General features: G+C 47.2%; 1 protein-coding gene across 8 annotated transcripts; it reads left to right on the top strand.

The window, feature by feature from the left end:
* The first annotated feature begins 10,697 nt into the window (after window positions 1-10,697).
* On the top strand, window positions 10,698-103,408 carry FOXN3 (forkhead box N3). 8 transcript variants are annotated; one of them, XM_083166463.1, is made up of 7 exons: window positions 10,698-10,716; window positions 43,768-44,321; window positions 55,861-55,997; window positions 70,984-71,048; window positions 88,667-88,732; window positions 96,487-96,595; window positions 98,223-103,408. In XM_083166463.1, exons 2-7 carry the CDS (start codon window positions 43,782-43,784, stop codon window positions 98,758-98,760), a joined length of 1,455 nt encoding a protein of 484 aa, XP_083022589.1. In that variant the 5' UTR covers window positions 10,698-10,716; window positions 43,768-43,781; the 3' UTR covers window positions 98,761-103,408. The 8 variants fall into 8 exon arrangements, with proteins under 8 accessions (XP_083022589.1, XP_083022583.1, XP_083022590.1 ...); XM_083166457.1 differs by lacking the exon at window positions 10,698-10,716 and adding an exon at window positions 11,705-11,938; XM_083166458.1 differs by lacking the exon at window positions 10,698-10,716 and adding an exon at window positions 30,587-30,683.
* The last annotated feature ends 40,771 nt before the right edge of the window (window positions 103,409-144,179 follow it).

Below are 144,179 nucleotides of genomic sequence, written 5' to 3' on the forward strand. Positions count from 1 at the left end.
TGATAATAGCCAATATAATGGATTTATAAAAAAAGCCACTAACTGTGACATGTTCTTCTATTATGAATACATATTTACTAAGTAGGACAGTTTACAGGGGCAGTATCTGCATGTCCTATCCATTTACACTGGAATATAGTACAGTACAGTGGATATTTTGCAGTTATTGGTACATTTTGGGCTGAAAGTACTATCACAGGCATTCAAGTGCCGCCCCCAAACATGTGCCGCCCCAAGGCACGTGCCTCACGTGCCTAATGGGAAATTCGGCTCTGCCCAGCAGCACAGAGCAGTGATGTGAGGCTGCTGTCACACTGATAAAGGAAGCCACAGACTGATTGCTATGTAGTGGGAGGAGCAGGGTCCCTAGCGCCACAGAGCAGGGTTGACAGGCTGCTGTCACACTGATACAGAAAGCCACAGACACAGTTACATTGTGGGAGGGGCAGGGTCCCCATCAGCACTGAGCTGTAACGTGAGGCTGGTTTCACACTAGCACAGGATGCCACAGATGGAGTTACATAGCAGGAGGAGCAGGGTCCCCAGCAGCACAGGGCAGTGATGCAAGGGTGCCATAACAATGACCTAGGAAGCCACAGACTGAGAGTTACATAGTGGGAGGAGCAAGGTCCCCAACAGCACAGAGCAGTGATGTGAGGCTTCTCCCGGAGAGGAGTGAAGAAAAGTCGTCACTGTACTGTATGTTTTATGCACACCTATGCTGCAATATTTCTTTAGGTTACGGAATTGCAGATCATCGCAAGTGACTGTGCCACCAAGAATAAATCTATAGATGCCCATAAATGTTATGGCAAAGTCCATGGCCAGGTAAACAATGGAACTGCAGCTCCAGGCTTACATATGAAATAGGCCTTGAAAAAGGACTTTTTCGCCACTGAAAAGTCACAGCCAGTGGCGAAACGTGTCAGAATTTGCCTTCTAAGCTCCAGGATTGGATTACCAGTCACCAGAAGCTGTCCCACAACTACTTTGTCCACTGCTTTTTTGGGGAACCCTCTACAAGACATTGAGATTTTCCATTGGGATATACAGCAAAGAATAACCTCCAGGTGAGCTCCACCATCTATAGCCACCTTTTAGAGGTGTATGCTTCCTTGTGGACCCATTGTGACCCTCCATCAGATTACCCAATTGGATACCTCTAGGTGAACTTTACTATTCACAGCCACCCGACAGAGGACGTTTCCATCATGGACGTTGAAATCGCCCACTCCACTGTCCTCCAGTGGCCATTAGGGGCATTGCTCCATCAGATAGGACTTTGGGTTCCATTGGAAAAATTCTGCCTTTGGTTTACAGATTCCTCCAGCGGCACCAGGTGGAGATACCGTACTAATAGAGAGGACCTGTGACCTTTCCATATCTTAAAAGCAGTGGAATTGGCAATAACATCTTTGGTAAAGTGCACTTACCTCAACTGGACAAGCCATTGAAGAGCCTCACTACCCTCCTTTATTAATTTTTAAGTATACTGTTATATGTATGTATGTCAATGTCTATGTAATGTTATGTATTTTATTATATAAAGAAATTAATTCATTGTAATTGAGTTATTCATTGTAGTTCCAGCGCTGCTTTTTTGCCTTTTTTTTTCTTTTGATACTCTTACCCCTATATCCCAGCAGCTGCTTTAGGGAAGCAACCAATAGTGTATGGTGGTGCTATATACGTAAATGATAATAATAATAATAATAACATGATACATCCTGTAGGTGAAGTCTGCCTTCCTGTCATTATAATGTTATAATGTTACAAAATCCGTAGTGTATAGTATGATACTGTAGGTCCTCAAATAATGTTTTAAGTAGTCATCCAGCAATAGCAAAGTTTAGCATGGCTTCTGTACCAATTACAAAAATGACCGTACGTAGCTGCTTCTGCGAATAAATACAAAAACTCTGTCCGTAAAGTAAGGACAAAATCCGTAGTGAAAAGTCGTGGCTGTTTAGCAAAGGTTAGCGAATTTAATCCCGAAACACGGTCCTCAAAGCAAGGAATTTTACCTGAAAAGCTAAATCTATTTTGCGAAAAAAAAACGTTCTCTGTAGCGCAGTATGTATGGGTATTAACTATCGTGTACATGGAGGCCTGCCATTGTGAATTTTTGTTTGTGGAAAAGTCCGAAAGAATTTGATAAGCACCAACTACTGTAACTACAGTACCTGTATTGGTTTAAAAAAAAAAAAAAGTACGTTTAAAAAATGAAAATATATTGTAACCAACTGAGGATCGAACTACTGATACTGACATACTGTAGTGAAGCTGTGCCTCTACCCTCTAGGCCACTGTTGCCTGTGATTATCTTCGCTCCCTTGGTGTGTGATATACTGTACAGCAACGTCCAATACAAGACATGCCCCATAAAGTACAGTACTGTACGTACTGTATGACATGCTCCGTATGATACTGTAGGTCTTCAAATAATGTTTGAAGTAGTCATCCATCAATAGTAAAGGTTAGCATGGCTTCTGCACCAATTACCGTACGTCACTGCGGCTGTGAATAAAATAAAATAACTCTGTCCGTAAAGTAAGGACAAAATCCGTAGTGTAAAGTATGATACTGTAGGTCCTCAAATAATGTTTTAAGTAGTCATCCAGCAATAGCAAAGGTTAGCATGGCTTCTGTACCAATTACATAAATGACCGTACGTAGCTGCTTCTGCGAATAAATACAAAAACTCTGTCCGTAAAGTAAGGACAAAATCCGTAGCGTAAAGTCTTAACGTGGAGCATTAGTCACCCAGTGGTTAAACTATGTATTACATGGCGTGGTACATAACGCAGGACATAACGCAATCTGCAACTCGCGAGTCAGAGCCCTCAAAAGCGCGTTGTAAACCACGATGTACCTGGCCATAACTGTAGCTTACATTAGCTGTGCACTATACTGCTTGCGTTTGATGCATGCTATAATGCGTCTGTGCACAGAGAGAGGGGCTATGGCTACCAGGGCTGATGGGTGTATATAATTACCTCATCTGGGCACAGGAATTAGACACAGTCTGAGCTGATAATGACTTTTCATGTAAATTTATTTATTTATTATTTACAGTTTCTTATATAGCGCAGCAGATTCCGTTGCGCTTTACAATAGTAGACAGTGATAAAACAAACTGGGTAACAACAGACAGACTTGGAGGTAGGAGAGCCCTGCTGCAAGCTTACAATCTACAGGAATATAGGAAGGAAACACAAGGACAGGCGCCAGTAATAGCATAGCAGTCCCACCAAGTTACAAGTTCAGAAGGGAAGCTATATAATACATAAGTGCCTCGGAGGGTTATGCATGTAGAACTTAAATATGATAGGCTTGTCAGAAGAGGTGAGTTTTCAGGGAACGCTTGAAAGTTTGGAGGCTAGTGAAGAGTCTTATTGTGTGTGGAAGGGCATTCCAGTAACAATAGCACTGCAGCCCCCGCGGTCGCGGGGAGGCGCAGTGTAATACATCAGCAATCACAATTTATGGTTTTCCAGATACAGGGATTTTTTGGCCAGATAAATGGATTTTCCAATCTATCTGACTTTGCCCACACATTACAGATTTATTTCAGTGATCGGCAGATTTTTCCATCTAAAGATTGCATCTTCATATCTGGAAATTACCCAATCGATTGTCATTTCAGCTGTTCATAATGTAAATAGATGAAGAAGACAAATTGGGAATGCCCACACATCTTAAAAAGATCTGCAGATAATACCAGATTATTAAGCATGTTTAAAAATCTGATTAAGCAATCGATTGGCGATTTTGATTGGGATTGCCAAAAGGGGGAGCCCACACATCTAAAATTAATTGTGGCAATCATCTCCATATCTAAAAAATTGTCACAATTAATTGCTGATGTATGGGGCCCTTAAGTGCGGGCGCCGGAGGGCTGCGGTGCAATTGTAATTGCGGTACGGTGCGGGTGGGAGCAGGGATGCCTGTCAGCGCTGCAGTGGTCCTGGCTCCCGTCCTGGCTTCATTCTGATGATATGAAGAATGGTCCATCATAAAATGTCCGCCCCCATATAGCAGACAGTTCTCTGAAACTATCTGCTGTATGGGGGCGGAAATTTTGTGATGGTCCGTTCTTCATATCAGAATGAAGCCAGGACGGGAGCCGGGACCACTGCAGTGCTGACAGGCATCCCAGCTCCCACCCGCGCCGATGACAGACGGACTCCCACCCGCATAGCTGACAGCCGGACTCCTGAGTATGTAAGTATACATGTAGTATGTATGTATATGGGGGGGGTTTGGGAGGGAGGGAGCACCAGAAACCTTTGGCGGGGGGGGGGGGGCGCAATTTTTGAAGTTACGCCACTGGGGCATTCCATAGGATGGGAGAAGCCCGAGGAAAGTCCTGTAATACTGATTGGGAGCTAGTGATCCGTGCAGAAGAGAGACGCAGATCTTGTCCAGAGCGGAGTGGTCGAGATGGGAGATATTCTGTGATAAGTAAAGAGATATATGCTGGTGCAGTATGGTTAATAGCTTTATATGTGAGTAGAAGTGTTTTATATTGAATACGGTAAGATACAGGCAAACAATGGAGGGACTGGCAGAGCGGATCAGCAGATGATGAGCGTCTTGCAAGGAAGATCAGCCTAGCAGCAGCATTCAAAATGGATTGCAGTGGTGAGATTCTGTTCTTGGGAAGACCAGTTAGGAGGCTATTGCAATAATCAATGCGGGGTATAATGAGTGCATGGATAAGAGATTTAGTAGTGTCTTGTGTGAAATACGGTCGTATTTTGGATATGTTTTTTTAGATGCATGTAACATGATTTGGAGACAGATTAAATGTGGGGAAGAAAGGACAGTTCAGAGTTGAAAATTACCCCTAAGCAACGAGCTTGTGGGGTAGGGTAGATTGTCGAGTTGTCAACAGCGATGGAGATATCAGGATGGTAACTGTTCTTGGTTGGCGGGAATATAAGTAATTCCGTTTTGGAAATATTAAGTTTGAGTTTGCGAGAAGACATCCAAGATGAGATGGCAGAGAGGCATTCAGAGACTCGGCCCAAAACCACTGGTTGTAACTCTGGGGTTGATAGAATTGAGTATCATCCGCATATAAGTGATACTGAAATCCAAAAGAGCTGATTAGTTTGCCAAGAGAGGAAGTATAGATTGAGAAAACAGAGGACCTAAGACTGAGCCTTGCGGAAATCCAACTGACTGTAATGAAGAGGAAGTAGAGTCAGAGAAGCGAACACTGAAAGAGCGATCAGATAGGTAAGATGTGAATCAGGAAAGGGCTGTATCATTAAGACCTAGGGAGTGTAGTGTTTGAAAGAGAAGAGTGTGATCCACAGTGTCAAACGCAGCAGAAAGATCTAGAAGAATATGGCCTTTAGACTTAGCAGTTACCAGATCATTCACCAATTTAGTCAGTGCTAATAGGGTGTGAGAGTTAAGAAAGTTTGTGAGGCGAGAGTAGACAAGTCTCTCCAGTAGCTTGGAGAGGCATGGGAGCTGAGAGATAGGACGATAGTAGGAGAGAGTTAGGGTCAGAATTGTGTTTTTTTTTCAGAATGGGAGTAATCCCTGCATGTTTGAGCAGAGAAGGAAAAGTACCAGTAGCAAGAGAGAGATTTCAGATTTTAGTTAAGGTTGGAATAAGCACAGGAGATAGATTTTTAATGACTTGTGCAGGTATAGGATCAAGAGGAGAGGTAGAAGAGTAGGAGGATAAGAAGAGTGTGGATACTTCCTTTTCATTTGTATGCTCAAATGAAGAGAAAGTGCCAGAGGGTTCAGGTGGAGAAGAAAGAGGGTTAGAGGTTGTGGAAGAGCATACCATTTCATCTCATCTCGGATGTTATCAATCTTGTCCTTAAAGTAGGAGGCAAGTTCTTGTTCATTGATGGTAGCCAGTGGGAGAGGAGGGGAGGGGGGTACAGAAGAGACTTAAATGTGTTAAAAAGTTGCTTAGGGTTGGTGGCATGAAAAGAGATGAGAGATTGGTAGTATGTTTGTTTGGCAGTATCCAAAGCATTGCAGTAGGAGTGGTAGCTAGTCTTATATGTGAGGAAATCAGTCATATTACGAGATTTACGTCATTGACGTTCTACTTTACGTGACTGATTTCGTAGTTGTCTTGTTGTTTTGGAGTGCCACGGTTGGCATCTAAGCCTACTTGGGGTGTAATGGGTAGCTGGAGCAACTTTATCAAGCGCTGTTTCAAGAGTCAGGTAGAGGTGGGAAACAGCAGAGTCAGGAGAGGTAATTGTAGAAATTAGTGAGAGCTGTTGTTGAAGGGAGGTGGAAAGTTAAAAAAATGAATAGCATTAGTATTTCTGTGGGTTAGAGTAGGCTTGCATGATTTCAGTGTCAGTGAGCTTGGGGTAATTGCGGAGAGCAAGAGGGTAATGAGATTGTGATCAGAGAGAGGGAAGGGAGTGTTAGTAAAATCAGAGACTGGGCACAGCCTGGTAAAAACAAGGTCAGGTGGCAGGGCAGGGGGTGGGCACGATGGCAAGCCAGGGGGAGGGGCAGTGCTGGCAGGCCAGGGGGGCAGCGCTGGCAGGCAGAGGGGGAGGGCAGGTGGCAGGCGGGGGGAGGGGGCAGGTGGCAGGGCAGGGGGTGGGCACCGCTGGCAGGCTAGGGGGAGGGGCAGCACTGGCAGGAAGAGGGGGAGGGCAGGGGGCAGGAGAGGGCAGGTGGCAGGCAGGGGGGGCAGGTGGCAGAGCAGGGGGGGCAGCGCTGGCAGGCAAGGGGGGGGACTTCAGCGCGGAGCTAGAGACTACGTCCCGCTCCCTACCGCAGCTCAGATGTGACTGTAAGTGGACAGCCCATCCCGCGGCTCCCCGCACACATACACCAGGCACATACACACAGGGAGGCATTCCCCTCCCCCAATGCCCTTACCATGCTCCATGCTGCTTCTCTCTCACTCGCCGTCGCATGCTGCCTCCTGGCCACTGCTGGTCCCGGGCTCCGGAAGCAGCATCAGAGAGGAGGGCGGCACCGGCGAGCCTGCAGGACAAAGACGCTTGATTATTACATCATCATTCGAGCGCCAGCAGGCAAGCAGACTGCAGTGCGGAGGCAGGTGCGGGCGGCGCAGGCGGGCCAGTACGGTACGGTTACGGTACTGGCCACTGGGGAGAGGCACTGGAGGCTTTTTTAGACACTCCCGGAATCCGGGAGACTGGAAAAGCCTCCTGGAGGGTTGCCACCAAAAACGTGAGAATCCCGGAAATCCAGGAGAGGTAGCAACCCTAGTAGAGACGCCGGACCACTGGGAGAGGCCGAGAGAGGAGTTTGGAAGCGGACAGGACAAGGGGGAGGCAGGCGAATCATCCTCCTCGGCGCTTTTTATTCACGCTTGCGCAGTGATGACCTATGGAGCTGACGCCGGGACATGCCTGTGCGAATTAGGTCATCCTATGCGTTGCAGGCACCAGGCGCGACCCGGCGCATGCACAGAAGGCCGCCACAGAAGGGAGCCACAAGACTGTCGGAGCCATTTGTGCACATTGGATGTTTTGAAGTGGTCCCCATCCATGCCTGTTAGTTGCTCTTCCCAGTCAGATATTTCAGGTTCTGTCTGACATTGAGGTTTTCCGAGGGTATATTCCAAAAGCTGGGACTCTCCCCCTTTGATGGACACTAGTAGCTTGTCTCTACTGTTCTCAGAACCAGAGATATAAGCCTTCCAGTGTGGAATAACTAATAACTAAGAAAATAATAACAGATCTCAACATATATTAAATATATGTCAATATTTGTTATTACTTGTCTTATATTTGATTAAAAACTGTTGGTGTGCCTTGGTAATTTTAAAGTCTGGTCCGGTGTACCGCGACCTGAAAAAGGTTGAAAATCACTGTCAGAGGATAAGAAATAAAATGTTATTTTTTGTTCCATTACTCGTGGGCGGGAACTGACGCTGTAACTTTATGGGACCTGTCGCAGAGAATGGCTGGTCCACGACCCCTGATCTTACATGAAAGTGCAATGTAGTGTGGTTATTATTAGGGTGATCAATGCCACTTTTGCCGTCAGCTATCACGTATATACCAGGTTTCTACCAAGAAATGAGATCAGTATCTTGACGAGAGCTGTCCTGTGTGATCCCTGGACTTCTGGTCTTAGGACCTGGGAGTCATTTTTGCATATAGAGAATCTTGCAGCTGGGAGGGATCTGCTTGGGTCCCTCTCAGGGGAAATGTGTGCAGGGAGGAAGGGAACAAAGTGAAGCCTTTACCCTGGTGTAGAACTGCATGACAGAGTGCAGAAAGGGCTTGGGTGTCCACATTGGCACCATTGGGTCTCTGTCAGGGCATGGCCTATAATGGGCACTATTCTGTGTGAGTCTGAATCACAGCACTTTATATATGGTAAAGCCTGAGGCAGCCGCCCGACGCTCTATGTGGAAGTGCAGAAGTGGGGTATGGGATCAGGTATTGGGTGGTCAGAAAGTGGTTAGTGTATATGACACCAGGATATGGGGTGATTCTGGTTGGTTTTCAAAAGAAAACTCCTTTAATGGACAAAACCATGCTGCGCTGCAGGTGGGGCAGATGTAAAAGGAGCAGAGAGAGTTACATTTGGGTGGGGTGTGTTCAAATCTATATTGCAGTGTAAGAATAAAGCAGTCAGTATTTACCCTGCAAAGAGACAAAATAACTCACCCAAATCTAACTCTCTCTGCACCTGTTACATCTGCCCCACCTGCAGTGCACATGGTTCTGTCCATTAAAGATGGAGTTTGCTTCTGCAAACTAACCGGAATCACCCCCCTGTGTGTACCCTGTCCCTGAGCTCCTGAAGCAGATGCCCAGCAATGTGGAGTAAGTTATGTCACTAACCCTTTAATCGGTAGTGTGTGATGCTGAGGTTCGGCCACCAGGGGGCACAGGCACACTCCCACACACATCAGTGACAATGTATGTAGCATTGTGCACGGGACACACAGGATCAGTGAGGATGTAAGTAGTACTGTGCACGGGACACAAAGATCAGTGGGAATGTAAGTAGTACTGCACCCTACATGGGACGGATCAATGAAGATGTAGGTAGTCCTGTGCATGGGACACAGACTCAGTAAAAATGTAAGTAGTACTGTGTATGTGACACACAGGATCAGTGAGCATGTAAGTAGTACTGTGCATGGGACACACAGGATCAGTAAGGATGTAAGTAGTACTGTATATGGGACACACAGGGTCAGTGAGGATGTAAGTAGTACTGTGCATGGGGAACACATGATCAGTGAGGACATATGTAGTACTGTGCACGTGGCACACATGATCAGTGATGATGTAAGTAGTACTGTGCATGGGACACACATGATCAGTGAGAATGTAAGTAGTACTTTGCATGGGGCACACATGATCAGTGAGGACGGAAGTAGTACTGTGCATGTGGCACATATGATCATTGAGGAATAAGTAGTACTGTGCATGGGACACACGTGATCAGTGAGAATGAAGGTACTGTGCATGGGGCACACAGGATCAGCGAGGACATAAGTAGTACTATGCATGGGGCACACATCATCAGTGAGAATGTAAGTAGTACTTTGCACTGGACACCGGATCAGTGATGATGTAAGTAGTACTGTGTATGGGACACACAGGATCAGCGAGGACGTAGGTAGAACTATGCATGGGGCACACTCAATTAGTGAGGGTGTAAGTAGTACTGTGTACGGGACACACCAGTTCATTGAGGAATAAGTAGTACTGTGCAAGGGACACACGTGATCAGTGAGAATGAAAGTACTGTGCATGGGGCACACAGGATCAGTGAGGACATAAGTAGTACTATGCATGGGGCACACATGATCAGTGAGGATGTGAGTAGTACTGTGCATGGGACACACATGATCAGTGAGAATGTAATTAGTACTTTGCACGGGACACAGGATCAGTGAGAATGTAAGTAGTACTGTGCATGGGGCACACAGGATCAGCGAGGGCATAAGTAGTACTATGCATGGGGCACACATCATCAGTGAGAATGTAAGTAGTACTTTGCACTGGACACCGGATCAGTGATGATGTAAGTAGTACTGTGTATGGGACACACAGGATCAGCGAGGACGTAGGTAGAACTATGCATCGGGCACACACAATTAGTCAGGGTAAAAGTAGTACTGTGTACGGGACACACCAGTTCAGTGAGGATGTAAGCAGTACTGTGCAGGAGACACACAGGATCAGTGAGGATGTAAGTAGTACTGTGCACAGGACACAGGATCAGTGGGAATGTAAGTAGTACTGCACCCTACATGGGCAGGGGAGCCGAGAGAGGGGGGAGCAGGTACTAATTACCCGGGCCCAGGCTTGCTGAAGGGGCCCCGCAGGGGCCCTGGTTCAACCCCTCCCTTCCCCCTCCGTCCCTCCCGGCTATCACCAGTAGCACACACTTCTACAGCATGTGCTGTTCTGACAGCAGGCTCAGCATGAGTGTCTCACTGACAGCGTGAGAGGTCATGCTGAGCCTGCTTTCAGCACAGCACATGCTGTAGGTGTGTGCTGCGTCTGAGATTACAGTTTTTAGAGTTTTCTTTTACCCACCTCTAAACATTTGGGGGTGTGGCCTAAGTGTGGGAGGTGCCCACACCACACACACACTTAGGCCACACCCCCAAAATTTTACCGGGGCCCAGGATTCCTCTCGGCTGCACTGTACATGGGAAACAGGTTCAATGAAGATGTAGGTGTACTGTGCATAGGACACATGATCAGTGGAAATGTAAGTAGTAATGTGTATGGGACACATAGGATCAGTGAGGATGTAAGCAGTACTTTGCACAGGACACAGGATCAGTGGGAATGTAAGTAGTAATGTGTATGTGACACACAGGATCAGCGAGGACGTAGGTAGTACTATGCATGGAGCACACGATCAGTGAGTGTGTAAGTAGTACTGTGTACAGGACACACAGGATCACTGATGATGTAAGTAGCACTGTGCACGGGACACACAAGATCCGTGAGGATTTAAGTAGTACTGCACCATACATAAGACACACATGATCAATGAAGATGTAAGTAGTACTGTGCAGTGTGCACGGGATGTAAGTAGTACTGCACCCTACATGGGACACAGGATTAATGAAGATGTGAGTAGTACTGTGCACAGGATCAGTGGGGATGTTAGTACTATGCAGAGGGCACACAGGATCAGTGAGGATATAAGTAGTGTGTACAAGAGACTTTATCAGTGGGAATGTAAATAGTACTGCACCCTACATAAGACACATAGGATCAATGAAGATGTAAGTAGTACTGTGCACGGGACACAGGATCAGTGGGAATGTAAGTAGTACTGCACCCTACATGGGACACAGGATTAATGAAGATGTGAGTAGTACTGTGCACTGGACACAGGATCAGTGAGGTCGTAATTAGTACTGTGCACATGATCGGTGAGAATGTAAGTAGTACTGTGCATGGAACTGCCACTGCCTGCCAGCGGCATCGACAGGTCTCTGCTTTTAAATTCCCCCTGCTGCAGGGAGATGGGGAAAGAGTAGTGCCGCTGCGGCTGATTTGGAGGGCGATGCACAGCGGAGAGTAGGCTGCCTAAGTTTTCCTTTACAGCGGCTGCACTGCTGTGCTGTTGGTGTGCTGTCTGTGGCCGGGCGGAGGCGGAACCGTTCCACCTCCAATTTGAACTGACGGAACGCAGTTCCTCCCCGTTCCGGCCCACTTTAACCCCTGGATGTGAATGACTAAAAGAGCGGCTGCAGCATGTGTGCTCTAGGCGAGCAATAGGACCCGGGAGGCGCCGCCGCTGTAGCCGGATAAGAGCGCTGACGCTGGAGTTGGCTCAGTGAGTAGGGGCTATGGCTGCGGTGTACGGCAGCGACAGCAACAGCGGGATGGCGGCCTCTCAGTCGGGTGCGGGAATATAACCTCTGCGGGAGCAGTAGCGCAGGGCGGAAAGGAGGATCTGGACTCCCGGGTATTAGGTGAGTGACGTGGCCGCAGCTCCGCTGTCCTCCCCGCCTCCACCTGCCCAGCCCTCCATATACTATACACAGTACCACTGCCTAGCCCTCCACATCCCGTACACAGTACCACTGCCCAGCCCTCCACGTCCCGTACACAGTACCACTGCCCAGCCCTCCACGTCCCGTACACAGTACCACTGCCCAGCCCTCCACGTCCCGTACACAGTACCACTGCACAGCCCTCCACGTCCCGTACACAGTACCACTGCCCAGCCCTCCATATACTATACACAGTACCACTGCCCAGCCCTCCACATCCCGTGCACAGTACCACTGCCCAGCCCTCCATATACTATACGCAGTACCACTGCCCAGCCCCCACATCCCGTACACAGCCCAGCCCTCCACGTCCCGTACACAGTACCACTGCCCAGCCCTCCACGTCCCGTACACAGTACCACTGCCCAGCCCTCCACGTCCCGTACACAGTACCACTGCCCAGCCCTCCACGTCCCGTACACAGTGCCACTGCCCAGCCCTCCCTCCACGTCCCGTACACAGTGCCACTGCCCAGCCCTCCACGTCCCGTACACAGTGCCACTGCCCAGCCCTCCACGTCCCGTACACAGTACCACTGCCCAGCCCTCCACGTCCCGTACACAGTACCACTGCCCAGCCCTCACATCCCGTACACAGCCCAGCCCTCCACGTCCCGTACACAGTACCACTGCCCAGCCCTCCACGTCCCGTACACAGTACCACTGCCCAGCCCTCCACGTCCCGTACACAGTACCACTGCCCAGCCCTCCCTCCATGTCCTGTACACAGTGCCACTGCCCAGCCCTTCCTCCACGTCCCGTACACAGTGCCACTGCCCAGCCCTCCCTCCACGTCCCGTACACAGTGCCACTGCCCAGCCCTCCACGTCCCGTACACAGTGCCACTGCCCAGCCCTCCACGTACTGTACACCGTGCCACTGCCCAGCCCTCCACGTCCCGTACACAGTGCCACTGCCCAGCCCTCCACGTCCCGTACACAGTGCCACTGCCCAGCCCTCCACGTCCCGTACACAGTGCCACTGCCCAGCCCTCCACGTCCCGTACACAGTGCCACTGCCCAGCCCTCCACGTCCCGTACACAGTGCCACTGCCCAGCCCTCCACGTCCCGTACACAGTGCCACTGCCCAGCCCTCCACGTCCCGTACACAGTGCCACTGCCCAGCCCTCCACGTCCCGTACACAGTGCCACTGCCCAGCCCTCCACGTCCCGTACACAGTGCCACTGCCCAGCCCTCCACGTCCCGTACACAGTGCCACTGCCCAGCCCTCCACATCCCGTACACAGTGCCACTGCCCAGCCCTCCACGTCCCGTACACAGTGCCACTGCCCAGCCCTCCACGTCCCGTACACAGTGCCATTGCCCAGCCCTCCACGTCCCGTACACAGTGCCACTGCCCAGCCCTCCACGTCCCGTACACAGTGCCACTGCCCAGCCCTCCACGTCCCGTACACAGTGCCACTGCCCAGCCCTCCACGTCCCGTACACAGTGCCACTGCCCAGCCCTCCACGTCCCGTACACAGTGCCACTGCCCAGCCCTCCACGTCCCGTACACAGTACCACTGCCCAGTCCTCCACATCCCGTACATCCAATCTCCTGATTGCCGGGGTCAGAGAATCGGGAATATTAAATGCTCCCCTATTACACATTAATGTTCTTGTGGGGGCCAACGTACTCCAACAGGAAAAGTGAGGATGATCGCCCTTGTTGCTCACCCCTGAATCTGCCACTGATGCAGTTCCAAATAGGGCACATCTTATGTCTATTTGCACTATGCATGCTCCCAGTGTACACTGGTATGGGTAATGCATTTACCTGCGTTAGGCAGGGGTCGGTCAGAATGGTAATACAGAGTTGTAGGTTATTGTATAAACTGGTGCAGTTGTGCCGTAATGATTATGATGAACTCTGTCTATACAGATACACACCGCCGGGGGATACACACTGGGTGATTTGTAGCTGAAAGCCACTCACTTTTGTTGTTTTCAGTAGCTTTCAGCTCAAAACCGCCCAGTGTGTATCCCCCGACGGTGAGTGCTGATGCACGCTCCTGCATCATCATCGGCCGCCGCTGTTCGTTTGTCTCCTTCTCTGGAAAGTGGTTTCACTGACGGGGAAGATGGCTGGCCTGGGCGAAAATCACTTAATGTGTTTGGGCCTTATAAATAGATGCTGTGCTATACCATGTGGCCACCATCTCCTGTAGCCATATGTGACTGACCCCCTCTCGGTGATATCACTGGTACTAGAGACTGGATAGGCTGCTTTCTCAGTGATGTCACAGGCTCCTTGTGGCTGGATTGGATCCCCTCAGTGATGTGACTGGATAGGCTGCACTCTCAGTGATGTCGCTGGCTCCTAGTGACTGGATAGGCTGCACTCTCAGTGATGTCACTGGCTCCTAGTGACTGGATAGGCTGCACTTTCAGTGATGTCACTGTCTCCTAGTGAATGGATAGGCTGCAATCTCGGTTATGTCACTGGATCCTAAGATTATCGTATATGAACATTTTCTTGCAGCATTTCAAAGAAAGCTTTGTTGTTGTTGTTTGGTTTTTTTTGAAGGATCTATACATTTATGTACACGTCTCTCATCCACATGTAGGCTGCATACTGTGTTGTCACACAGAATGTCTGTGTGTCATTGGCCATGTGAAGCGTGCTCTCTATACTCAAAGATCAGAGGCTGGCTGCTCTATTCCAGTGTGTAGGATTCCTATGAAACGTTGCTGGTTCCTTGTAGTGGTGACCTGTGTGTGTGTGTGTGTGATATCGGGGACAGACTGTGGCTCGATCAGGCGGCAGATAACCCACATCACACATTTATGTCATATTAAGCCCCAGCTGAAAGCCTGTGATTGGCGATCTGCTGTATTGGCGCCGGCTACGACTGACAAGCAACCTGGATTTTGGATGTGTTCTACTTATTCCTTATCCCTGATGAGGTGATTCTGAGGTTATGTCCTGTGATCAGTGTGAGGTCCCTAATAACTGCAATGATGGGGTGATTCTGAGGTTATGTCCTGTGATCAGTGTGAGGTCCCTAATAACTGCAATGATGGGGTGATCCTGAGGTTATGTCCTGTGATCAGTACGGTTGGCATTGCACTCTGGCTCCTCTCCCCCTATTGGTACGTGAGACACAAGTGTGGTATTGTGTACTATGTGTGTGTGTAACATGTAAGGACACGTCACATTGTCACAGGCTGATATCTGTAACTCCTTTGCTCATTGGCTTCAACATTTAGACACAGGAAGTGGCTGCTCTGTAAATCTGAGAAGTAGGGATGTGTTGCCATGGGAACAGAGAGCTGTGCTGCGAGCGCTTCCCGTCCCTTTAACCCTTACACCACTCGCCCCAGTTCTCGCTATAGTCTGCTTACATGATATCATACTGTAATGGCCTGAGCAGTGGGGGGTGCTGTATACTCCATATGCCGTATAATCCAACATCGGGATTCTGACTGTCGGGGTCTATTCTCCCTTGTGGTGGACCATGGCCCCCATAGAGGGACAATAGAACCTGTAGTGAGCCACCGAACCTGCAAGAGGCTTTACTGCACTCGCCCCCGTGTCAGAGTACCGGAGGTGGTGCCCTCAGCAAGTGGAGTACTGTATAAAAGAAAATAACCTTTTGACACTCACAGATATGATGAAAAAAATCTGTGTATTGGTCACCTCAAATTCTGACTTTTTGAGGCACATCTTGAAGAAGAGCCTTGTACCTGGAAACGTCGGACTTGATGCTGCAGTCTCTTGTTTATCCCTCTCCTGCTATTATCCCCCCACACGCTTGAAGAGGGCAGTGCCATCTGAAATGGGCACTAGCTAACGGTGCCAAGCATAGCTCTGTGAATAGGGGGACAGTGCAGCCCCCTGATATAATGTAGGTGAGTAATCTCCTGTGATAGGCGCTGGTGGCAGCGAGCGTTCTGGTGCGGGTTCAGGCTGCAGCAATTATAATTGTATTGGCCCCATAGTGTGTGCCCACCATGCGACCAGGAGCCGCTGTCACATTTATACACAGACCATATATCATTCCAGCATAAATCAGTACAATGTGTCGGTATGCCAGCACTCCGACAGCGGAATTGCGGTCAATTTACCTACAATCAAAATACAGACGGTCAAAAATACGGTACTTAAATGTTAGTCGGGCACCCACTAAGTGTATTTACTTAGTTTTACGTGGCTCCTTGCGGGGCACGCTACGCATGCCACGCTTCGGGCACTGGCCCTTATTCAGATCTGATCACAGTACAAATTTGTTCTCCAAATGGGCAAAACCATGTGCACTGCAGGTGGGGCAGATGTAACATGTGCAGAAAGAGTTAAATTTGGGTGGAGTGTGTTGAAACTGAAATGTAAATTGCAGTGTAAAAATAATGCAGCCAGTATTTACCCTGTGCAGAAACAAAATAACTCACCCAAATCTAACTTTCTCTTTACATGTTACATCTGCCCCACCTGCAGTGCACATGGTTTTGCCCATTTTGAGAACAAATTTGTACTGAGCTCAGATCTGGCCACTATATAAAATTGACTCCATGCCGACATGGATAGTGGGGGTATGAGCGTACTTACTATAGTGAGCGCCCAACTAACATATACGGAGCAAAGCACGGAGATGGACACTTAGGTGACCCAGTATATGCCGGGTCAGTTAAAGTATTATAGATAGACCAAATGTATATAAATAATAGAAAAAAAAAAAAATACACACACGCACACATCTATCCATACAGTGGCGTCAACAGCAGTGTAGACCCCTGGGTATAGCAATGTATTGGGGCCCCTACCGATCCTCCAGCGTTAGGGGTGGGGGAAGCTTTGATGTCCCGTGGGTGGTAGGGGGTATTATATCAACCGCTCAGCATGTAGGGACTGGATCAGTAATTTCCACTAATTACCCCTTTACTGCACAGATGGTGGGAGATGGGGTGGGAGAAGGGGGCATTGGGCTGAATGAAGGGGCCCTGATACATAACTTCCAGGGTGGTAGAGGATGTTTAAAACGCAGAGGAGGGGTGTATAGTGGAGTGGGCTTATTATTCATAATTTTCTGGTGAGAGGACAACTTGCTTGACTGCAGATATCTCGAGTTCCCAGAAATAGATTTCTTAGATTCTTAGATAATGGAATTAAAAACTAGAGAATCCCACCTACCAAATGGTATTGGGGACAAGGGGATCAGAGTTCAGGAGGCAGAGCAATCTACCAACGAGTATATAAAACTACATACCAGGTGTGTGGAGCTGGAGCAGTAACCAGCTGTTGGAAGGCTGATATCTCTGGTTCTGGGAACAGGCCTTCTTTTGCTCTGCAAGCCAGTCGCCATAATTATGATTGGGCCCCATACAATGTTCCCTCTAATTTTACAAAGGCTGTGTGCGGCAAAAGATTTTGGCTGTGCAACTTTGGAAGAAAATTTAAATTTTTGTGCGTCACTTACAAATAACTGGAAAATGACGCTCAGCATTTGTGTTAACTTTACTACAAAATGATATTAAACATTTAAACATTGAAAACACAGCACACAATGTAGTTAATGGGTGAAACACACATTAATTGAGTCCACAACTGCAAAAAGGGACCACTGCTGCTTTGTGCGCTCTGTTGTAATGTCTGTGCGCACGCTCGGCGAGTTGTGTGCGCGCGCACACGCGCACAGCTTAGAGGGAACACTGGCCCCATACGGTCTGAGTGTGCACTGTTAAGTCAGCAGTTATTAGGCCGCATCTAGGTCGACCCTAATAGGTCAATAAGCACAAAATTGACACAAACTAAAAGGTCGACCTGGGTTTTTCATGTTTATAGGCTTTCAATTTGCATATTTGATGACCAGGATCCCAAATGAGTTTAGCGCCTCCCCTTGCAGGGCTCCCTGTGCTTGCCACAGGTGCCTCGCCCGCTCCTGCTTTAACGTTCCCAATCAGAGGCCATGCGGATTGTAACGAATGAAAATGTGTAAAAAAAAAAAAAAAATTATACCTTTTGGTGCGTCGACCACTGCCATTTCGATATTTTGCTTGGCATCCTGTATGGCTGATTGCCTGGTGGGAATTGGCATCTCCCTATAATTCTGCCATTGCAGGTGCTGTATGATGGTTACAGGGACCCAGAGAAGGCTCCCGGCTGGGTACTCTCCCCCAGTACCTGCCCCTGTGCTGGGGAAGGAGGTTCCCAGCTCTCCCTTGGTGCAGACTGAGCACTGCTGGCGTAGGACCCGTGTGATGGTTACAGGGACTCGCAGGAGGATCCCGACCTGGTACCCTCCCCAGTACCTGCCCCTGTGCTGGGGAAGGAGATTCCCATCTCTCCCCTGGTGCAGACTGAGCGCTGCTTGTGCTGATATTTCCATACTGGGGTATTCTGCGGAGTCTGTAGTGTTAATACATGTGACAGTCCCCGGCTGCAGTGTGTTCTCTTTAGCATCTGCCCAATTACGTCACATCAAGGTCATTTCCCCTAGAAAGCCTGTAACCATGGGCTGCTCTAACCCTGTGCTACTGTATGGGGGGACATGTCTCACGTTATATGTCCTCTAGGGGAGTGATACCCCAATCTGTGGGTGATGGATGGTGCTTGAGAAGGGGAAGAGTAGCTGTTCTCATCCCCTGAAACCCTGTATGGCAGATAGTGGGTGCAGCAATTTCGGGCCTATGTAACCCTGCATGGCAGATAGTGGGCACATGTAACCCCATATGGCATATAGTGGGCGCAGTGATTCCGGGCAAGTGTAACCCCGTATGGCAGATAGTGGGCACAGCGATTCCGGGCCAATATAACCTCGTATGACAGCTAGTGGGTGCCTACCTACCTACCGGCTGTATATGCCACTCTCATTGTGTTCTCCCCTCATATATACCAGCGGCTGCGCTCACATAGGATAACCTACCTACCGGCTGTATACGCACCTCCATGTTCTCCCCTCATATATACCAGCGGCTGCGCTCACACAGTGTAAACTACCTACTAGCTGCCAACAACCTCCTTGGCTCTGCCCATGTGTGACCATATTGTACTGGCCAGACCCTGCAGTTGGGCAGCCAGACACCTTCCAGTGTCTCTGCAATAGGGAGGTGGCCTGCATCTTTCCAGCCACACGGCCATTACTAGCCCAGTATTATCACCCATTTGTGTAGATTTTGGGCCAGTTACCTGACCGTCATTGGTCTGCCATATTTGCAGAATGTGTAGTATTGTACAATATGTATCTAACACTGTTCTATTGGACATGACCTGTGCGTTTGTGAGCAATGCCAGCCCTGTCCTGCTCTGGTGTCATCGTTTTGACGCCACTGCCTCCATGTTTGCTCTTCTCCTGTGTGCAAGCTGGGAGCTCAGGATGTCCTGCCAGTGCATTTTCCTCGCAGACCGGAAACTCTGTCGCTTGTTACAGCTCAGAGGAAGCAGACGGACTGGCAGCTTCTTCCTCTGCTTGTCAGGGTGTAACAGCTGACTGTCCAGCTACAGACTGTGGCCTGTGCTCCCAAGTGTGTTCGTCTAGGCATGTGCTTCTTGGTACAAGTTCCTAGGCACAAGGAACAGAACATTGCTCACCACTGTGCACTGGCTTCTTATGAAAATGCGAAGAGCTAATAGTCTGTGGCAGCACTTATGACAAGGGAGTGGAGGGAGACAGTGGGGGGGGGGGGGCACCCAACCCCCTAGGGAGACAGTGGGACCTGACCCCTATGGAGAGAGTGTGGGGGCACCCTACCCCCAGGGAGAGGGTGGGACTGGGGGCTATGCCTTCTCCCATAATGGGGTATAGGGGAAGCCAGTACGGTGAGAGCTTGGCACTTGGAGAAACGCGCTGTCACGTGATCTATGACAGACAGTGTGCACTTCACCGATAAGCAAATCAGAACCAGTGTCTCAGATGCTAATAATCTGCCGGCGACTAGAGTAAGATGCTGCTGAAGCTGTGTCCCTGGATGCAAACGCGTTTCACCACTCTCCCCTGCTGCCAGTGTCGGCATATGTCAGTGTTCAGTCAGGTGCTGAAATATGTCCATATGAGAGTATCCCCCTAATAGGCTGTGGATACCCTCTTGTGTTTTGGTTTGAACTATCCTGCATTCGACAGCACAGCCGGGTTGTGGTCAGCATCACAGCTGTTCGTTACTGTAGTCATGGCTCGTACGTGTGGAGTTTGTATGTTGTCCCGGTGTACCATGGGCTCCCTCCCACATTCCAAATACACCCTGATAGTTTAATCCCTAACAAAGGGAACACAGATTGTCGGTTCCACTGGGGCAGGGACTGATAGGAATGGGCCTCTGGGAAGCGCTACAGCATATGTGTGTGCTATATAAATGCCTGGTAATAATCATTTATAGATAGGTATAGCTGATGAGGATGTGTGGTATCGCATGCAGAACGTAATGTATATTTCAGAGACCTTACACACAGTGTGGCCTTTTTGCCACTAATACAGCCATAGGGCTATCTGGAGGCATAAGGCATCGGCTGAGCTGACAGTGGGGGTGTCTGGGGTGGATAATGGACTATCGCTGCTGCGGAGCTGGGAACCGGTGAGAAAGGGTCATGTGATAGCACCAATGTGTAATGGAGTCTGAACCTTACGAGATGTTGCTATGGGCAACCGATCAGATACTACCTATTATCTTCTAGAAGATAATAGGTAGTATCTGATTAGTTGCCCATAGCAACATTCCATGTGAAATAGAACTCCCTTCTTATTGAATTTCCCCCATAGACTTCATAAGAAGGAAAGCTTGTCTGTTCCTTACTAATATATACACGTCCGATATACACAGTGCAGGCGCTGGTGTGTGCCCTAATGCGGTATTCACCAGAAACTAGTGACATTACTGAGGTATGAGGCACAAAGTGCCTCTGTGCCAGCTCTGGCAGACATTCACTAATATCCTGCACTGGTGAGGTATCCAGTATATATATAGTGCAGTATGGCTGCGGGGTCCGACTTCCACAATGCTCTCCGTCAGCACGATTTGCAGCGCTGGCACTAATAGGGCAGCTGTATAAGCCAGCTCAGCGCCAATTGTGTAGTGTGACAAAGGAAAGAGTTACACAGCTATTTATTGTGGTGTTGTGATGTTTAACTCCTCGGCTGCTGAATACTAGTTCAGTGGCTAATATTCTGCCCTATTTCTATAGCTCTGACTGCACAGTGCAACCCATCTTACTAGCCAGGTCTTTTGCCCAGGCACACCCATCTCACTAGCCATGTCTGTTGCCCAGGCACACCCATCTCACTAGCCATGTCCGTTGCCCAGGCACACCCATCTCACTAGCCATGTCTGTTGCCCGGGGACACCCATGTTACTAGCCATGTCTGTTGTCCAGGGGCACTTCAAGATCTGTAGGTTTGTCTCTGAGCTTGCCGGCTGTACACTACTACTTACCCGCCGTGTATTATTCCTACTTCCCTGGTCACCTGGAGGTGTGGAATTTTAGATCAATAGAAGCAAAATGTCGACACTGAAATGGTCAACACATGAAAATGATGACATTAGTTTTTCATGGATAGGCTACACTCTCAGTGATGTCACTGGCTCCTAGTGACTGGATAGGCTGCACTCTTATAGTGTGTACACATGGTAAGATTTGGCTTCCGATGTTCCTGATATAGGGAACATCGGAAGCCAAATCACATGCAAATCGCATGCTTTTTTAGGGATTGCGAGCCCGATGTGCTGCCGATGCGCGCTCCCGTGTGAGCGCAAATCGGCAGCCAGATAGAGAGGACATGCAACACTATATAGTGCAGATCTGCACTATATAGTGTAAATTGTGCCCCTCTAGCATGCCGTGAGATGCGAGTCCCGATGCGATCTGATCGCATTGGGACTCGCATCTCACGGCATATCCTGCTGTGTGTACACACGGTACAATCCAGCATTCCATTTTGACTATATAGTCAAAATCGCATGCTGATCGTATGCATATCTCACGGGTTTTGTACATTTCGATCCCGATGCGCGCTCCCGTGATAGCACAAATCAAAACCCAGATAGACAGGGCAGCAATGACTATATAGTGCAAATCTAATGCTGATAGTATGAATTGTATGTTAAAAGTACAGAGATAGCAAAGATTGTATAGCACTCGAATCTCCTGGTGTGTACACACGGTGAGATTCCCTTGCTATTCGACTTAAAAAAAAATGTGAGTGCTATGCAATCTTTGCTATCTCTGTACTTTTTACATACAATATGCTTACAGCATAGGTCCTCAAACTGCGGCCCTCCAGATGTTGTGAAACTACAATTCCCAGCATGCCTTGCCACAGATTTTGCACTCCCTTATAGGAAAACTGTGGCAAGGCATGCTGGGATTTGTAGTTTCACCACATCTGGAGGGCCGCAGTTTGAGGACCCATGGACAGCCTCGCCTACACTGGGTGCCAAGGGCTGCCACTGGACCACCAGGGCATGTTCTGATCTGTTGTTAACTTGTACACACTGTATATATTCATATATGTGTGATAGAGCATTGACACATATCTGCTATCTAGCTGGCACTGACTTGGCTGGTGTACTAAGTGTGTTAGTGGGGTAGTTACATTCTCCAATATGGTGAGAAAGCGAACCTGTATGATTTGCAGCAACAAGTTTGCTCCAAATTCTACATCACAGGTCACTTGTGAGCAATGTATGTCACCGCAGCTAAGTAGTGCTTCTCCACAGCTTAGTGGTCTTTCACAGGGTGACACCCAGGAAATGGGTGTGGTATAGCACACAGACAGTCGGAATTCCGACAGTCATTAGACTGATGTCAGAATCCTGATTGCACAGCGGTGGGAGCGCAACAAAGCCCCTTGCCTGTTTCCATCTTCTTCCAAAAGAAATTGGCTGTGTTTCGCGAAGTCCAGACCTTCTTACAAGGAGTACTGCATATGCAGCCCCCGTTTGTGCCACCAACGGCACCGTGGGACCTGGAAGTGGTTCTAGCCTTCCTTCAGTCGTCTTGGTTTGAACCTTTTGGATTCAACGGAGTTGAAATATCTCACCTGGAAGATGGTGATGCTGTTGGCTCTGGCCTCGACCAGGAGGGTGTCCAAGCTAAGAGCTGTTTCCTGTAAGATCCCATACCTGATATTTCTTCAGGATAGGGCGGAGCATAGGACAAGACCACACTTCCTGCCTAAGGATGTGTCGGCGTTCCATTTGAACCAGCCGATTGTGGTGCCTTCAAGCTTAGGGCATCAGGATATTCCTGAATCCTTAGACATGGTCAGGACTCTTAGGACTTATGTCAGAAGGACTACTCAGGTCCGTAAGACAGAGTGTCTGTTTGAGCTTTATGATGCGCAAAAGAAAGGCTGCCGGCTTCCTAGCAATTTATTGCTAGGTGGATCCGTTCCACCGTACAGCAGGCTTATGGGGCAGCACATTTGTCTATACTGACTTCTGTGAGAGCTCACTCCACGAGAGAGGTGGGCGCATCCTGGGCAGCTGCTCGGGGTGTTTCAGCTTTGCAGCTGTGTAGGTCAACATACCTTCGTCAATTTTTACAAATTTGATGCCTTGTCCAAGGATGATACCCAGTTTGGGCAGGCGGTGTTGCATCAGGCTCCGCACATTCCCCACCCCTTCTGGAAGCTTTGGGACATCCCCAATTATTGAGACTTCAGTATCCCATATGAATGATAGTGAAAATAGGATTTTAATACCTAGCGGTAAATCCTTTTCACTGAGTTCATATGGGATACTGAGCACCCGCCTCAGTGTGGTTTCCTGATTGCAATTTGTTGTGATCTTGTTCCACCTGTTCTTGCAATTTGCAGGACAGTGGGTTAGGTATACTGATTTGTACCTTCCAGGTTGGGAAACCTGAGTTAAGCAAGTGAGTTTTGGTGACTTTGTTGCTCCTTACTAATCACAATAGTGATTATTATAGATGTTTAATATTACAATAAAAGAGTTAACTAAATTTTAGTTAAAGTATGTTGTTGTGATTGTTGTGGAATGCTGGTGCGAATCTCACCACATTACTTGTTACACGTTAATTCTACCTCGCATATGTTCATCCTTCCTTCGGGCACAGTTTCCTTAATTGGCTAGGGGAGGAGCCAGCACACCCAGGTTGAATAAATATATAGGCCTGTCTCCTGTCGGATGACCTCTATTCCCAATGTATTGAGACCTCAGTATCCCATACGAAAGACTTTGTAGAGACTGCGGACCCCATTGAGATCTATGCTGACTTCGGGATCCCTGTTACCCAACTGAATACTGGAGTTCTCTATATAAGAAATGATACATCTTAGGCCTCTGGTTATGCTGGACTCTGTGGCGTAGAAGGATTATCCACTTTCCTGTACATCGACCTGGCTTTAGTTCAGTACACGGTGCAATAATTACCCTGCTCCTGTGATAAAGATCTGTCAGGAAGTGTTTTTGCGTTATATAATGACCTGGAAAGGCCTCAGGTGGGTGCTCGTCGGAATTCCAGGACCAATGGGATGACATGGCAGCAGATGCCTGGGTGCTCAGTCTGCTAAAGGAGGCCTACAGACTGCAATTCCAACACCAGAGAGGACAGTTATTTTACTCCAGTCTTCGTGGTGCCGAAACCCGATGGTTCTGTCAGGCCGATCCTGAACTTGAAGTCCCTCAATTTATCAATTGTCTATCGCCCCTTCAAGATGGAAGCTATATATTTGGTGATACAGGCTCTAGAGCCAGGAGAGTATTGTGTGTCCTTAGGCAACAAGGATGCCTATCTCCACATACCAATATGGATTCCACACTAACAATTCCTGCAGTGAGCAGGGATCATTTTCAGTTCAGGGCTCTCCCCTTTGGGTTGTCATCAGCACCCCATGTCTTCACAAAAGTAAAGTAAGTAAAAGTAATGATAGCGTCCTTCAGACTATAGGGGTCACTATCATACCATACCTCGATGACTTACTCATCAAGGCCCCATCGCCTCACCTGCTGCTGCAGCACGCCAATCTAACGTACCAACTTCTCATACAACACTGTTGGAAATTCTCCCTAATGCCAACCCAGATATTGCAATTTCTAGGACTTTTTCTGGATACAGTGTGTCAGATAAATTTTTCTTCCGGTGGAAAAAATACAGTCCATCCAAGTACTTGTCTCTCAGGTGCTGAGACACAGGAAGGTAACCATCCACTTATGCATTTGCTTGTTGGGAAAGATAGTGGTTACCTTTTCGGCTCTACAATTTGGACGCTTAGAAGGTTACAGTGGGACCTCCTCAGCCAGTGGTTGGGGTCCCATCTTTAACTCCACCGGCTAGTCTAGTTATCTGCTCAGACTCTAATGTCCCTGTTGTGGTGGAAACTCGACAACAATCTTGGAGCAGGCCGTAGATTTGCAGTCTGGGACTGGATTCTTCTAACCTCCGATGCGAGCCTCAGAGGCTGGGTTCAGTAGTGTTAGACCTCCGCCTACAGGGTGGGTGGTCGGACTGGCATTTGTATCACAAGAGGCAATAGAACAATTGGGAGATCAAGGATACTATATTCTCCAATCCTGCCAACAATCTTTAAACACCTCATCCAGTTGGACTGGTGATTATTGCCAACACTTGGACTCTGTTTGGACCTATCCCACAGCCTGTACAACCAGGGACGGTAACTATTATTCTCCTAAATATTTACTGTTGGGTACTAATAGGAACGGACTCTCCTACATTTCTGGTAAAATGTGGAAGTAGGCTCTTTTCAAAGTGACTGTTTTTACTATTTTTATTTTTATTACCCTGGTCTTATACCCAATTGTGTATTTTTTTTAATTATTGCTCATTAAAACTCTATATGTGAAGATCATCCAAATTATCTAGGAAAATTTCTTTCAAAATTTATAAGCACTGCACCTTTTCTTTTTCTTTGTTCCAGTTCATATACCTGTTGCCTCCAATACCTCTTATAGGCCCAGTCCTAAAGATACTTAAAGGGAGAGAATCAAGGCCATTCTCATCACACCAGACTGGCCCAGATGGAGGTGGTACTCAGACCTTACAGAATCTTCAGATAGACAAGCCATGGCCTCTTCCACTGCAACCAGATCTGTTACTACAGGGTCCGTTCCAACACCAAAACCTTCCACAGCTCCGTTTGATGGCGTGGCTGTTGAAACCGATGTATTGATGTAGAGGTATTCCCAGGTCGGTCATTCCTACAATGTTAAAGGCTCGAAAACCGGTTTCCGCAGCACATTATCACCGGATTTGGAAGGCCTATGCTGTGTGGTATACCAAGCATTCTTGGCCTTTTCGGATATTTCGCCTATTCGGCTTGGTCTGGAAAAGGACTATGATTGGGTACATTGAAGGTTCAGATATCCGCATTATCTATCCTTTTCCAACGGAGACTGGCCCTGGTTCCGGAGGTACAGACCTTCCTCCAGGGAGTTCTTATAGTCCAGCCCCCGTTCATCACTCCAACGGAACCTTGGGACCTAATCTTGTTCTTAAATTCCTACAATCCTCTACTTTTGAACCTCTACAGAGGGTAGATCTCAGATATCTCTCCTGGAAGACACTCCTACTCTTGGCATCGGCACATCGTGTGTCAGAACTAGGCTCCCTTTCATGTTGGTCGCCGTACCTTGTGTTTCATGATGACCAGCTGAACTACGCACTCATTCTTCGTTTTTGACTAAGGTTGTTGCCTCATTTTTATTTATTTAGTTTCTTATAGAGCGCACACATATTCCGCAGCGCTTTACAGAGAGAATATTTGAACATTCACATCAGTCCCTGCTCCAGTGGAGCTTACAATCTATATTCCCTACCACATGTACACGCACACACAGATATTCTAAGGTTAATTTTGTTGGGAGCCAATTAACCTGCCAGTATATTTCTGGATTGTGGAAGGAAACCGGAGTACCCGGAGGAAACCCACGCAAGTACAGGGAGCATATACAAACTCCGCACAGTTAGAGCCATGGTAGGAATAGAACCCATGACCTCAGGGCTGTGAGGCAGTAATGCTAACCATTACACCATCCGTGCTGGCCTCATTTCACGTCAACTAGCCGATAGTGTGCCAGAATATCTGGAGAGTTCGGACCTGACAGTTTCGCTTGATGTGGTCCGGGCACTGAAGATTTACGTGAATCGTACTTCCACTCTTCGTAAGACAGACCGTCTGTTTGTACTATACGATGCTGCACGCCGGGGTTGGCCGGCTTCCAAGCAGACTTTAGCCAGATGTATTAGGTTTACGATCCGCATGGCTTAAGCCATGTACACATGTGATATATTGACTAATGGACAGCTTTGACTAAGCAATTTGGAGAGAGATTTTGGCTAGATGCACTGGAGATTTTGACTAAGCGATTTTGGCTAAGTAATGATAGTCTTTGATCTAGTCAAAATTGCCTTGCCTGCACAGTCAATCTATGCTAAGCAATCTCGCCATCTTTGAAAACCCATGCAGTTCCTCTTCCATACCTGGGGTGTCGCTGTCTGCTGTAGTGCTTCTAGCACAGTGTGGGCTATATCCGCACTAGTCTGCAAACCAGACCTGTGCTAGAAACACCACAGCAGACAGCGACACCCCAGGCAGGGAAATGAACCTGCATGGGTTTTCAAAGATAACAGGTACTAGAAAGAACACTAAGAAAGGGGCGGGGCTAATTATGTCACAGTAACTGAGATCACTACAGTACATTGGCATAAATATGTAGGTGGGAATTCAGATGTAAATTTGAGGGTGGAGTTAATACATTATAGTGAAGCGTAGTAGACAGACAGGGTCATGCTGAACAGCATATTGCACCTTTTTTATAGGGGAGAGATGACTATTTTGCCAATGTTATCCTTTCAGACCTCTGTGGTCTTATTGCCAATTATGCCCTCAATATAAAGGTTTAACCCCATCCTGGCTGTACATGCCCTGTAATGTGCGTTCATCAAGCCCATTCTTAATATTCAGTAACGCCCCCCCATGGACCGACCTGTCAGACAACACAGATTTACCAACCTCTTTGTTATGCCCGAACTAGTTGTATTTCCCATGGTCCCTGGTGGCCTGGAGTAACTGGCGGCTTCACACCTGATCCCGACTCCCAGCTGGGGGAATTAAACACTTATCTACTATCAAGGCACTTAAGATACTGGTGGTAATGTGACTGGTGGCGGAACAATCTGTCACCTATTAATTATACAATCACTGTCTGTACCTGTCACACATCCCCAGAAATCCTGCGCTCCTTATATTATTGATCATTTCAATTGGAATGAATTCATATTAGTGGCTGATTATTCTTCTTATTATAATTGTTTACTTTTTGGTTTATATTAAGCACTACGAGGTATACAGATGTAGCGGCGGTCATCATTGCCACAATATGGCCACTCGTATGTGCCCATGGTGTGTAAAGTCCATACTGCGTCATCACCACACAATGCTTTTCTATGAGCTGCAGGAGCAAATTAGATGCATGCACGTGCATGGTAAAAAACCTGACTCAAGCATGGGGAGAACATACAAACTCCACACCGTTACACGAAGCCCTGCGGGTGTAGTGTCACACCCTTCTCCCCCAGCATGATATTCTGTAGTGACAGCCCATCCCCTGTGATGTCCTGGAGGCTGGGTCCAGGGCCACTTCATATAGAGAGACATGCTGGGACACGACACAGCCGTGTGGCCGGTGTAACGTGAACCTCTCCTGGTTGGCAGAGGTTGGTGTTGAGGGACATTATAACCCCCATGGGTACGCTCCAAGATCACTGACGTGACTGGTGATGTGACCATACACTAGGGCCTACAATACCAAATAAGATTTGGGGTTGTCCCCTGGGCGCTCTTGATGTATACAGATATAGCTCCTCAATCAAGATGGAGAATACCGAAAAAGGAAATAAAGTACAAATAGTGTGATACTGTAACAATCCTTTTATAATGATAAAGCTAAACTGGTTCTACTCTGTACCAGAACAATGGGTCTACTAGGAATGTAGACAACTGCGCAAATTGGGGGAGATCACTCCTTACAGCCAACTGCTTCCACTTCACTGGACACTTGGTACTCAAATGACAAGATGGAAAACCATCATGGTGCAGTAAAATTTAATAAAAACGTAGTAAAACATCCAGAGGGTAAACAACAAATGGACTCTCACCATAAACATATGTCTACAGATATTGCAGACATAAAGCGCAAGATGTAAATAGCCACAGGCGTCCCTGGAACTGCTGCGGTAGGTTGGAGTCCTTTGGCGATCCCTCTGTTTAAAATCCGACCGGTTTCGATACCATGCGGTATCTTAGATACCGCATGGTATCGAAACCGGTCGGATTTTAAACAGAGGGATCGCCAAAGGACTCCAACCTACCGCAGCAGTTCCAGGGACGCCTGTGGCTATTTACATCTTGCGCTTTATGTCTGCAATATCTGTAGACATATGTTTATGGTGAGAGTCCATTTGTTGTTTACCCTCTGGATGTTTTACTACGTTTTTATTAAATTTTACTGCACCATGATGGTTTTCCATCTTGTCATTTGAGTACCAAGTGTCCAGTGAAGTGGAAGCAGTTGGCTGTAAGGAGTGATCTCCCCCAATTTGCGCAGTTGTCTACATTCCTAGTAGACCCATTGTTCTGGTACGGAGTAGAACCAGTTTAGCTTTATCATTGTAAAAGGATTGTTACAGTATCACACTATTTGTACTTTCTTTCCTTTTTCGGTATTCTCCATCTTGATTGAGGAGCTATATCTGTATACATCAAGAGCGCCCAGGGGACAACCCCAAATCTTATTTGGTATTGTATGTCTAATCTGTGGAATGGTGCTCCACATTGGGTTTGTACCTTAGGCTGCTAATCCGTAGCGCATGATATATTGATTCAATATCTATTTTCCTATCATACACTAGGGCCTATCCATGCTGTTTGGTTACCTTTTTATGTGTTTGCTGCGATAACCCATATAAAAAAACTCCAATCATGTATATGACAGCAGGTCCGATGCGAGGCGTGGACCCAGCAGATCGTATGCGTGCAATAGATCGTATGCCTCCAGGGAGGTACCTGGGTGCTGTCTCGGCTCTGAGAAGTCACCTAGTGTATGGGCAGCTTTACTGTTGGCGCTGATGCCCGAGTGTCACCCCTGGAACAATCCCATAAGTAGAAAATGACAGCGGCCCCTCCTGCCCATTGTACACCCTTATACACAGGTCAGTGGGCATTATCCCGAATTGTTACCAATTAGCCTCTGGCACAGGGGATAAGTGACCCGTGACCCTGGCAGTCATGATTTCCCATCTCCCATGCAGGGAACAGCTGTCCGGGGCTGATCTTGCTGGGCTGGTTTCGCTGCAGCCCTGGACTTCTCCAGGGGAGACTGTATGACATGGACATAAAGCTCTGTAGCACTGAAGATGCTGCAGCCAGTGACACCCTTCTATGGTAACTCTGTGACTCCATCTCCCCAAACTTATGGAGAAGCAGACTGTCACAGACTCCCTGCCCCATGCCCGCACCAGGGTCCCCCTGCCCATCGACAAGGTGGTATCTGTAGAGGAACGGGATGAGAGACGGCTATTGGTGTTCCCCTGGGGTTCATGGGTGATGGAATTAACACAGGCTGGCACTCTACCCTTGCTGTGTTTGTTTCCATGGCAACAGCTACGTACAAGCTCCGAGTCTTCATGACACAATTGCAGAAACAGGAGCGTACAGGTCTGAGCTCGCAGCGCTGGACGGACAGCAGCCACCGTACCAAGTAAGTGCCCGATCATTTCTAATCTACTTTCGGATCATTATAAGGACAGGAGGCGGCGGCAGCACCGTGACCTGGGCTCTGAATCGCACCAAGCCCCTTGCTCTGCCAGCGGAACCTCAAAGTTGCAGGTGCTAAATATATCATTGCATGCCATGTTTAGCTTGCGATGCACAGGAGGGCTGTCTGGGGAAATTAACCCGTCAGAGGCTGGTAGCAGCCGGCAGTTAATGTAATCAGGGCGCACGGATGGGATTTGTGGGTTTATTTGCATATTCCAGCGCAGACCTAAAGCGTTTCTTTCTCTCATTGCATTGTGGTGAGCTGTCAGTGTGCGCTGTGTGCAGGGATAATCAGACTTGTCTCGCTCTATGTCTGTGTCACACAGTCCAGGGCTGCAGTGATTCCAGCCCAGCCAGTGGTGCCCCGGGGTGTGGATCCGCTCCGGACAGCTGTTCCCTGCATGGGAGACGGGGAATCCTATCACAGAAACCTCTGGAAATCCGCCTCCCCCTCACACACGGGCATCTGCAGAGCACGATGCTCTCCCAGGGGTGCCCTTCTGCCTTGTGTCATGCCACAGCCTGAGGGGCAACTGTGGGCAGTGTGCTGACCACATGTACAGGCCTGTCTGTCACAGAGGCGCCACACTGCAACTTGTGGAGGTCTCAGAATATGGGTTATAAAAAATAAAAATAAAAAGCTTTTATTACCCCCCCCCCATCCATCCCACATCATTATAAGTTGGGGGTTATATACATATATCAAAGACAAGTTTTCAAACTATAGTACCGGCCAGTAATGTGGACGTCGGCAGGAGTAGCAGCACCGCCAGTAACGTGGATGGTGGCAGGAGGAGTAGCACCGGCCAGTAACGTGAATGGCGGCAGGTGGAATAGCATCGGCCAGTAATGTGGATGGCGGCACGATGTGTAGCACCGTCCAGAATCGTGGTAAACGGGGTGCAAACAGATTAGAATAACCTCCTTAGTGTGGAAGTTGCACCCAGAAAGTGGTGCCCCACTCTACATCGCCCCCTGTGGATGCTGCTTTTGTAAGCAGGCCCTGTTACAATGTGATTTACGCCACTTCCGTAGCTGAGTGTTGCGTGGGTGATGTCTGGGGCAAGTGCGTCCGCGCAGCTCTGTCACTAATCCGCTGTATGCTGCTCTCAGTGTGGTATAGATCAGACAGTCATTAGCACAACAGCACAAGAAAAGTACATGGGAAGCTCAATACGAGTTTTTCATTTTTATTGGTGTGAATATGTGACCCAATTTGTGTACCGCGCCCTCTCGCATGGCTGCCATGCACACACCAGGCATAGGGCCAGGCCACTTTTGCCATTCCCAAGCAGAAACCATGTGGATGACGAAAGTCCCCCAAAAAACAAACCTGTGGACCGTTTGTCATTGTCGACCGATAGTCTGTCATCTGCTCGACTACCAGACTCGCCAATGCTGTAGCCTACACCTTCCAGTATTTTAGCTGTCGGTCCCCCATGATGAGTTGACTGATACGATGGAACGATAGCCCTGTACACGCGTGCGGTGTAATGATAGCCCTGTACACACTGTTCCATTTTGACTATTTTTCAGTTTGATTTTGCCTATACAGGTTGATTATCCCTTATGTGAAATGCTTGGGACCATGAGCATTTTGGATAAGGGATTTTTGCAGATTTTCATACCTACATGGTCCCCTGGCGGTCTTTGGGATCCCCTTCAGCAGCATCTCTGGTCCCAGGGGTGCATTGTGTGAGTGCGCCGATGACATCACTCGCACAATGCACCCCTGGGATCAGAGATACCTTTGAAGAGGATCCCAAAGGCCTTGGGGGAATGAAAAAGGGTGGGGGAACCAAAAAAAACCCCAAAAAATATTCAGAAAAAACACGGTTTTCAGAACATTTTTGTTTTTAGAATACACAGATAAGGGAGACTCGACCTGTATAGCCAAAATCAAATCGGCTTTACAGTCGCATACAATCTCTACGGCATCAAAACCGAATAGGATGCTGCTGCTGTCAGGTGTGTGGGGCTAGGACCTACGAGTGCTGAGGGAAAGCCAGTGGTGGCGGGACAGTAACTCTTCCCTGCGTCCCCTATAGATGATTCCTGAGGGGCTCATCCCAAGTCTGCACTAGTTGGGCCTGGTCGTGTTTGGACACAGCAAAATGTTTTGATGAATTATCTGGCATATACATATGGAAATAATGGAACAATGGCCTCTCCTGGGAATGACGTTAGCACAGGAATGAGAAATGATCCCTCACAGAGGTGGCGGTGCCGTGAGACGTAACCATGTAAAATGCCTGTTATGTGAGATTGTGAGAAGCCATCATGGGGACTATTAGCGTCTCATTACTCACGGCTGCAGAAACGCCATCTCGCCATTCCATTGGTAAAATATTTCTTAGATGGACAAAATCATGTGCACTGCAGGTGAGGCAGGTGTAAAACCCCACCCAAATCTAATTATCTCTGCACAAGTAACACCTGCCTCACCTGCAGTGCACATGATTTTGTCCATCTAAGAAATATTTTGTCAATAAGAGTGAACTAGAATAAGGGCCTCAGTTCCTGCTGGAGCCTGCTGAAAAATAGCCTTGTAGTGTGTGGAGATAGATAGATATAGATATATATATTATATTCTCAGCGGTCTGATGATATGTATTGTACACCATCCCGTTATATATAACAGCGGCCTGTAGATGATATTATGCACCGTGCCGTTCTATATATAAAAGCAGTCTGTAGATGATGTTGTTCTGTATTATGCACCGCGTAACGGGATGGTGCATAATACTGAATATAATTTATTACGCACTATCCCATTACCCTGTCCTTTGTATTACATGGGTCATGTTTTAGACGCAGCCACCGACCACTAGTTGCTTCTGTTCCGTGCACTAGAGGGCGACACTTATGTTTAGCCATTCGTATATCTTGTACGAGTGTGAATGGGTGTGCCCGCGGCTGGTGTATGAACATGCTGAGGCACCTTCCTGGGATGTATAACATTTTGTACATGGATTCCAGCAAGTGCTGCCGTCAGTTGTGCGATCCGACAGATCCTACGTGCAGCAGATCAAAAACACATGCGACTTGCCCAATTTCTCGGCCTGATGGAATCACAGTAGCGTATGGCCACCTGGACTGGAGGCTATGTGGTCATTAGGTCGACAATGTCTAGGTTGACTGGAGGCGGGGCATACATCTGTGTGCTGACTGGAGGCGGGGCATCCATCTGCGTGCTGACTGGAGGCGGGGCATCCATCCACGGGCTGACTGGAGGCCCGGCTGCTGCATTTGGCAGTCGCCCCTTCAGACATCACAAAGTGATCTAGTCTCCTCCATGTTATACTCAGAGGTCTTTGTCGATAATTCTCCCATTAGTCCCGAATGCTATTTTTAGGGTCCTCGTTCCCTAACTGTGGGGAAAAGCCAGACTCCGGGCCAAAGTCTGAATCACTCTTCTGTTAGCTGGAACGCTGACAAATTTCCAAATCATAACAAGATAAACAGGTCGCAGGATGAGGAGATGTTTTGGCTGCAGCAGGACATTGAGAGCTGAAGGCCAAACCTCCATAGTGATTAGAAGGCCTCACGCTGGGAGGATGACTAAGGCACGATGGTCACATTGTTTGAAAATGAATAAATCTGGGTTTAAAAATTTTGTGTACAAACGTTCCATAAAGGGGAAGAGTGTATGTGAGTCATTGTATAGTGCGCCAGCCAAAATGTGAGCGCAACTCCAAGGGGAGATCACCCCAAACATCATAAGGAATACATTACTGCAGGGTGTAGGAGTGTCACTTTGGGTCAGACCTTGCGCTAAAGGTCTGTCCAGGACAGCGCGTGGAGCTTTGTCTGCCATAACCAAGGTGAGATAACGTCTCCAGTGCACATACGCCGGGCGCCTGTCTGCAGATGTCAGACTCTGTTGCACGTTAGGGCTAGAGTATGTTATAGGACTATTGGGCATATGTTAGGGGAGTGTTGGGGGCCTGTCATGTGAGTAATAGGGAAGTGTCATGTTAGGGGATGTGTTAGAGGAGTGTTTGGATATGCCATAAATTCCTGGCCACCTGTTCTCTGTAGCGCTCGCTCTGACATAAATTCCCACCCGACTGTTCTCGGTAGCGCTCGCCCTCACATAAATTCCAGCCCTCTTGTTCTTGGTAAAGCTGCTACTATGCTATCCTGCTGTTGTATATCATTATACAGCAGAGATGCAGAACTTTTGGGCCCTCCAGCTGTTGCGGAACTATACATCCCAGCATGCCTTGTTACAGTTTTGCTATGTGGCCATGCTACAACTGTTGCAGGGCATTCTGGGATGTGTAGTTCAACAATAGCTGGAGGGCCGAAGGTTCCCCATCCCTGTTATACAGTGATGCTCCAGAGAGAGGCGCTATCCTGCTGTTTATATATCATTATAAAGTGACGCTTCGTGTAGGCGCTATCCTGCTGTTATATATCATTATACAGTGATGCTCCAGAGAGGGATTATCCTGCTGTTATACACTGCTCAAAAAATAAAGGGAACACTAACATAACACATTCTAGTTCTGAATGAATGAAATCTTCTTATGAAATACTTTGTTCTTTACATAGTTGAATGTGCTGACAACAAAATCACACAAAAATGATCAATATAAATCAAATTTATTAACCCATGGAGGTCTGGATTTGGAGTCACACAGTGTGTTTTTATAGTGGAAAAACACACTATAGGTTGATCCAACTTTGATGTAATGTCCTCAAAACAAGTCAAAATGAGGCTCAGTAGTGTGTGTGTGTGGCCTCCACGTGCCTGTATGACCTCCATACAATGCCTGGGCTTGTTCCTCATGAGGTGGCAGATGGTCTTCTGAGGGATCTCCTCCTAGACTCCTGGACAGTCTGTGGTGCAATGTGGCATTGGTGGATGGAGCGAGACATGATGTCCCAGATGTGCTCAATTGGATTCAGGTCTGGGGAACAGGCGGGCCAGTCCATAGCATCAATGTCTTCGTCTTGCAGGAACTGTTGACACACTCCAGTCACATGAGGTCTAGCATTGTCTTGCATTAGGAGGATCCCAGGGCCAACCGCACCAGCATATGGTGTCACAAGGGATCTGAATATCTCATCTCTGTACCTAATGGCAGTCAGGCTACCTCTGGCGAGCACATGGAGGGCTGTGCGGCCCCCCAAAGAAATGCCACCCACATCATTACTGACCCACTGCCAAACCGGTCATGCTGGAGGATGTTGCAGGCACCAGAACGTTCTTCTTGGCGTTTCCAGACTCATGTCTGTCATTTGCTCAGTGTGAACCTGCTTTCATCTGTGAAGACACAGGGCGCCAGTGGTGAATTTGCCAATCTTGGTGTTCTCTGGCAAATGTCAAACGTCCTGCACGGTGTTGGGCTGTAAGCACAACCCCCACCTGTGTATGTAGGGCCCTCATACCACCCTCATGGAGTCTGTTTCTGACCGTTTGAGTAGACACATGCACATTTGTAGCCTGCTGGGGGTCATTTTGTAGTTCTCTGGCAGTGCTCCTCCTGTTCCTCCTTGCACAAAAGCGGAGGTAGCGGTCCTGATGCTGGGTTGTTGCCCTCCTATGGCTTCCTCCACGTCTCCTGATGTACTGGTCTGTCTCCTGGTAACGCCTCCATGCTCTGGACACTACGCTGACAGACACAGCAAACCTTCTTGCCACAGCTCGCGTTGATGTGCCATCCTGGATGAGCTGCACTAACTGAGCCACTTGTGTGGGTCTAGTCTCCGTCTCATGCTACCACTAGAGTGAAAGCACCGCCAGCTTTCAAAAGTGACCAAAACATCACCCAGAAAGCATAGGAGCTTAGAAGTGGTCCGTGGTCACCACCTGCAGAACAACTCCTTTATTGGGGGTGTCTAGCTAATTGCCTATAATTTCCACCTGTTTTCTATTCCATTTGCACAACAGCATCCAAAATTGATTGTTAATCAGTGCTGCTGCCTAAGTGGACAGTTTGATTTCACAGAAGTGTGATTGACTTGGAGTAAAGCCGTGTACACACGGCAGCGATATGGGCTGAAATCGCTGGCAATATCGTAGCGCTCCCGTTTTCAGCACCGTTCTAATTACCTCTGCGGCTCCGCCGGCAGAGGTTTCTTTTCATCAGCGACCATCTCTGGTCGCCGATGAAAAGGAGATATTGAGCGATATATCGCCCCGTGTGTACGCACCTTTACATTGTGGAGTGTAAGTGTTCCCTTTTTATTTTTTTGGAGCAGTGTATATTATATACAGTGACACTCCAGAGGCGCTTACCTGCTGTTATATATCATTATACAGTGATGCTCCCTCCCTGCTTACACAGCACAAGGACTGGAATGTAATGGGACTTATGATGGGCAACAATACAATGCGCTAGTTCTGTATCTGCTTTGCCTCGCCCTCCTCCCTGAGTACTTACCTGTTGCAAGGTGGATGAGACACGGCACGAACACAGTCTTCGAACCCCACCCAATGCAATAAGTGCCACTTTTAGGGTTTGCACAGGACGAGGGGCAATATGCATCACTGCACCTATCACAGGAAACTTCCTCAAGCTCCACCCAGCTCTTCTCATACCAACATGCCTCCAGCATCTGCTGGAAAATTAGTGCTTCATGGGTCTGTGCACTAAGCTTCAGAGAAAGATACCAACCAACTCCCATCTTATTCATGCAAAACCAAATAGTCAGATCCCTCTCACTGTAGTAACTACCTGGAACCGTCTGCCTTGTGAATGGGTTATTCTGCCACCAACTGGCTCCAAAACCAGCACCTGAGGCTGCTTATTCCCCAGGCACCTACAAGCTCTTCTCCCAGGCTCCTACCACAGGCACCTGGAACCCTTTCTCCCAGGCTCCTACCCCCGGCACCTGAAACCCCTTCTCCCAGGCTCCTGGAACCGGCAACTGAAACCCCTACTCCCAGGCTCCTACCACTGGCACCTGGAACCCAATTCCCCAGGTTCCTACACTGGCATTTGAGACACCTTCTCCCAGTCTCCTACACCACCACCTGGAACCACTTATCATGGGTCTTACCACTAGCACCTGGAACCCCATCTTCTATGCTTCTACCACTGTTATTTGGAACTTTTTTACCTAGGCTCCTACAATCGGCATCTGGAACCTCTTCTTCTCCTAAGCTCCTGCCACCGGCATCCGGAACCTCTTCTCCTAGGCTCCTGCCACCGGCATCCGGAACCTCTTCTCCTAGGCTCCTGCCACCGGCATCCGGAACCTCTTCTCCTAGGCTCCTGCCACCGGCATCCGGAACCTTCTCCTAGGCTCCTGCCACCGGCATCAGGAATCTCTTCTAGGCTTCTGCCACCGGCATCTGGAACCTCTTCTCGTAGGCTTCTGCCACCATCATCCGGAATCTCTTCTAGGCTTCTGCGACCGGCATCTGGAACCTCTTCTCCTAGGCTTCTGCCACCGGCATCTGGAATCTCTTCTAGGCTTCTGCCACCGGCATCTTGAACTGCTTTGTAGTGTGCCAAATCCTTAGCGATGGAAACTAGTTATACAGGAAATAGTGGGTTCAGCCAGAGGTCCCTCTTTTTTTGAAGGTAAAAAAATATTATTTCATAAACTTGAATATGTGTTTTGCATGACTGCAATTAAAAATAGTCGACGTCTACAACTTGAGACGTCTAGCCCCACATATTCTTACTTCAGACATTTGTTGGCTGTTACATCTCATTATTCATGCATGGTCTGATTACACTGTAAGGGGTACAGTCTTTAATTTGTGTTAAAGGTCCATTCCCATGTAAATCACATGTGCAGGACAGTTACACTAGTGCAGTGCTAGCAAGCAGCATACAGCCGAAGTACATTGAAGAATCAGGTGTGCGGCCAGACAGAGGAGCGCGGTGCGGCTGGAGCTATGTGTGACCAGACAGAGGAGCAAAGTGGGGCTGGAGCTGTGTGCGGCCAGACAGAGGAGCATGGTGAGGCTGGAACAGGGCAGATTTATTTAGCTCGGGGAAGTGATAATGTGGCTAATCAGTGATAACCGGCTAATCAGCTCCTAACTGTGAAATTACAGGCTTGGTTTGAATAATGACCGGTAGGAGCTGATTGGCCGGTGATAAAGACCAGACACTTTATCACTTCACCGAGCTTAATAAACCTATTCCTGAGTGCGGCCAGCCAGAGAAGCGAAGTGAGGCCAGAGCTGTGTGCAGACAGACAGAGGAGCGCAGTGGGGCTGGAGCTTTGTGCGGCCAGACAGCAAAGCGCGGTGAGGCTGGAACTGTGTGTTGCCGGAGCTCTGTGCTGCCAGACTGAGGAGCGCAGTGGGGCCGGAGCTGTTTGTGAACAGACTGAGGAGTGTGGTGAGGAGGGAGCTGTGTGGGGCCAGACAGAGGAGCGTGGTGTGGCTGGAGCTGTGTGCTGCCAGACAGAGGAGCACCATGCAGCTGGAGCTGTGTGTGGCCAGCCAGAAGAGCGCACAGAGGTCAGAGCTGTGTGCGGCTGGCCCTGTGAAGTGTGTCTAGGAATTATAGTAACAAGGGCTAAAGATTAGTTTTGTCTTATTACACGTTAAAGGGATTTTAATTGTAACGCACAAAGCCCTGAGGCCAAGTCCCTGCATGTGGCGCTCACTAGTACGGGGGAGCCAAGAGCCTATTCCACAGGCTTGACTGCACTGAGACAGAAGGAGGTTGGCTGCAGAGACTCAGCACTACCGAAGGCACGGCGGACTGGTGGATGGGGTAGTCTTATTGAAGGGGTTAAATGGCATATGGACTATGAGGCTTATTTACCAACAAGGATATAAATGTGCGGCACTAGTGCCCTTCCTGATTCTGCACCTCAGAGATATTTATCTCTGCCTGACTTGGTTTCACGACCAACATTGTCCCTAGTGTGGGGGCATGGGGTGGTAATAGTGACCCGCATGATGTCATCACCTCGCTGACACACATTGGTCACTTTGGGATCGATGATGTAAGCATGTTGGTTTTGTTTTGGGTTTGCAGGACTCTCTCTCTCTCTCTCTCTCTCTCATGGTGGCTGCTTGTGCGGCGTGTATACCCCTTGCCCTGGCTTTCAATGGCCGCGTGTATACCCCTTGCCCCGGCTCCCGATGGCCAGCTGTAAATGACAATGGCCTGCTGAGCACCTGTATACAGGCCCCCAGGGGTCTGCTGTAAACCTGATGGTGGTTATAAAGTTTAGTGCTGGGGCTGTTACACTCCACACAGCAGCTGCTCCCAGATCAGAAATAAACGTTTACTTTGCTGTGAAAAGTTTATAGACCCCATGAATGGGATCATTAGTGCCCTATTCACAGTATAATGGGGACTACACATGTAGCGATTTCAGGAGATTGCTTAGAAAATGCCCCTACATTGCTGTGTGTGTAGGGCATAGTGATAGTGATGCACAATCCCTCATGCTGAATAAATCTATAATCGCCGTTTCCAAAGCCGATGTTCTCACCGGAGAACACTGACAGAGCGCTCAGTGGCACATTGCTGCACAGCGCTGTGTGCTGAGCGATCCAGCATCTCCCTGTGTGCAGGCCCCGCAAGTGGGGTTACATGAGCTGGATGTACTGTATAGCCACATGGCCTCAGGTCTCATCTGTCCTCTGCACAGCCTCATTAGTACCCGTGGATATTGCGTGACCTCCCCAAGTTATACAGTGTAGCTGCCACATACTGTGCCCCAACGCTCAGGATAGGCTCCAAGAAGTAAGCAGGTGGTGGTGTCCCGAGTACTTCATAAATTAATTTTATTTTGTGATACCCAGTGATATTCAGTTTATAGTTTTTTATTAATAAAAATAGTATATTCTAGCGTTCCACCACATCGTTTTTTTCCTCCATCGATGGGGGACAGCCAGAGAGCACACTATGGCTCAGTACAGTGTCTGGACACAGAGCATAGCGCCACTGTCGAGAAGCCCCCACTCTCGGTTCTGATTGGATGACCATCGCTAGGGCGAGTCTCTGGTCATGTAGACTGGTTGTGGCAGTCGCCCTGGTGCCATGAGTACATGAGCAGGGCGGGTAGGCGGTGAGGTAGTGAGTGGGGGAGGTGATGAGTGAGGCTGGCAGGAAATGAGGTGAGATTAGTGGGCCGGTAGGGAGGAATCAGAAACTGACTGAGCCGGGCAGGTAGGGACTGAGATAATGAGTTGAGTAAGGCATATGAAGTGAGGGAGGTAGGCAGTGAGTGAGGCAGTAATGAAGTAAGGTGGGTGAGGTAGACCGGGAATGAGGTGAGGTGGGCACTGAGTGAAGCATGCCGGGAATGAGGTGAGGTGGCACTGAGCGAAGCAGGCCGGGAATGAGGTGAGGCAGGCACTGATCTAGGCAGGCCGGGAATGAGGTGAGGTGGCACTGAGTGAAGCAAGCTGAGAATGAGGTGAGGCGGGTACTGGGCTACGCAGGCCGGGAATGAGGTGAGGTGGTACTGAGCGAAGCAGGCCCGGGAATGAGGTTAGGCGGGCACTGAGTGAAGCAGGACCAGGAATGAGGTGAGGCGTGTACTAGGGATGCCAATTCCGGGGCATTTTTCTATCCCGGCGAGCGGGTTCAGTGCTGCGGCCTACGCAGGGTGACCCATAGGTCACCCTGCACAGGCCGCAGCACTGTACCTCCGGTGTCACAACTCGCTCGCCTCCCAGCTGCACACAGTCACGCCTAACCCAGGCAAGTTCTTCTCAGTGAAGAGCCTCCAGTAGTTATAGAGAGCGGCGGTGCGGGGAGTGTTTGGTTGGCTGCACAGTGTGACCTCTGACCATATCACGCTGTGCGTCTGAGCTGCACAGGAGCAGCAGGGCAGCCTCTGAGCAAGTGCTGCCCAACATTAGACTAGTCCGATTCAAATTCAAATATTGGGGCCAAATTCCCAGGATCCCGCGATTGGCCACCCTAGCGGGTACTGATTTGACGCAGGCCCGGGAATGAGGTGAGGTGGGCACTGAGCTAGGCAGGCCAGGAATGAGGTCTGGTGGGCACTGAGTGTGATGCCCAGGAATGAGGTGAGGCGGGCTCTAATACCCCTTTCACACCAGCCTAAATTCCCGGGTTGAGTCCGGGAACAACCCGGTACTACCGCTGGTGTGATAGGTACCCGGGACAAATTACCAGGCTAATTTGCCGGCAATCCAACCCTGCTAGGTAGCAGGGTTGTTCCTGGGGACCTGGCTGGTGTGAATGGGGTAGGGTATACTTACCCAGGTTGCCGGTCCTCGGTGTGCTGTCCGGCCGGGAATCCACGCGGGCGCAAACGACGGGACAGGCAGTGGATGATGAAGCAGCTCTCCTGGCGGCAGTGAGGGTGCTGGAGAGCTGCGTCATCTTTATCCGCCGCCTGTCCTGTCATTTGCGCCGCCGCCTGTGTGGAGCCCTAGCCTGCGCGGAGGACCAGCAACCGGGGTGAGTATTCTTACCACCTCCGCTGACTGCCGACGTCATCCCGACGACTGCCCGCCTCCTCCCCACCTTCTGACTGTCTCCTTCCCACCCCCTTCACACACCAGAAAATGCAGGGACTTTTCTGGTGTGAAAGGGTCCCAACCCGGGAATGTAATTCCCGGGTTTGTCCCTGCATTTCTGGTGTGAAAGGTGTATGAGTGAAGCAGTCCCGGAATGAGGTGAGGCGGGTACTGAGCTAGGCGGGCCACGAATGAGGTGAGGCGGGCACTGAGTGTAATAATGTCTAGATCCCCTTCAGTTTTGACAATTTTCCCATCATACCCTGGGTCCACGTATACACGGAGGGAGAATGTAAATCTGTGGCGTGCGAGCGTACAATGCAGCTAAAATAAAAACAAAGTAACCTAAATCTACACCTACGTGAATTACAGATAAAATAAAAAAAAACGTTGTATGGGCATCTAACAACTTCCGCCCTCACTGAACATCACATCCTGTAATGAAAACTGAAGGGGATATACTCTCTACCCGGAGATTGAGGTGAGGGAGGCACTGACTGAGGCAGGCCGGAGAAGAAGTGAGGGAGGCACTGAGTGAGGTCGTCAGTCACCTCGGTCGCCCCCTCCTCTCTCCTCCCCCGGCCCAGGTCATGTGCGGCGGCGACGGCTGCTGTGTGGAAGTGTCCCTGCTCCGCCTCCTGCAGCCCGGCCCCGCTCCACGTGCTGCGCCCTCCCCCCCCCTCCTCAGGGCGGCCACCCCGGGGGGGAGGAGGAGGAGGAGAGTGGCCGTGCGGTGAGGCCCCGGCGCCGGGTAAGTCACATACCGGGGGCCAAGGGTCTGAGCCTCGGTCTCCTCCGCTCCGACCCCAGGACACCTAACCCGCCGCTGCTCGGGTCCCTCACCGACCGATCCCTGCACCTTTCACTGTCCGGCCCCCGGGCTCTTATATAATGTACAGGCTGTAAATGTGTATATATTTATCGCTGCACGGGGCTCCTAAATATGTACTATAATGTACAGGCTGTATATAACGTTGACCGGGGCTTCTATATAATGTACAGTCTGTATATAACGCGGAACGGGGCTCCTATATAATGTACAGGCTGTACATAACGTTGTCCGGGGCTTCTATATAATGTTCAGGCTGTATATAACACTGCATGGGGCTCCTATATAATGTACAGGGCTCTCCTATAATGTACAGGCTGTATATAAATATAAACACTGTACAGGGCTCTTGTTAATATACAGGCTGTATGTAACACTGTACAGGGCTCCTATGTAATGAACAGGCTGCATATAATGCTGCATGGGGCTATTATATAATGTACAGTGTGTGTGTGTATATATATATATATATTACGCTGCACAGGGCTCCTGTATAATGTACAGGCTGTATATAGCATTGTTTGGAGCTCCTATATAATGCATAGGCTGTATATAACGCTGCATGAGGCTATATCTATCACTGTACGGGACTCTTATATAATGTAGTTGGCAGGGCACCGTGGTTGGTGACTCGGTAGTTGGCACAGCGGTTGGCGTAGCTGTAGTTGGCCTGGCACCGCGGTTCGCATTGCTGTAGGAAGTGGCAGATGATATGTATCCTGGCTCTGTACCCCGCTACAGTAATTAATGCTATATTTTTGTCCCCCACAGGAGTCTCTGCCTAGATGGGTCCAGTCATGCCTCCCAGTAAGAAGCCGGAAGGCACCGGGATCAGCATTTCCAGCCAGTGTTTCCGGAGCGGTAGGTTATCCAGCCCCCTCCAAGATGATGATGACTTAGACTTCCCACCGGCTGCAGTCAGAGTGGGCCGAGAGAAAGGTGCCGTGGACGACGAGGAACTCACCAATCTGAACTGGCTGCACGAAAACAAGAACTTATTGAAAAGTTTTGGGGACACTGTATTACGGAGCGTCAGTCCTGTCCAGGACATTGATGACGACACTCCGCCTTCTCCCGCACAGTCCGACATGCCCTATGATGCCAAGCAGAACCCCAACTGCAAACCCCCTTACTCCTTCAGCTGCCTCATATTTATGGCTATCGAGGATTCACCAACCAAGAGACTGCCGGTAAAGGATATATATAATTGGATCCTGGAACACTTTCCTTACTTTGCCAATGCCCCCACGGGCTGGAAGAACTCTGTCCGACACAATCTGTCCTTGAATAAGTGCTTCAAGAAGGTGGACAAGGACAGGAGTCAGGTAAGAGCTCAGTAATGCTGTTCCCAATATAGTCGTATTGTCGACTCGACTTAGGTCGACATGGATGAAGGTTGACAGGTGTCTAGGTCGACATGGGACAATGTCGACATTGTTTTAGGTTGACAAATGCCTTAAGGTGGCCATACATGTCCCGATGTGTGCTTTGAGGTGCGCGCTCCTGCGTCACCTCATCACACAGTACAAGAAGTATGTGCTGCACATACTTTTTGTACTTGCTTTTCATCACATCGCATGCACAAGGCATGCAATGCGATGTCATGGATGCTAGTTAAGCACAGAAGGCACGCCCGCATCAGGACGTGTATGGGCGGCATTAGGTCGACATGGGTTTTTTCACTGTTTTTTTTTTTTGAGCAGACATGTGCCGACAGGCAGTATTTCACGCCCTACCATCCACTAGGGTGTGGTGGGGGAATAAAAATAGTGTGCCGAGCGCAGCGGGCTGCGGTTGACTTCCAACTGTGTCCATGTCGGCTGTGCCAACATTCGGGTCAAAAAAACTGTGAAAAAAACCCATGTCGACCCAGATGCCTGTCAACCTAAGTCGGGTCGATAATACGATCCACACCCTTGCCACCTAGGTATATGTGGAGAATCACTAACTGGGAATACCCCCATCTCTGGCTGGCTCCAGCAACTGTGATGCCTGCTGCCACCTAGGTACATGTGGGCAATCACTGTAACTGTGACACCCCCATCTCTATCTGGCTCCAGCGACCGTGATCAGCAGTGCCAGGCCTTTGGAAGGAATGGCAATGATTCTATCTGCTGTCGTCAGTAACCTAGTGTGTGAGGTTTCCTGAGATAATTAGTTGCTGAATGAGCGGTGTTTTTGCGTTTGCCGCTGTTTCGGGCTTACATGCATGTGACCAGAGCCCACCCAATTGTGTTCTAGGCAATAACAACCACACAGACTCGCTAGTACAGTATTTATGGTAAGAGTTTCCATACTGTACATTGAGGAGGAAAGCACGGAGAGTGTGTTGGTTATTTGCAGACTTTTAGGTCCGTGTAAGAGGGATGCGGTACCCTGCGCCAATATACAACGTTCATTTCAGTAATCAGCAATGTTGCATTTAAGAGGCATTTATATGGTCCATTGAAAGGCTGTGTGTGTGTATCTATCTATCTATCTCCGCCATTGCTGAATGAAGTTATAGGCAGAGTCCGTTTGCAAATGCAGAAAACATGGCACTGCATTCCAGGTTTCAGCATGCAGGACATATGCGCTTTGGAAACGCAGTGCGTGTTCCCCCTGCGCTGTAGCCTGGTGCGTGTTCCCCCTGCTCTGTAGCCTGGTGCGTGTGTCACGTGACGACAGATGCTATATGACCACATAGGGGAGCATTGGAATACATTCCTCTCAGAAGGGCTGATTAGCGTTGCAGTGCAGTATACTCATTCCTTGCATTCTCTTCCAGTGAGTGACAAATGTTAACCATTCGCAGAGAAAAGCACAGACTTGGCGCCATTGTCCAGGCTGTTACTGTGATGCGAGGGCCCAGACATTTGTTGTCATTGCTGCAGTTTATATTGCACAGTCTGTTACTGTCTGTCTGACATTCCTGCATGTTTTGGCTCCTCGATATTTCATATATCACACATAAATTAACGCATGCCCAGAATTATACAAGTACGATTGTCTGATACTGCAGAACGCCATATTTCTTATGCTGTTATATACGCGGACACTGCAACTGGTTGCGTTGGTAAAAGAACAGTACAGTTGGCTGAATGCTCCTTCCTGGCAGACTGCAGAGCTGGATATTACGGCGACTGTACCAGTGTTCCAGAGCTTCCTATCGCATCATGCTGCGCAAAGGGACATTAGGCTGACTGTAGTGGTGTTCCACAGCTTCCTATCGCATCATGCTGTGCAAAGGGACATTAGGCTGACTGTACTGGTGTTCCAGAGCTTACTATCGCATCATGCTGCGCAAAGGGACATGAGGGGACTGTAGTGGTGTTCCACAGCTTCCTATCGCTTCGCAAAGCACAGGCAGACATTACGGTGACTGTACCGGTGTTCGACAGCTCAATATTGCTTCTTGCTGTGCAGGCGGACATTACGGCGACTGTACCGGTGTACCATAGCCGCCTGTCAGTTCACGCTGCGCAGGTGGACATTACGGCGACTGTACCGGTGTACCAGAGCCATCTGTAATGTGTATAAGTGTAACATGGTGGAATTTGTCTGCTAGTGACAGACATTGTGCGTGGAAACATCCCCTCTGTACAGGTGTGAACATGTCTGTGTGTGACTTTACCTTCCTGGTGACAGACCGAGGAGACGCTAGATCATATGACTTACTATTTTTATGGCCGCCTTATCTGTCTCTGGCATTTTTATACAATAAAACTTTCCATACTTGTTGTTTTCATGTCTGGTGCAGAGACGTAAACGGACTTTACCAAGGTCAGGAGATGTACCACCTACCTGTGCCTGTTCCTCACAGATGGCACCCTCAGGCCTCTAAGAAACGCAGTGACATGGTAGTAATACCCCAGCATGTTCCTTATCTGATGCCTACGCACCAATGTAGCAAGGAATGTGTGATCTTTGCCACATTTAAGTGGTCACAAAAGATCCTTTTCCCACCAGACTGTGAGACTGATGTTCTAGCTGTATCCTACGCTTGGTGGATTAATGTGCCCGTATATCCTGGTGTGTCACTAATACCAGCGGCCTGTGGATTATATACTATGTGATATTACGGTTGGGTTCCTCCTGTTCGGCGCGATAGGTTCGCAGGCAGTGATATAGATTATGGCCTCCGATTAGTCATGACTGTGATGGTAGCAACAGAAACCTTGGCCAACTTGAAATGATTTGTCAATGGCTTCACCTTCATTACCGAAAGAAGATAATCCTTCGGGGGCTGAATATACCTATTGTAAATGATCATACCGCAGATGCTGTAACAGGTGTCACCTGACAGATCTCCGCAACCTGAGGGTAATAGGTTTTCCCACCAGCCTGGAAGCTGTTTTACTATTTTTACCTACATTCTGGTCTAAACGCCCCATCCAATGCTCAGAACTCTAGTCAAGAACGGTCTTCCATATACACATTATGACTGACGTTTAGTGTGTTGATGCCAAGTGTGCCAGCAGGGCCGAGAACAATTCTGCATCTTGTTCATGTAAATGTGTAGTACAACTTGTTTTACCATAATTACTGGGTGGGGCTAAGAATGAGCAGGTGACCTGGTCAGTGACTTCATCCAATAAAGTACGCATGCCGCTGCTGGTAACCTAACCCAATACTTCTGTTATTGAAACTTCTCTATGTATTAAGGCAGCATTGTGTAGTCTTGTTGCCCCGGGAACACACAACCATTGGAGACTTTGGTGTAGGGTGCATAAAGCTTGCCCATAAGGTGTTAATGTAAATGCATGCTTAGAAAGCACGGCAATATGTTTCATAGAGAAAACTTTGTATTCAGGAAAAGTATTGGAAGAATGGGTGCAAGTCAGCGACTTCATCCTTCCGGGTGACATTGGCATAGACTTGTGTAGACTGTTCTCCAGAAGGTGAAGCTGGAAGTGATGGTTGCACTGCAGGTTACAGCATAGACCTATGTCAGGTTATGGTACATATGGGTATCAGCAGACTTTCCAGGAAGGGCAGAACAAAATTCACACACACTTCACACACTTCACATCCTGCAGGATCATTGGTTTACAGTATCCCTGTGTTACGTCTATCTCCCCATATATGTATGTATATAGATAGATATTTATATCTCCATCTCGCCAAGAATCGCAGGCTCCCAGTTGGTAACCTAAGCTGTCAGTCAATGCAATCACCCTCCCCCTCACTATCCCTTTTGCCCGTGAGTTTCCAAACTCGCTGCCATCTGGTCCTCGGCTGCAGAGAGGAATTTTTCTTGTATATGTGTCGCCATGGCAGCGGCCTCACAGTTGATAGGGAGAGTAACCAGTTGCCATGGCGACAGAGTTCCTGATGTGGCAGTTTGTGCGTGCAGGGGGAGGCGGGCGCGAAGCTCATGTTGCGATGCAGGATAGGGGATTGCAGTCAGTCATTGGTGGGGAGGGAGCCACGGAAACATTTTACCCTCGGCCAGCTGCCCTCCTGCTGTAAATGACCCAAGTCTACAAAATGCCCCGTCACATGGGCGGCAGTGCAGTGTATGAGGAACTACAAGTGACAGCATTCCTTGTGGTGTACACCAGTCCTATGGGATGTTAAAGATAGGGATTTGTAGTGCGACAGCAGCTGGAGCGCTGTCTATGCTTACTGCTGTGTTATCACTTTGGGCCAGATGCACTAAGCTTCAAAAGTGATAAAAAGGAGAGTGATAAGCAACCAACCAATCAGCTCCTGCCTGACATTTTTCAAACGGTCTGATACATGGCAGGTAGGAGTTGATTGGCTGGCTGTTTATCACTCTCCATTTTATCACTTTTGAAGCTTAGTGCATCCTTTATCCTGTGTCACCATGCTACTGCTACAGAGTTACCACTAGTCATGACCACCTCCCAGTGGAGGGCAGCTCCTATATAGATTTATATACCCCCTGGGGGCGTGCGTGCGCACACACACACTCGCCACGGGGTTACTGTCCCTTCCCGTGGTTACTGTGTGTATCCCCTCCCTGGTGTTACTATGAATCCCCTCCCCGGTAGAAGATGTGCTGTGTGCGAGTAATAGATTATATTCTGCGATGACCCTTGCTCTGAAAGGTGGACTACAGGACCATTTGCGTATAGATTATGATGGTGATATATACAGTATATGGATTAATGTACCTACTGTGAATTACAAGGACATCCCAGAGGTCATGGACCAAGTGTGCAGGCCACAGTGTTACTGTCGCAGTAATTTATAGTCTATTATAGTGTGTAAGTGTCCTTCAGGTCATCACTTATAGCTGCTACATTCCGATGTCCTTAGAATGAATATGGCTCCTTGCAGGAGGTTCGTTATCAGTAATATATGGAACAATATCCTAAATAATCTAGTTATATACCCTGCAGGTTTGTCTGTGCTGCGTCTGGGGTCTGGGATTATGTGACTCCGAGACCACGCTCTATGTGCATTTCAGTCGGTCAGAGGCCTATTTACTAAGCAGTGATAACCAGGCTTTCCTGGCTTTCTGCCCTACAAAGGATTATTTTCAGTTGACCAAACAAGTAAGTTGGTGACTGCGTCCGTGCACTGAATGCTTGTGAAGAGTTATCCTATAACCGTACTCCGGCAGTGTCATAAGATTAGCTTCTCTCGATGTGAGACAGAATCGTGCGACCCGCGGGGAGACCATGTACTCAGCCGCAGGGATCTAAATGCCGAAGCTTAGCATTGTGCTATGGAGGTGTTAGCCGCAGGGTGGTATAGCCGATTACTGTGAAATTGGTGTTGTAGCACCTCTGTACCACTGTAGTACTATATTACTTGGTATATAGCACAGTTGCTGCATCAGATCTGTATTGATCCCATGTATTTATCTAATGTACACGGATAGCGGTGTCACAATCGCAGGTAAACAGGGAATTTTAAGGCCACGCTTGTTGGTTGGTTAATGTACCCATGTCTCCCCCATAGCACACTGTATAGCTGCGGGCTCTCTGGGTGAGACACTCACAGAGCAGGTTGTATCGCAGCATGGCTCCAAACGCTTGGCTAGGTTTCCAGCTTTAACCCTCTGCATTACGGGGAGGCTCAGAGCAGGGCTCGGGTAGAACTACTTGCAGCGCAGTCTACTTTAATGCACAGTCCTGTATGTTACTGAGCACCCAGTCCCTCACATTGGACCAGATGCACAAAGCTTCAAAAAGTGATAAAATGGAGTGATAAACAACCAACCAGCTCCTACCTGACATTTTTCACAGTCTGTGACATGGCAGCTAGGAGATGATTGGCTGGCTGTTTAGCACTCTCCATTTTATCACTTTTGAAGCTTAGTGCATCTGGCACATTGTCAGTCACTCCAGCTTCTGGTATCTGGCACATTATTATCTTGAGTGTGAGTGTATGGAACTTGTAGATCTGCATTTTTTCACTTTTTTTTTTTTTTTTTTTGTCATGACCTGCATCTAGCCTCTTTGCATGTTGTGGTGTGACTACATAGCACCCACTGTGTGTGCGGAACTTACCCTTTTACAATATGACTTATCCGCATTACAAATAGGAGGCACAAGCAGCTTCTCCGGAGTAAAATGACTTGGGTTGTAGGCTGAATGTTCCAGTGATGCTGAATCACTGAATGTGTTAGTGATGCTGACTATAGCAACAATTCAGATACTGTCTATTATTTTCTAGGATGCAATGATAGACACAATCTGATTGGACAACATCACCTCTTTTCATTTCTACAAGCTTAGTAATTTTACCTTGATGTGTTTCCCCGCTATAAGTCTGGCTGGATAAATCAGAGTCATGAATTGGAGGTATGTGGTTACTGGGACCCGCATTTCCCGCACCCCAGCGACACTAACAAAGATCGCTCACCTGTATACCGGCATCGGTTGTCTCCTTACCAATCCATATCTTCGAACATGCTGACACATGTTCTGTCTGCAAGGATGATTCCATTTAGAAACTCCAGAAGCTTGCAGAAAACAAGACCACGTCATCATTTATTTAGCAACATTCCATCTGGGGGTAAGCAGAATGATCGCAACGCCGGCGGTCCGCCTTGGGAATAGGGTGATGAGTGGGCCTGCCCTGCAGCGATGCCTGGAACTTCTATTGTGAGTAATCAGCTGTGTGGGTTGTTCCGTGATTGGATCGCCCAAGGCGCAGAGAAAGTCCTATCAAACGCAATACGGCTGTATAGAAAATAAAATAACTTGATTTCTACAGTAAATAAATATGACGCAGGAATGCTTAGTAATTCAGTTATTTCTGGTTACGTTCGCGGCATATGGTTACGTTCGCGGCATATGGTAAGAGTTGTGAATCTGTGACGTTGCCGGTTCCAGATAATTATATTATTATAATAATTTTATTTACAAGGTGCCACAAGTGTTTCGCAGCGCCATACAAAAGGAACTGTACAGGGAGACAAAACTTAACATTACATTAAATAAATAATAAAAATAGAGTACAGGTAAAAAGAGCGCCACAGTTCAATACACATTACAGCTTAAATGTAAGTAGTGGGGACTTGACCAATGTGCTACTAGGGACTGGTGGCCAAAGACTGAGATGAGTATAGTGATGAAGATGTCACCGAGTGTTTGAGTATGGGAGAGCTGGGAGTTAAATGTGAAGATAAGAGGTCTTTGACAACAGGAGGGAAGAGCGCCCTGCTCTGAGAAGCTTACAATCTAGTAGCTTACATGAATGGTGGCGGCTTCCACCTCTTATGTCAAACCCTGCACCTTTTTATATAAAGACTTTCCCTGCAGATGTGTCCTAAAACTGTTAATATTGGGAAAGGAATGACAAACCAGATGTTGGCGTATAAAAACCTCTTTTTGATGTACATTTTATAACGGCAGTATTTATCTAATAGTTCTAATAATGACAAAACATTTTATTGTCTTGCAGACTCGTATAAGAGTGATGCATTAGTAAGACGGGAGGAGGCGGCTGTGTACTGCTCTGCCCTGGTCGCTGTTGTACTGATTGATGGGAGTGTTTTACCTTACTATGGCCCTGTAGTTTTGGGGTATATTTAGAGGCCCGGTGTCATGTTCTATGGTGTAATATGATTTATATGGAGACGTCCTTGGCTTAGAGTCCTGTTGACATTTAGGTGCCAAGGGTCTTACAAGCGTCTTATTTTTGTATTTGCAGGCCAAACACGAATGTATTACGGCAGGGGTTGGGGTGTCTGCTTTATTACGTCCTGATGAGTGACTCTCTGTGTTCTCCGCAGCTGGGAGGATCTGGAAGAAATGTGTGGCATTGATCTGTCCATGCATACCTAGTCAGAGAATGGGTGATAACAGAGAACAATAGCTGCATTTCAGCACAATGTAGATTACCTGCGCCATGTTTGCATAGAATTGTGTGGATGTTATTAGGGTGTCTTACATCTGTAGTTGCAAGGGTTCTGCATCCAGCCTGGAAAGTGTCTCCCGCAACCCAGTATTTTGGGCATTCCCTTCTTTTTGAACAGTATTAACTTTTCTGACTGGTTGTGAATCTGGGGGTTCTGTAGTTTGGTGATGTATCTGCTTATTACAGGTAAATGCGGGGGGACCTTTGTGGGCGTTGGAAGACTCCTCATTACATATTTCACCTTGAGGGACGTTCTAACGTTATTTAAGGTTCTTGTTCAGGCCGTAACACAGTTAGCATTGCTTTCCTCTTCCATGGTTTCTGATTTCCCAGTTTGTGGGATAATCCTGTCCCGTGTTGGGACGTCTCAGTTACACGCCGTGCAGTGTGTGGGAAGAAAGCGGATGCAGTTTCTCCTGTCTTTTTGCATTACACAGATAAAGCTGCATTGCGCAGTCACCCAGCTGCTGACCATGATGGGGACTGAAGGGTTCCGCAGCGCTTTATTCCCCCAGGCGCAGATAGAGACAGCCAGTTTGGATCATCTGACGTATTCATTAAAAGTTGTTGGACTAATCTCTTTCTTTCTGATTCTATTGTCCCAGAGGACCAGATGTAACTCACATCACGCATGGTCATATTTACTCTAATGGCTATACCGGAGCAATCACACATTTGATGTACACTGACTGGCACACTGCATGCTTGATTCCCACTTACTGCCAGTAACCCTGCATTGTTTGTACCACTGCCATACCTGCCCCCGCATTGATTGCTCCACCGCTGTACCAGCCCCCTGCATTGTTTGCACCACCGCTGTACCTGCCCCTCCCACATTGTTTGCACCACCGCCGTACCTATTATTGAGCCTTTTTTTTTTCCACCTGAAAATTGATGTGGATTTATTGTGCTATATAAGATCCTCCAAATGCAGAATTCCCTGGGAGGGCTAAGCTGAGGTTCTGTGCGGTCTACCACTTGCCCGGGGTTGGGGGCGCACAAACAACCCCCTGTTAAGACCATGCGAGTATGGAGTGAATGGCAGATGAGATTGCAGTGTCTAGCTATGCACATACCCATCCCTGTATCATAAATGCTACATTGTTCTGTACGCAGAATAGACGATACATTGTGACAGCGCTGAGATTATCCACCATTCATCACAAGTCACTTGTTGCCTAGGAGACCGCTGGAAGTCGGATATTTCCCACTGGTTAGGGGTGACATGTGGTTACTGTTGCTGCAGACCACCTTCCATAAAATGGGGATTAATCGCTCATAAACTAGTCTGAGATATTGATTTTCTTCCTGACCTTGTGGGCAGTGCAAAAGCAGCGTTCACATTCCTGTAGGGGTCCTGGGAGCATCATAAATACAGCTGCACTATGGATGTTGCAGCAGTTGTGTGTCCGGTGCAGATATGCTGCATCTCTTGTGTAATCACAGTGTGCAAACTGCCACTTATGTAGTGCCAGCATATTCTATTGGATCGTGTTTGAGTTGTTATTGCTTTGTTTTTCCATAAAGTCTTGCAGCAGCTCAGAACTTGCATGTGTACTGGCAATGTGCAGATATTGATAGTTTTCTGTGAAAATGACCATGCAGTCACTGTACACCATGACTGGATAGGCTGAGCTCTTAGTAATGTTCCGGGCTCCTAGTGACTGGATAGGCTTCCCTCCCAGAGATGTCACTGGTTCATAGTGACTGTATAGGCTGTGCTCTCAGTAATGCCACTGGCTCCTAGTGGCTGGATAAGCTGTGCTCTGTGATGTCACCGAATTATAATGCATATTGGTTCATATACAGAAAGCCTAATTGCCAGAGTATGGGAATGCTTTTTGGGGGAAAAGGAAGAAACAAACCTATTTACAATGTGCTAGTGTTTGATCAAAGCAAAGTCTGGAAGAACAATGGGGGCAGTAAAATCCCTCTGGGCTGAGGATACTTTGAGTGGAGAATGTTTGTTAGCTGTGACTCTCCTCTACTACAAAGCTCAGGAGTCTATTAGATGGCTCTGCTCAAAGTCAATATTTAGAAGTACCTTTTATCTGAATGACTCTTGTCCTAGGGGTCAGTTGGCTCGTGCAGCAAGGCAGCGATCAATACTCTGATGTGTATGCTGCTCACCCAGGGAGTGTAATGCTGGGGTATATGGACGCAGCAGCCGGCCCAGGCAGGAAGTCTTTGCTCTGTATTACGGACACAGTGTATTATAACACAGCAGGAATTGTGGATAAATGAGTCTCTCTGTTATGAGTGATGTGAAGGGTCGGGGAGATGACAATGGCTTCCTGTGTCCTCGCACATCTACACTTCTAATAAATCTTTGTTTTGTCACTTATAATATGCAGAGCAGTAAAGGCAGCGCTTGGTGCACGGTTCCGCCTGTAAGCGGAGCTCTCCGCGTAATAAAGTGTTCCTATGGGGAGAGGTTTTTATGAAACCCTCAGAAGAATGAGGTCAGTAGATGTAGGGTCATGCACTCATGTACAGCTGTACAGGCTGGGGCCACAGACTCCAGCAGAAGCACATATACCGGGGATTTCAGGGTAAGAATCTGGGTAATATCTCAGACGTGTTTGCCATCCCTGGTAATCTTTAGTCAATGACTGTAAGGTACATACAGAACAATGTTACTTGGCGAAGTGGGGCCTGTTTGCAGCAGTGGCACGAGCTTCGGGAGCCAGGCTTGTTGTCAGAAGGCAATAATTGAATATATTCGTTGGTTGCGGCCGGCGGCTGCCAGCCGTTGGTTGCGGCCGGCGGCTGCCAGCCGTTGGTTGCGGCCGGCGGCTGCCAGCCGTTGGTTGCGGCCGGCGGCTGCCAGCCGTTGGTTGCGGCCGGCGGCTGCCAGCCGTTGGTTGCGGCCGGCGGCTGCCAGCCGTTGGTTGCGGCCGGCGGCTGCCAGCCGTTGGTTGCGGCCGGCGGTTGCGGCCGGCGGCTGCCAGCCGTTGGTTGCGGCCGGCGGCTGCCAGCCGTTGGTTGCGGCCGGCGGCTGCCAGCCCTTGGTTGCGGCCGGCGGCTGCCAGCCCTTGGTTGCGGCCGGCGGCTGCCAGCCCTTGGTTACGTCACAGATCGGAAGACTTGCACTTCATTTCAAATAATGTTGGCTTCCAGAGCCTTGGGATCGGTCAGTCAAAGGTTGATGTACAATTAGCCCCGAGCCCGCGCACCTATAGGGGATTATGTTGCAGGAGCAACGATAATATATGGGTTCGGGAGTTTATCCGGAAAATAAGTAATTATAATGCTGGGAAATAAAGGGCTATAATGGGATAGCGAGCGGCCTATAATCTCCACAATAGACTGTTTATTGCATCAATTTGTTACGCCCCAATGTCCGTATCATAACTTACTGTGTGTGGGGCTGGACTGGAGAGGGTATTTTACAATAAGCGTGTCGGCAGAGACACCCCTTTTAGAAATGTATTAACATCTGAGACTGGTTTGTGTGTAACTCCTGTAATACCCACACCCTGAACCCGTAGTTACTTCTACTGACCAGCTCCATCTAACTCTCTGTGTTTTCTCCTTGTGTTCCAGAGTATCGGGAAGGGATCCTTGTGGTGCATAGACCCAGAATACCGACAGAACCTGATACAAGCCTTGAAGAAGACCCCCTACCACCCATACTCTCATGTATTCAACACCCCTCCCACCTCTCCTCAGGCATATCAAAGGTAAGACGGTGCATCGAATACACAGAACTCACTTACTGTATATATGTGTTTATCAGGCCAACCTACCGTCCTCTCTGTTCGGATTTACCTGCACCAACTCTCAGTCCAGCGCTCTGTTCCCTGATGCATGTGATTGGCTCAGGGCATCCGTCCCATCCAGCGCTCTGTTCCCTGATGCACAGATTATACGTGTGGCGTGTCTGCAGTGATTGGCTCAGGGCATCCGTCCCATCCAGCGCTCTGTTCCCTGATGCACAGCGTGTACGTGTGCCGTGTCTGCAGAGATTGGGGCTCAAACTTACTCAGGACATTGTTGTCTGTGTGGCTGGATCAGTCCTGGACTGGAGCTCTAGCCATTTGTTTGTAGCTGTCGCCAAGCAACTTCCAGCTCCCATTAACAATTAAACCTGTTTTGTTATGGTTACAATCTGTTTGTTCATAGACTTTTCAGTTGTGACAGAACAATGCATGAGGTAATTGTGACCAGTCTGTGGGGGCAGGGATTTTTATCCAGGTAGTTGGCATCAGCATGATAGGTTATAGCAGTGTAATTAGCAGCCTCAGGTCCACTGTCCGGGGTGTCATGTGGCCTGTAATGTGTCCGGACCTCCCTTTTCCGTGCTGATAGGGGACACGAATTAGGAACCGGGTGCCTGACCATTCATATGCTTCAGCTAAGCATTCCAGGGAGACTTTGGCTATCTTGGTTTGTTTGTGGCTGTTAGCTGTCTCTGCGTATGATGATAATTGTGTAGGTATCAGTCTGCTTCCTTTTGATTTGCGCCCATGGGTATATGCAGAAGTCAGCGAGATTCTGGTCTGTTTTTCCCCATTTCTATAAAGTGCTATTAAATCATTAGAAAAGCAAAATCTCTGTAAAGAAATGGGCGGAACCCTGCAGATCCATGTGTCTGGCGTGCTCTTCCTCTATAGGTCACGTCAAAGGAAAGTGACCCAGGGCCCGCCCCTGCTGTTTGTTAATGAGATGTCTGCATACTGCGGTCTGTGCCTGTTCCACGGGCATTGCTGCGCTATACACTTATATGGAGGCACTAGGTTTTTTGCAGTTTATTTAGGACAGTTTCTTCATTACTTTATGGGATATGTGTGTTTGTGTGTGGGGGGGGGGGGAGGGGGATCAGGAGTTATTACTGTACTGTATTTCCCTGTGTTCCTTTTAAAGATTCCTTCCATTTCAGCCAGGGAACCGCAGAACATCATTCGCAGTTACTTTGGTACCAATTGGTTGTATGTCATTGCTAACTGGTGATGTACTGGGGATAGCTGTGATTCCCCAGTATTTTCTATGTGTTTGCGTGTGTGTATGTATATATTCTTATTAATATACACGCATTTTAAAACCCGATGTGGTTTATTGAGGGGGACGGAAGTTGCCCTATAAAAATCAGTCTGTAGTTGGCAACACAACCTTGGACGGATGTACCTGATGCCAATGATCCGCGGCAGGGCAGATATGATCCACCTGGCACTGCTTTGCATTTGTTCTGCAAGCCTGATGGATGCTCTGCGAGACGAAGCGCTCTTACATCTGTTCTGTTTTTTTTTTTTTTTTTTTTTATAATTTAAAGCGGGTTTAATGAAGTTTCTCTACGTCTATGCGGAGAACATTCCATCACATGCCCAGACAATCCATCCTTAGTGAGGGATGGGATGAACAGCTGGGCTTTAGGGGGAAGACTGCCGTAAGTCTGCCCTCGCAAGGCGATTAGCGTGATGGCAACCATGGCAACTGGAGCATCGTCATGGCAACGCATAGCGGAGACAGGTGCCGTTACATCACCAGGCTGTTAGTTGCCTGGCAAAAGAACAGACCATTATCACGTATAGCCGCACAGTTGCCATGGCAACCAGTAACCCCACGCAGCGACTCTAGTTGGCTCCCAGCCTTTTTCCTCGGGAGACAGCTACCTGCATTTGTCTGCTGTCTCGTGAAATATCCCAAATGACAACTCGAGGTCAGATGGCTTCAGGGAGGGAACATTTGACTCGCAGAAGCCTGGCACAGATCTAGTACCTGCACCAGTTCCCTCCCCCAGAGATGTACCTATCTTTGTCATGTAGCACCGGGTCACCCTGTACTGGGGGCTCCAGTCATCCCTACACTGCCAGAAGCTGGATTTATGTGCTGGCACTTGTAGTTCACCATCGGTTAGTGAAACATATTACACAAGTGTTTCCTACCTGATACCGGTAACAGATAATATACAGTTTAGTTTTATGTCTTCATTGTGCAGATCATAGTGTAATGAAACTTAACCTGTAGCAGTAAGACCACACATGACCTGCTCTGCAGTGCTACAAGATGTATAGAGCGGTTAGTCCTGGTTATGTATGATGTATAGAGCGGTTAGTCCTGGTTATGTATGATGTATAGAACGGTTAGTCCTGGTTATTAATGATGTACAGAGTGGTTAGTCCTGGTTATGGGACTCCTGTAGACGCCTTTCTTACCCCACAGTTTATAGGCCGATTAGACCAGATGTCTCATACCCCTTTTCCACTAACAACCTGGGTCAGACCAGGTAATGTGTACCCGGATCGATACCAGGTTGGACCTGGATTTATGAGACCATTCTACTACAGTGCTACCCACTAAATTTCTGGATCAGCCCTATTTAGACTACCCGGGTAGGGCCTGTTTTTTCCTATAGATTGCATAAAAAAGACCTTTCAAAGGGCTTTACCAAGGGGGAGGCCACAAAACAGGGACACCATTAAAGAAAACATTTCCTGATTAAAGAAGAGACCACAAATATTTATTTGAAAAAGTTTCTACTTTTTATTTTAGTCCCAAATATTCAATATGAAACTTTTTTTCAAACGTTTTACATGTCGTGTGTGAATGCACTTTTGAAAAACTGATTGCAGTATGCCGGAGCCATTGGTGTACCTAGACATGTAGAAAGTGCACATAAACATGTACCAAATGCACATAACAATGTCCCAGAAGCTCCAATCAGCTCTGTTTTTCAAATATACCGAGCATCAAATTGGGAGCATTTCCAGTACCCCTGAGCCCAGGTGCAAACCGGGTCCAACCCTAATCATTATCTCAGTTTGATTGCAGGGGAATCCAAACCGGGACATTTGATATGGGAGCATTTCCACTAGCAGAAAACCCGGGTAGGTGCACGTCCCCACTGAAATCACCAGGTTATTTCTGCTAGTGAAAAATGGCTATTACAGTGGGGCTTGTTCACATCAAGCGCTGAACCATCCCATCAGATAGTGACATTTAGGTGGCGACACTCAAGATGAAAAGTATTAGATAATCAGCAGATGATCATTTCCATGCGAGCGCTCAGTAATGCAGGTATGCATCTGAATGCTGAAAGCTTAAATCTGCACAGCAGCAACTAGAGAAATAGCCCCGGCTGCAGATTGCTGTGCAGTACAGACTATGCCGCTCTGCACATGGGTGTAAGCCGGCGGTCTGTGGAAGACCCATGTGGTCCGATGTGTTGTTATATTGTAGTTATTCTTCTTTGTAGAAAATACAGGTTCAGTTGTTGTAGAAGTAGGCAGATGGCAGTGCCCTTCTTTGGTTATGGGAACCTCAGGAGGGTGTGCACAGAACACCTGAAGATCCTGTCAGGCGGCCAGAGGGCACTTGGATTCCCCCCCATAGTGCGTATAACCGGACGTTTCCCTCATCTATATGTTGCAGTGAAAATTATTAAAGTTTTTCGTGTAAATGTGGCCTCTAGATGGCGGTGTTCCTAAATACTGCATCTGTTTTCACATAGTATCCCAGAGCCATAGATGCACCATATTGAGTAATATACTTAGTGTATTGTGTATCTCTGTGTTTGGATACAGATGGTGGCCTGATTATAGACTATAAGCTCCACTAGAGTGAATGCTCTCTACAGCGCTGCAGAATGTGTGCGTTATATAAATTACTAGTAATCATTTGAGAATGGCCTGTAAATCCAGGGCAGTGATAAGGAGATGTCATGTGTTGGTAAACCCTGCATACAGAGACAGAAATACATTGTTATTGTTTTGAAGTTCCGCCCTGGCAGGTTTTAGGCCACGCCCCTCTCATTCAGGACATGTGTGTGTGGGGGGGGGGGGCGATCTAGTAAGTGGATGGTTACCCCTCTCTGTGTGTACATCGGCCTGATTCGTGCTTTGCGAGGACGGACAGGCCAATGTGATGCTGGGGAACGCTGCTTTGCTGGCACCAATTAGCACTGTGATTTACTGAAAGAGGATTGCAATTTCAGGGCTAAAATGACAGGCAATGGGCACAAGGATTGGAAATGAGATTATCGCATTGTAAAGCTCCTTGCTTTTGTTCCGCTTTTTGCTCGAGTCTGTGAAACAATCCCGTTTGGAGATTGAAGTGGGAGATGAGTGTCCTGTGGAGTTCTTGAAGTGTCTGCCTGCGTAGTGACCTCTGCCTGGGGAAGACTTTTAACTGCTTGGGGGCTGCGAGAAGCGCACTCCATACAGTGGGGATATTGGGCCAGAACATTATAAGTAAAGAATCTGTATCACATGGGGATCCAGTCTGACCTAGAAGGGAATCACCATAGCGTATCTCCTGCAGCTGTGGAACTACAAGTCTCATCAGATTTATCATGCTTGTGTGTGTGTGTGTGTGTGTGTGTGTGTGTGTGTCTCTGTGTGTTGGAATGCTATGGGTACTGAGAGATGATGGGCCACAGTAGCTATCCGGTCAGAGGCCACTGTTCATTTCACTCGGTCACCTATAGTAACTATCACCTGGATGGACTGGAGCCACAACTTATCCGGGGTCTTGCAATAACCAGGGTTTATTGATCACGTGAATAAATCCTTAGACCATAGCAGTCCCCTCTTCTGAGTTTTGTTCCATGCCATGTAAAACTCTCTCTCCAGCTCTTATGGGGTTAATCCTGCTCTGGGACACTGCCCCCATTTAGCTTGCACATAAATGGTTCCTTAGTCTGAGGAGGGAGGGCGCTTAGAAGAGTGTTCCCTCAGGTCTCCATAGAGACACATACCAGTAATGTAAGATAATACGTACCATGTGTCCAGACGGCAGTGCCTGGCCTCTCCCACCACACACTCTGACCTACGGGATGGGCCACTTAATGTATACGTGTCATGTCCATACAGTCTGATAACTCATTAGTAACCCAAATAGGCGGCTTGGTTGTGTCGCACACTGCTGTGACCCTCTTCTTGCTGCATTGGCGCACAAGCGTGTGTCTGAATGTACAGGAGCTTTTGCAGACAGTTCTTGGCATAGTGGTTGTAGGTGCGAGATGGCATCCAATGTACACAACTTATGGGGGGAATTCAGTTGGTTCTGGAAAGATTTGCACAGCGGAATCCACCTGGCCGTGAAATGGGCATATTGGAAGCTGTAACCGGTGTGTAAATGCTGCAGCAACTGTAATCACCCCCCCCCCCCAAGTGCCACATTTGTCACTCCTCATGCTCTATGCCTGCGACACATCTGTAACCCACCTGAACGATGGAATGTCTCTGCACTTCCCAGTCACCGCCCCATACGTTCCTCATCCGGCATCCTTGTATGCTTACACCGTGAGATGATTAACATTGTCTTTGAGTCCTACTCAGAATATGTCCCTGAGTTTTATAAGGTCAGTCACCTTGTACCTGTAGTGTACGCATTGGCCAAAGACACTAGCTTTGGGGATTTATTTTTCCTCTGCACAAGAAACTTCCTGTGAGTAATTACTGGAGTAGAGACATGAGAACTGGACAGCAGTTTAGCAAGTGACAATGTCACATACAATAGAACACAACTTGTTCCCACTGCACTGGGGTTGTGTTTGTGTTATGCTTTGTTTTGTGTTATGCTGACGCATTACCACCAGAGTCTGGGCTATCCCGAGTCGTGCATTCCTCTCTTTTTTTATTATTCCTGGATGGTTTCAGATGAACCCAGAGCCTTTACTAATTAAGTTTCACTAACGTCCTATGGGATACTGGGAATCGTCTTAAGACATTGGGTATTAGAGGGTATCCACAGGAGACAGGCACACCTATAACTTTGAACTGGGTGTACTGGCTCCTCCCCTCTGATTCCCCACCCACGAACCAGTTTAGAAAAATGTGCCCTCAGGAGAGGATGCACACTGCTGGAGCTCCAGCGAGTTTGTCTTCAGTTTAATATCTTTTATTGTTTTGGTTGTTGACTTCACAGCATTGCTGCTTTGTGGGAAGTCAGAAGGGTTAAGTTGCAGGCCTCTTTTGTACCACTCACTGCGCCTTGGGACTTGGACGTGGTTCTAACCTATCTGCAGTCCTCTTGGTTTGATCCGTTGGAGTAGTCGGATTTAAAACATCTGACATGGAAGACTGTTGACCTGCTGGCCTTCGCTTCGGCCAGGCGGGTATCTGAGGTTGGAGCATTGTCACGTAAAAGCCGTTATCTGGTGTTTCATGAGGATCGAGCAGAACTCTGGAGTTCCACCTCAACCAACCTATTGTGGTCCCTTCAAGCTCGGCACATCCGGATATACCTCCTTCCTTAGATGTGGTTCACACTCTGAGTGTATGTCAAGCGCACGGCTAGAATCCAAAAGACGGATAGTCTCTTTGTGCTTTACGACACGCAGAAGAAGGGCTCTCCTGCTTCTACGCGGACTATAGCACATTGGATACGCTGCACGATCCAATAGGCATATGCGAAAGCTGGTTTATCCCTTCCACCATCGTTGAAGGCTCATTCAACCAGATCAGTAGGGACTATTTGGGCGGCTGCCCGTGGGATCTCGGCCCTGCAGCTTTGCAGGGCCGCAACATGGTCGGGTCATCACACATTTGTAAGATTTGACACCCTGGCCAGGGAGGATTCCCAGTTCGGACAAGCGGTTCAACAGCAGACTCCGCACATACCCGCCTATTCTGGTAGCTTTGGGACCTCCCCATAGTAGTAAACCCAGTATCCCATTGGACGGTAGAGAAAATAGGATTTTGGGTACCTACAGGTAAATCCTTTTCTCGTAGTCCATATGGTATACTGGGAGCCCGCCTCTGTGCGGCATTCCTGCTGTAAGACACTGTTCCTGGCAATGTTAGGGCTTGTTGTCAATTTTGACTTTCTTCAACAGTTATTGGTGACATCAGAAGTTATGATTCACCTCTTTTCTTATTTTTTATGTTTGGTTTGGGTGTGCTGTGAGAATCTCACCACATTGTTTGTTCACATACCTCCTCACATAGCTCTCCTTCGGCACAGTTTTTCATTAACTGACTAGTGGAGGGAGATAGAGGGGAGGAACCAGTGCACCCACACTGAAAGTTTTAATGTGCCTGTCTCTCCTGCGGAGGAACTATATACTACATAGTAGTGAACCCAGTATCCCATATGGACTATGAGAAAAGGATTTACTGGTCGGTACCCAAAATCCTATTTTCTCTGTGCTTAATTGTGTGTTGTGGGAAGGTTATATTCTCCAGCAATGGTGAGAAAAATAACCTGTGTCATTTGCAGCACTAAGTTTGTGCCTTGGTCCACTTCACAGATTACCTGTGAACAATGCATGTCTCCACAGCTTGGTATATCACCCCATCAGAATTGTCAAAAGCCTGAGCAGACAGTGTCGCCTCAATTGGCTGCAAATAGTGTGCATACCAAACAGGTGCAGCAGGACCTTTCGATTCTGTCTGCAAGGGTGGATAATATTACACCCACGCCGGGCCAGTCACGCAAGCGTGCTGCGGCCGCCATGTTGCCTGATTCTGATGTTGATTCTCTGGCAGGAGATGATGATAATGACTATGTTCCATATTTCATACCAGAGTGTTCCAACTGGATTTGCTGTATAGGTGGTCGGGGTCGCATCTTCTGATGCACAAGAACATATTCCTGTCACATCAGACCCGACAATCGCTCCTGTGGTGGACACATGCTCCAAACCTGCTCGCGGGAAGGAGATTCGGGATTCAGGATTGGATCCTCCTAACAACGGACTCAAGTCTGTTAGGATGCGGAGCGGTGACTCAGGGCCGATGGACAATGTGAGTCGAAGCTCCACATAAATGTCCTGGAGTTGAGAGCTGTGTACTATGCGATCCTGCAGGCTCAATCGCTCCTTCAAGGTCAAGCGGTTCAGGTGCAGTCCGACAATGTGACGACAGTGGCAAATGTCAATCGCCAGGGCGGCACAAAGAGCAGGTCCTGCATGAGGGAGGCTTCCAAGATCCTGTCTTGGGCAGAGATGCATGTGATGGCGCTATCAGCCTTCTTTATCCCGGGAGTGGACAACTGGGAGGTGGACTTTCTCAGTCGCCACGCCCTCCACCCTGGGGAGTGGAGCCTGAATCCCAAGTATTTGCGTCCATTGTGGAGCGATGGGGTTGTCCGAAAATATACCTGATGGCGTCCAAGTTCAATCACAAGGTCACCAGATACTTCTCTGGAACCAGGGATCCCCAGGCAGTGGCCATAGATGCTCTGACAATGCGGTGGTCGTTTACCCTGGTTTACTTGTTCCTGCCTCTTCCACTGCTGACAAGGGTACTCAAAAGAATACGAAGTCAGGGAGTGGAGGCCATTCTAGTGGCACCAGATTGGCCAAGAAGGGCGTGGTTTGCGGATCTTCAGAGCCTGTTGGTGGAAGAGCCTTGGCGTCTACACCTCAGAAGCAATCTGCTCACTCTAGGTCCCTGCGTCGACCAGGACTTAGGGCGGCTTCGTTTAAGGGCCTTCACACGTCTGTCATATCCACAATGATTCAGGCAAGGAAACCAGTGACCGCAACCCACTACCACCATATTTGGAGGAAATATGTAGGTTGGTGAGAGGAAAATGTTTTCCGCCAGCAGAATTTAATCTGAGCAGATTCCTGAGTTTTCTGCAGGCGGGTTTGGATTTGGGACTACGCTTAGGATCTCTAAAGGTTCAGATTTCGGCCTTATCAGTCTTCTTCCAGAAGAAATTGGCTGGTTTACCGGAAGTGCAGACCTTTCTCCAAGGAGTGCTTCATATTCAGCCTCCTTTTTATCCCGCCTACGCCGCTGTGGAGTCTGGATGTGGACCTGACTTTCCTGCAGTCCTCCTGGTTTGAACCGCTATCAACTGTGGAATTAAAGTACCTCACCTGGAAAATGGTGGTGCTTTTGGCGTTGGCCTCTGTTCGTAGAGTCTGAGTTAGGGGCTCTGTACTGTAAAAGCCCCTACTTGAGTTTTCATGAGGACAGAGCGGAATTGAGAACAAACCCGCAGTTTTACCTTAACTGGTTCGTGGGTGGGGAATCAGAGGGGAGGAGCCAGTACACCCAGTTCAAAGTTATAGGTGTGCCTGTCTCCTGTGGATACCCTCTAATACCCAATGTCTTAAGACGATTCCCAGTATCCTATTAGGACTACGTGAAAAGGAATTACCGGTAGGTATTAAATTCCTATTTTTAAAGTGCACATGTAGAATACTGGGACTTGTAGTGCTCCTGTTTTCCTGCAGTATAGCATTGTTTGTATTGTGGTTTGCTTGGAGCCAGATAATTCTACCGTTAGCTGTTGCACACACCATGTTATCTGGTTATACACGCTGCATCTCATCATCCCTACCAGTAATGACTTTGTTATAAGTGCGGTGAATACATTTCCAAACCCTGTCTTCATCTGTAACACTGCGTCCATTGTGTGCACAGTGTGAGTGTGGAGCCTGCTCCTCTGCTATTCCAACTCTGCAGCTTCTATTGGATGTGCAGAGCCTGTATCTCTGCTATTCCGACTCTGCAGCATCTATTGTACGCTCAGTATGTATGCAGATACTGCGCCTCTGCTATTCTTGCTCTGAAGCCTCCATTGTATAGTGCTATTTGGTGCTACCTGGGACAGAGGCACAGAGTGGTGCTTATATAGGAAGCAGGGTTCGATGCTACCCAGGACAGAGGTGCAGAGACCAGCTACATCATGTACTCATGAGCTAAACCAATACATATAATACAACCAGTGGTTTTACTAGGAGCCAATGCTGTCACTGGGAGTGCAGCCTGGTAAGTCACTAGGAGCTGGTGACTTCACTGAGAGTGCAGCCTATCCAGTCACTAGTGACATCACTGAGAGTGTAGCCTACCCAGTCACTAGGAGCCAGTGACTTCACTGAGAGTGCAGCCAATTCAGTCACTAGGCACCAGCAACATCCCTGAGTGCAGCCAATTCAGTCACTAGGAGCCAGTGACATCACTGAGGGTGCAGCCTATCCAGTCAATAGGAGCCAGTGACATCACTGAGGGTGCAGACTTACCCAGTCACTAGGTAGTAGATTAAGGCTGGGCAGTTAGCCTGTATTGCATGTTATGCTTACAATGACGTCTCCTATTTCTGAAATGCTTGGATTGGGAAGTATTATGGATATCGGTGGTCTCTGTGGCTTGTAATATTTGCATACCATAATGAGATCCAAGTCTATACACACAGCCTGAAGAGTGTTGTGCATGAAGTGTGTGTGTACACGGAGCTATCAGACAGCAGAGGTGTCACAGTCTGTCACGCTCCATAGAAATTCCATATGTCACAATATTCCGTACTTCAGAGTTAGCCTAGGGGTCACAGCCTGTATGTGGGGTACAAAGATCAAAAGAAACAGCCCATTCATGCTAGAAATAAGGGAAGACTCTTATCATTTTTCTAATGAGGACTTGGGTAGCATGTACAAGGACCACGATGGCAGCCTCCGACACTCCTCTGCCCGCCAGGGGAAATCTAACATAAAACACACACAAGACAGAAGTCTGCCATTCTGTGCAGCAGCCAGCATCTTCCTGTCATCCTCTGTGCGTTTGCTGGTCTCCGCCGCAGTGCTTACCTTGAAAGCACTGTTTCCCAGAGTGGTGGATGGCCTGTGGCGCTTCTGTCTCACAGGCTGCATTGTTGACTGTCGCTAAGCAACGCCATAATTGTAATATTTGCTGTCACTACACACACTGCTCCCCTTGTTTTGACAATCGTGTTGAATGAAGGGAACGAAACGCCCAGATCCTGGACTTTGCTGATCAGGTGATTGGCAGCTGCAGCATAAACACCGCTCTGTTTAATGACTGCATCGGGCGGGTGCAGAGACCCTGATATATAAGCGCTGCGGGAAGCCACAGTCAGCCCTAAATCACTTTCTTGTGAATAGGTCTGCTCCTTTATTTGCACTTAAGCCTTTTGGTTGATGCTCATCTACTTACAGGTGTATTGGTAGTAAATGTTATTGTTTATACCAACCATGGGTATACTTCAGGGGAGTGTTCTACCCTTTATACACTAAAAACCCTGGTCTTTGAACACGGGTGTTTCCAGGGTCGGACCCTGCTTCCTACCCCATTTACACAGCAATTCGACCTGGGTCAGACCAGGGTCTGCACCATTTACACTGGATCTGGATCAACCCTGCCTTGTCATTACAAATGGGCTGCAGCAGCACATCATCACCCCTCTGCCCATTATCACCCCCCCCCCCCCCCCCCCTCCCCTGCAGCATCAAATCTCACTCACACACACCTGCACATCATCACCCACCTGAAGCATTACATAATTTCCCCAACCCAGTGCGGGGTCCAGCCTCCAGGCAGCGGGGCCAGGTGGGGGGCGAGCTGTCAGGCTACTGAGGGGATGCTCGCTGCTGTAACTCCCCCCTGCAGCCGAGGGGGTTGAGAGTGGAGGCAGCGGAAATAAGCAGTGCAGGTAGGCAGGGGACATCATCACCTGTAGCATCACATCATCACCGACCCCCCCCCCCCCCCTCCCAGCGCGGGGTCCAGCCTCCAGGCAGCAGGGTCCAGCAGTGCAGGCGGGCAGGGGATCCATCCAGCGTATAGGAAGTTGCCAGTGGGGTCCCTCCAGTGTATGGGAAGTAACCCGCGGGGTCCCTGCAGCGGATGGGAACTAGTAGCGGCAGTTCCTAGCCGCCGCAGGGACACTCACCGGTTAATTTACAATACGCTGGAAGGCCCCCGCCGGCCACTTCCCATACGCTGGATGGACCGCCTGCACTGCCGGACCCCATGCTGGGGGGGGGGGGGGTGATGTGATGCTACAGGTGATGATGTCCACTGCCCACCTGCACTGCTTATTCCCGCTGCCTCCGCTCCTGACCCCGCAGCTGCAGGGGGGAGTTACAGCAGCAGCGAGCATACCCTCCGTCTCCCCCCTCAGCAGCCGCAGACACCCCTCTCCCCCGCAGCAGCTGGGGACAGCTTCCCTAGCGCTGCATGCTGTGCCTCAACCCGCAGCGGGACCATTTACACCGGCCTCTAAACGGGTCCTAACCGTGTTCTACCCAGGTCAGGACCTAAGTAGAGGACCCGTGTAAATGGACACAGCTTGACCCCATTTACACCACCGAAGATCTGGGTCTGACCCACCGCTGACCCGGATTTTTCGGCTGTGTAAAAGGGGTTTTTAGAGGAGAAGGGGGGCTGTGTCCATCCATCTGTAACTGCCACAAGCCGGTAGTCTCTAGCGCTGAGCATGGGAAAGTGTCAGATGCTGGTGATTAATGCAGTGCTGCTGACGCTGGGCTCCATATAAGTAATACTGAGGAGATGGGCACAGGGGCACCCTACACCCATTATAGACCCGTCATTGGTCTCCATACAGCCTGGACTGTCAGGAACTAGTGGTGTAGCCAAAGCATGTGTGTGCTCTATTATATAGCTTATGTTAGTCATACATTGTACTGTTCTGGATGTACAATTCTGTGTTATGTGCGGTCTATTTATTACTACTGCACTGATTGTCAAACATTAGGGGTACAGGTAACACGTGGGCAGCCATGGGTCTATGTGTGTGTCATATAGCATCCCCATCACAGAGAGTAGGGAACAGAAAGGCATACAGATCCTCAGGGCATGGGTCATAGGATCACCCACAAAAGGTCAACATAGGAACAATGCAGACACAAACAGTTGACACATGAGAAGGTCTAAATGGGTTTATTCACGCTTTTGTGGCAAGTCGACCAAATGCATGTCTACACAAAGTCTGGGTCCCATTTCAAGGTACAGGTTAAATGTAAATGGCTTTTTTTTTAGTTTGATCTTTCTATCAATCAGATAAGATGTTGCCTCTAGTTCTCTTGTTCTCCCACGGTTACACACAGAGCCGCAATCCTGTGTGCAGCTCACTTCCCTTATAAATATTTGATTTCAGTCTCTTGTTCTCTGCACCTTCTATATCCAGCTATGCAATGAGATGAAACCACTCTGCCTAATGCTATACAGCATTGCTGAGGAGCACAGACAGTAGCTGGCATCAAATAGCAATGAATTACGTACGAGGCAGCATTCATCGGGGTGAGGGGTCTCTTTCTAGAATCCGTGCCCAGTTAGACATAAGTAAGACATATTTCTCTGGTACAGTAAAGCGGTCATGTATATGTGGTGGTCTCCGTACCTTTTTCCTGAGCACCAGGGTTCATGAAAGGCCCCGCCTTCAAGAGGTGATGGTCCTTGCCGGGCACTGACAGGTCGTCTATAGATCTAGGCTTAATTATAAGACCCCAGACTAGCTCACCCTATTGTTCTATAGCCCTTTATGGGCCCACTCCAGCTGCACAGGCAAAGATTCCAGAGCTCACATTGTTTACTTAAATGGCCTCATTAGTGATTTGCTGCAAAAGCCTTACTTGCCTTCGAGGGAGACCTCTATAAACACAAGCTGCATTCTGCTTTCAGAATATCCAGTCACTGGGAGCCAATAACATCACTGAGTGCAGCCTATCCAGTCACTGGGAACGATTGGCATCACTGAGATTGCAGCCTATCCAGTCACATCATTAAATACAGCGTACCCAGTCACTAGCAGTGACTTCACCTGAGAGTGCAGCATTTCCAATCACTAGGTGCCAGTAACATCTTGAGAGGGCAGCCAATCCGGTCACTAGGTGCCAGTGACATCACTGAGGGCAAACTATCCGGTCACTGAAAATGCAGCATTTCCAGTCACTAGGAGCCAGTGACATCACTAAGTGCAGCCTATCCATTAGCCAATTATGTCTCACTATGAATGCAGACTATCCAGTCGCTAATAGCCAGTGACATCACCTGAGTGTGCAGCCTATCCGGTCACTGAACATGCAGCCTATCCAGTCACTAGGAGCCAGTGACCTCACTGAGAGGGCAGCCTATCCAGTCATTAGGAGCCACTTGTACAAAGTGAATTAATCAGCTGGACAGTGCAGTCTGAGGGAATAAATGTGTTGCACATATTAATGTCTTCAGCAGAAATCCTTCCCTTCTCAGTGACATTGTGAGTGTGTCAGTTTACTCTGTCTGTACATTTCTTGTTATATGGAGCTATATATTCTGTGAATGGTCTTGCAGTGTTGGGATGAGTATTGAGGGTACCGGCAGAGGCCTGGTTATACACAAGTCCCAGCTCTGTGTGTGTGTGTGTTGAGATTTCCTTTGTTGGCCGGGAAGATGAGATGAATGAGCGGCAGAGATGTGAAGAGCTCTTCTGTGAATGATCTGCCGGCCACAAATCGCTTCTTAATTTGCCTGAAGTATGGTTGGGAGGGGGGCAGGGGCCCATGTGACTCGTGCTGCTGCAGGCCTGTACGCACGCCTCATCTGTAAGCCATGGAATGTCTTCAGTAATAGGGTAATAACCTGTATTATATGGAATTATATCAAGGAATAGTCAGTTCCTCATCAGACTTCAGATGCCGTACTGTCTCCATGTATGGTACAAAGTCATATGGGGACAATGCGGACATTATCCAGGGGAAATAAGTGGCTGATGTCACATGAAATGAATCTGTGTAGAAACACATGTAAAAGACTGTATAGTGATCCAGATGAATGGCGCATGGAAACACTCTATAGGGACTCTTGTAGGGACAGACAGATCATGGATAGAGTCCCTGATGTAGGACAGGCACCCACTCTGTGGCAGGTATAGAGAAGGATTGGGGGGGGGGTCTGCGCCTGTGACTATGTGGCCAGCTCGGTATTCTGGCAGCTTGTTATGTGATACATTGTCTGATACATGGTTTCTCTCTGTCTGCAGCACATCAGTTCCACCCCTGTGGCCTGGAAGCAGCTTTTTCAAGAAGAACGGAGCTTTGCTGCAAGGTAGGTGCCTGGCTCCTGTCAGTGTGGCCCCAATCTCTCACCCTTGCACATACCGACACAATTTTCCATCCAATCAGACTACCTGGGGGTGTGGTACAGGTCAGGGCTCTATCATTTTTATAGTAGGATTATGGTGATGGATACTGTGACGTCAGGACACATGCGCTGGTCGTGTCACGGTAACCGTTTCATATTACAGATGGGTATGGTGGAAAGCAGCCGTCCCCTGTGAATTCACTGTATCTCACATTTACACACCCATGTGTCAGTGACATACCTAGATGGGGCTGCTATAGCCAGGGACAGAGGGGTACTATGACACTGCCCATCCTATCAGGGTGTTATTACAGATGACCTGATCATCACGTTTAGGGGCCTTTTAACAAGTCCATTATTTCATTAGACTTGAAGTTTTGTAATGCAGTAAAATGGTTAATTAGTGGCGCATACAGTCACTTTCCAACTTCCCGTGTGTATGTATGTTGCTTAGAGACCGGCACACCACTTCAAAATATAAAGAAGTGGTGTGCCGGTCTCTTCTATTTTTTTAAAGGGGCCTAGGCACTTAGACATTTGCTGAGCATTCTGACCAATGCAAGATCACTCACCACACAGCGCTGTGTGCTGAGCAATCGGTCAGGGCCAGTCCGATGAGAACTCTGGCCCCGACAGATTAATATCCAGTGTCCTGGATAATATTCGCCAGCCAGTGCACTGCTATCACTATGGCCCCTGCATACGGAAAAATGTAGGGGCATTTTCTAAGCGATGTAGTAGCCCCTAAATTGCTACATGTGTAGTCTCCATAAGGACAGTATGAATGTAATGCTTTAACTACAGCACCAGATTGGTGTAAAATAGGTATATATTTATCTCAAAAACCGGCACTCACTGGGTTAACCACCTTGCTTGCTTGCTTGCCCCCAGTGACTTCCTAGGATAAGATCTCACTCCAGCCAGAATATATGTACATTGAAGGCGGCACTCAGATGTTTTTCAGAATAAAGTGCACCTTTGCACTTTATTCTGAAATACGTCTGAGTGCTACCTTCAATGTACATATATAGGTGTGTGTGTGTGTGTGTGTATATATGAACAGGTTTCGTGCCTTATTGTGTGCTCAAGCTTTTGGGGGTACCCTTTCCCTACCATATACCCCATGAGGACACTGCCTCTGACATTGTCCCAGGGAAGTTTGGCTAGAACAAAGGAGGCAGGTTAACCCCTCCTCGCAGTCTTTGTGATCAGACCTGGAGATAGTTGAAGTACAGCCACCTCTTAACTAAACAGGCGACGGTTTAGTGGCGCAGTTTCGTTTCCATAGCAGCCCCTAGGTGTGGCTGGAAATTACATGGTGATAGTATGCCGTCGGTTAAATGCTAGGTGTGTATACAAGTTGTTATGTGATGCCTGCAGTGTATGGCCTTAGCAACCTATTGTGACGGCCCTTAACCCCTTCTTGCTTCATAGTATCATACACTAGATGTGTGCACAACAAATAAAGGGCATTACGCTTACATTACATGGTGGAGGAGAGTGTGTTCCCCTTAGATACGGCGTTGCGCAGCTCTGCTCTTCTATGCACCCACTGCCAGTAGCTCCCTGCAGACTGGTATGCCATCATTAGGTTGGCATATGTTTTCATGTTTTGTTTTTTTAAACGGACTTGTTTATACTTCAGCATCCCAGTGGGCTTGGAGGGAGTGTAGCACACTTGTATGGGGTCCATGTCGACCTAAGTTGACATAGACTGTAAAACCAGCAAAACTCACGTCAACCTTTTCCCATGTCGACATTTTTCTTGTGTCTACCTAATGCACGGATAGCGTTTTCATGTATTGACTATTTGACCGTCGACCTAATGGGTCATGACCCCGCAGAAAATGGGCAAGTTCTGAGTGTGTTACATGGTGCCCCTAGTTACCAGCGGAATCGGGACATCTGTCAGAATGAACTTAGGTCTACAGTAATTAGGTCGACCCCACTAGGAAGGTCGACCTGACTTAAGGTCGACATGGGCCAAGGTCGACATGACTTAAGGTCGAATTTGCATAAAGGTCGACATGAGGAAGGTCGACTGGTCATAAGGTCGACATGGGTTTTTCACTGTTTTTTTATCCGAATGTCGACACAGTTGGCAATGAGAATCGGACCCTCGCTTCGCTCGCAATGCTTCAGGCACGGTGCCTCGCTGCTCTCGGCACACTATTTTATTCTCCCACCACGCCCTAGTGGATGGTAGGGCATGAAATACCGCCTGTCGGCACATGTCGGCTCAAAAAACAGTGAAAAACCCATGTCGACCTTATGACCAGTCGACCTTCCTCATGTCGACCTTTATGCAAATTCGACCTTGGCCCATGTCGACCTTTATGCAAATTCGACCTTGGCCCATGTCGACCTAGTGGGGTCGACCTAATGACTGTAGACCTAAGTTCATTCTAATAGATGACCGCATCCCTTACCAGCACACTGGCAGAGCCCTCAGGATTTCTGCCCCTCTGCTGCTTTGAGTCAGTGTATTGGGAAAATGCTCCATCTGGGAATGTGCCACCAAAGGTGCTTGCACTGTTTGTGTAGCGGCTAGCTGTGAGGCCTGCGCCATGCCAGTGAGTTTCAGGCTCGTGTTTTCTCCTAGATCCCTCACCAGTTATCACTTGGATTAAACATTCCTGCTTGTGTTTTGAATCCAGTTATTTAAAAGTAATGATCTCCTAGCTGTTAACCAGGCAGCATTGCCTAAATTCAGATTAATTTCTCATTCGCTCCCTGAGAGCTGTGTCTGTGGTGCACGTGGTCTTGGTGGCATACGTTTGCTCTCCTCGCGGCACTACGGATATAGTTGCTGACAGTGTTTTTCCATGTCTGCTTTGGCTGAGCGAGGATTACTGGCATTTTTATGTATTTCTATTCTACCCACAGTCTGGTAATCCGATGCATAGTGATAGATTTCTGGTAACACATTATTGCATGTAAATGTAGGTCAGTATTTCGTACAGTTTGTCTCAGTGTAGTTTGTGACATCCTACGACTAGTCAGATTGTAAACTCCTGTGGGTCAGGACTTAGGGGTAGATTTATTAAGCTCGGTGATGTGATAGTGTCTGGTTTTTATCATTGGCCAATCAGCTACACGTCATTTTTTTCAAACCAAGCCTGTAACTTCACAGTTAGGAGCTGATTGGCCGGTGATAAAAAAACCAGACACTTTATCACTTCAACGAGCTTAATAAATCTGCCACTCAGCACAAAATCTCTCAATTGATCATGAGATACAATCTCTAGGAGCTATTTTCTAAGCAATCTGACTAGATTGCTTAGGGAGTAAGCACAGATCTCTCTGTGTGTATGCCCCAAGAGATTAATTATCTCCTGCAAATTAAGTCAGTGCATGCACTCAAAATCTAGTTAAATTGCTTAGCAAGTGAGTGAAAATCTGTGTGTGTACGGAATAAGAGCTACTGATCGCAATCTCTCATTCTGAACCACTACCTGGCCTTTTTATTTGATTAAGCAAAATCGCTTAGCACAAATCTTTGTATGTGTATGGGCTATTTCACACGCTCCGGCCGGGCAGCGAAACCCCACACGCCCAGGAAGCCGTGCCGCACACAGCAGTTTACAATGGTGGGGATGGCCACAGCCCGGCAGTGGTGGGATCCAGCTGCAACCGGGTGGCTGGGCCGTTGCCATCCCATGTGAATGGACACATTTGTGCGGTGTTTCGCCGCCCGGCAGGAGCCGGAGCATGTGAAATAGCCCTATGTGATCTCCATGGGAAATCTGGACTCCAGGAAATCGCCTACCCTAAATAGCTTAGCAAAATTGCTTAGAAAACATCTCTATGTGTGTATGCCCCTAAAGACTGTAACCAACTCCTCCCAGCTCACAGTGCCAATAATTTGCTGCCATAAACAGGCTGGAACCACTTCTGTTAGGCTCCTGCTGCCGGCACCTGGATCACCACATCCCCCTAGGCTCCTACTCCGACACCTGAAACCCCTCTTCCCAGGTGCACCCCCCCTCGATCAACGCATCTCCATAGGCTCCTTTCGACACCCGGAAACATCTCCTCCCAGTTGCCTCCCACCTGGATCACTGCATCCCCCTAGGCTCCTATTCCCAACACCTGGAACCACTTTGTTTCGGCTTCTGCTGCCGGCTCCTGGAACAGCTTCGGTTAGGTTTCTGCCACCGGAACCTGGATCACCACATCCCCCTAGGCTCCTGCTCCGACACCTGGAACCCCTCCTCCCAAGTGCCTCCCACCTGGATCACCACATCTCCCTAAGCTCCTATTCCCGACACATGGAACCCCTCCTCCCAGGTGCCTCCCACCTGGATCGAAACCTCCACCTAGGCTCTGACTATGACACCTGTCACCTTTCCTCCCAGGTGCCTCTCACCTGGATCACTTCATCCCCCTAGGTTACTGCTGCTGGCACCTAGAACCTCATTACCCAGGCTACAGCTATAGCAATAGAATAATAGCGCAGTTAATAACATCCTTAATGAACAGTTGTAGTTATGTTATGTAATTGAGTTTCTATATGTTGACTATTTTGTTTAGATCTCTTCGATGGTCTCCCAGTTCCCAGCGTTCTGCCGGTCCTAGCGTCACAGCCTAGGACTAAACTTCCCTCATAACTGCAGCCGCCGCTTTGGTGCACACATACAATAGGAAAAACAAACTGCAGACCTTGGTCTAATGTTTTTAAATTGGCTGTTAACCCCTCCAGTTCCAGAGAGTTACTGGGACCTAGCCACAACAAGCTGCTTTTGTTTTATCCTTGAAAAGCACTGTTTACATGGGTGTCGGACAGTTTCTCGACAGTCATTACCCCGACGTCGGAATCCCGACAGTCAAAACCTCGACACTCGGGGTCCCGACGGCCACCGGCTATTCTCCCTCGTGGGGGTCCCCCATAGAGGGAGAATAGAATAGGTGGCGAGCCACCGTTCCCGCAAGGGGCTTTGTTGCGCTTGCCCCGCTGTCTGAGTCCGGCCAGTCGGGATCCCGACCTCTGGCTAATGACTGTAGGGATCCCGACTGTCGGGACCATATACCACACCCTATTTACATTTGGTAATATTAGCTGTTATCTGGCATCGTCAGTCTGGACAGTCGGGATCCCGTCTGTTAAAATCATGCCCCCTAGTGGGTGCACCATGAAATATTGTCTCTGGAACAAAGCAACAACTGTGAGATACAAGCACACACAAGATTAGACTGTGTGTGTATGTCTATTGTTACATACAGCGCTGGACACTGTCTTTTTTATTTTGTTAGACAGTAACTCGGCCTGTCCGTTCAGTGGGGCTCGGTGACGTCCATAATGCTTCAGTCATGTTGCAAGAGCTCAGTGATTCAGCCTCTCCCGTCTGTCTCTCCCCGAAGTTTGGCTCTGTACAAGGCCTGTAGATTGCTAGCATTCCCTGATGCTGGTTTCTCATGCTGCAACATGAAAGAAGCCAAACTGGTTTCCTGCCCCCTCCCAGTGCTAATGTTAGTCATGTAGTGCTGGCACATTTCCTCGCTCCCCTGTGCTAGGCCAGGCATTAAAACACACACATAACACAATGCCACTTCTAGTTCTGTTTTGGAAAGTAGAGACGTCATCACATACTCTAGGCCAGGCTGGAGGGTGCAATATGCGCTCTGCAGTCTAGGCCGGGCTGGAGGGTGCCATATGCGCTCTGCAGTCTAGGCTGGGCTGGAGGGTGCAGTATTCGCTCTGCAGTCTAGGCTGGGCTGGAGGGTGCAGTATTCGCTCTGCAGTCTAGGCTGGGCTGGAGGGTGCAGTATTCGCTCTGCAGGCTGGGCTGGAGGGTGCCGTATGCGCTCTGCAATCTGGGCTAGGCTTGAGGGTGCCCTATTCGTTCTGCAGTCTAGGCTGGGCTGAAGGGTGCCATATGCGCTCTGCAGTCTAGGCTGGGCTGGAGGGTGCCGTGTGTGCTCTGCAGTCTAGGCTGGGCTGAAGGGTGCCGTATTCACTCTGCAGTCTAGACTGTGCTGGAGGCTGCCGTGTATGCTCTGCAGTCTAGGCCAGGCAGGAGGGTGCCACATGTAGGTGTGAGCTTGCCTGATTTCTCTCCCAAATGAGTCGCCTTTTACTGGCGCTCTGAGTGCAGCACATTACTTTCTTATTTTTTATGCATTTTTTATGTTCCCGATTTGGCTTTTGTAGAAACCATGGCGGTAAATCCAACTCCGCTGCTATTTACCCAACAAATTGTGCTGGGTTGACCTTGAACATGTATCTATTTATAGGAGGTATGACGGCCTGTCAGAGCCTCTCGCCATATTATTCCTGACAGTTACTACACATGATACAGCGGCTGAAATTCCACTGCCGGCTGCTCTATTGATTAAACGCCCAGTTAACCGGGTGAGTGCTGGGACCCAGACAAGTCCCCACGGAGGTGGTCACTGGGGAATGGCAAATAGAATAACTTGTACATTAGTGCTGACTGCTCTCTTTCTGCATGTTCTGTAGCAGCCCTTTCCGTACAATACAATATACATAAACCATCCACTTACTTTACGTACATCAGCAACACTGATCCCAGGATCATTCCCACGGTGTTCCTCACTCAATGATCCTGGTGATCCGACACTCATTCCCTTCGTGTTCCTCACTCGCTGATCCCGGGGATCCGACCCTCGTTCACATGGTGTTCCTCACTCGCTGATCCCAGGGATCCGTCCCTCGTTCCCATGGTGTTCCTCACTCAGTGATCCTGGTGATCCGTCCCTCGTTCCCATGGTGTACCTCACTTGCTGATCATGGAGATCAGTCATTCCTTCCTATGGTGGTCCTCACGGGATGCAGTTAAAATCCCGGCGGTCGGGATCCCGGCATTCAGAATCCCGACCGCCGAAATCCCAACACATTCTCCCTCCGTGGGTGTCCACGACACCCCTGGAGGGAGAATAAATTAGTGTGCCGAGCGTAGAGAGGCACCGGGCCCGCTGCGTGGCGAGCGCAGCGAGCCCGCAAGGGGGGGCGATCAACGTCCCCCCCCTTGTCGGGATTCCGGCGTCGGGATTCTGAATGCTGGGATCCCGACCGCCGGGATTCAATACTGAATCCGGTCCTTACTCGCTGATCCCGGAGATCCATCCCTCGTTCCCATGGTGTTCCTCACTCAGTGATCCTGGTGATCCGTCCCTCGTTCCCATGGTGTACCTCACTTGCTGATTGGGGGGATCAGTCATTCCTTCCTATGGTGGTCCTCACTCGCTGATCCCGGAGATCCATCCCTCGTTCCCACGGTTTTCCTCACTCCCTGATCTCCGGGATCCATCCCTCGTCCCCATGGTGTTCCTTACTCGCTGAACCCTGGGGATCCATCACTCCATCCCATGGTGATGTCAAAGTGGCATAAAGTGATCTTCGTCCCCTGGCAGCATCTGTTCCGACAGCTATCTGACATTTACACAGGTGATAATTTTCCTTTTGAAGCTTTTTCATTACTTATGGTTTTTTTTTTAGCAGATCCTGCATTCTAGGGGGTCGGTCCTATTATACCCGATGTGTGCGGATGATTTGCAGAGTGCAAATCATCACAATACCGGGCACACTTTACATTGGTCAAATTCGCTGAAAAGTGCTTGCACCTCCTAGGGGTGCGAGCAAATTTCAGTGAATTTGGCCCTGGGAAGGGTGCGAGTTAGGGTGCAGTTTTCACACTGAACTTAACCCTAACAGCAACTCACACCCTTCAGGGTTAATAGAATCTTCCCGTATCTCCATTTTAGTAATCCCACTTTTATCTTGTACATTGTGGGGATCGCATGACATAGCTATTACAGGACATGGGAAAGTCACCTGCTATGGGCAGGTCTGAAAACCAATGTGGGTCACAAGCCGCACCACCTGCCAGTATTGGCGTGGGTCTGAACCTGCTGAAGGATATGTCTGAGATCGCACCTTCTGCTGAATAGCTGTGGTTCCATCACCCACAGTGTACGACCGGGCTTCCAAAAACATGTACCTAGTGTCTGACTGGGAATCCTGACCAGTCATATATAAAATTCATTGGTCTGTCTGCGGGTTATGCATACGGACAGCCCAGCACCGATTGGGATGTAAACAGCTCAAAGGTGGTCCTGTTGGATCCTGGGCACATTTTAGAGGGGGTTAGGGGTCAGACCACCCGTGCATGTACACTGGGTAGAACTTTGACTTGGGGTGCCTGTCTGGACCTGACACTGGATGGCTTTGGGTGAAAACTTTAACAACTGCCAGAAATGACCAATAATCAATGACCTATAATAACCAAAAATGAATGATCTAAAATAGCTGACACAATGAGTGTGTTGGAAGAGCTGCTCATTATCTTATCCATCTCATTGGTAACTTATTAACCTGAAGATTTAAACCTGGGCAATGCCAGGTCCTTCATGGAGGACTATAATTATAACCTGCAGTACTATTGGGGGCCACATTACTGTGCATTATGGGAAAGCCCCATTACTGCTGAAATGCTTCCTACACATTGCTGGATACAGGGCAGCCTGCAGCTACAGAGCACGGCTGAGGGGACGTCCTGAATAGGCCCTGCTTCTGCCTTATGCTGTCCTGGCACAGCTCTAATGTTGTGGAGAAAACAGGGCATATATTAGGTAGCATTTTGCTTGGCAGCTGACAATGACTGGGCCCCCTCCATCGCTCATCTCCCGCACACAATAGAATACTGTACGGCTTTCAGAGAGCCGCTAGAGCCTCTTGTCACAAGCAATCAGTGTTCTGCTGCTCGCCGCGATGGAGCGGAGGCTGCGCTGTTGTTAAACCATTGTCCCAGGCTGGCTGAGCAGATTGTTAGAGTGGATCCTTCCAGGGTTCACCTATTGTGCAGAGCCGCTGTACCTTTTGTGTGTGAGACCAGTGACCCGGCAGATATGGGATTTAATGCAGCAAGCCTGAAAACATGTCTCTTCCGTTCAGTATAATCCCTTACTCCGCTCCTTATAGACTGATTGCTGCAATTCAGACCTGAGGAGTCAATATACCCTGGTCGCACGCTGTGTCCGTTCCTATTCCCCCTTTCAGAGCGGTCCTCTGCCTGCAGGCTACATGTACACTGTTATCAAGAGACTGCAAATCCTATATACACCCCTCTAATTATGTGTTTGTGGTATGTTATATGTCCCGTGTGTGTGTGTGTGTGTGTGTGATATAGTATATCTACCTATCTATATATAGTATATCTATCTATATTAAAAGGTAGGCCACTCAATGAACCAAATTACTTCACTTAACACAAAGTGAAAGCAAAATGATCTTTTTCAAACTTTATGGATATGCCTACCCTACATATTACTGTTGCTGTGGGGATGTGGGATGGGTTCTGTGTGACCCCCCTGGCATTTCCTGTCTCCCCTACATGTTACTTTTGCTGTGGGGATGGTGGGATGGGACCTGTGTGGCCTCCAGGCATTTCCTGCCCTCCCCTACATGTTACTATTGTTGTGGGGATGTTGGGATGGGAACTGTGCAGCCCACTGGGGTTTCCTGCCTCACCTAGATGTTACTGTTGCTGGGGTGGTGCTGGGATGGAACCTGTGCGGCCCACTGGTATTTCCAGCCTCCCCTACAATTACTGTTGCTATGGGGATGGTGGGATGGAACCTGTGCGGCCCACTGGTATTTCCTGCCTCCCCTACAATTACTGTTGCTATGGGGGTGGTGGGATGGGACCTGTGCAGCCCCCTGGCATTTCTTGCCTCCCCAATATGTTCCTGTTGCTGTTCGGATGTAAGATGGGACCTGTGCAGCCCCCTGGCATTTCTTGCCTCCCCTACATGTTGCTGTGGGGATGCTGGGATGGAACCTGTGCGGCCCACTGGTATTTCCTGCCTCCCCTACAATTACTGTTCCTATGGGGAAGGTGGGATGGGACCTGTGCAGCCCCCTGGCATTTCTTGCCTCCCCAATATGTTCCTGTTGCTGTTCGGATGTAAGATGGGACCTGTGCAGCCCCCTGGCATTTCTTGCCTCCCCTACATGTTGCTGTTGCTGTGGGGATGCTGGGATGGAACCTGTGCGGCCCACTGGTATTTCCTGCCTCCCCTACAATTACTGTTCCTATGGGGATGGTGGGATGGGACCTGTGCAGCCCCCTGGCATTTCTTGCCTCCCCAATATGTTCCTGTTGCTGTTCAAATGGTAAGATGGGACCTGTGCAGCCCCCTGGCATTTCTTGCCTCCCCTACATGTTGCATACCCTCCAACATGACCCATCCCATTAGGTACAAAATGCTCTGTTCCTGGACTTCCCTGCCAGTGACAGTTACAGATGTGAGCCTACAGCACAGTCCAATATTCAAAGAGGGGGGGTCACATCAACTCTCAGTGATGTTTGGGATGGCAGCTGGTGTGGCTCCCCTTTTTGAATATTGGACTGTGCTGCAGGCTCACATCTGTAACTGCCACTGGCAGGGAAGTCCAGGAACAGAGCATTTTGTACCTAATGGAATGGGTCATGTTGGAGGGTATGCATGTTGCTGTTGCTTGGGGATGCTGGGATGGAACCTGTGCGGCCCACTGGTATGTCCTGCCTCCCCTACAATTACTGTTGCTATGGTGGGATGGGACCTATGCAGCCCCCTGGCATTTCTTGCCTCCCCAATATGTTCCTGTTGCTGTTCGGATGGTAAGATGGGACCTGTGCAGCCCCTGGCATTTCTTGCCTCCTCTACATGTTACTGTTGCTGGGGGAATGGAGGGATGGGAACTTTTCAGCCTCCTGGCATTTCCTGCCTCTTCTATATGTTACTGTTGCTGTGGGAATGGGACCTGTTCAGTCCCCTGGTATTTCCTGACTCACCTAGATGTTACTGTTGCTGTGGGGATGGTGGGAATGGGGACTGCAGAATCCGCATCCACTGTGATGGTGCGCTATAACAAATAAAGGGAAACTTCTCATGAGCAGCGGTCAGAACCGCATAGTGCAGTTGTCCGGATGTTCCCTTGTCTTACATCCAACCCCCTTTCCTAATGTTATTTGTAACTCATCACAGTCAGTCTAGTAGTAATATAAAGAGCAGTTGCACAAGGTTCCTGGGTATTATTGTCTGCTTCACTTCTATCTGTTATCTACATAGGTGGACATATTAAAGTGTAAGTTCTGTGGGCCAATGTGGCGGGTAGCTGAAGCTTTTTTGTCTTGCTCTGGAGAACGTCAGGGTTTGCAGCCTGCTGTATTGTGTGCTCTTGCTATAACAATAGGGCCTGTGGTAGATATCCAGACTCTAAAAGAGGTCTCCTCTTCTGTGACAGCATCTTGTATGCTGCGGAGCCTGACCGGAAATAAGTGGTTACAGGCGCTGTGGGGGCAGCACATTACCAGCTCACGGCGCAGTGGGTGGAGTCTGTAACAAGCTGTTAGGGAATCCCTAATAACCCATGGGCCTGGTGTATATCGCTAGAATGCATATGGGCAATAAACTGGGTAAATGCCTGTTCAATCCCCAGCCTGGCCCACTGTGAGGTGGTGGCAGCAGGGGGGTAGGTGGCTCCTTTATGGGGATCGGGAGGTTGGTGGGGCAGCACGTTTGATATGACAGTGCAGGGGAGTTATGCCTATGCAATCACCTACTATTGCTGAAGCTACTGAGGGTGGTATGTGTACCTAGCATTATATTGTATGATTTGCACCTGGGTTCCGGCGTGTGAGATGTGTGGACAGTAAATGAAAACACCAAAAGCATGCGCTTTTATTTAACAGGAAGCGCTGAGCCCTGCGCAGATGAAAGCCTCTGATATGCATTCAGCAAACGTTGATTGTTAAAGTTTGGGTACTTGTAGCAGCAGAACAAGCGGGGTCGGCCCCAGCGATCCCGGCCTTTTAGAGGTGTTAAGCCGGTCAATTATTTTTCTGAAAAGATAGATGGGGAAGAATACAAAAGCATCCAGCATAAAAAAGCTGCGGATTGCCCAGGTCCCTCTGAACGGCTGTCGGCTGACCCCACATTCTCTCTTCAATGAGGCAAGAGAAACCCATTTGTTTTAGTTGTTGCCAGGGCAACTGTAGCGGAAAATGTAAGGCTGCGTTCCCTATAATCAACATGCAAAGCTGAATTACCGCGTTTCTGCACCTTTAGCATGAGACCTATTAGGGGCTGCTGGTGTCTCAACGCAGAGAACTGTATTTGCACTGACAGGCTTAGAGGCTCTGCAGTGATGTACACTAGTCATATACTGCCCCCCCCCAGTGGCAAGTTTATCATGATGGATATGTTTTTGCTTCTAATTATGCTTTGTAAAGCGCTGCGGAATCTGTGTGCGCTATATAAGAAACTGTTAATAAATAATAAATAAATGAAAGATTGGCGCTACCATGTATCTATAACCAGAGGTGTACGGCATAGCTGGTTATAGGACACGTCTTCCCGATCGCTTAGCTCACTGCACAAGGTAGGAAATGTGCATTTTGCATGCCACAGCACAATGTCGGGTGTCACAGCCTCACGCTATCCCTAAGACTTCTATTGGCCACATAACAACAAATGGGACAGGTAAGTATTGTTTATATTAACAGCCTCAATACAGTATTGATTGGCAAAGAACATTTATAATAGCCAAAATAAGCCTCATAAAAAACATTGCCTCTTTTTGTATGTGTTGTATGTCCTATTGATTGACGTGCACTAAAGTTATGTGATATGTATTGTATTTTTTATGAAAATATATATATATATATATATATATATATATATATATATAGATAGATAGATAGATAGATAGAGCCAACCTAGTATCTGGAGAGGTCCTTATGGAAGCAAGAGGCGGCACTCATCTGTCTTTTTTTTTTTTTTTTTTTTAAGCAAATTATATTGTGAAAAGGGTATTTAAAGCGTGACGAGATGATAGAGATATCTATCTCTATCATGTCCACATGCTAGTGGCCGCCTATATCCTGTCAATGAAATGACCATAACATACTGCCCCCTGATGGTCACAGTAAGTCAGATCCTTGTGTAAGAAGTACAGATGGAGTGGGATTTCTATTTTCCTCTCTGTTAGTGAGTGTGTCGGCAGGAGAGGTTGTGTAGTATAATTGGGTGTGTGGAGGGTTCTGCGCTGAAGGAGGGATGAATCAGTGTTCGAGGGTTAACGTGGAGCCAAGAGTAGCAGCGATTATATGATCTGGAAAGAATGTGTCTTGTGTTGTGTTGAAATGTGAGTGTTGATGTAATGGTGTCCTTGGTGTAACCCCTGGCTGCCTCCTCTTCTGGTTAGAGGGCGGACGGTTCACATATAAGCACGGGAGTGATCAGTCCTGTGCACTCTGTCTAGGCTCCATGCTGCTGAGGGGGTATGCATGCGTATTCCCTGTGATCTGTAACAGCAGTGTATCTCCTGTAATTCATCTGCCCCCCCCCCCCTTCCAGAGCGCAGTAACTGAGGTGAGTGTGGTGTTCCCACCACTGCGTCACCCGTTGTATCTCCTGTCACTCAACCCCCCCCCCGTAGTAACTGAGGTGAGAGCGCGGTGTTCCCACCACTGCATCACCCGCTGTATCTCCTGTCACTCACCTGCCCCTGAGTGCAGTAACTGAGGTGTATCTCCCACTACCACCCAGCTACCTCTGCAATAGGCTGTGCCTCACCTCCACCACATCTTTGTTCCCATGGATTTGACCCCCTTCCTCTGTACACGTGTGTGGCCTTCAGGCCAAGCTTGGGTGTAGGATGTCTTTGCACATACCACTGTGGAAGTGCATTATTGGCTGCTGTGGAACTACAAATCCCACCATGTCCTGTCATAATTTTGCTATTAGGGCATGCTTGCTTAGCCTGTGATCAGACATGCTGGGATGTGTAGTTCAACAGTAGCTGGAGGGCCACATGTTGAGTACATATTATAATTAATTCTAAGTAACTAACAGATCAGAAAAGCAGGCCATACACCAGACCGACGTTTCCCATTCATCCCGAGAGCTGGCTGCTTGAAATGACAATGTATGGGATCCAGTGTCCGGAATATACAGAAATAGGCCCAGGCGCTTGTATGAAGAGACACGGGGCCTGTCTGCGCTGTAGGAAGGCGTGTGGTGCCTGTCTGCACTGTAGGAGGATGCACAGGATCTGAATGCGCTGTAGGAGGGCGTGTGGTGCCTGTCTGCACTGTAGGAGGATGCACAGGATCTGAATGCGCTGTAGGAGGGCGTGCAGAGAGGCCGGATGCTCTGTAGGAGGGCGGGTGGTGCCTGTCTGCGCTGTAGGAGGATGCGCAGGATATGAATGCGCTGTAGGAGGGCGTGTGGTGCCTGTCTGCGCTGTAGGAGGGCGTGTGGTGCCTGTCTGCGCTGTAGGAGGGCGTGTGGAGGCCTGTCTGCACTGTAGGAGGATGCACAGGATCTGAATGCGCTGTAGGAGGGCGTGCGGAGAGGCCGGATGCTCTGTAGGAGGGCGTGCGGAGAGGCCTGTCTGCGCTGTAGGAGGGCGTGTGGTGCCTGTCTGCGCTGTAGGAGGGCGGGTGGTGCCTGTCTGCGCTGTAGGAGGGCGTGTGGTGCCTGTCTGCGCTGTAGGAGGGCGTGTGGTGCCTGTCTGCGCTGTAGGAGGGCGGGTGGTGCCTGTCTGCGCTGTAGGAGGGCGTGTGGTGCCTGTCTGCACTGTAGGAGGATGCACAGGATCTGAATGCGCTGTAGGAAGGTGTGCGGAGAGGCCGGATGCTCTGTAGGAGGGTGTGTGGTGCCTGTCTGCACTGTAGGAGGATGCACAGGATCTGAATGCGCTGTAGGAGGGCGTGCGGAGAGGCCGGATGCTCTGTAGGAGGGCATGTGGGGAGGCTCGATTGCACTGCAGTACATTACTGTAGTATCTGCTAGGGATGATGCACTAGCTACAGTGTTCATCGGTGTAAGAAGTGCTGAGAGTTGTAGTTCACCAACAGCTTTGGACCCTCAGAGTTAGTTAAAGAGATTTAGGAGGGTATTCTGGTTGATTTGCTCGGATGCGAATTTGCACCTTTGCGAGTTAACCAGAACCCGTCCTGCGAATGGTGGTATGCATAAACATCCATTCGCAGCCTGTGGGTAAACACCCACATCATTCAATGGTTGCTGAATGATGTAGTACGTGCACGCATATCTAAGTGATTGTCAGGTCATGTAGACTTGCGGACATCCGACATCCGGTGATGTCCGCTGCCCGGGACCCACGTCACTGCCCAATTACCATGGGAACACCCATGAAACCAGTCTATCCACCCAAGCCCCTCGGCCGCATCCTTGGGTGCCTGCACCCGGCGCACAAACTGTTCGCCATGGCCGCACACACCCAGGGCATGTACATGCTCAGGAATGCAGCTGCGCATTTACGCCAAACATCGGTCCCCATGCAAGGTTGCAGGCTCTGGACTGGTCACTTCTCCTGTCCCTCACTCAGACCAGGCTACATGTAAGAATATGTTTCATGTACAGTCCAGGGGCAGGATTCTCTAACACATCTCCAGCATTCGCATTATTAATAATTGCATATGCACTAACATATGCGATTATTTACGCACAGGACAGCATTTTTTTGTTTGGTGCATCTCGCCCCAGGTCTGAGATGAGGAGGCTGCTGCTAGAGTTCTCATATCTGATCTCATGCCCATGCAGGCCCTTCACACCCCTAGTTGCATCTCTTACAGTATGTGTACGAGGACTGAGCCAAGGGAACTGGCTGTAATCTCCTTAGTTAGTGTTTGGAGGATCTGCAGGGGCCAGGAATTAGGCAATGCCATCATCTCACATCTAGTATTCTAGCCGGTAATGAAGCACCACACTCGTTAGGCCTCCTAATTGTCGCTCTGTACCTTTTTATGTACTCGTCTCCTGATAGCAGATCGATTTGTTATCAAGTGTGGCGTGCAATAAGATTGCGGAGAAACAGCCCTGCAGGAACGGATCAGTGGCGTCTCCAGGCTTTATACTCACACATTGTGTTAATATGAGCACATTACTACTGCTGTGTATGACTTGGACAGTTATCTGTACTTAGTGTTCATTCTAGCACCCGCCATATTTGAAAGCCCATGCAGTTCCTCTTCCCTGCCTGGTGTGTCGCTGTCTGCTGTAGTGCTTCTAGCACAGTGTGGTCTGTATATCAGCAATTGTATGCAAACCAGATCTGTGCTAGAAACACCACAGCAGACAGTGACACCACAGTCAGGTAAGAGGAACTGCATGGGTTTTCAAATATGGCGGGTGCTAGAATGAACACTACTGTACTGGATGCAATTCTTTGTGTATATTATACGTGTATGGGCCGTATGGATTCTCAGTGCAGTTCCCAGTATCTTCTCTCTGTTCCTGTATGTATTCTCAGTATATGTGTGCCTGCTCTGTTGTCTTGTATAGGATCTCGGTATATGTGTGCCTGCTCTGTTCAGGATCTCGATATGTGTGTGCCTGCTCTGTTCTGTGGAGGATCTCGATATGTGTGCCTGCTGTCCTGTCCTGTGTAGGATCTCGGTATATGTGTGCCTGCTCTCTTGTCTTGTGATTAATGTACATTGATTCTGTGTATTGTTGAAGTCTTTTGCAGTTCCAATCTTTTATTCTATTAAACTGTGGTTTCCTCCATTAATGAGCCACAAAACACATTCTTCATGGCTTCCCCATGTTCCACTATTTACAGGTCCCTTCCAAGGGACATCTTGCTTAACTGTCATTGTCTGCCCGTAGTGTTGTCTTCTCCGTATAACAAATAGTTAGGGTGCCCTAATCGTCTGATTAGCGAAGTGCCGCTAATAACATTGTGTACACTTCTGTGACATGGCTGATAACACAGAGCAGTAACTAGCATAGACAGTGTGCCCTGTATCTTATGTTCTGCGTCGTTCTTCTAAATACCTTGCATCTGCTTTATTAGTTTGCGTGCAGACTGCTCGCTGTGGTGACCGGCCTGTTTGTTGCACTACTTCTGCTTCATCTTATTAGACAGATGATTTTCTAGCTATTGCTAAGCTGTTTGCAGCACCTCCTCTGCTCCTGGTAAGCATAACAGACCTGGAATCTGGCTACAATAGCTATCGGCCCGTCGCACACCGTATAGAAGCGCAATTCTAGCGTCAGAACGTAATTTTTCATATTTTCTCCTTTAATAATCCCCAAAACAAAGAGCCACGGAGATGTCAGCAGCTAATTGGATTTGTTTCGGTTTGCGATTCAAAACACAGCGACGAGCAAAGAATGTTTATTGTTGCCATGGTAACTGGTTACCATGGCATCATAACTTCTGGCCCTCTGCGTGCTCTCAGCGGATGGCTAAGGGGGTGGGGGGCCTCATACAGGAGGCATATGGTTTTCTCTCTCCCTGCATCGAGTATGGTCTGCAAGAACCAACAGGGAATGGCATAGCTCGCGTGATATCTGGATATGCTGCCATGCCTAACAATACACTACTGGGGTAGTAGATATGTGGTACAGTGACCTACTAACACCCTAACATAGTGGCCGCACTGACTGGGGTCACCCTTTTGGCCAGGACTCTGCTGCATATTCGGTGCGCACAGCGGTGGCGGGTTACTTCTCTTACCTTTTATTTTCCGTGTCATAGAGACTAAGTGAGTGCGCTATCCAGCGTCATATTCAGTAACGTGTCTATTGGTTGATTTTTCCAGATTCCGACATTGCTGCTGCCACCGCCATGATGCTATTGAATTCTCCCCATGATTTACACGCAGGTTGTGAGTAGACACTTCATAAGTAATAAGTACATACAAGCACACTCCACAGGCAGCCCGCCGCACGTGGGCATCATTATATTCTCTGCTCCTAAGCCAGACACTATACAGCCCTCCACCTCCCACACTATCGCTCATAGGACAGTTGTGTGTAATGTCAGAGAGCGGTATAGATGTAGTCACGGCTGTGGTCAAGCCAAACAGACCCTCCCATATAACATTACTCAGTGTGGCCTACTCAGTACACAGCCTCATTCACACAGTATACAGGTGTCACATATCACATCACTCAGCACAGTCTGATCCGTATACAGCCTCAGTCACACAGTATACAGGTGTCACATATCACATCACTCAGCACAGTCTGATCCGTATACAGCCTCAGTCACACACAGTATACAGGTGTCACATATCACATCACTCAGCGCAGTCTGATCCGTATACAGCCTCAGTCACACACAGTATACAGGTGTCAAATATCGCATCACTCAGCGCAGTCTACTCCGTGACAGCCTCAGTCACGCGCAATACACAGGTGTCATATAGAACATTACTCAGCGCAGAATGCTCTGTATACAGCCTCAGTCACACAAAGTATACAGGTGTCACATATCACAATACTCAGCACAGCCTGATCCTGTATAACGCGTGTGACTGAGGCTGTATATGGAGCAGACTGTGCTGAGTAGATGTGACACTTCTATATTGCGTGTGACTGAGGCTGTATACAGTGTCATAGTGTTCCCGCTAGGTTGTTTTAGCGGGGCCCAATTTTTAAATGACAAAATACACCCTGTCTCTTCAGCAGCGCCCCGCTAAGAGCCTGCTGCCTGTCTTGCTGGTGTGCCCGGGGAAGCTCCAGGCATCACAGCTCAGGGACTTCGGCGGGGCCAGGTCGCCCCCCTTGCACGACGGTGGCGGCCCTGGCCTGCCCCCTTTAGTGACACGGCACCATGGGCCGCCCCTTTTGTGATGCGTCGGCCATGGTCCACCCCCTTTAGTGACTTCGGCAGCCCGGGACCACCTACGAAGATGATGACGTCGGCAGCCCGGGACCACCTACGACGATTATGTCGGCGGGCCCGGTCCACCCCCATTGCTCTGCCCTCGTGCAGCTGCGCCCTGTCCCAAAAAATTCCTAGAGGGACCACTAGTGTCACATCACTTCACTCAGCTCCATATACAGCCTCAGCCACACGCAGTGCACAGATGTCACATATCACATTAGCACAGTCTGCACCATATACAGCCTCAGTCACACGCAGTATACAGGTGTCACATATCACATCACTCAGCGCAGTCTGGTCCATATACAGCCTCAGTCACACGCAGTATACCGGTGTCACATCAGCACAGTCTGCACCATATACAGCCTCAGTCACATGCAGTATACAGGTGTCATATATCACATCACTCAGTGCAGTCTGGTCCGTATACAGCCTCAGTTGAACACCGTATATAAGTGTCACATATCACATTACTCAGAGTGGTCTGCTCTGTATATAGATGACACACATGTACTGTAAATAGTTTGTTACCCTGTCCCATATGTCCCAAACCACACTGACCCCTGTACTTATTTATTTATTCTCTTACATAGCGCAGCAGATTCCGTTGTGCTTTACAATAGTAGACAGTGATAAAACAAACTGGGTAACAACAGACAGACTTGGAGGTAGGAGAGCCCTGCCGCAAGCTTAGGGTGCATACACACTGTACAATTTTTTTGACCAATTTGGTTGAAAGACATTTCCATTGAACCCAGTGTCCTGGACTAAAGATGTTGGCGAAATATATTGACGACAGACGAAAGAAGATAGATCTAGCTACAGTTTATAGGCTCTTTTTGAAAGATATTCAAATTGAGCTGCATGCACAGTTGACAAACAATCTTGATGAACAACTTGCGGGTATGCGCATCATCATTCATCGTTTGTTTGTTGACAATATCTTTTGTAAACATCTTCCGTCCAGGACACTGGGTTCAATGGAAATGTCTTTCAACCAAATTGGTCAAAAAAATTGTACAGTGTGTATGCACCTTTACAATCTCTGACTGCATCGCCGGTCACAGTACATCCAATATAAGGGCTGCTTCCAACTTCAGACAGCTTTTATAAAGAGCGCTCCCCGTCCGCTGCTTAATGGATGTTGTACACAATTATCTGGCAGATCTGTGTGGTTGGAAGGATTATCTGGTAATGCATGAGAGCAAATGACAACTGCTCCCAAACACACTCCATCCATGACTTACCCAGTTCCTCTGAATGCCAGCATGGATAAGCCCCATCATGTGACCTGTGTATCATGTGGTCATCACCACCACCACAACAACCTCATGAATAACAGACAGTAAGTGTCCTCCACAAAGTGCACATGAGAATGGGGACCTATATACAGGGATATGCTCACTAGGTCTACACATGCAATAGGTGGACATGGGCATTAGGTCGACATGAGTTGTTCATTTTTTTTTTCTAAAAATATTTATATATTTTTTTTAATACTTTATTATTCAAGTGGGCATAGTGTGAATATAATAGTGTGGCACCGCCATGATGCTAATATGCTAGCATGGAAGTAGTACACCTATACTGTGTCCATGTCGACTTACGTTAAGACATGGACACAAAAAAAACCATGAAAAACTCATGTTGACCTTATTATTGTTGATTTAATGACCAGGTCGACCTATTTCATGTTTCAACCTAGTGACAGTCAACCCATACACACTGTGTGTAGCCTTTGCTATGGTCATATGCGTGCGTTCCCCCATCTCCCCCTCAGTGTGTTACCAGGCTGTGACACTGCTAGTATCTGGCACCGGGCAGGCTGCGCCCCCCATCCCCCCGTTATGTGATTCAATCTCATCCTTGATCACATTTCTCTTTCCTGGCTCGTACACCATTCCATAGTGTGCTTCCACTATAGCGCCGTGACGTCCTGGTGATGTCACTGTTCTTATAGTGCAGTGCCGGCATGTGATGTCCTGGTGATGTCACCATTCCATAGCGTGCTGTCACAATAGTAACATAACATAGCAATTAAGGCTGAAAAAAGACATTAGTCCATAGAGTTCAACCTATCTAACTACTGAGTTAAGTCATATCTATAGGATTCCCTTAGTGGCCAAAAATGCATCCATTTTTAATCTAAATTCATTAACAGTAGTTGCTGTAATCACCCCCACCGGCAATGAGTTCCAGAATTTTACTGCTCTAATGGTGAAGAATCCTCTTCTTTATTCAGTATAGAATTTCTTTTCCTCGAGCCTCAGTACATGCCCGCGTGTCCTAAGTATCTGTTTGTGAACAAATCATCTCCCAGTTCCATATTTGAGCATACTAATGATATCACCTCTCAACCTCCGTTTCTCCAGTGAAAACGTATTGACGAGAAAACATATATGTGGCCTCCTGGTGATGTCACCATTCCATAGCATGCTGCCACTATAACGCAGTGCCGGCATGTGATGTCACCTTTCTATAGTGTACTGCCATTATAGCTCAGTGCCGGCATGTGACAGTATGGTTGGTCCCTTACCTCTATTTCAAGACACTGATGTACTTTTATCTACTTTCAGAGAAAAAGCCAGGGCCACAGTAGTATGGACGTGTCGGCTGATTGCAGTTCAGGGGGCTTACAGGGTCATAGAGGGAGGGTGTTTACTTGGCACTTTGCCGCGTTGGGGGGGGGGGGGGGGGCTTTTCTGTGGGACGTTTTGTTGCAACAGAGCATCTGCGTCTAAACGTTATTTGACGGTATAAGCATGAATTACTAATGGGACCTACACACGGAAAGATTTGTGCTAGAGATTCATAATGGGAGATTCAGCATGAGAGATTTCAAATCTGACAGAATGTGTTTAGGTGACTTCAGGGGAATAAAAAAAAGTCTTCAAATTTAAATAGGGGGTTACAATAATGCCTGGGGGAGTATCATCTTCTTTGTCTATAATTGAAAAAAAAATAAAAAATGGCATGGGGTCCCCCTCCCACGAGCATGACCAGCCACAGGCTCTCTGAGCTAGTCCTGGTTTCTTGAATACCAGGGGAAAAAAAAAAAATAAGGTCCCCATATATTCAAGAAACCAGCACTGGACAATTGGGCTCTTGATACAAATAAAGAGTCTGATAGGGCGCTCCCACTTGAGATCTGGATGATTTCAATATCTGTCAGTCCTGTCGATGTGATACCTCAAAAAGAAAAAAAAAAACAAATCGCCATCTTCATAGTGTAAATATTAAAATAAACATGAAATAAAATTTCTCTGTTCAAAGAATAGTCTCCGTACCGCAAATGAGCCTTTCCTTAGGCCACAAGATTTCTCGTATAGTGTCGTCTGATATTCAGTTTAGGATAAAATTCCCCTTTCTCCTCTGCTTGTATACCTCGGTTTAAAATTCAATATTGCACATAGCGTAAAACTGTAACAATTTATTCAAAAACAACAATTCACACAAACAAAAATTGGCATAGTACCGTGTCCGGCCTTATCATCAAGGCTATTTGTATCGCTTAGTGGATAATCAGAGGAAAAGTTCTTAGTGGGATCCCGGGCATCCACCAAGAAAAGTCCTCCCACAATAGCCTCAGATGGTGTAATGACAAGTCCAGTCCAACGGCATCTATGTCTTTTATGAAACTCCACCAACGTGTTTCTGCTTGATCACAAGCCTTCCTCAGGGTGTGTGTTCACTAGTGGCATGTTAGGGTTTTTATACCCATCATGCCTCTTAGCTCCTCCCTCTCTCAATGTCACATGGGGATGCTCCTATTATTGTCATTCTTTTTTAAAACACAATAACCAAGGTATACAACTCTAATATTAATGAGTACTAACAAAGCTACTATCTCCAAATATAACAATGAGTGATTAGGAGATCTATATTTTCACTATCATAGCCCTTATTCAGAAATTTATTCTTGGTTGTTTTCACTTGTTCCAAGAAAACGTATTTCTTGGAGCAATTACAACGTATGCGCTGGACTTGGCCATTGGGGATGTTCTTTAGCCATTGTGGGTGGTGTTGACTTGTTATTCCAATATAAGCATTGCTGTCGGTCGGTTTATTAAAATTACTGGTGAGTATTGTTCCCTCCTCAATAGAGATTGTAAGATCCAAAAAATGTAGTTCTTTTTCACTTATAGTAAATGTTAATTTGATATTGGAGCTGTTCTGATTAAGGCGTTCACAGAAGGCGCATTTCCGGGAGCACTAACAGCAGCTCATGATGCGCATTTATACCGGTGGAACGCATAGAGCAATGGCTGCTGACACGCACGTGCACTTCCGGGAACGGGTGCTACCGTCCCGTGCAGCGTGGTAAGTAATCGGAGGACCCCCCAGAGAAGGCGCTATGCGCATATATAACACTGAGAGGAACCACATATAAAACAGGTTGTTTGTGGACGTAATCGTTATGTTTATTACCCGTACTTCCGGGTTATATATCAGATGTTAATCCGGTCACATGGGGCGCAAGTTTATATAAATATAGATATAACATTCATTGTTATATTTGGAGATAGTAGCTTTGTTAGTACTCATTAATATTAGAGTTGTATACCTTGGTTATTGTGTTTTAAGAAAGAATGACAATAATAGGAGCATCCCCATGTGACATTGAGAGAGGGAGGAGCTAAGAGGCATGATGGGTATAAAAACCCTAACATGCCACTAGTGTGAACACACCCTGAGGAAGGCTTGTGATCAAGCAGAAACGCGTTGGTGGAGTTTCATAAAAGACATAGATGCCGTTGGACTGGACTTGTCATTACACCATCTGAGGCTATTGTGGGAGGACTTTTCTTGGTGGACGCCCGGGATCCCACTAAGAACTTTTCCTCTGATTATCCACTAAGCGATACAAATAGCCTTGATGATAAGGCCGGACACGGTACTATGCCAATTTTTGTTTGTGTGAATTGTTGTTTTTGAATAAATTGTTACAGTTTTACGCTATGTGCAATATTGAATTTTAAACCGAGGTATACAAGCAGAGGAGAAAGGGGAATTTTATCCTAAACTGAATATCAGACGACACTATACGAGAAATCTTGTGGCCTGAGGAAAGGCTCATTTGCGGTACGGAGAATATTCTTTGACCAGAGAAATTTTATTTCATGTTTATTTTAATATTTACACTATGAAGATGGCGATTTTGTTTGTTTTTCTCTTTTTGAGGTATCACATCTCGACAGGACTGACAGATATTGAAGTCATCCATATCTCAAGTGGGAGCGCCCTATCAGACTCTTTGTTTGTATCTACTATTGCTGGGTAGTTTTGGTGACTCTTATTCTTTGTAATTGGGCTCTTGAGCCTGCCCTGGTTCTCAAAATACAAGGGACAAAATAAGTAGAGGTCCCCCTCGCGTTTTGTGGACAAGCACCAGGCTCCACTAGCAAGAGGTGTAATGCCATAGCCAGGGGACACGCTTGATGGGGTCTGGTGGCCAAAGCATTACCCTCCCTAACTAGTCAGCACCCCGGGCTGGGGCTATCCCCTGCACCCCAGGGTGGTAGGTGCAGGGTTGATAGCTGCTTTCAACAGTAATATTGTCCTTTACAGTAGGGCTACAAGTCCTAGTAAGCCTGCCCTACATGCTGGTACTAGGGAGAACCACAGGTACCAGCATGTGGGGCATAACAGGCCTGCCGGTACCTATATAATGGAAATATTAAAATAAAAACACTAGCACAGGTTTTAAAATTATTTGATTAAACATCTTCTCTCTTCACCCAGGGGGGGGCGCCACCTCCCTGGGCTTCAGCCTCTTCATCTGTGTTCGTCATTTGGAGGGCAGGGGCCTTTTCAGCTCTTATGCATGGCTGCCGCCTCCCAGGGCTGTTCTTCAGGAGCTCTTTGCTGCTCCTCCTCCGCCGACAAACTGCCTGCCCCCCTGTCTTGAGCTGGCTAAAATAGGGCGGTAGTAGGATGTGCCGCAGGTGGGGGAGGGGTGGCACATCGCCCGCTCTGAAGACCCTGCTCATCTGCCCATGCCACACATGCAGGAGATGATTATTATTTGACCGGGCTGTTCTGAATCTTGGGCGGGGCCTCACATTCTGATCGCTCTATACGTTTTCAGGCATTTTCTGGGTGATTTCGTAAAGGCGCCCAGAAAATGCCTGAATGTCGCCCTGTGTGTGTGGCCCATAACCCTTATCTAATCTCTCTCCTGCCAACACCAGATAAGTAATTAAGTACTTTCTCTGCAGTCAAAGCCCGTCCTAAGTACATACAGAGATTCAGTGATACTACGTAGCATGTCCACACACATGCTACATACCTCACACAGTCTCTGTGTAAGATATGGAAGTGACAGTGAGGGCACAGATGTTCTAGCTTGGGGTCTCTGATAAAAATGGCAGTGGGAACCATTTTGCTTTCCTGCATATACAGAGCTGTTCGGATTATGAGTATGAAGCTTCTTCTGTCATTAGCTTGTCGTGGTCTAGTTTGTTATTTTACTAAACGCAGGTCACCATTAGCCGCCTTGGGTTTCACATCCACAGCTTAAGGTATTCACAGAGAGCGGCCAGGGACTTATTGTAACTCCCAGGCTGCCACAGTCTACGGTGCCGCAGTGAAGGGCTCACGTACTTGGGCGGAACTAGTGCTGAGCGGAATTGTACATTGTTATCTCTTTCTGGTCACCATGATGCTGGGGATTATGTTCCTCACTGCCACTTGTTGTACTGCACTGATACTTTTGCTGTCTCACCAATGTTCTCTTATCTCTGTCCCTAGTTCCTCCTGGAGTCATACAGAACGGATCACGTGTACTCAGCAGAGGAATTTTTCAGAGTGTCAGACCATTACCCATCAATCCTATTGGAAGCATGGCTGCTGCAGTAAGGTAGGTGTCCCCCGCAACACACACTGTCAATGTGAACCGTCCTACTACACGCAGATAACTAGCGGACTCCAGACGAATTCTGCAATTAGGTCCAAATTCTGGAAATCCACCCAGAACCTTGTATGTATCGGGTCATGGTCCAGCACTCCAAATGATGTAGTTAATGCTCCCAGAAAGTATGCGGACCACAGCAAACCTCAATTTAAAACAGCTTTGCCAGTTGTTCCATCCCTCTCCTGAGTGTTAGCTAGCCCCTTTTCCTCCATCTGCAAGAATAAGCTTCTGTGTCACAGGCTGGCTGTATAAGAGAAGGCACCCTCGCTGCCTTTGGCAGCAGTTACCTGGCCTGTCGCTGGGGCGGCCACTTACTCTGGCTGTGGATCATTCTACCCGTTTACCAGGAACGCAGTCTTCGAGTTTAATAAATGCTATTTGAAAGTTGATAATATGCCCAGTGGCTACAAAATAAATAGTAGCGCAAGGAATATTTATAAGGGGGACGATGTCGGCTGCTCCTGGGAAATGATTCTGTGTAATAGACTCTGATATAACCGATTTTTATTTTAGTGGGCGATATGATTTAGGCTAACCCCTATGTTGCCAGGGGTGCCTGCAGTAAGCAAATTATGTGAAAGTATTGCATGTTCTGTGCTTGTATATATGCGTATCTCATTATCTGTCACTCCGATAACATACATAGCCTTGCCTCATCACTGTGACACCTGGTAATTATTCCTATTATTGCTCTATACTCCTGCGTGGGTCATGTGGTTACTGTCACATACTGCAGGGAGCAGAGAGGCTTTGGAACATCCCTCTGAGCACTTTCTGCTCTGTAAATCCCACCCCCCCTCACCCCATTGGCAGTGATGAGATTAGTGCCGATTTCCATGTGCGCCATACTAGTTCCTGGTAGATTCTGTAGAATATTGGTGCCACGTGTCCTGCGTTGTTGGTAATTGGTTCCCACTGTACATGGTTCCTTTTATAATTACAGTAACATTTCCCACACTGGGGAACGGTATATACTCTGAGCCATTATCATGCTGCATTGGAGGGGCGAGGGGTATATATCTGAGTGGCCCATCCCTAGTTCCACGACTGTTATATAGCAACATTAAAGATACGGTGTGAAAGCAGAGTGTATTTTTTCTCGTGTACTGGGATCCATTTATGTGTCTCTGTCCTCTGAGTTATTAATAGGTAACCTATCTGTTGTAATAGTGACATTTGGGCACAGAAAATGTTTCTATGTTGTGTATAATAACTAATGCTGGCATAGCAGAGCTATTGACTTGCATGTCGGCAGCTGGAGGTGACATTACCTTTGTGGCAGTGCCCGATTCTCGCTGGTAATGTGGCAGGACGGGCCAGCCCAATGTTAGTAGTTCCCTGTTTAATCCTACTGCTAGAACCATATTGCCGCTGATAGATGCAGACACACATCTGTAGCGTTGGTCTTTTGTAGCTAAGGCCCCATATTGTAAGTCAGTGCTTGTCACCTGACATCACTGTGTGCATTGCCATTGCGTACGCGTTCATGTCTGATGGAAATGTTGGGTCTATGGGATAGGTTGTGCATTCTGCTTTCATTCTCCTAACCTTTTTCACTGTCTTGCTTTGGTAGGAACGGGATAGCGAACTGCCGAATGAGGAGCGAGAGCGAGCCGTCGTGCGGTTCTCCGGTAGTCAGCAGTGACCCCAAAGAGGACCACAATTACAGCAGCGCCAAATCTGCTAATAAACGGAGCTCGTCCCCCGCTAGTGACTCTGTCTCCTCCTCCTCGGCCGATGACCATTTTGAGTTTGCCGCCAAAGTCTGCCGGGACGGCAGCGACTTCAGCTTCCAGAGCCACGAGAGTTACAGCGAGACAGAGGAGGAGGACAAGAAACAGGCCAAGAAAGATGCCAAGGATTCCTTAGGAGACAGTGGCTACTCTTCACAACACAAGAAAAAACAGCACTTGCTGAAAGTACGACGGATCCCCAGCGACGCCTTGCCGCTGAAAAAGAGACGCACAGAGAAGCCGCCTGAAAGTGATGACGAGGAGATGAAGGAGGCAGCCGGCTCTCTCTTGCACTTGGCGGGGATCCGGTCTTGTTTGAATAACATCACCAATCGGACGGCTAAAGGGCAGAAGGACAAAGAAACTGCTAAAAATTAGAGGAAATTATTAAATTCTTTGAACTTTTGGAACAGTTTCTTTCCGCACGTCAGGTGAATTCTAATGATTTTGTGGCAATATCAACAATTTTCTTTCCCCTTTTTTTTTTAATTATAATTTTGTTTTCTATATTTTGGGGGGGATGGGGGGAACCCTTAAAGTGTTTATTTTTTAAAGGATATTGAAGCCATAGAACTCAACCAATTTGCAAATGCTTTTTCATTTTACCGAAGGAAAAAAAAATTTCAGAAGCCAAAATCACAGTCGCACTCACAAAGTACCCAGACAGGGATTGTAATCTGTCAGTGGCAATGTCATGATCGACACCCAAAATTAGAGGCCCCTACCCATTAAAAGTTATGGGGATGGTTTCACAACAGAAAATAAGCTGTCTTTATTTAATTTGGATACAGTAACAGAGTAATGCCACTTGGTAACGAAGCCAAGCACTGAGTATACTGTGCTAAACATCACACAGTATACCCCCTACAACAGCTTCACCTCTGCCATGCTAATGGATTGCCGCCTAGCACAACAAGATAGTGTTGCTGTGGGAAATCCCTATTTCTTTTGGAATAATACCCTTGGTCTGCGATGAAGTCCAGGATTACCCCCAATGAAAAGTGTCCACATCTGCACAGCGATACAAAACTACTCTTGTCTTGCCAGTTTGAACCAAGTGGGCGGGTCTTGTAACTGGCCAGAGAGGCAAGGATTCCACCACCCCTGGATCACTTACAGGAAAGCAAAGGAGAAAATGCTCCATGCGCCACAGGAACTGCCTCAGTATTACGCTGCCTGGATGAAGCAGGGCACTGAGGGGATTTACTATCTGTTGTCACACAGTGGTGCATGGGTTCTCATACAACAAAGGTTTTTGGGGCTTATTTTTTTATTTTAATTTAAATCAAAGACAAAGCAGCAGTCCTTGTAAGGTAAATAATGTATTTAGCATGACGCATGAATTATTTTCATATAAATCTAGAAAATAGAGAAAAAAGGCAACGCCTCTAATTTTTAGGCCAAAGGCCTCGGACTTCATTTACCCCATTTTTTTTTTGTGTTTTGCTTTTAATTTAATTTTTTTTTTTCCTTTGTGGAAGCAGGTTTTAAGGTCTAGCCTTCTTCAGGGACAAACATTTGACTGTTGGGGAACTTTCTCTGCAATATAATAATAATTACAATTGTCATTCTCTGGTAGGGCTTGGATGGTTGAACTTAAACTGCCTTGTCTGCACATTCAGCCCCACGCCCCTACTGTGCTTCTCTGTTTATATATAATGTCTTCTTTCTGTCTACATGGATAACACGAGGCAATAATTTGTTGGCAAACGGAGTAGTGACTGGCTGCTGGGGTGTCATTGCTCCCCCATTAGATCGGGGCACAGTGTCTGTATGTGATATGTGGGTGCACGGTGCTTGATAACGTGAGTTCTGTTTACGTTCAGTGCAGTCCCACCCCCTGTCTGACCATAATGGCCGCTTCCATTTTGTATTGTGTCTGTGACCTCCAGATTATTTTTTTCCAGTTTGCGATGTCAGTGTTTAATGAATTGCTATGGACCGTGCTGAGGCGTTCCATGTGCAAAACACAAGAGTGGAATTTTAAAAAAAAAACAAAAAACTATATATTTTTCTATAAAACTCTGAGTCGGTCTAAGGACGTACGCCGAGAATTGTATTTACCTGTAATGTTCTCCAACTCCGCTCCAGGTCCATCATCAGTAAATGAGGATTTGGGGGTTCTTTGGATTCCGCTGCCATAGATAGAACCGATTTGTGCAGACCTGAGCTCATTTCTTGTTGTATACACTTGTATCACATCTCATCTCCAATATATATTCCCCTCACCAAGTTCTGTTACAGCCATAAGATTCCCCGATCCCCACGTAGCTAACTCATCAGGATATATGTGTACGTTCTACCTAAGACATGTGCAGTGAGCGCAAGGCCTTACTCACTGTAGTGCTGTATGCCCCACACACACTGACCACAAGGTCTCACTCACTGCAGTGCTGTATGCCACTCGCTGAGCGCAAGGCCTCACTTTAGTGCTGTATGCCCCACAGACACTGAGTGCAAGGCCTCAGTCACTGCAGTGCTGTATGACACTGAGTGCAAGGCCTCACTCACTGTAGGGCCGTATGCCACTCACTGTAGTGCTCTGTGCCCCACAGACACTAAGCGCAAGGCCTCTAGTTAACTGAGGCTGGATGTATGAGGCATCACACGGTGTACTGAGGCTTGATGTATGAGGCATCTCACACTGCATGGTGTACTGAGGCTGGATGTATGAGGTGCTGTGTGGTGTACTGAGGCTGGATGTATGAGGACACATTTGTAGGTTGTGTGGTTGGTGAATGTCCTCACCGTTACTGTCCAATCCCTGTGCCTATTAGTCTATAGCGCAAAAATACATTTCTGAGTCTCCCTTCCGACACTGGAAGAGATCTAGTGGCTGCCAATGGAATAAGTATACACCAATTCTCCCTTCTGCTGTCCTGTGCCGATTCCAGGGAATCATCCTGCATGGTTGGTGTAGGGCTGGTCCTGTGCTGATTTCTGGGAATCACCCTGTATGGTTGATGTAGGACTGGTCCTGTGCGGAGTCCGGTTGATCGTCCTGCATGGTTGATGTAGGACTGGTCCTGTGCGGAGTCCGGGGGATCGTCCTGCATGGTTGTGTAGGGCTGGTCCTGTGCGGAGTCCGGGGGATCGTCCTGCATGGTTGTGTAGGGCTGGTCCTGTGCGGATTCTGTGGAATTGTCCTTCATGGTTGGTGTAGGGTTTGTCCTGTGCGGAGTGTGGGGGATCTTTATGCATGGTTGGCGTAGGGCTGCTCCTACCTGCAACGTTGCAGCCATAGGTGGGGCAAACCTGTCCAGCAAAGGACACATCTGCCTGACTCTGATAACTGCCTGGGGTTAGTGCTTCCACTAGTCACACGGCACTACAATGTGCCACTTCATACATTTCTTTTTACATCTGTAGATTTTTATTTGAATTGTGTTTTTATTGCATTGACTCTCTACAAACTGCCCAAAACGGTGGAGAGCCAAAGGCAACTGTAACCATGCCATGTGCCAATTCCTGGGCAGCTGGCCCTCGGGGTACATGTACACTGCCACATCAAATGCATAATCCTATCCCCAACTGCCATGTTTTGTCACTCTTCTGTCATTCTTTAATATGACAGAACGATGTCACTTGGCTGGTGATATTGTAGGTTTATATAGAGCTGAGGGCAGAGCGTGCGAATATTCCTGTGTCCGAGAGGCTGAGATGCCACAGGCATGTACCCCAATGCTTGGTACATAGTAATGAGCCCTTCCAACAGTAACTCCTCTGTCTGCTCCCAAATTACCTACGGCTCCACGTATTGTGTTTACATGTGGACTATTGCAGGAGAGCCCATATTACATGGGAGGGGGCATTAACAGTCCGTGTGGCTGCAGGTGTTCCGTAGTCTTAGGGTGCCAAACACTGCCCGCATCCCATGTGTGCTTAGTACATAGGTATATTTGAAAAAAAGTAGACATCGCAAAAAAGGCATTTGCACTTTTACTGGTTGGTGGTGACAGGCCACAGAATGGGCGTGGCCTGGAGACCGTGTCTGTCACTGCCACTCTAACAGAAGCAGCGGCGGGGGGGGGGGGGGGGGGGTTGGGGTGGTAGGGATTCTAGAATGATGCGATCTGTGCCAATTGTGCTAAGCTGCCACATATGCTGCTGCCTTCATGAGCATCTATTTCCCCTTTCTGTCCCGCTGCCCGCTTATTGTGTGGCTTCTTTGCATCAGGTGCCACTTACGTTTTCATATATTATTTTCCAAACATAATTCACTGCCAAACCCCCGCTTGTCTATCCACCCTGTCTGCTCGCCAGCATTCCATGGTGGATTGCGTGAGTTGTCTCATTGGCCGTCAGTGTGATAAGTTTGTAAGCAGAAAGCACCCCAGCCTCACTCACTACATCACGTCTCTGATATTAATATTGTGTATGTCTGTATGGGAAGCGTTTTACACTTGTAGATTTTTATTTTATGGACTTTGTAACATTTCTAAGATTTTTTTTTATTATTATTTTATTAAGTGATAAAGCAATCAAAAAAAAAAATGAGTTGTTTGATATGGTTAACCTGTGCACTGCCAGAGAGCCCTGTGCTGCGTGGTAAGCTGCCCCTGCATCATAAGGGGGTAGTTGGTCTCCTGTCTCGGGATCGCCCTCCTGTGGAGGATCGGGGGTGCTGCACGCAATGTATTGCGTTGCAGTTAACTTTGGGACCCTCTGAGGCAGTGAAAGGGTTAACAGGGATCTAGAGAGGTGTCTGCACCCGACCAGAAGGTGCAGTGGAAGAAAATGCAATATTTCTTTTGTGTAAGGTGTGTGTGTAGCTGCTGGAGGGCTGTGACTGCGGAGGATTGCCTAACCGGGTTCCCCGCTCAGGTGAGCGCGGTCACACGGACTGTAGTACCAAGCTGATTTTAAATGCATACTTTTCTGCATTTCACATTTTCTTGATGTGTAATCATATTGCCAAAGAACCAATTTCATCAATTAATGTAAATAACACTTTCCCAAAATCTACCATAACGTTTGTGATGTATTGTCTTCCAGTTGCAATAAAAATTTACTGAGTTGCATCAATTTCCAAAGTGGTCATCTGGTTTTTTACAGTGGACTGTAACCCTTTGGTTACAGTGCATTTCGCCTTGCACACGCCAGAGAAACGCAAGCTTGGACAGCAAACCGCAATACATCTGTAGAGAGAACCCTACGGTCTTCCCTCACACAGGAATGTGAATGCACAGGTTTATTGGCAGTCTGTGTAATTGAAAATACAAAAGGAATACTGGTACGCCAACAAATTTGTTGTTTAAAAAAAAAATCGTAACCTAAAACTATGAAATGTTGATCATCAGGTTTTGTAGGCGGACAGTGTTACCACGGCCACCACATTACTTTCAGGGCACCACTGGAGGGTCCCTGAGTGTCTGTGATAAACTGGGTACACACAGAGTGATATATCGGCTGTTTAGGGATGTTTTTGTCTATGACCAACAGTGACTACTTTCCACATCGATGGGGGAAAACCATATGATTCACTGCCAAAGTGCTGGGACATGGAGCCTTGCTCCACCCCTCACACTAACAAAACCCTGCCCCTATTTTACAATTGGGCCCATAATGTTTCCTTTGCAGATGGTTTTACACCATTAAGGTTGTGGCTATCCCTACCCCTATATCTCTGTGGATGGAGTTGTACCTTTAATCACAATTTTATACCTTTTATACAACTATCACTGTAGCAATAAACACAATTCTGCCTGGTTGGCCTGCACAATGCCTGTTACTTGCTGTACTCACCTGAAGATAAGCGCAAACTCTAATCCCCTGGCTGTCCTGTGTCACACAGTGTGGAATCAGCATTCTGACTGGAGTCCTCATCCACAGTTATGGTGACACAAAGAAGGTCCTGCAGCAGCTGTTCCATGTAAGTGGTTTCAGGAGGAAGACCCTGTTGGCATTGCTTATTCTGGTGACCAGTATGTGTTCAAACCTATATCTAAATTGCTAATTGCTAAAAAAAAAGCTGTCTAACATCTGCGGGCTACATGCAAAAGCAGACAGTATTTACCCTGCACATAAATATACAGTGCCTGTGGAAAGTATTCACAGCGCCTCACTTTTTGCACAATTTGTTATGTTACAGCCTTCATTTTTTTTCCCTCAAATTATTTCTACACATAATACCCCATAATGACAACGAGAAATACATTTTTTGGGAGATATTTGAAAATGTATTAAAGATGAACTAAGAATACTAATCAAACTCAGCTGCATTGTATAGCGCAGGTGCTTTCCTATATGTATGTTTTTGATGTTCCTCAGTATTTCCCCATCTGGTCTCCTCTGGAGTTCCTAAGTTTATGGCAATCAAGAGGATTGCCTTATTGGGTTCAAAAAACAGTTCAAGTTTTCCTTTTATAGAATCATATGGTTTACTATGCAGAATGTTTTCTATATATATATGTAGGCATGGAAAGGTCTGATGGTTATTTCCGTAGCCTGCTCATTTGGACGGGTTGGAAAGGATTCTATTTTCTAGAGTAGGTATAGGTTAACATGGTCAATGATACGGCCACATCCACTAGAGCGCAGTCTTCTATTAAACTGATTTCATGGAATGTTGAAGGGCTCAAATCACCTGTAAAGAGACGCAAAATTTTAACTAATTTAAAACTTCTTAAACCAGATATTGTGTTCCTGCAGGAGACTCATTGGGATATCAGGGATGCCAATGTGCTCAGAGACTCCTGGGTTGGTGAGTTCAGAGCTGCCTCTTTCACATCAAAGCGGAGGGACGTTCTGATATTATTTCGTAAAAACTTGCCATATGATATCAAAGACTCGTGGATAGATCCGGAGGGTCATTTTCTTTTTCTGAAGATCTCCTTACTGGGGTCTCTGTATACATTGGCTAAAATATACGCCCCAACTGGTCCATCTAAATTGTTTTTTTACTGATATATATACTAAACTGCTGTCTGGGGCGGAAGGGGAATTGTTGTTGGGGGGGGGGGGGGGGTTTAATTTAGTAGTCTCTAGAGGGCTGGGTAGATCAAGTGGTTCGGGAGAGGGCAGTGGAGAAAGTACCAACACATCTTTGGCCCTATTGATAGAATCCTTGAGATTGTGTGACGAATCATACGTCATGCGAATATACATTTTATTCCCATCATACATCTTCACTAATTGACTTTTGGCTGCTTTCAGAGTCCTTATATGACAGAGTAGAATCCTCTGGCATTAATATGATTGCCCGATCTGATCATGCCCCAATTTGGATAGCTTAAAAAGATCATGTATCCACTTCATATAATTGGAGATTTCCTTCTTATTTAGCCACTTTCTCTGATTTTTGTACACACTTAGAAACAGCCTTTTTTAATTCTGAAAAGGACAACGCGGGCCATCTGGCTGACATACATGTTTGTTGGGCTCCAGCTAAACCAGTCATGAGGGGACAAATAATGGAATGTGTGTCCAGGAGGTGCACGCTGTTGAATATGGTGATCTCTGAACATAGTAAAAAATTGGCGCCTTCATATAATATCATGCTTTTGATGAATACGGCTGAAACTAGACTACTGTATTCTGAAGCCAAGCGATAATATGATGCATTGTGTACAGATCGAGCTCATTTTACTTATGATATACAACGTAGCAAATTCTATAGTCACTGTAACAAATCAGGTAAATTTCTTGCAAACTTAGTGCGCTCCCAGAATGCTTCTTCATGTATAATTAAGATAAACAATGCGACAGGTCCCCCTGCCACCGACTCTTTGACTATAATCAAACTATTCTGCGATCAAACACTATATATAGACCCCACCTGATAACCCTAGGGATGGTAGGGAATTTCTTTCAAAGGCTGACTTTGGAAGAAAGAGGATCATTGACAGCACCTGTCACTGACATGGAAGTTTCCTACTTAAGTCCCTACCTGGTGGCAAATCACCTGGCCCCCGATGGCTTTGGGCCTGAATATTATCGATTACTCCAGAAACAATTATTACCACATTTTGCCCCCTTTTTTAATTCTCTACTCTCTTGGGAAAAAAACACCTGCTGATTTCAAGGAGGCTAGAATTGTGGCTTTCCCGAAACCAAAAAAAGACCCTACTCTAGTCCAGTCTTATAGACCTATTTCCCTATTAAATCAGGACTTAAAATTTTTCACCAAACTATTGGCCCAATGCTTGCAGGGTATATTACCTAGCATACTACATCCTGCTCAGAATGGCTTTGTAAGGGGTAGAACGTCTGTACATAATTTACGTATGTTAATAGCGGCTTTACATACGTTCCAACAACAAGGTAATACGGAAGCCACAATAGTTGTGATGCAGACAAAGCAGCAAGCAGGAGGAGGAGTTTGCAGATGCACACTAAATATAAATGCTAGACCTTTTAATATCATTGCTATATTGCATTTCTGAGGTTATTAGCATAATGATGGCCATTATCGGCTTGTCCACCACGTCCAGGTTACCTCAATAGGACATAGCATTCGACCGCGTTTCCTGGTTGCATGCCCAGCAATTTGGCCCAGGCTTCGTCAAAATATTTGAAGTACTGTATTTATGTCCTTTGGCATGTATAACGGTTAATGGTCTTCATCGCCCTTTGTTATCAAGAGTAACTCGCCAGGGTTGCCCCCTCTCCCCTTTTGTTCAATTTAGCACTAGACCCGCTGATTCGCACTTTTATTAAAGACACCGTATGGAGGGGCGTAGAGCTTGGCAATCAAGAAATAAAAGTATCTGCTTTTGCGGATGATTTACTTCTACATTTTAGTAACCCTAAACAAGCCCTCTCTGATTTACAGAGCACTCTGCACACTTTCCACATGGTCTCTGTTCTTTTCGTTAATTTTGATACAGAATCTCTGGCGGTTCTCGAGTGCCATACAGAATTTATATTCCTTAAATTTTACACATTTAATTTCTATGATGATGCAGGACTTCGAGAAATGGAGACATCTTCCACTTTCCTATATCGGTCAATGCTATTTGTTAAAAATGGTATCATTTCCTAGACTTTTATATCCGGTTCAGATGCTTCCGTTTTTTTTTGGTGGCCAAACGTCACATTAACCGTGCATTATCAAAATTTATCTGGGCTGGGAAGCGCCCTAGAATCTCATTACTGAAACTGTAACAACCATTGTCATTAGGGAGGGGGGGGGGGGTGTTAATTTACCAAATATACAGGATTATGCTCTGGCCTCAAATCTTAGATATGCTGGAGACTGGGTGGGCAATGCTAACAATTATGTTAATTTGGCTATGGAACAGACTTTCGTACCAAACAACGCCTTCATTTCATTACTACACACTCCTACACTTTCCATCCCTACAGAGGTGAGAGAGAATCCCTTATTACACAGTCCCTGTATAGCCTGGCGTATTTCGCGGAAGAGACTGAACCTATCCTACACCAAATCTATTTTCTTGCCATTACTTAATAACGGTAACCTTCAAAACGGTGCCCCAGATGTCGTTTTTGGGGTCTGGCACCTTCATGGACTTAGATTGATACATCAATTCTTGGGGGATGACCTCTCCATTGTCCTCTCCATGTTGAGCCTTAGAGACCTGTATCCGGATATTTAAATTCCTTAATTTGCATATTTCCAGGTCCGTAGTTATGGAACTAAACTTTTGTCTGAGATGAGGACATTGGATATATCAATTACTTTGGATAAATTGATAAAATCTAGATTAGGCCGCCACTTTCCCACCTCTTTACCAAGTCATGAAAAAAATTGCTCTTGCTACAATAACAACGGGACTGTCCAAATGGTCTGACTCTACTTCTAATTAATCTATATAGACAATAATTAAAGCTTCAACGTCACTGAACAAACAGTTAATCTCATCTTCCTTTGTAGAAATGCAATATAAAATTCTACATAGAACATACTACACCCCCAAACTTAGATATCTTATAGGTACAGCGGATGATTCTAATTGTTTTAAATGTCATCAACCTTACACTGACATCACTGTCATCAACCTGACACTTCGCACTTTATCTAATAACGAAAAAGACCACATACGTGGTATAGTTCGCCTATCTACATGGTACACTAGAACAAAATGCCACGCCCTTCAGAGAGAGCCTGAAACCATGTAAACCCCTCTTTAAATGCCGACACCTTTTATAGCTCATGTCTCGGTTATCTGGATATACAGCCTTATTTTTCTAGAATATTTTCATTATTACAAACTATTTGATCTTCATGTTTTTTACTCAGTGGATTACTATGTCTGTATAATGATGTGCTGTTCATGCCTAAATTTATCACTGTCTATTTGATATATAATCATTCTGATTTATTTGAAATAAAAACATTATTTTTAAATTAAGAAATTCCATATACATAAGTATTCACAGCTTTTGCCATGGAGCTCAAAATTGAGCTCAGTGCATCCTGTTTCCACTGATCATCCTTGAGATGTTCCTAAAGCTTAATTGGAGTCCACCTGTGGTAAAGTCAGTTGATTGGACATTATTTGGAAAGGCACACGTCTGTCTATATAACGTCTCACACTTGTCAGCACAAACCAAGCATGAAGTCAAAGAAATTGTCTCTAGACCTCCGAGACGGGATTGTCATCAGGCACAAATCTGGGGAAGGGTACAGAAAATATCTACTGCTTTGAAGGTCCCAATTAGTACAGTGGCCTCCATTATCCATAAATGTATGAAGTTCAGAACCACCAGGGTTCTTCCTAAAGCTGGACAGCTGTCTAAACTGAGCGATCAGGGGAGAATGGTTCTAGTCAGGGAGGTGATCAAGTACCCAATAGTCACTCTTTCAGAGCTACAGCATTACTCTGTGTAAATAATAATTTTATTTATATAGCGCTCTTCCTCAAATAGGACTCAAGGCACTTGGATAGAATGAATATAATACAGTACAGGAACAATGGATATAATGAATATAATACAGTACAGGAACAATGAAGTACATACAAGCTTTTCATAAACAATACTTAAGGGACTGAAGGAAACGCTTGAGTAAATAGGAAAGTCTTGAGTGTTTTTGAAGCATTCTAGAGTGGGGGTTTCTCTAACTGCGGGGAAGTGAGCTCCATAAAGTCGGAGCTGAATGGCTGAAATCTCGACCCCCAGATGAATTACGGGAGATCCTAGGTACTGCTAAAAGTCCTTCATCTACAGATCGCAGTAATCTGGTGGGACAGTATGGAATCAGAAGCTGCTTCAGGTACCTTGGGCCTTGGTCGTGTAGGGCTTTGAAACTCAGTTGATTGATCTTGAAAATGATTTGCCATTTAATTGGCAGCCAGTGAAGGGAGTAGAGAATGGGAGTCATGTGGCTAGAATGGATCTGGTTAGTTAACAGCTTGGCAGCTGTGTTTTGTACCAGTTGTAATCGGTGCAGTTCATTTGCTGGGAGACCAAGGTAGAGGGCATTGCAGTAATCCAAACGAGATGATACAAATGCATGTATGACTTTTTGGCAGATCTTCAGATGGGATTAAGTGTTTGATTCTGGCTATGTTCATCAGATGAAAGAATGAGGATTTGATTGTGGCTAATATCTGATGTTTTAGTGTCAATCTACCATCCAGTGCTATGCCAAGATTCCGCACATGATCAGAGTTTTGTAATTCTGTACCTCCAATTGTCAGTCCAGTTGGGTGGCTATGCTGCAGTCTTGTCCTTTTGATGTTGAGGTCCAATCATCAGTATTCAGTTTCAGCCAAATGGCATTCATCAATTCCTGGAGCTCAGCTAGACAGCCATTTAGGGTTGTTATTGGGTTTTCAGTGCCCGGAGCAAAGGACAAGTACAGCTGTGTGTCATCTGCATAGCAGTGGTAGACAAGGCCATGGCACCTAATTTTCTCTACCGTCCAATGGGATACTGGGTTATACTATGGGGATAGAGATCCTCCGCAGGAGAGACAGGCACATTAAAGCTTTTAGTGTGGGTGCACTGGCTCCTCCCCTCTATCCCCCTCCACTAGTCAGTTTAGAAAAATGTGCCTCAGGAGAGGCAGTGCTTTCTGGATGCTACAGACTTTTTCTTCAAATTTTATTTAGTTTATTATTTTGGGGCGCTGCTTTGACCAGGCAGCTGTCCTACTTTAAGGGTGTCAGGGGTAGGGTCAGTCCCCGACCTCTTAAGGTGCAGAGCTGACCCTGCTGCAGGATAATCTGTCCTGAGTGGGGCCTGTCACCGCACAGCATTGCGCTGTAGCGAGCAGGCCCCCCAGCTGCCGCACACCCCCTGACTGGTCCGAAACCGTCTGTGGTGAGTACAGGTTGGGGGTCCCACAAGGGGACACCCCAAACCGTTCCGTGCGGCAAGATGGCGGCGGCCCTCTAGCAATTACCGCGCGACAGCCCCCCCCCCCCCCACCCAATATCACACTGGCATAGGGTGATGCCGCTGGACCACCAGGGATGCCCAGGGCGTTTTTTAAGCTTTTCTATGTGAAAAGCACTTCTTATGCCAGTTTAAATATACTGGAAGCGCCAGCTCCATGTAAAGGGGGCGGGGCTTCGCTCAGAGCGCGCCCTGTCTCTGCTTCCTGCTTCTTCACACATCCAGAGGTCGCCATTACAGCTCCTCAGCGGCGTGGTGGATTTGATCCTTTGTAGCAGCGGCAGAGACAGCAAGTTATAACAGCGCAGCAGCGTTGCTTAGCTGTGTTATTTACACTGTGTATGACATATCACTGTGTGTTTTGTGCGTTACCAGCTCACTCAAATCCATGAGTTAAGGTTTTGGGTGTACTGGTCTCATATTGCTCTGAGTATACCACACTGGCTAGTTAACCACTTGTACACACACCATAGTCTCTAATACAGAGGTGTATTACACTTATACTGTGTAGAGTTACAGTACATCAAGTGTGGGTGTTGTGTGTGCGTGTGTGCGCTGCTGGGGGTGTCCTGTTGCTTCATCATGGTGAAAAAGTTAACATGCATGGTGTGCTTCAAAAAGTTTATTCCAGCTTCAGTCACAGGTTACCTGTGAGCCGTGTATGCTGCCACAGCCCAGGTCAGTGGGGTGCCCCCACAACTTGTGGATGGGTCACAGGCTGATAGTCAAGAGCCTGCCTGGGCCAGCAGCATAAAAACGCTGATGGACTCTGTTGCTTCCCAGCTCTCTGCAAATACGCAGCAGACGCAGAGGGTGCAAAGGGAATTAGCCATGTTGTCTGCCAGGGTTGATATGCTCACCCCTCCCCCTGCTCAGCCTCCAAAGCGGCCTGCTACTGCAATGGCCCCTGACTCTGATGATGATGACATCCTTGAAGTGGGAGATGGGGCAAATGAACAGGATACTGTTCAGGAGCAGTCTTTAGTTCATGGTTCTGAGGCGTTAATTAAGGCCATTAGGGAAGTGTTAGAGCTTTCTATGGAGGAACCCTCTGAGGGAGATTCCTTTTTCATGACCCAGAGAAAACAGCCGGTGTATTTCCCAGAACAGGATGAATTAGAAAGTGCTTTTAAAGGTGCTTGGCAGAACCCTGAAAAGAGGTTCCAGCTTTCAAAGAGGTTCACAAATGGGTATCCCTTTGATCCTGTTGGTAGGAAGAAGTGGGAGGAACCGCCAGCGGTGGATTCCTCTTTTTCCCGCCTTTCAAAGAAGGTGCTGTTACCAGTTCCTGGGGTGTCTACACTCAAGGATGGTGCAGATAGGAGACTTGAAGCAACACTTAAGTCTATGTTCACGGCCAGTGGGGCTTCACAACGCCCGGTATTGGCCAGTTGCTGGATGGCTAAGGCCATTTATACTTGGTCCACGCAGATCCAAGAGGGTTTGTTGGGGGACATGTCCGTGGCTCAGATAGGTGAAAACCTGTGTCACATTCAGGACACGACACGGGTGCTTTGTGAGGCACAAAAGGAATTGGTCGCTATAAACGTGCGGAATTCTGCAATGGCCGTGTCGGCTAGGCGGGCTCTGTGGTTGCGCCAGTGGGTGGCTGATGTGGATTCCAAGAAGAGTGTGGAAAGCATACTTTTCACAGGGGAGAGGCTCTTTGGTAGTGAGCTGGACGACTGGATTTCTAAGGCTACTGCAGGGAAATCCACGTTCCTCCCATCAGCACCCACTCTGGCAAAACGCCCTTTCACTGGTCCCTCCCAGCAGTCCTTTCGTGGGTCCAAGTTCCGCCCTAAGGCCAGAGGCGCCTCTAATGCTAGCAGAGGCACTAGAGAGAAATTCAGGAAGCCAAACCCCTCAGGTCATCATGACCGTTCCACCGCCCCTGCCGCTTCCAAGCCGGCAGCATGACGGGGTGCACCCACCACGAGACTGTCTCGAGGTGGGGGCCCGGCTGTTACACTTCAGCAAGGTGTGGGATGCCTCGTGCCTAGATTCCTGGGCCAGGAGTCTTATTTCGCTAGGTTACAGGCTGGAGTTGCCAGGCCCCCTCCTCGACGCTACTTCAAGTCGGCCCTCCCAGCCTCAGTGGAGGATCAGTTGCTCCTTCAGGGAGCAATTCACAAGCTCCTCCTGTCCAAAGTAATCCTACCTGTACCAATACAGGAGCAAGGCCAGGGTTACTATTCAAACCTGTTCCTTGTCCCCAAACCGGACGGTTCAGTAAGGCCCATTTTGAATCTGAAGTCGCTGAACCCCTTTCTGCAGGTGTTCAAATTCAAAATGGAGTCGCTCAGGTCGGTGATTGCCTCCCTGGAAAAAGGGGAATTTCTGGCCTCTGTAGATGTCAAGGACGCCTATTTACACGTCCCAATTTGGCCTCCCCATCAAGTCTTTCTAAGATTTGCGGTGGGAAACAGCCATTACCAGTTTCAGGCGCTACCCTTCGGGCTGTCAACTGCCCCGTGCGTCTTAACCAAGCTCATGGCAGAAATGATGGTCCTTCTCAGGCTCCAGCAGGTCAATGTCATACCCTACCTGGACGATCTGCTGATCAAGGCAGGATCGGAGGAGGCCCTGAGAAGTGCGTTAAATCTGACACTGCAGGTGCTGAGAGACCACGGGTGGATTTTAAACATACCAAAATCCTCATTGCTCCCGAGCCGGAGAATGGTGTTCCTGGGTATGACTCTGTACACGATGGAGCAGAAGGTGTTCCTGCCGGCCGAAAAGGCTTCAGCTTTACAGGAATTGGTAAGAGAGGTCCTATCAAATCCTTGTGTCTCGGTGCACCTCTGCCTGAGGCTCTTGGGCAAGATGGTTGCTTCATTCGAAGCCATCCAGTATGCCAGGTCCCACTCCAGGACTTTTCAGCTGTATATCCTCACGAAATGGTCAGGATCCCCCCGGCAAATGCCCAGGAGGATTTGCCTGTCTGCGCAGACCAAACTCTCCCTGCAGTGGTGGCTAGATTCGCCAAATCTATTGGCGGGTCGCTGCTTCCAGATACAGGACTGGCTTCTGATTACCACGGATGCCAGTCTCAGAGGCTGGGGAGCCGTGATACAGGGAGTCCGCCTGCAAGGCCGTTGGTCTCCGATGGAATCCATGCTGCATATAAACAACCTCGAACTGAGGGCTGTTCACTATGCCCTATTACAGGCGGAGCCTATGCTGCAGGGCAGGGCGGTACAAGTCCAGTCAGAAAATGCAACTACGGTTGCCTACATCAACCGACAAGGAGGGACAAGGAGCATGACCTGTATGAGGGAAACCACCAGGATATTCTCCTGGGCGGAACGCCATGTAAAAGCCCTGTCGGCAATTTTTATACCAGGAGTCGACAACTGGGAGGCGGATTTCCTCAGTCGTCACGATCTCCACCCCGGGGAGTGGGGACTTCACCCTCAGGTGTTCCAGGACCTGGTAGATCTTTGGGGGCTCCCTCAGATCGACCTTATGGCCTCACGGTTGAACCACAAGCTGGACAGGCACTGTGCCCGGACCAGGGATCCAGGGGCAACAGCAGTAGATGCCCTGACTTGGACGTGGGATTTTCAGCTGGTGTACCTGTTACCACCGCTCCCGTTGCTGGCATGGGTGCTAAAAAGGATTTGACACCAGAGAGTAGAAGCCATTCTAGTGGCTCCAGACTGGCCTCGAAGGGCCTGGTACGGGGACATTCAGGCCATGCAGGTAGAAGACCCGTGGCGTCTTACTCTAAGAAAAGATCTTCTCCTCCAGGGACCGTTTGTCTTTCAGGACTTACCGTGGCTGCGTTTAACGGCCTGGAGGTTGAGCGGCAGATATTAGGCCTCAAGGGGACTACATCACTCTGTAATTACAACCATGACGCGTGCCAGGAAGTCAGTCACGGCTTCTCACTACCATGTGATATGGAAGAAGTACATAGCCTGGTGTGAGAAAAATGCTTTGCCACCAGCGATATTTCGTCTTAACAATCTGTTAAGATTACTTCAAGCCGGTTTGGACTTGGGCCTCCGGTTGGGGTCCTTGAAGGTACAGATCTCGGCTCTGTCAGTATTTTTTCAGAAGAAACTGGCGCTGTTGCCGGAGGTCCACACCTTCCTGCAAGGGGTGCTGAGGAGTCAGCCTCCCTTTGTACCACCCACCGCGCCTTGGGACTTGGATGTGGTCCTCACCTTCCTTAAGTCCTCTTGGTTCGTTCCTTTGGAACAATCGGAGTTGAAACATCTTACTTGGAAGACTGTTGTCCTGCTGGCCTTAGCCTCAGCCAGGCGGGTGTCTGAGCTTGGGGCATTGTCTTGTAAAAGCCCTTACCTGGTATTCCACGAGGATCGGGCAGAGCTCAGGACCAGGCCGCAGTTTCTGCCAAAGGTTGTGTCCGCATTCCATTTGAACCAACCTATTGTGGTTCCTTCCAGCGCGGTACATCCTAATATTCCATTTCTCCTTGGATGTGGTACATACCCTCAAGGCATATGTTAAACGTACGGCTAGAATCCGGAAGTCGGATAGTTTGTATTGTATTATGCGCAAAAGAAGTGCTCTCCTGCATCTACAAGGACCATAGCCTGGTGGATTCGATGCACGATACAACAGTCCTATGCATCAGCTGGGTTGTCCCTTCCTCCAGCGTTGAAGGCCCATTCCACCAGATCTGTTGGGACTTCTTGGGCGGCTGCTCTGCAGCTGTGCAGGGCCGCAACTTGGTCAGGGAGTAACACGTTTGTCAAGTTTTACAGATTTGACACTCTGGCCAGGGAGGATTCCCAGTTCGGACAAGCGGTTCTACAGCACACTCCGCCCGTTCTGGTAGCTTTGGAACCTCCCCATAGTGTAACCCAGTATCCCATTGGATGGTAGAGAAAATAGGATTTTGGGTACCTTCCGGTAAATCCTTTTCTCGTAGTCCATATGGGATACTGGGAGCCCTCCTCTGTGCGGCTTTCTGCTGTAACGACACGGTTACTAACACGGTTAGGGCTTGTTGTCATATATTGACCTTCTTCAATGATTATGGTGAACTCAAAAGTTGTTATGATTCACCTCTTTTGTTATTTTATGTTTATTTTTTTGGTTTGGGTGTGCTGTGAGAATCCCACCACGTTATTGTTCACATACCTCCTCACATAGCTCTCCTTCGGCACAGTTTTTCATTAACTGACTAGTGGAGGGGGATAGAGGGGAGGAGCCAGTGCACCCACACTGAAAGCTTTAATGTGCCTGTCTCTCCTGCGGAGGATCTCTATCCCCATAGTATAACCCAATATCCCATATGGACTACGAGAAAAGGATTTACCGGTAGGTACTCAAAATCCTATAATTTCACCCTGTGGCAGCATGTACACTGCAAAATGCATGGGGGATAATATAGAATCTTGTGGGACACCGCATGGCAATGACACGGATGAAGAGGAGTTTACTCCAGATGACACTGTGACCTGCCAGCGAGAAATGATTTGAACCAGCTTAGTACTGTGCCATCCTGTCCACAGAAATTTTTCAGGCGCTCATTCAGAAGCCCATGGTCCACAGTATCAAATGCTGCAGAGAGATCCAGAAGGATTAAGATTGAATAGTAACCTCTTGCTATCAGAAGATCGTTTAGCACATACCAGGGCTGTTTCAGTGCTATGCCTTCTCCTGAATCCTGATTGGAATGGATCATACATATCATGAGATATCATGCGGGTTTCCAGTTGATTTGCAATCACTTTTTCAATGACTTTTCCTAAAAATGGAAGGTTTGATACCAGTCTCTAGTTTGTCATGCAGTCTGGATCTAAATTAGGTTTTTTAAGAAGAGGTCTAACAATTGCTTCCTTTTAGAGGTTGAGGAAAAATTCCTGTCTGCAAAGAGCACTGAACAATTTTTGCAAAGACCGGGCCAATTATATCCATGCACCCTATTAGGAGCTTGGTTGGGGCAGGGTCCAGATCACAGGTAGTGGGACGCAAAATCTGGACAATTTCAGCAATGTCCTTTACATCCATTGGGTCAAAGCTGGTCCATGAGGATATGTGGCTGACATTGTCAGGCTTGGTAGTTTGGCACTCATCTGACGGAACTGTGGAGATTCCAGCCCTGATGGCAGATATTTTATCTGAGAAGAATTTTGCAAACTCATTACATCTTGCCTGGGAGAGTGTTTCATCAGGTTGCAGGCATGCTGGCTTGCAAAGCATTTCCACTGTGCGTAAAGTTGAGCAAGCCTATTGGTTGCTGCCATGATCTCCCTTGACAGGAACTCTGACTTCTTGCGGGTTATTGTTGATTGATATTCCTCAATATGCTTTGTTAGTTTTATCTTGTCCTCCAAAAGGTTAGTCTTCCTCCATTGTCTTTCAATTCAACGCCCCCTTTTCTGGAGCTCATTAAGACTGCTGTCAAGCCAGGGAGCTTGACAATGTGGTTTGAGACGTTGTACACGTGCTGGGGCTATAATATAAATTGCAACCGTTATATCCCTATTATTATAGTTACGGACTAGGGAACAGGGATCTTCACAAGCTCCCAGTAATGCAGAGAGATCCAGATTTGCTGCAAGAGCCTGTGGAGTCATACCCCTTCTTGGATGATACCTGGTCAGCTCCATTGGCAAAGATCTATTTTGAGGGGTTGCAATTGAGAACCAAAGGGAGTGGTGGTCTGACCACGTGACTGGGTTTATTGTAGGTCAGTGACTTGTAATCCAATCTGAAAAACAAGATCTAGAGTGTGACCACTTTTATGTGTGGCAGAAGGAATGATTTGTGTGAAGCCCATGCCATTAATTGTGCACAGAAGGTCTTGGCCAAGGTGTGAGAGCTCGTCATCAACCCATGCATTGAAATCCCCGAGGATGAGCCATCTTTGGTGCTCCCGAACTAGACCAGCAACAGTGTCTGTAAGTTCATGTAGAAATAACTTTCCATCTCCAAGGAGGTGATAAATGAGGAGTACTATTAAAAATCAGAACATACTAAACAAGGGATAAGCTACTATAAACATAGGTTGAACTAGATGGATGCAAGTCTTTATTCAGCCTCACCTACTATGTAACTCTGAAACCTAATCCTGTTGAACTTCGGGCAGCAATGCACTCAAATGAGCAGTGCTTTCCATAGGGTGGACCCTAAATTTTAGTGATTTTTTGAAGCAGATAGCCACCCCGTCTCCCCTGCGTTCCAGTCTTGGGTTGTGTATGACAGAAAAGTTATTTGGCACTGCAGCTTCCAAGATAAGTGCTGCATTTTCGTCTAGCCAAGCCTCTGTAATACAGGCTAGATCTGAAGCTTCAATAAGGTCAGCAATTGTACCAGTCTTATTTCTTATAGATCTGGCATTACAAAGGACAGACCTGATTGGGCATACCAGAGGCCCTGCCGTTTTCTTTATGTTAAGCGCTAGGGCTCTGGGTATGGGAGTCACAAAGCGAGGATTGACAGTTCTGTTCTTCTAAGTAAAGGACCATCTGTTGGGTACCACTTCTATTTGTAAAGAGTAGAACCTTCCAGAAGGACAACCACCTCTGCAGCAATCCACCAATCAGGACTGTATGGTAGAGTGGCCAGACAGAAGCTACTCCTTAGTAGAAAGCACATGGCAGCTTGCCTGGAGTTTGCCTACATGCACCTGAAGGACTCTTAGACCATGAGAAACAAAATTCTCTGGTTTGATGAGACACAGATGGAATTCTTTGGCATGAATACCAGGGGCCAAAGGTAATAGGATGAGAGATTTTGGTAGAGTTTTTCCATTATTTTTAAAGCAGCAATCAATTACACTGCAAAAGGAGGTTGATTTTGCCATGTAATTGATTGCTGCTTTAAAAAAAATGGGAAAACTCTCCCAAAATCTCTCACTTTCTGAAACTCTCACCCTATTACATTTGGCCCCAGGTGTCATGTTTGGAGGAAACCAGGCACTGCTCATCACCAGGCCAATACCATCCCTACAGTGAAGCATGTTGGTGGCAGCATAATGCTGTGGAGATCCGTGGCAGGAACTGGGAGACTAGTCAGGATAGAGGGAAAGCTGAATGCAGCAATGTACAGAGACAACTAGGATGAAACCCTGAATGACTCTAAGCACCCAGCCAAGAAATCACAAGAGTGGCTTCAGAAACAACTCTAATTGTCCCCGCGTGGCCCAGACTAGAATCCAATTGAACATCTCTGGAGAGATCTGAAAATGGCTGTGCACCAACACTTATGATGAATCAATCTGATGGAGCTTGAGGGTTGCTGCAAACAGGAATGGGCGAAACCGCCCAAAGATAGGTGCCAAGCATATGGGATCATACTTATGTACATGTGATTTCTTTGTTTATTTGTAATAAATTTGAAGAAATCTCCCAAAAACCTTTTCACATTGACATTTTGGGGTATTGTGTGTAGAGTTTTGAGGAAAAATATATAATTTATTCCATTTTGGAATAAGGCTGTAATATAACAAAATGTGGCTTTGAAGACTTTTTGGATGCAGTGTAAATGTATTTGCTTCTCGTGCATGACAACACGACGACCGTAACTTACAGGTTTTCTTTTGCTTCACTTACAAACATGGCTCTGGTCCCATGAGCGGCCATGAGAACTGTGTTTCGGGAGAGTTTTTGTACAATGGAATAAGCCTAGGAAATGGCCTAGTTCTAGTAGGTTACCTTTATGTGAGCAGTGTTGCTCGATCTACTAATAGCATGAAATGTGCCACTGTGGGCAGGGTGTAGTCCCAGGGTTACCTATTGCTAACATTGGCTCACAGTGATGCCAAAAATGGGATAGTTGATGAAATGTGTATTTCCTGTCAGGTGATTTATGAGGCCGCTTGTGGCCCAAACTCACCACAGACTCTGCAATCTTTCTATGTAGGCCTATGGAGGTGTGCGCAAATATTTATTATTTATTTATTAACCGTTTCTTATATAGCGCACACATATTTCGCAGCGCTTTACAGAGAATATTTGAACATTCACGTCAGTCCCTGCCCCAGTGGAGCTTACAATCTATATTTCTACCACATGTACACGCACAATCATTAATTCTAGGGTTAATTTTTGTTAGGAGACAATTAACCTACCAGTATATTTTTGGATTGTGGGAGGAAGCCGGAGTACCCAGATGAAACCCACGCAAGAGAATTTACAAACTCCGCACAGTTAGGGCCATGGTGGGAATCGAACCCATGACCTCAGTGCTGTGAGGCAGTAATGCTAACCATTACTGCCAAATATCTCCAAAGGACAAAAGAAAAGCTAATGCGACAGCTGCTACTTATAATTTATTTTTTAAACTAAAAGACATTTTATTTAAGAAGTACAATTATATTGTATAAAACCAGGTACCTGGAAATTTCTTAGAGCAATGCAGAGTATTCTAGCAATAACAGAGACTATATGATTCAATGGGGCAGATGTATTAAGCCTTAACAAGAGATAAATGCAAGGGTGATCAGGAGAGATAAACGTCCAGCCAATCAGCTCGTTACTGACTTTTTTCAAACACAGGTAAATAGGATTTGTGTGAGTCCGCACGTAATCTTAAGGGTTAGTATAAGGTAATTTCATTCAAACCAACAAAGCGTGCATGAGGTATATAGATAGGGTTAATCGAAGGGTTGGTGGTGCTCCCAGAACAAGTTCAGGAAAACTTTTTTCGGTACTCTTTACTTATCACGGCGGGCATTGAATGCACTAAAAAATCGGGTGCGACGCGATGCCCGCGATTTCCCATAGGGAACAATGTTAAATGTCTCAATTGACCCGATTTTCCTGTTCAATGCCTCAATTGACCCGATTTTTCCATAGGAAACAATGTTAAATGGCCCACAGAGGCCAAATAGGCACCCTGAAGTGTGAAATGGCCCCCCCAATTGTTAACGCCACCCCACGATCAACGTGAACCCGAAGCGTGGCGAGCGCAGCGGTACGCGTCCTACGACCTTTTCATACCCCCACTATCCACGTCGGTGTGGAGTTGAGAATAGAATAGTGTGGTGAGCCCGAAGCGTGGCGAGCGGACGCGGATACCTGTGAAGCCTGCGAAGGGATGCGTTTACCTGTGAAGGTATCCACGTCCGCTCGCCACGCTTCGGGCTCGGTGGCTCGCTGCGCTCGCCACACTATTCTATTCTCAACTCCACGCCGACGTGGATAGTGGGGGTATGAAAAGGTCGTAGGATGCTTACCGCGGGCTCGCTGCGCTCGCCACGCTTCGGGTTGACGTTGATCGTTGAGGATAGCAGCTGCGTGTGTGGGTACACCACAATACCCACCACTTTGTATTGGTAAGATGTTAGTCGTGTCATTGGCGCATATTGTAGTATGGTAATGCTACCGCTATTCCTTCCCCATTCCTTTGCACCAATGTGGTCCAGTGCATGATACTCAGCCAGGCATTGCTGTGTTCCGGTTTCTATTTTTGCATCTCTTCTTTTATTCTTTTTCACCTATCTCTTCCTGTAGTGCCATCAACCCTGTGTCCGGTGCATAAGCGCTGTGAGCCTAGCCAAAGAGCGACAATTTTACTGTTTAACAAGTGGAAAAGGTACCCTGTGGTTCAGTGGCTGCCATACGCCACTTCCCGCACCCATAAGGTTCTGCACAAAGTGTTTTATTTTTAGTCCGTAGAATAATATTGTGTATGACTCCAGAATGTGGGAGCCGCTGTTGTGATAATGAGCGACGGGATATTCAGTGTGTTTGCTGCAGGAATGAGAATGTTTGTTATTTATATAAAGTCTGTGCAGAAACATTTCCATCTGTGCCGGTTCCTCCTGGCAGCCACACACCGCGCACAATCCTGCACCAAATTAATTAGACGAAACAAGAAGAAAAAAGCTGTTAACTGTCCCAACGCCAAAACGGCGCCTACAGAAAGTGATGTATACATGGGAAGTATCAAACTGACATAGAGGTAGGAGGGCCCTGCTCGCAAGCTTACAGTCTATAGGGATAATAGGAGGGATACATAAGGATAGAATTCCATAGCAAGGCAGTCCCACCAGATTACAAGACAGTCCTGATGGGATGCAATTAGATATGAATGCTACTGGAGGTTATGTGGGTGTTCCTGAATATGATAGGCTTGCCCGAAGAGGTGAGTTTTCAAGGAATGCTTAAACGTTTCAAGGCTAGAGGAGAGTCTTAATGTGCCTAGAAGGGCATTACATAAGGTGGGTGCTGCCCAACAAAAATCCTGCAGGTTGTTAGTGGGAGCGAGTACTGAGTGTGGATGAGAGACTCAGATCTTGTGCAGAGCGGAGAGGTCGGGTGGGGATATATTTTGAGAAGAGATACAAGTCGATGTAGTCAGAGTAATAGCTTTGTATGTAAGTAGAAGTATATTATATTGAATGCTGTAATATACAGGCAACCAATGGAGGCAACGGCGGAGCGGATCAGCAGACGATGAACGTCAAGCCAGGAATTGCAGCGCAGCTGTATTCAGAATGGTTTGTATTGGTGAGAGTCTTTTCTTAGGCAGACCGGTAAGAAGGCTATTGCAATAGTCAATGCGTGATATGAGTGCATGGATTAGAGTTTTTGCAGTGTCTTGTGTAAGGTACGGATGAATTTGGATATGTTTTTTAGATGCATGTAACATGATTTAGAGACAGATTGACTGTGAGGAATGAAGGACGGTTCAGAGTCAAGGATGACCCTTAGGCAGCGAGCTTGTGGAGTAGGATTAATTGTTGTGTTCTCGACAGTGAATTACTCTTGGCTGTTTATTTACTGGGCGGGCACTCCGACTGATACCTGGTGGTGTGGCAGCTCTGGGCAGCACCTCCTTGTCTGGCACACTGCATGTAGCGATCACTTGGTGCGGGCTCTTGGATCCTGCTGCCTATTGCACTGCCTGTGTGAATGGCAGTAGGACAGGAGATAAATCACCAATGATTCAATGAAGGTGGGACGTGGGAGGGGGGTTTTTGTGTGTGGTGGGCTGCGGGTGACTTGCAGCCCGCCACTGTTGAGGGGGGATGGTGGACAGAAAAACCAGCAGCAAGCTGGTAAGTGAACGGCGTGCTGGGGATAGAGCTGCCCAGGCCCTACTCTCTGTTAGAGCTGTCAGGCCAGTTGTCCCCATAGCACCCCCCTGATGGTGGCCCTGTTGTAGAGCCCCTACGGCACTGGGGATAGTGACGTTGCCCGGCCTAAGGTGTCGTTTATTCTTCAGCAATGAGTCACGTTATGTCAATAAATGTTCTGGAGTTTGTCTGGTCATAAAGATATCTCAAGAGCTTTTCTACAAGAAGTTTCCCTGGGTAGTGGAGACCTGTATTAGCAGACAAATAACATCCATTATTTATTGTGAGAACGTTAGATTGTTCTTAGATGGGATGGTAGAAGGTGTTTGCAGTATATGCACTGATAGTAAATCATGTATTCCATTAAGCTGCTAAATTTGTTTTACGAATAATTGGAGACCTGGAGTCGTATACCTTATAGGAAGCCGGTGACATTATTAAGATTGTAGCCAATCCAGTCACTAAGAGCCGGTGCCATCACTGAGAGTGGAAATAGTGACATCACTGTCACTCCGCAGTCTCTCCGGTCACTAGGAGCCAGTGACATCACTGAGAATGCGGCCTATGCAGTCACTAGGAGTGCAGACTATCGAATCCTCCACCCCATATCTTACCATAAGAATGACAGGTAAACACCAATTTCAGTAAGAAGCCTGTGGCCTATGGGTACTGCGAGAAAATTCTGATGCTCCCGGGTGCCATGATTCAAGTTTGTTTGGGAACCTCTGCATTAGTGTCTATCTGGTTTGAACACATAACATGTATATTCTATATCAGTGGTAGCCAACCCTAGCCCTCGAGAGCTACCAACAGTTCACATTTTCCAGACAACCTAGCTGCTGCACTCATTAATCACTGACACATTTTAAAAGATCCACAGATGGAGCTAATTAGCTCACTTGTGATTCTGTGAGGAGACCTGCAAAACGTGCACTGTTGGTAGCTCTCGAGGGCTAGGGTTGGCTACCACTGTTCTATATCATCACATTTTCTTCCCAATTCCTTGAGTTTCCAAGTTTACGGTTTGTTGCCATTTTATTCTGTTCAAGCATGAGGATCTGGACATGAAGTGGTTACAACTACCCAACTGATTTCCATATACCCTTACCCCATGCATATTCATGTGAGGGTCCTAGGCAGATCCAAGCGCTTCACTTGTTGCAGCATAGAGGAGCTATAAATTTAGACTGCGCTAAAGAGGTTCATTCACAATGACAGCGCCAGATCCACAGAGCCCCCGGCTCTCAGGCAAGGAAGTGGCCACTTCTCACGGCTCTATAGAAACACCACTAATAAATCCAGTTAATGGGCGATGGATGAAGCTCTGCGTGATCAGCAACTCAACGTAGACTGGGCTCACATCTGCGGAGACTAGAGAGAAAATGGTGTGAGCGAGGTGTGCTGCTTTATTATGTCACATAATACTGTCTGTCCCTCTGTTACATGCGGCCAGTGTCTGATGGGGTGACTGATTCCACCTTGCAGTCATCTATACACATTCCTGGGGATGGGCAAGATACTTGGTCTCTAGAGTAAGAGGAGGGGGGGGGGGGGGGCACTAAGCCACCCACCAGCTGCTGTCGGACTATGGCTAGCAGGACATGCCACAGTTTTGCAACCAATGTGGCTGGAATGTGCAGTTCAACAGCAGCTGGAAGGCCACTTATTACCCACTCCTACTTATATCCCACTAGGATAGGCATGTCCAAACTGTGGTCCTCCAGCTGTTGCGAAACTACACATCCCAGCATTTCTTGCCATGATTTTAACATTCCCTAATACAAAAACTGTGACAAGGCATGATGGGACTTGTAGTTTTACAACAGCCATAGTTTGGACATGCCTGCACTAGGAGAATACATAATCTTCCTCCAATGGTTGTTCCCAGCAGCACTTTGCTGTTGGGCTGTGCATCTACACCGGACCTGCATAATAATGTCTGAGCAAACCTAGAAGCCACGCAGTCCCCCATTGTGTCACCTTTATCAGGGACCACAATTCCCATCATGTCACCTTGTTAAGGTACTGCAATCCCTATTGTTGCCTCTATTGAGGACCACACTTACCAGCATGAATCCGTCACATCTTGCGCCTGATTTGGGGAACATGACAAAGTTGCAGGAAGTCAGGCCCTGGCTGTGCGTCTGATGACCAAGCTCCTGGATGCATTCACTTCCCTGGACGTGTGGGCAGCTGCGTTGTAATGTAGAAGGGCACCACAAGTGCAAGTTCTTGGCTGGTGCCCTTCAACTGGGTCCACTGGGCTGATGGGTGTTGAGGATAAAATTGTAGATTTCAGAATTCATCTCTGGTTATAGTTTGACTGACAGAGTTGGAGTGATGGCATTGTAACCTGGCCGGCATGTTGTGGTACCAAGTTACCGGAGCCGCCTCCTGCTCTGCAGTCAGCTGATGTGGCACCCCGAGTGCACCCTGCTCAGGCCAAGCTTTCATGGATACCGATGAGATGACCATTTTCTTCTCTAACTGGTCACACTGGGGCCCACCTCAGCTATGGGCCTCACAGCTGCAACCTTGTCCTTGGTGATGGGGTACACAGTCCCTAGAAGACGGGAAGCACAGAGAACGACCCGTCTCCCATACAAAATTTAGCAAACCACTCAAACATAGTAGTACAGGGCATGTGAGGAGGGGAATGGAGGCAGCAGGAAGACACAGAGTTATATAGTGGGAGGAGCAGGGTCCCCAGCAGCACAGAGTATATCAGTAGATGAGCGATGTGTCAGTGAGGATAGGGGGAAGTGAAATAATCTGGGGAGGGGAATGGGGGAAGCAGGCAGCCACAGACTTAAGAGACATAATCTGTGCTGCTGTGGAACACGCCTCTCACTATATATCAGGAGATAGGAGTAAATGTGACATGATGTGAGGAGGGCAATGGAGGCAGCAGGAAGCCACAGACTAAGGGCCAGATTCTCTAAGCTTCAAAAGTGATAAAATAGAGAGTGATAAACAGCCAGCCAATCAGCTCCTGCCTGACATTTTTCAAACACAGTCTGTGGCATGGCAGGTAGGAGCTGATTGGCTGGCTGTTTATCACTCTCCATTTTATCACTTTTAAAGCTTAGAGAATCTGGCCCTAAGAGTTATATAGTGGGAGGAGCAGGGTCCCCAGCAAGACAGAGTATATCAGGAGACAAGCATACCTCCCAACTTCTGTGTTTGTGAAATAGGGACTTTGCCGCGCGAGCGTCCGAAAAGGGGGCGGGGTGTATGCAAATGAGGGTGCGGTTTATGCTAATTAGCCGCAACCTCATTTTCATACGGGAATAGACGCTATGCGCACAGCGTCTATTCTATTAGTTTGGGGGGTCTCCCAACTGCCACCCCCGCAGCGGGACAATGCCTGCCGCGGGTGGGACAGCGGGACAGGACCCGAAAATCGGGAATGTCCCGCTGTAATCGTGACAGTTGGGAGGTATGGACAAGGGATGTGCCAGTGAAGACAGAGCTGCATGTGACAGGGGCAGTGATATGATATGAGGGGAATGGAGGCAGCAGGAAGCCACAGACACAGAGTTATATAGTGGGAGGAGCAGGGTCCCTAGCAGCACAGAGTATATCAGGAGAGGAGTGATGTGTCAGTGAGTACAGGGTTGCATGTGACAGGGGCAGTGACATGATGTGAGGAGTGGATTGAGGGCAGCAGGAAGCCACAGACAGAGTTATATAGTGGGAGTAGCAGGGTCCCCAGCAGCACAGAGTATATCAGGAGATGAGTGATGTGTCAGTGAGGACAGGGCTGCATTTCACAGGGGCAGTGACATGATGTGAGGCAGGGAATGGAGGCAGCGCTGGTACTATCTGAGCGCTGCTGCTGGAATGGTTAATCACCGGCTTGTTCTGAGCAGCACTCTATAAACCAGTAGCTGTCAATCTTGGGTATTGTCAGACCAGCTTTACTGCCAAATGGCAGCTTGGCGAGAGGAATAATGAACTATCGGCACATATACAGTCCAGTAACGAGCATTGCTGGAGCCACCTTGCTGCTGATAAGAGACATTTCCCATCACCAGGCAACAGGGAAGCGCTGAGGAGAATTGCAGCGGGCTTAATAGTCTGATAGTGATCACTATCTAAACCTCTTGTTTGCATTGTAGACTATGGGATAATTGTTCTCTTCATTAATGGTCATTAGGACACTGTGTGACTGGACTTGCTCCAAGTCTGTTCAGAGATTCGGGATTCGCTTTTGTGTCACAAAGGGGAAAAATATATAAATCACTGAACATTTCTTCTCTCTGTCCCCAGCAGAAGCCACAGCAGTGATGCAGTGGAGGTCCCTATGGTGCAGAATCCCAAATGGGGTCCCACACACACACCATCCCTGCTGCCTGGAGGCTAGTAGTGCACAGTGGGCTGTTCACTAACATTATTATATTATATACACAGATCGCAGAAACAAACATCGGCACTCAGAACCTTGTAGTGGAAGCAAACTGTATTTCCAAAGTTTCAGGGCCAGGAAGGCCCTTATGCCAAGGTGAACATGTATATCCATGCTGCATAGAATCGCACGTGTTTCGGAGTGCACAATAGACTGCTTGGGCAGAAATAATCGCAATAGGGGTGCACACCGCCCAGAGCTCCTAAGTAACACAGGGCAGCATTTACCATCAATAACCCTTTATTGGTGCTGCTGAGAATGTAACTGCCTGCAGTGCAGCCCAGAACAGAACAGGGGAAGCACTAACCCTTCCTGCATAGTGATTTTGTTTGTAACTGCCTTGTGCTAACAGTGTAGACCAGAGCTCCTAATACAGAGCAGCAGTAACTATTTGCTGGTGTACACTGTCCTGTAAGTACATACAGTGCAGACCAGATCTCCTAAAAATATGTAAGTTTGTTGGTCAGTAGGTGTTATACCACCATGTTAACATTTGAATGCAAGTCTGCATGGATCAGGATCAGTTGATAGAAGAGCAGGAGCAGCAACCAAGTACTAGTGCTGTGGCTGCTGTAAGGAAAAGACTAACCTTTTCCCAGAAAAGGGATTAGGATGAGTCCACTCAATGCAATGGTCAGGTTTCAAAGTATTAGTGGGGGATTAATTTAATGAATGTGTACAAACAAGCATTTCAGGCATTCCTTTTACTAGGAAGGGGGAACAAATTCAATTTGCAGCTCCTTGTACAAACTTACTTTGCTTTATATAAGCTACCCACCCTGCGATGTGAACTCTGGAAGAGCTTTTAGAAGAACCAGGAGTGGTCATTTTCTTAGGCTACTTCCTTGGAATGTGGAAAAGATGATGATAAAAAACTAAACTACAAGATTATTAACAAAAAAGCACTGTTAACTGCCTAAAGCACATTGGTCGCTCAAACAAACCAAGAACTTCAACAACAAACGTGGCAGTGCCTGTTGCAGAAGTGCTTGGTTTGTTAAAATGTGCATGTCCTTTTTAATATGTAACATAAGGTTGTGTGAGAGGGCTATAAAAAAAAACAATCTTGTACCACTTTTCTGCCACTGCCGTGTGGGACTATTTCATAAGGTGCCCATACACAGTGCAGCCCATACAGATCTCACCCGTTATGGGCTGGATTGCATCGCAACGCATGAGTTTTGCATGCAATTTTCATGCAATGCGATCCAATCCGAGGGCAGTACAAAAGTATGTGCAGCACATAGTTTTCGTGCGATGAAATGCCAGTGGGAGCGCACATCGCACCATGTATGGGCATCATTAGTTGTGCTACTAACTGCCATGTGTTTGTGCTGCTGCTGTGTCAGTTATCAGACAGATCACTGCAGCCTTTTGCCTAAACTGGATGAAAACAATATTGTGAGGTGGTCACAATTGACTGGAAATGTATGTTACAGAGTTTGATAATACTTTAAGAACAAAAAAAGACCCAAATTACATTTAGCATTTAAAAAAAACCTCAAATAGATCCAAAACCAGAACACGTAAGCGCGGTTTTGCAAATTAGACCCAAAGCACTAAAATTAATATAAGTCCAAAACCAAAACGGGGCCAGTGCGTGTCTCAGCATGGGGCGGGGTTATTTTTGGGCAGTCGCATCAGCAACCCGTACCACCCATTTTCACAGACGTTGCTCCAGAGGTTGTGGGGGAATGCTCTCAAGGAGAGCACACTTTCCCCCAAGGCCAGGAGTTCCACCTAATTTGTGCGAGCCTCCCATACATTCTGGGTGACTAGACAAATATGATCTGTATTATATATAATATTTTATGTATGTGATTTATGTTTTCTTTAAATCCTTTACTTACAGATGTATTTTTGATTCGGGTTGGGATCGTTGGCTCTACAGCAAGTTGGTTGACAAGTGTTAGGTCGACACCGTTAGATCGACACCGTTAGGTCAACATGGGTCTTGGTCGACAGGTCATTAGGTGGACACAAGCATTAGATCGACAGGGTCTAGGTCAGGGGTGGCCAAACCGGTCCTCGAGATCTACCAACGGTCCATGTTTTCCAGGTTACCTAGCTGGTGCACAGCTGTAGTCATTACTAACTGTCACATTTTAAAACCTGCTGCATTCATTCCTACTATAGATCCACAGGTTTTCTGGAAAACATGCACCGTTGGTAGATCTTGAGGACAGGTTTGGCCACCCCTGGTCTAGGTCAACAGTCAAAAGGTCGACATGGGGTTTTTCAGAGGTTTTTTTTTACCCGAATATCATCAAAGTCGACATGGACACAGTTTCCAGTGCACTGCATAGCTCGCTATGATTCGGGCACACTATTTTATTCTCCCAAAACACCCTAGTGGATGGTAGGGCATGAAATACCGCTTGTCGGCTAAAAAAATAATGAAAAAACCCATGTCGACCTTTTGACTGTCGATCTAGTCCCTGTCAACCTAATGCTTGTGTTGGCCTAAACCAATGTCGACCTAGAACCATGTCGACCCAATGACTGTATCCCTTTGAATGTAGAATAAGAGTCTGACTGGTTCTAGGTGGAGAACAACTGACACCCTGTGGTGAAACACAGGTAATACAATTTTGAATACCAATACGTTGTAGCTCTAGTCTAGATGATGATTTAGCCTTGTTGTCTTCAATATTACTTTTCATATGAGAGTAGGAAACAGTGTGCAGCCGACAAAGGAGGGTTCTGTCCTGTATATGGGAGAAGGGTACAGCGCAGCCTACATTGGAGGGTTATGTCCTGTATATGGGAGTAGGGCACAGCGCTCAACTGACACAGGAGGGTTCTATCCTGTATATAGGAGTAGGGCACAGTACGCAGCTGACAAGGGAGGGTTCTGTTCTGTCCTATATATGGGAGTAGGGCACAGTGCTCAGCCCACAAAGGAGGGTTCTGTTCTGTCCTATATATGGGAGTAGGGCACAGTGCTCAGCCCACAAAGGAGGGTTCTGTCCTGTATATGGGAGTAGGGTAGTGTGTGCAGCCGACACAGGAGGGTTCTGTCCTATATATGAGAGAAGGGCACAGTGCGCAGCTGAAATAGGGGGGTTCGGTCCTGTATATGGGAGAAGGGCACAGTGCGCAGCTGACACAGTAGGGCTCTGTCCTGTATATGGGAGCAGGGCACAGTGCGCAGCCGACATAAGGGGGTTCTGTCCTGTATATGGGAGCAGGGCACAGTGTGCAGCTGACATAAGGGGGGTTCTGTCCTGTATATGGGAGTAGGGCACAGTGCACTGCCAACATGGCAGGGGTCTGTCCTGTATATGGAAGTAGGGCACTGTGCACAGCCGACATAGGGTGGTCCTGTCCTGTATATGAGAGTAGGGCACAGTGCGCAGCTGACATAGGGGGTTCTGTCCTGTATATGGGAGAGGGGCACAGTGCGCAGCTGACACAGGAGGGTTCTGCACTGTATATGGGATTAGGGTACAGTGCGCTGCCAACATGGGAGGGGTCTGTCCTGTATATAGAAGTAGGGCACAGTGCGCAGCCGACACAGTAGGGTTCTGTCCTGTATATGGGAGAAGGGTACAGTGCACAGCTGACACAGGAGGGTTCTGTCCTATATCTTGGAGAAGGGCACAGTGTGCAGTCGACATAAGGGGGGTTCTGTCCTGTATATGGGAGTAGGGAGTAGGGCACAGTGCACTGCCAACATGGTAGGGGTCTGTCCTGTATGTGGAAGTAGGGCACTGTGCGCAGCCAACACAGGAGGGTTCTGTACTGTATATGGGATTAGGGTACAGTGTGCTGCTGACATGGGAGGGGTCTCTCCTCTATATGAAAGTAGGGCACAGTGCGCAGCCGACACAGTAGGGTTCTGTCCTGTATATGGGAGAAGGGTGTTAAAACTGTAATAACGCATCAATAATTCTATACTTTTGTTATACTCTGTTTTCTCAAATATTGTTAATTTTTGCTGCAGGTGGCGTTAGCTTGTTGCACAAGGTACTAGCCACGGCGTATGAGGCCTACCCTTTGCGCTAAGCAGCAGGTGCTTGTTAGAAGCAGCAGCCATTTTGTTGAATCATGACTTGCATAATAACATTATAAAATGGCTGATCATTCAGAACAGTGCTGTAAAAGTGATTTCTTATAGAGAATTGTTTTTGGTTTTAGAAGCTTAAGAATGTGATGTTAACATTATAATGGAGCAAGGACAGAAAGCTAGTCTCCACAAACTGAATAATATGGGAACAGGGCCACACATAGACCCCAAGGCCACTGTGCCTAGTTACAAGGAAGTTGGGTGTTGGGTTAATTATGACATCATGATTGAAAGCAGAGCATTCCAATAAGACTCAATGCTTATGAGTAATTAATTAATGTGATTAAGGTTTAAATATCAGAGTTAGAGAAGGAGGAGGGAGGCAGTTGAGGAATAACAAGCAAGCACGGGGGGCTGGAGGTAATTATGAAGGAGGTTTAATCATGGCTGATCACTGTCCTTGAAAGGTGTCCATTTTGATTTGATTTAGAATTACTGTTTAAGTATTAGCTAATCAATTTTATGTTTCTTGTGTTAGTCTGCATTTGCAAATACCTGTAATGAAGCTATTCTTTAAGTAAAGCATTGTCATACATTTTATAACAAGGTTGTGTGGGTGTGCAATCATTTCAGCGTTGCCGTTATATTTAAAGGTAATAAAGTAAATATAGACAAGTTTGGGTTATCAATCATATCTAATCTTATCAATCAAATCTCTGCGTTATCAGTTGGAGGCCCCAGCGAGATTCACTGATGTTGGTGTCCACATTTTATCAGTAATTGAGAAAATCAAAGTTTGGAAAAAAAATATTAGCTATTTAAAAAAAAAAAAAATGTGTGTAGAAAAAATTGTAAAGTCGGTGCATTTTTGTACCCTTATCTATTTCTCAATACCTGTTAAAGTGTGGTAATCCATATTACTTGAAACTTTGCTCTTTAATTATAAAACAAATAGATCGTAATTTAACATATGGAAAGACAACACTGCATTTTGCAGACTGTCAGCTTGCTAAACCCCCCCGCATCGCCCATTTCTTCTCTGTGTCAGAGAATAGATAAGAAATGCAAGAAACTTGGCAAGAAGTTTTGAACAACCTTGCTTGTTTCTTTAGTTTATTTGCAAAGTGTGCAGACTATAGCAAATTGATTTAAAGGTTATGCTGGCAATGATTTTCTACTTTTAAAAAAAAAAGGAAAAAAAAATAATTCTTTAAATGACAGTATTTTTTTTGTTTGTTTTTATTTTTTGACCGCGGTTGGATTGTTTGGTGTATATTGTCTGCTGAGGATATTGCTGAAGTAACTAATCTGTAGCGGTTGTTTTGATAATTAGAGTTTCTTTGTTTGTCCAATCTATAAATTTTAAAGAAGTTGCATATATTTGTTGTAGGTTTTCCCGTGCTTATAATTTGGTGATTAGAGATAGGAGGTTGTGCATTTACATTTCTTTCTGGTTGACTGGCCAGCAACATGTGGAAGAAATGGAATGCATGATTTATCCATAATCTGTATTGTTTGGAAACCCCCGAATTGTCTACTGTATATGGTTTATATAACAAAATGTTAATAAATAATTAAATATACGTTGCATTGTTAGAGCTAGCAAGCAGTCTGATTTCAATAACAGTTTGAGCTAATTTCTTTATATCCATAGTATTCACTGTTGGTCGTTAGGTCCATTCTGTCTAAAACAGCATATTTTACGCCTGAAAAAAAAGTCTAGATGAATTGTAGTATTCACTATCATTTTTTCTAGACAGTCTAAAGCATTTCACCTGTCAACTCTTTTCGTTTGCCTCGCCTGTCTAAATGAGTCATTTAGACTTTTTGTTTCGCTTTGTCTAAACTCAGCCATGTTAATCTGATTTAGCCTATTCAGTGTCTGATTGTCTAAATGGATTCTACAGTTTTCTGGCAGGCTTTAGACAAAATGAACTAGACAATTTCTTCTGTCGGGACTGCTCTACAAAACATAAAATAGTATTTTATTTATGTAGTTTTTTAAATGAATCAATGTAATTTATTGTCATTTTGCTTATAAATAAATTTTGTATGTTTATTATTGCCTATATAAATATATTCTGATTTTTTTTCATAATTTTTTTTTTTTACTCTCCCTATGTAGCATTGTGTTTTACCAGCATGCAGTGTTGTACCCATGTGATACCGGGATGCAGTTACAATCCCGGCGGTCAGGATCCCGGCGTTCAGAATCCCGACGCCGGAATCCCGACCGCCGAAATGCCGACACATTCTCCCTCCGTGGGTGTCCACGACACCCCTGGAGGGAGAATAAATTAGTGTGCCGAGCGTAGCGAGGCACCGGGCCCGCTGCGTGGCGAGCGCAGCGGGCCCGCTGCGTGGCGAGCGCAGCGAGCCCGCAAGGGGGGGCGATCCACGTCCCCCCTTTGTCGGGATTTCGGCTGTCGGGATTCCGGCGTCGGGATTCTGAACGCCGGGATCCCGACCGCCGGGATTCAATGCTGAATCCGTGATTCTATGCGTATTCGTATTTTCGGGATTTACGATCCTGAAAATCGTATTTGCGTTCATGGCACATTCTTATTCGTATTTCCGAATGTATACACCATTAAAAGAATACGAATAGGAATCACCATTCAAAAGAGTGGTGATTCCTAATACGGCCAGTAATTGGCGGGATACGGCTGCTAATTGCTGGCCAAACATGCCTGGAAAATACACTTCATTTTCCAGGCGTATTTGCCTTTAGCCTGCACGAATCAGTCAGATCCGTGCAGGCTGCAGTGTAAAAAAAAGAGAGAAAAAATAAATAAATAATTTTAAAAAAATGGCGTGGGGTCCCCCCCCCCCCACGGGCATAACCAGCCCCAGGCTCACAGAGCCGGTTCTGGTTTTAAAAAATCAGGGACCAAATTAAATAGGGTTCCCCGTATTTTTTAAAACCAGCACCAGGCCCAAGGGCTGGTCCTGGTTCCCAAAATATGGGGGACAAAATGAATAGGGGTCCCCCGTATTTTAAGAACCAGCACCAGGCCCAACCAGCCAGCAGGGTAATGCCACAGCCGGGGGACACTTAAGGTCCCGCGGCCGAAGCATTAAACTACTGACCAGTCAGCCTGGGCAGGGGTCCTGGAGAACTGGGGACCCCCCCCCCCCCCAATGAAGGGGTCCCCCCCTCCACAACTTACCTGCCCAGGCTGAAGCCTGGTGCTGTCCCCGGTGCCCCTGGGCTTTGGGCACTGGGCTGATGTGGGTGTAAAAATAGAAATAGCTATTGGGTTCTGCTTTGGAACTATGAGTCCTAGCAAGCCTGGTCCGCATACTGGGACTTGGAGAACCACAAGTCCCAGCATGCGGCCCATTAATGGGCTTGCTGGGACTCTTAGTTCCACTGCAGAACCAATAGTTAAATAAAAACACAAAGACACCTTAGAAATTAAACTTTAATACACACAGAGCCCATTCATGCAAATACAATGCCCCTCGTCCAGTAGAAATCCTGGATGGGTACCTGTGGAGGAAAACCATACTCACCTGGGTCCTCTGCGTAGATCAAGTCCTCTTCGTTCTAAAGTAGGCATCCACGGGACTTTGCAAAATAAAAAAAACGCATACCCAATACTAGCACGGACTGAGGAGAGCCGGAGGATGTCTGTGTACATCCTGTGGCTCTTCCCCCCGAATTGCGGTATTGGCTGCCTAGCGGCTAATCAGGAGTCGCAAGGGCGTTAGGCGGCTAATAGCACTATTCGGCAGCAGGGGTATGCAGGGGGGTGAAGGAGGGCAGTAGGAGGGTGCAGGAGGGCAGAAGGTGGATGCAGGTGGCAGCAGGGCAGCAGGAGGGTGAAGGTTGGCAGCAGGGGGTGAAGGTGGGAAGCAGCAGGGGGGGTGACAGATGGGGAGCAGGGGGGTGAACGTGGGCAGCAGCAGGGCAGCAGGAGGTGGCAGATGGGCAGCAGGGGGTGAAGGTGGGAAGCAGCAGGGGGGGTGACAGATGGGCAGCAGGGGGGTGAACGTGGGCAGCAGCAGGGCAGCAGGAGGTGGCAGATGGGCAGCAGGGGGTGAAGGTTGGCAGCAGGGGGTGAAGGTGGGAAGAAGCAGGGGGTGGCAGATGGGTAGCAGGGGGGGTGAAGGTTCGCAGCAGGAGATTAAAAGAGGGCAGCAGACGGGTGCAGGTGGGCAACAGGAGGGTGTAGGTGGGCAGCAGGGGGTGAAGGTGGGCAGCTGCATGGGATGGCAGCAGGGGGGTGAAGGTGGGCAGCAGCAGGGGGTGGCAGCAGGGGGTGAAGGTGGGAAGCAGCAGGGGGTGGCAGATGGGCAGCAGGGGAGGTGTAGGTGGGCAACAGCAGGGGGACCAGGCAGCGATATGCAGCCGGCGCAGATCATCACAGCACTGATGATACGCACCGGCAGCTGGCGGGGAGAAGGGGGGTGGACATCCATGGCGTCTGGCAGGCGGGGGTGCATCCATGGCTGACTGGCTGGCTGGCGTTGGGGTGCGCTCCATTCCGGATTGTGGAGCATTGCTGGCTGACGGCTGGCAGGCGGGTTGGATTCGCTCCATGGCCAGCGGGCGGGGGAGCACTCCGGAGGAGCACTTCATTGCAGCTCGCAGGGGATTATCCCCACCGGCTGGTCGCAGGCGGGTGGGGAGTATGCAGTCCGTGGCTGCTGGGCTGCAGGCGGGGGAGCACTCCAGGGCAGCTCCCAGGGGATTATCCCCGGCGGCTGGGGATGATGCAGTCCGTGGCTGCTGGGCTGCGGGCAGGGGAGCACTCCACCGCAGCTCCCAGGGGATTATCCCCGGCGGCTGGCGGCAGACGAGAGCTGCAGGAGTCCTGTGGGGACAGAGACAACAGCGGTATGGGAATTTGTAGATGGGAAGGCACAGGGTGCACTCCGGAGACCACAAGTAAGTACTATAGGAGAGAGGGAGGGACGGAAGGGGGACACAGCCACCGGGTCAGCCAGTATGAAGGGAGAGCGGGTGTCCAGCAAACTCCCCTGAATGTGGCAGAAAGAAGCAGGGGAGTTAGGAGAAACTAAAAGTTTACAATCACTGCAGCGCCACAGCACCTCTCCTGCATAAGCTAACGGCAGGCGAATTGTACATGCCCCCCTCCCTTCCGCCTCATTGGTGTTTTAACGCCAGGAGGCGTTCCGCCCTGTATTCACCCTGAATACACTAATTAGTGAAAGGGTGAAACAGAATCCGCCTGTCTAGCTGATGTAAAAGCTAGAACAGGCGGAACTGGACGCACTAACGCCGGACCCTGAATATGCCCCACAGACAGAGGTCCGTTAAAATACAGAGTTTAAAGGAGTAGATGCTAATATTGTAAGCCAAGTAACAGTTCATTTTGACCACCAGAATAAATAAAGTTAATTGGAATATTGTTTATAACAAAGAAAGTAAGATCGAGTTTATCTCATTGTAAAGTTTTTTTGGTCTCTTGTCTTGCGGAGATGAAGTACGTAATGTAGGACTGATGTTTTTCTGCTATGGGTTTTTGATTTAATTTTTTTGGGTTTATTAAACAAAGCAGCTGTGAGTTGGAAACTCTAAAGTGATGGATTCAGTTGATGTAATGCGAGATAAGGAGTTGTCCATGTTAGGTGAAGAAACAGGAAATGATAATGTCAATTCAATGTTTTTTTCATTTAATGAGTAATACATTTTGGATAAGAAAAGTGATATATATCGATGAGATATAAGTCCAATATAACATCTATTCTTAAAGGTTCATATTGATATATTAGACCATGTTTTCTGTTGGCAATTTCTGTTGCCTATTTGCTTGATCTGGATACATATATTGAATCAGATATACCTTGAGTAATGCGCAGATAAGTCCTGGGTTTTATTTTTATTCTCATGAATGGAAGGGAATCATTGATAACTGACTCAAGGCTGTGGGGTTTTCTTTGAGCTAATTTTTGTTTTGTTTTTGATTTGTGTTAATTTAATTTTGTTTGTTTTGAAAGGGGGAGGGTACTAAATTGATAGAGTATCTTAAGGGGTTAATACTGTGGCCACAGTTAGCTAGATAACCAAGGGAGATAGTGATCTAAGCGTGTAATGATCGCTTAGACAATGTGCAGATATGATAACAGACTGACATATTGCATATCATTTTTTTAACAAGTTGATTTTTTTTCCTGTGAGAGTGCTGACCGGTAGCGAGATTCGCAGGGGGTATCTGCCACCTACGTGCAAGGTAGAATATACTGAGAAAAAAGGGTGGGGGTGGGACACGTGACTACTGATAACAGAGGACAGTAGATGAAACACCATACTGATAACAGAGACAGTAGGTGGCCCACTATACTGATAACAGAGGACAGTATGTGGAAGGCGTAGGTGTGATAACAGTGACAGACACATAACGCAAGGTTAGGTTTTTGGGGGACATTTTTCATTTATTTTATTTACATTTTTGTCTTTGAAAGAGGTAACACTGTTTTAAGCATTTGTATGGGATCACAGAAAGTTCTCTGAGTATGTGACTGGTGTGAGCAAGTGAGAAGGAATAGAAAATACTATGCTGGTCATAGTTTTTTTTTTTAATTCTTATCATTTTTATTGTTTTCTTAATAGACATACATTTATACTATACAAACACACACAGACAAGAAAGAAGCAGGGAAAAAAAAAAGGGAAAGGGAATTCCTGTATCTCCGATAATCCACATACTTTTTCATAGCCAGAATGGCGTCAACTTTATACAGATAATCCCGGCACATGTTTTTTTTTCTGTCTATGGTAGAGATTTATTGATTCCTATTTATTTCTTGATACTACTGTGACTAATGTGAATGTTGTGGTTCGTGAAACTATATGAATTGTTCCTTTGTGTATTGATTTACTGATCTTTTGTATTTATTTACTTATATTAAAGTACTAGTGTTAATAGTGTCTGTGTCTTGTCTCTTTGTGCTATGTATTAATATGATGTAAATGTGGCCTAATAATTGTGACTATGTGGGTATGTGTTTGTGTTTTCCTGTGTCAGTGCTCTATATGGGCCTTCTGTGAGTGTACTCATTTTATCGAAAGTGTACACAAGTCACCCCCCTCACTTCATGACTGTTATTCCTTCCTTATGTCTCTTCCTAGTATCTATTATCTTATTCATCTATCTTTTTAGGTCATATACTTTATTTCTTAACCCATTTGTATTCTTTCCTCTGGTTGTAGTCCCCTAGAGTTGTCTCCATTTATTTTGCTTTTTATCTTGACATTAATTCTAGTGTTAATTCTAGTGTTAAATTCCATACTTTACTCTTAAGTTTTACTCTTAAGTTGTAGCTTTTATCTTCCTCTCCCTGCTCTCCCTCCTCCCTCTCCTCTCCTGAATATACAGGTTATTCTTATTTTTTTATATTACCTGCTTTCTTATTATATACCCCTGTATTACATTTTTATTTATTTATTTACTTGAACCTTAATTCTATAAGTTCAGCCTTCTCCTCTATTCTCGCAATTCAGAAGAAGGAATATCTAATCCTATCATCGATGAATTCCATCTCTCCCATTTTTTTTTATATAATTTGGAATTGAACCTCTAGTCTTATACATGATCCTTTCATGTCCGGATACTTCATTTATCAGAGCTCTCCAGTGATAGATATTTGGTGATTCAGGGGCCATCCATTTTCTTGCTATAAGAACCTTAGCCAAAGTTGTTAAACAAAGGACATATTGATATAATATTCTGGAGTGTGTCTCTTGTAGGCCTATCCCAAATAAACATATCCGAGCTGACATCATCGGGAGGGTTAGTTCAGTAGACACTATATCTCTCCATACTTTGGCCCTTATTTTGATTCGTGCGGTACGGCCCGCGTGCGGCCGTACCGCCGATGTTTTTCTTCTGCACATGCGCAGAGGTCAATCTGCGCATGTGCAGCCCCCTTCGCCGCAGACGGATTTCGTCCGCCGCAAAGGGGGCGTATAGGGGCGTGAGGGGCTTCATCCCCTCATTTCCCTATGTGTACGCCCCGCGTTTCATGGGCGTTCCCATGCAAACGCGGGGCGTACGCATGGTAATGAGGGCATGACGCCACTCATGGGGGCGGAAAGCTGACGTCGGCGGATGTCAGCTTTCAGCCCCCATACAAGCTACCACACGGACGATTGTCCGTGTGGTCTCAGCTTGCGGGAGCTGCCGCGGCGTGCGGCCCTGCCTTCGATGGTCGTCGACCATCGAATGCAGGGGGCAGCTCCCACCATGGTGGAGGCGTACGCCTCCACCATTTTCGTGCGGATCGCCAGCCGTCCGTGTACGGACGGCCGTGGCGATCCGTAGTGTGGGCGGGGATACGTCTGGTGCGGTCGGAGCCGCATATGCGGCTCGACCGCACCAACCAGAATAAGGGCCTATCAACCAAAAATCCTGTATTGGTGGACAAGTCCACAGCATATGCCAAAAATCAGCCCCCTCCAGCCCACATTTTGGGCATACAGAGTTTGATCTCAATTTTGCTTTATAGAGAGATATAGGTGTACGGTAGATCCTATGTGTAACATAGAAGTGTGTCTGCTGATATCTGACACACGGAGTAGTGTATTTAGTGGATCTCAGAATTTGCGCCCATTGCTCATTAGAAAGCTCCCCTATATTTAATTCCCATTTATTTTTAAGCTGATCTAATATATATGGATTAATTTGATTGTTTATTTATCCATATATTCTAGAAATTTGACCCCTAGATCTCAAAGAATGGAGAAACCTTTTTACAGGAGATATCAGTATATCTATAGGGTCCTTTCCAAACTGGGCATGTGCGGCACTTCTTAACTGTAAATATCTAAAAAATGCTTTATTAGGGATATCAAAATCTTCTTTCATTTGATCAAATGTCTTGAAAATCCCATGACTATATAGCTGCTGTACCACACATATTCCAGTTTTCATCCAGAAAGCATCTTGAGATAAAGTCCTAAATACTTTGAATTTTGGATTATGCCATAATGGTGACTCCTCCTCTATTTCTTCCCATTCATAGACCTTATGGGTCGTTCGCCATATCACCACCATTTGTTTAAGAAGAGGGGGTAGAGATGCGACCGAGATTCCAGACAACAGGAATTGTATGGGTGTATGGTCATATTTTCCAAATTTAGCCGCAAAAAGTCCCTGAAAGTTAATGTATCCCTTCCCTCCAGCCAATTTGAAATATGTACAAGTTGAGCTGCTAAATAATAGGCCCTCAGATTTGACAGACCTAGCCCGCCATCATCTTTAGATTTGACTAATGTTCGGATGGCGACTCTTGGCGTTCCACCTCCCCATATAAAGGATGATATCACACTATCTATTGCTAAGAATACTTTTTTGGGTATATATATATAGGTGAGTGTTGTAGTAAATATAAATATTTAGGCTGAATCACCATCTTAACTAAGTTAATACGACCTACAACTGTCAGAGGTAGCTTCTTCCAAATATGCATTTTGGATTTAAACTCCTGTGTTACAGGGTCGATATTTTGGGAGACAAAGTCCTTAGAGTTAGGAGTAATCCATACTCCCAAATATCTAAATCTTAATGTCCATTGTAGCGGACAGGGGAGATCTGTTTCATACGGTATTTTACCCGCAATTGGAAGTATATATGATTTAGTCCAATTTATACATAGGCCTGAGTATTCCCCAAATGAGTTTATTATCCGTAATATGGAAGGTAATGATCTTTTTGCCTCTCGCAGAAATAGAAGCACATCATCCGCATACAGTGCTATAGTATCAGAGATCCCTCCTATTGACAGGCCTTCAATTTCAGGGGACGCGCGAATATAGCTAGCTAGGGGTTCAATTGCCAAGGCAAATAAAGCCAGAGAAAGAGGACACCCCTGTCGTGTGCCTCTCTCCAAAGAAAATCGCTCAGTAGTATATCCATTGACCCGGCCCAGTCTCTTCTTCCAACTGTAAATGACTAAACAGTCTTCTGATGTTTTGTATGGTGCTTCTGCCTGGCATGAATCCAGTCTGATCTCCATGAACGATTGACCCGATCATGGAAATCAGCCTGGTAGCCAGGATTCTAGCTAAAATTTTTACGTCTGTAGACAATAATGATATGGGTCGATATGATTCAGGTGACGTAGGGTCTTTTCCTGGTTTTAAAATAACGATTATATTAGCCTCGGCCATAGATGGTGGCAATTCACCATAATCAAATAGGTTATTAAATATCTCTAGTAAATAGGGTGCAAAGAATTCTTTCCATTTTTTATAAATTTCTATAGGTAGACCGTCACAGCCAGGGGATTTCTTATTAGGGGTTGATACTATAGCGGATTTCACCTCATCTATCGTAATTGGAGACTCCAACAAAACTACATCATCGGGAGACAAAGTTGGCAAATAAATCTGCGAGAGGTACTTATCTAATTGCTCAGTTGTGTAAGTTACTCGAGTAGTATATAATTTCTTATAATATGCTAGAAAAACCTCAGCAATGTCGGGGATGGAATGCTGTAGATTTCCTTCTGAGTCATATATCTGTTTTACTGTAGAATTATTTCTATCCCCTCTGGATAGATAAGCTAAATAACTGCCCCCTATATCCGCCTGTGAATATAGATTGTGCCTTGAGAATAGGATCCTTCTTTTTGATTTATCCAGGAGTAGATCAGTCCATTTCTTTCTGGCTGTACCCCACTTAATTTGATCAGAAGGTAATCTGGATATTAATTATATACGTTCCAGCTGTCGGCATTGGTCTTCTAATTTCTTTTCCTCCTCTCTGCCCCTTTTTTTTATGTTAACCACTTTTTTAAGCAAAGTGCCTATTATCGAGGCCTTAAAAGCATCATGTTTTATTAGTGTATTAAGATAGGAGCCATTAAATATTTGAAAGTCTTCCCATTCCCTTACTAATTCCCCTTCATCCTCCATTAAAGACAACCAAAACGGATTTAGTTTCCAGAATTTAGCTCCCTGCGGGCCTAATTGATCCATTATTAGTAGGATAGGCGAGTGATCGGAAATCCCTCTTGATAAGTAATCAATTGCTATAACTTTAGGGGTTAGGTCTGGAGATATAAGGGCCATATCGATACGTGAAAATGTACCAAATGAAGCTGAATAACATGAATATTGTGTATCCTGCGGATATCGATGTCTCCATATATCTATCAGTCCTATCTCAGATATTAATCTAGAGAAAGGCGTTATGGAGGATATCCGAGGGGCTACACTTGGTACAGTTCTCCATCTATCCAGAGTATTGTCCATAACATTATTATAATCAGCTAAGCATACTGTAGGTGTAGTAGGAGATAGTGCAATAAAAGCCATTGCTTGTTTCAAGATATCATTATTATAAGGTGGAGGTATATAGATAGCTAGAAGATTTAACAACATGGAATTAAAAAAGGCCCTAAGAAACACATATCTTCCATATTGGTCTATCTGACTATATTCCAGATGGAAATTCACAGTTTTTTTTATAATAATTGATACTCCTCTCGCATTTTGAGAGAATGTAGAGTGATATAGCCATCCCATCCACGGTTTCTTAAGGGCCAGAGTTTTACTTCCAGTAAGATGAGTCTCGGATAAACATATAATATCTGCTTTATACAATTTAACCTGCGAGAGCACTAAAGCTCTTTTAATTTTATTATTTAATCCTCTTATGTTCCATCCTAGTAAACTTAAACCTTCCTTTCTTCCTGTCATCTCTGAGTTTTGACATAATACCAAATAGGATAAAGTAAAAATATTATTATTTTATTCACTGTCATCACATATAAAAAATATATATTATTTAAAGGAATCTCCAGAGTAACTATCACTTTCATTATGTTAGCATCAATGCTCATCTCTAATAATTTTATAATTTTTGTATAGATGTTCTGTATTTTATAATTGTCAGCTAGGCATGCTTGTTTTATACATTTCAGACACGAGCAAGGAAAAATACAATACATATCAGGAATAATGGGGAAAAAAAACATCACAAAAAACACCTCTATCCCCTTGTCCCTCCCCGTCCCTCCCTGTATATCTACAAAAACTCGAGACATACCTCTGTCCATCCCTCCCTTCCCAAAGTAAATATAAAGTATAAAGCAATAGAAGAAAAAAAATTACATAAAAAAGAACAACGAAAGACAAAACAACATATAGGTGGGGATATCAGGGGTCACCCTTTGACTCCTGATAGCTATTACTTAGCATTAGCTCCCTTTAATAAAACAGATACCCACCCCCAGGCTAGGAGAAGAACATGAAGATAAAAATAAAATAGGCTATGTCCATAGTTGTATTTCTCAGTGATGACTGTATCTATAGAAATGTCCATAGAGAGAGAACAAATAAGGTAGCTGTATCGATAGCCATGCCCATAAAAAAATCCACAGGATATCTGTGTCTATAGCTGTGTCTATAGAGGAGAAAAAAATAAATAAAAAAAAAAGGCCAAAATAAAATTTTAATAAGCTGTAACTATCGCTATGTCCAAGATGAAAAGATTAGGATAGCTGTATCCATAGCTATATCCATAGAGAGAAAAAAAAAAAGGAAAGAAAAAAAAAAAAAAAAGGAAGAAAAAGGATAGCTGTGTCTATTTTCATTCATAGACTTCCTCCTCAGCTGGTCTTCTGAGGTAGACTCTCCAACCATTTTTCTGCCTCGCCTGGAGTATTAAAAAAATGGGTCGTGTTATCATGTACAACCCGGAGGCGTGACGGGTAAAGCATAGAATACTGGATCTGTCTGTCCCGCAATTTCTTTTTTATTTGTATAAACTGTGCTCTTAATTTTTGTACGTCCGTTGCGAAGTCTGGAAATACTGTTACTGGATGAGTATCCCACATCAGAGGGCCTTGTGTTCGTGCTAGCCGTAGCACAGTGTCCCGATCTTTATAATTGAGCATCCGGGAGATAAGAGTACGAGTCGGAGCTCCAGGAGGGAGTGGTCTGGAGGGTACCCGATGTGCACGCTCGACTGCGAATTGCAAACTGAAGTCTTCTTTACGGAAAGTCCTCAGAAGCAATTCTTCAAGAAATTTTTCCGGATTTAGCCCTTCCGCTCTTTCTGGGAGTCCTACAAATCTGATATTATTTCTTCTGAGCC

The sequence above is a fragment of the Crinia signifera genome, chromosome 12 (assembly GCF_055691185.1).
Source record: "Crinia signifera chromosome 12, ASM5569118v1, whole genome shotgun sequence".
NCBI classification, from domain to species: domain Eukaryota; kingdom Metazoa; phylum Chordata; class Amphibia; order Anura; family Myobatrachidae; genus Crinia; species Crinia signifera.

Bases quoted from the DNA above. Each gene is read 5' to 3' on its own strand.
- FOXN3 (XM_083166463.1), top strand. From the start codon at position 43,782: ATGGGTCCAGTCATGCCTCCCAGTAAGAAGCCGGAAGGCACCGGGATC. The intron at 88,733-96,486 runs GTGAGTAGACAC...CTCTGTCCCTAG, and splicing joins CCATGATTTACACGCAGGTT to TTCCTCCTGGAGTCATACAG. The intron at 96,596-98,222 runs GTAGGTGTCCCC...TTGCTTTGGTAG, and splicing joins AGCATGGCTGCTGCAGTAAG to GAACGGGATAGCGAACTGCC.